At 37.1% G+C, this 136,102-nt stretch overlaps 7 protein-coding genes and 1 long non-coding RNA gene across 12 annotated transcripts; 3 read left to right on the forward strand and 5 right to left on the reverse strand.

Moving 5' to 3' along the window:
• Positions 1–14,353: 14,353 nt before the first annotated feature.
• On the reverse strand, positions 14,354–14,911 carry LOC116146486. The gene is made up of 2 exons (XR_004130506.1): positions 14,829–14,911; positions 14,354–14,730 (listed from the first exon to the last, which is right to left on the reverse strand). It is a non-coding gene; the product is annotated as an uncharacterized LOC116146486 (long non-coding RNA).
• Positions 14,912–22,611: 7,700 nt separating this feature from the next.
• On the reverse strand, positions 22,612–33,841 carry LOC116146484 (serine/threonine protein phosphatase 2A 55 kDa regulatory subunit B beta isoform-like). Of its 2 annotated transcripts, none has more exons than XM_031431901.1 (14): positions 33,593–33,840; positions 33,374–33,477; positions 33,149–33,256; positions 32,753–32,872; positions 32,365–32,556; positions 32,170–32,261; positions 31,247–31,365; positions 30,913–31,036; positions 30,641–30,764; positions 30,142–30,210; positions 29,600–29,691; positions 29,417–29,494; positions 23,087–23,160; positions 22,612–22,988 (listed from the first exon to the last, which is right to left on the reverse strand). In XM_031431901.1, the coding sequence occupies exons 1-14, from the start codon at positions 33,684–33,686 to the stop codon at positions 22,852–22,854; spliced, it is 1,527 nt and encodes a 508-aa protein (XP_031287761.1). In that variant the 5' UTR covers positions 33,687–33,840; the 3' UTR covers positions 22,612–22,851. The 2 variants fall into 2 exon arrangements, 1 of the variants encoding a protein (XP_031287761.1); XR_004130505.1 differs by having other exon boundaries at positions 22,927–22,988; positions 29,417–29,453; positions 33,593–33,841.
• A 1,065-nt stretch (positions 33,842–34,906) lies between these two features.
• On the reverse strand, positions 34,907–38,209 carry LOC116146494 (cysteine-rich receptor-like protein kinase 1). The gene is made up of 6 exons (XM_031431909.1): positions 37,097–38,209; positions 36,766–36,876; positions 36,332–36,670; positions 36,015–36,249; positions 35,730–35,874; positions 34,907–35,629 (listed from the first exon to the last, which is right to left on the reverse strand). Exons 1-6 carry the CDS (start codon positions 37,872–37,874, stop codon positions 35,285–35,287), a joined length of 1,953 nt encoding a protein of 650 aa, XP_031287769.1. The 5' UTR covers positions 37,875–38,209; the 3' UTR covers positions 34,907–35,284.
• A 21,089-nt stretch (positions 38,210–59,298) lies between these two features.
• Positions 59,299–87,574, reverse strand: LOC116146487 (homeobox protein knotted-1-like 6). Its single transcript, XM_031431902.1, has 5 exons — positions 86,942–87,574; positions 86,334–86,456; positions 85,903–86,023; positions 59,737–59,978; positions 59,299–59,624 (listed from the first exon to the last, which is right to left on the reverse strand). Exons 1-5 carry the CDS (start codon positions 87,257–87,259, stop codon positions 59,466–59,468), a joined length of 963 nt encoding a protein of 320 aa, XP_031287762.1. The 5' UTR covers positions 87,260–87,574; the 3' UTR covers positions 59,299–59,465.
• Positions 87,575–89,214: 1,640 nt separating this feature from the next.
• Positions 89,215–92,936, forward strand: LOC116146489 (diphthine methyltransferase homolog). Of its 3 annotated transcripts, none has more exons than XR_004130507.1 (4): positions 89,215–89,408; positions 89,502–89,839; positions 89,989–90,800; positions 92,517–92,936. XR_004130507.1 is itself a non-coding variant. In XM_031431904.1 (3 exons), exons 2-3 carry the CDS (start codon positions 89,512–89,514, stop codon positions 90,708–90,710), a joined length of 1,050 nt encoding a protein of 349 aa, XP_031287764.1. In that variant the 5' UTR covers positions 89,215–89,408; positions 89,502–89,511; the 3' UTR covers positions 90,711–91,186. The 3 variants fall into 3 exon arrangements, 1 of the variants encoding a protein (XP_031287764.1); XR_004130508.1 differs by having other exon boundaries at positions 89,510–89,839; XM_031431904.1 differs by lacking the exon at positions 92,517–92,936 and having other exon boundaries at positions 89,989–91,186.
• A 606-nt stretch (positions 92,937–93,542) lies between these two features.
• Positions 93,543–100,490, forward strand: LOC116146511. 2 transcript variants are annotated; one of them, XM_031431927.1, is made up of 13 exons: positions 93,543–94,009; positions 94,449–94,584; positions 94,984–95,117; positions 95,417–95,618; positions 96,119–96,357; positions 96,477–96,588; positions 96,804–96,948; positions 97,120–97,265; positions 97,372–97,541; positions 97,996–98,304; positions 98,395–98,447; positions 98,847–99,061; positions 99,159–100,490. In XM_031431927.1, exons 1-13 carry the CDS (start codon positions 93,803–93,805, stop codon positions 100,355–100,357), a joined length of 3,267 nt encoding a protein of 1,088 aa, XP_031287787.1. In that variant the 5' UTR covers positions 93,543–93,802; the 3' UTR covers positions 100,358–100,490. The 2 variants fall into 2 exon arrangements, with proteins under 2 accessions (XP_031287787.1, XP_031287788.1); XM_031431928.1 differs by lacking the exons at positions 93,543–94,009; positions 94,449–94,584 and having other exon boundaries at positions 95,024–95,121.
• A 1,135-nt stretch (positions 100,491–101,625) lies between these two features.
• On the forward strand, positions 101,626–102,971 carry LOC116146498 (glutaredoxin). Its single transcript, XM_031431912.1, has 4 exons — positions 101,626–101,827; positions 102,005–102,093; positions 102,504–102,602; positions 102,738–102,971. The coding sequence occupies exons 1-4, from the start codon at positions 101,718–101,720 to the stop codon at positions 102,809–102,811; spliced, it is 372 nt and encodes a 123-aa protein (XP_031287772.1). The 5' UTR covers positions 101,626–101,717; the 3' UTR covers positions 102,812–102,971.
• A 1,297-nt stretch (positions 102,972–104,268) lies between these two features.
• Positions 104,269–107,810, reverse strand: LOC116146434 (anthranilate phosphoribosyltransferase, chloroplastic-like). Its single transcript, XM_031431830.1, has 10 exons — positions 107,425–107,810; positions 107,204–107,347; positions 106,817–106,978; positions 106,624–106,707; positions 105,894–106,082; positions 105,174–105,264; positions 105,027–105,086; positions 104,698–104,816; positions 104,417–104,551; positions 104,269–104,337 (listed from the first exon to the last, which is right to left on the reverse strand). Exons 1-10 carry the CDS (start codon positions 107,647–107,649, stop codon positions 104,269–104,271), a joined length of 1,278 nt encoding a protein of 425 aa, XP_031287690.1. The 5' UTR covers positions 107,650–107,810.
• Positions 107,811–136,102: the final 28,292 nt, after the last annotated feature.

Here is a 136,102-nt window from a genome sequence, read left to right on the forward strand (position 1 = left end):
CAAATATGTTTAAATGAAGGTTAAATTGTACATTTAGAATGAAATGGATCATTCCTTATTGAGCGATTAGCGCTCACCCTTTCATTGTTGATTGCTTTGCAGGTAGACCAGAAGCGAAGGATGCCAGAGACAGCGGGGCTACACGTGAGGGGAGATGATTTATTGTCATCTTGATGTTTTTATCTTAATGTAAATGATAAACGTTTGTGAAACACCTTTGGAAGCTTCCACCCTATAAATATGTTTTGATTGTGTAATTTTCGGATAAATTCTTAAAGTTTTCTGAAATTATAAGTTTGGATCCTACGTGACATCTTATATGCATGTTTTGTATATTATTATTATTATTATCCTTACACAGGTTTTTTCTAAATACAACTCGTTCTCCAAACATGTATCCCCGAGATTCTCATTAAGGGATATTCAGAGGATACCTGACTGGAGGGGGGTTTTACAGTGAGCCACTGCTGTTATATTTATCGGTATCTAAGTCCGCAATCAGTGTGGCTTTGGTACACGAGGAAAGGAAAATGCAGTGGCCGGTATATTATGTGAGTAAGAGATTGCTTGACATAGAGACAAGATACCCCAAGATGGAGAAGCTCGCCTATGCACTTGTCATCGCCGCTCGGAAGCTGCAGCCCTATTGCCAGGCACACTCCATTCATATGCTGACAAATTTTTTGTTAAGGCAGATAATGCAAAAGCCCGAGGCGTCAAGCAGATTGATCCAGTGGACGATGGAAATGGGTCAATGTGGTATCGAGTACATCCTGAGAATGGCACTAAAAGGTCAGGCTTTAGTGGACTTCATTTCAGAATTCTCCTATCAACCAGAAGGAGAAACAAGCCCGCCAAGGACAAGCACCTTAGAGGAAAGCGAACAACAGAAGCCAAAGTTTGACAGTCTATGGCAGTGGACTATGTATGTAGATGAGTCTTCAAATGACAAAGGGGCAGGAGTTGGGCTCTTACTCTGAAGTCCTAAAGAAAACCTGATCAGGGTCACAGTTAGATTCGGGTTTGTCGTCTCCAATAACGAGGCTAAATACGAGGCATTACTCGTGGGGATCCACCTCGCCAAGGAAATAGGGGCAAAGTCCATCAAGATTTATAACGACTCCCAACTCGTAGTCCATCAGATTACTAGGGAATATCAAGCAAAGGAGGACAAAATGAGATCTTATCTCCGGCAAGTGAAATTCAAGCTTGAACAGTTCGAATCTTGCCAATTCTTCAGATCCCAAGGGAGAAGAATTCTGTGGCCAAGGCTCTAGCTCACCTAGCTTTTGCAATGAGCCAAGAGAAGATTGATTCAATACATGTTAAGTTCCTCCCAAGTCGAAGCATCCTTGCTCCGCAGGAACTAGTCTTAGTAACAGGGTAGAGATACAGTTGGATGGATGCAATAACTGTCTACCTGTGAGATGGAACAGTGCCTGAAGGAAGAAATGAAGCCAGAACACTTTGAGCAAAATCAGCTCGATACACGCTCATCAATGACAAACTGTATAAGCGTGGGTACAATTCGCCGCTCTTGCGATGTGTTGACCATGAAGACGCGGACTATATTCCGAGAGAGTTTCATGAAGGCATTTATGGGAACCATATAGGGGGCAGATCTCTAGCATACAAAGTGCTTCATCAAGGCTATTATTGGCCAACAGTCTTTGACGATGTAGTAGACTATGTGCGCAGATGCGTTAAATGCAAGAGATTCGCAGATGTTTCACGAGCTCCACCCCAAGAGTTAATGTCACACCCAGCCTTCTGCCAGCTTGCCCAGCGGGCCTAGGCCCAGACCCAAGTGTGAATTCTACTTGGTACTGTCCCCCCCCCCCCCCCTTAAGGGATTTCTTCGCTTCCCCCACCACTCGAACCCAAGACCAAGGGGCTATAGTCATTTAGGAAGCATAGTGAGTACCATCAAGCTAGAACCCAAGACCAAGGGGCTATAGCCATTTGGGAAGTATGGTGAGTACCATCAGGCTAGCTTCCCAAATGACTTTAGTCTTGGGTTCGAGTGGTGGGGGAGGCGAAGAAATCCCTTAAGGGGGGGACAGTACCGAGTAGAATTCACACTCGAGTCTAGGCCTAGGCCCACCGGCAAGCCGACAGAAGGCTGGGTGTGACAGTTAATTACTTTGACAAGCCCCTAGTAGTTCACAATTTGGGACATCGACCTAATAAGCCCTTTGCCTCAAGGAAAATGGGGCGTTAAGTTCGTACTGGTTGTTGTGGACTACTTTACTAAGTGGGCAGAAGCCGAGCCTCTAGCTACTATCAAGTCGAACAAGCTAAAAGATTTTGTCTACAAAAACATCATTTGTATATTTGAAATTCCCCACATGATAATAACCGACAATGAAAAACAGACAGTGAGGACTTCAAATCTTTCTGTGAACGACTTGGTATTAAGAAGAGCTTCATTGCTGTTTATCAACCTCAAGCCAGTGGTCAAGTAGTGGCTGTCAACAAAGTGATCAAGTACACCATTAAGAAGAAGCTCAACACCTTGAAAGGAAGATGGGCTGAGCAATTGCCCGAGGCCTTATGGCCTTACAAAACGACAGCCAGAAGCTCAACAGGAGAAACCCTGTTCTCTTTAACATACAGGTGTGAAGCAATGGCTCTAGTTGAAGTGGGGATTAGTTCATTCCAGAGGGAAGTTTTCAACGAAGAAATAAACGAATATTTTCTCTGCTTGAGGCTAGACCTAATCGAAGAACATCAGGTCAAGTCTCAGCTAAGGCTCGCCTTATATTAGCAGCGAACTAGACAATACTTTAATACCAAAGTCAAGAACAAAGACTTTGAAATGGGTGACCTAGTCCTCAGAAAGGTTGTCCAAGGTATACAAAACCCAAACTTGGGGGTACTTGGGCCCAAATGGAAAGGTCCATTCAAGATCTCCAAAAAGCTTGCACCAGGAACCTTTCACTTGGAATGCCTCAATGGCGAAGCCATACTACAAGCCTGAAACGTTAAGCATTTGTGAAGGTATTACTAATAAGCAGCTCGGGTTCCAATCATGTTTTATTTTCTCTTAAACATTTGTTGTGAGATTGTTTATGGCCAAAAAATTCTATCAATAAATAGAGGTATTATTCATAAACTTTTCTTTGTTCGTCATTCTTTGTTTATTTATTGTTTATCATTTATTGTCTTTTGTTTCAAAAATTGTGACCTACGCGATCGCATCCAAAAACTCAAAGTCAAGAGTTCGGAAAAAGGCAGCTTAGCTCGATAAGCCACGCAAAAATCCAACTTATTAAAAGTGAAATTCTCCAAATTGACGAAGTTACACTTGGAAAAATTCAAGTAAAACACGCCGAAGGAAATCGGTCATAAGCCAGTAACCAAAACTCAAGACGGACAATGAGTCCGAAGTCAGAGTTGTCGCATAAGATTTCTTCACTTATATTCGAAAAGTTCCTCAAGAAGTGAGTTACGCATAACTTGGAGTAAATTTTATTTTTTTATGATAAGCCCAATTAGGACGATCGAAACGACTCTGCAAAAATAAAAAATTGCTCGACAGATAAATGCAAAAAATATCTTTTATTAATTGTAAAGTTTAGTTACAAACTAAAAAAAAAAAAAAAAAAAAAAAAAAAAAGAGAGAGAGAAATTCCTAAGCAGTTGGAAAAGCGGGGGCATCGTCGCCAACAGGATTAGGGAGATCGTCGCCAATCTAAGCAGAGGGATCATCGATGGCAAGAGTCTTGGCAACCTCTTCAGGGGTAGGAATCGGGATATCCTTTGGAGTCTCGACCGGAGGAAGGTCAACAATAATGTGCGAAAGTGTGGCCAGAGGAGCTGGATCCTCGACCTCCTGCTTAAGGCCAGTATCTTCCTCTCTCTCCTCGACTTCCTCGTTGCCTTCACCATTGGGCTTAAAGTCATCCGAGTAAACATAGGCCATCCCTTGAGCCTCAGTCCTCATCCTGTCAACCTCTTTTTGGTAAGATTGCGGAAGAAAGAAGAAATAGATCGAAGGATGAGCTTCCCACCGACGTCTCCCAAGTTTGGTTCATAACAGCCTTGTTCAGCTCCCTGATTTCAAGCCTGAGCTGTTCAGTTACAGCCTCGGCTTTTTGTCGACCTTCCACCTCCTAGGCAAGATCAAGTGAGACCTGTTTGAACTTCGCCTCCCAATTCGAGGCAGTTTTTAAGCCAAGGTGAGCTCGGAATTCAGCTTATTATTGGCACATCGCTGTTGTGCCAAACTCTTCTCAACCTTGACCGCCTTGGTTGCAGCCTTTGCCTGAGTGGCCTCGCTCACCTTAATTTTGTCAAGGAATTCCCTTTCCTTGACCTTGAAGGTCGCCATTTCTTCCTTAAGCCACTCAAGCTTGACCTACTTCGCGCCCCTTTCCTTCTCTACTACCTCGGCCCTAGCCAAGGCATCCTTCTTAAGCGTTTTCACTTCCTGCTATACCTTATGAGTGCCCTCCAATGTAGGGTAACACTTATCATAGAGAAGCATGCTTGCCATGCAAGCCTAAATAAGGAAAATGAGAGTCAATGAGGAATAAAGAAAACATGTATAAAAAAGGAAGAAGGGGGTGAACTACTGATACATTTGCCGTATAGCTGCACACCCAAGCCAGTAGTTGTGGAGGAGAAGAATCCCTAACACCCACAAAAGTTTGTGGGGTGATGACATCCCTGGTCTTCGCGACCTTGACGTTGATGTGTTTAGGGAGTTGGTAGATTAATGCGTTGACAGTGGCTTGAGCTGCCTTGTCCGTCACTTTGTCTCTCTACTGAGGTGAGCTCGATTTACTTCCCATGAGAATGACAGCTTTGCCCGCGGGAACAGACTTCTTCTTAGCCAAATCTTTGGCTGTAGACTTTTTTAGGCTACCAACTTGCCCTACGGCTTTTTTATCCAAACCACCTTGCTACTCGATGACTTTTTGTTTTCCCGAGCCCCTCTACGGCTTGGTCAACTTTTTCTTGCCCAAGCTATCATGCTACTCAGGCGCTTTCTGCTTTCCTGAGCCTCCAGTTGGCTCGTAAATATTCTTCGCCAACCCCTTTTGGGGTTTGAGGGCACTTTTCCCTCCAATTGCCTTGGAGGCAGTCGCGGGCTTCTTTGCACTTGGGCCTTCCCCAAGCTCGCCCCCATTTCGCTTAAAGGCTAGGTGCGAGGTGCCCTGCCCGATCGTTCTAGTAGCATCAGTGGGCTGCTTCTTCGCCGAAGTAGTCGGTGGCTTCTTGGCTTCTACGAAAGAAGAAGCAAACAATCAACGACCTACAAAAAAAAAAAAAAAAAAAAAAAAAAAGGAAGAAGCGAGCAAGTAAACACTTTACCTTTCTCAAGAATGGTGTTGAAAGTGGCTCTATCCTTGCAAAAGTCATATGCCATGAGGCAAGGAAGCAAGATGATCTCGTTGATGTTGCGCTCCCTGTCGAAGAGATCACTGAAGCCTCAGTAAGCTCATCGCAGGGAGAAAATTCTACTCGACGTTAACTGCAAAGCAAAGAAGTTTGGTTAGTTCAACCATCGAGCTTGAAAACACTCTTCGCACACACTAGGGGTCAAAGTCTTACTAGCTTTCAATGCAAAAACGCCTATCTCCCTGATCTCATAAAAGAAAAAATAAGAGTCCCAATATGGGACCAGCTTTGGAACGTCGATTAAACCGTTAAAATGTACCTTCCTCGCCTCAGAGAGGTAGTACATCTGGTCTTGACCCTTCTTTAATCTATACAAATGGACGAGCTCTTAAACAGATGGCTCACCCTGCTTGGCTATCTGGTATGCTATATATAGACTTACAATTATAATGCACAAATTTGCGGACAGCTGGAGAAGGATGATGTCGAACCGTCTCAAAACATTGTCGATGAAATGGTGGATAAGGATAGATATCTCGCACCTCAAAAAGGTCTTAGAAATCGCCACCCAATCTGTGAGGGGATTCTTCCGAGAAAAGCCTCCAAGAACCTTCAAGTTGAGTTGAGGCGCATAAGTTTCATTTATGCGCCTAAGATCCTCGACGTCAATCAAAGATTGTGGTTCCTTGCGCAGCCTGTGGACTGTAGATCTCCTTGATTAAATGACCTTTGTTGAAGCATGATCTGAAGAGCCTGCCATATTAGGATCCTAACTCCGTGCAACGATATCCTCAAAAAGCTCAGGGAGTGTGCCCCCAAGGACTACCAAGCTTGTTGGGGAATCAAACATACGATCGATGGTATGACCGCTCGATGAAGACATAACGATAGCTCGCCTTTGGGTACTTAAAACAGAAGCGAACATATGTCGGAGCTCAAAAAACTCGGCAACCTATCACACTTGTTTTCAATTCAGGCACCCAAGGTAGCCCGCATCGGACAATAGACATATGTGACCTACCAAGATTCCCGCGGCCGCCACCATAAACCCTCTTTAAACCCAGGATCGCTAGAGACGCACTTAAAAAGCTAAGCAAAACCTTAAAAAGCCCAATGTGGCCACATAAATGGCCACCCTCAACCATGAAAAGTTGTAAAAACAAATAAAGGAGCGAAAAGAAGCCTTACCATAGTAAAAGCCTAAAAGGAGAGGAGAAACTCGCCAGAAAAGCATCGTGAAGATGAAGAAGCAACTACGGAATAAGAAAACACGCTTGCAAACTTTTGCAAAGTGTGAAAGCTTTCTGATGAGTTCACCCGCTTTTATAGTGTTTTGCATGGGAGACGAAAGGGCGGGGTTCAATCATAGCTATCGATCTACAGTGAATCTCGACCTTCCATTCATCAAGCAATCTCAGCTCTTGGATGTGGCCATGTGTCAATCATCCAAGATGGGCAATCAACCGTTAGACTGCCACAATCATAACCGTCACCGCATGTCACCTCAACTTCGCACGTGCGTGGACAGCTGCAGTCCCCCACGTGTGACGAAAAGTGACTGTCAAAGGCTGCCGCATTTAATGCGACATGACCACGTGGAATTTACACAAGTACCTTTTCTTTTCAAATTCCAAGTTTTTCGAGAATGTCACAAAAGAGAAAAGGTCAAGTGTGGAGTACGTTGACAAGGAATGAGTCTGATTCATGAAGCTCGAGCGAATCTATGTTCAGCGCACAACTGATAAAGTCCAAGCTTGATGCCAAATCGAGCAATAGTCTTTGAAGCTCGACACAAGCACCGAACACTAGGGAAAAAATGTTGTGTGTGATGTTTCCATCAAGCTCAGAGAATCGTGAGGTTATAGCTCGATCATGAACCAGCTCGACTCTACTGATTGTCCGACCCAGTATAAGCTCGTTGAGTTATAGCTCGACCTAGTACAAGCTAGTCGCGACTAATCCTTATAGTTGTTCAACTAATTCACAGATAACTTCAGATCCCGGTTATCTCAGAAAGCGTCAGATCGACAACAATCATTGTGCAATTACAATGCTCAATCGTGAGACTATCAGAGTTGCATTTCAAATTTAATTGTAATCACTTTATTTTTGCTCTTTCCTTTGTATAAAATTTGTATATAAACCCCCTCCAACGATGAGAAAAGGGTTAGCAAATGATTTTAGGACTGTCATTGTAAGGTCTCATAGCAAATACAAAAACAGTGGACGTAGGCTCAAGGGTTTAACTCACCAAACCACTTTAAAAACTTTTTTACTATTTACTTTACTGCATTTACTATTAATTCATTGCTAGTTATCCGTAATCACGCACACATAACTCTGGTTGATGTATTTTTGCATCAATAGCTAGTGCTTAATTATAAGGTAATTTGAGCTTATAAGCATTTAAAATTTAAACAGTTACGTGTTTGGTTAAACTACTTATAAGTTATTAGGAAACGATCAAAACCCATGGCAGTGGAAACAAAAATAAACAGTGATCGATTCCATTTTAAGCCAAGATCAGGATACAGATATTACATATAATATGTTAAATCAAATATTCTGCAGTAATATGAACGATCAGAGTAAAGATTAGAGTTCATACTCTCGTTTGGAGGCTCCTTCGAACTTGTCTCTGACTGGGTTCGCTACCGATTCAAAGTAGAATCGAACCAATGGTAGTCCACACGAAAATAACCCGAAGAGCTAAATAGGGATTTACTAGATCATCTTTAGCCTCAAGAATCAAGAACAATAATCAAATAAATTTGATTCAATCAAAATAAAGTGGCGTGGGGTAGAGAGAAAGGGGTTGGAGCTTTTCAATCAAATGAATATAAAAATGACTTAATGAAAAGTGTTATTTAATTCATAGAACACATGCACTTATATAGGGCATGTGAAACTCTATTCCACTTAGGAATAGGCTTAGGCACTAACCCAAACAGCCCCTACGTCCAAACAGCTCCATTTTTATTTTTATTATTATTATTTCAATTAAATTCAATTAATATATATATAATATATTAACATTTAACAATAACAGTAATTCATTTAAATATATGTATACACATATTTAAATATAATCTCACTTATTTAATTTTAATATCAAATTAAATAAAGGCAATAACCTTAGCAAATTTAATTGCACTGTGAGATTATCAAAATACCATTTCTCCTAAAAAGATGAAAACGCCATTCTCACAAACTGATTCTTAAATTATCTTCTATATGTGTGACCTATAAGCTCCTCATCATACTGGCAATGTGTAGTATCGCGATTAATACACACTACACATAGACCAAGATTAGCTCCTAGCAAGGCATTATGGCCACTCGATAAATTCAGATTCAGCGAAGTAGCTACCTGTCAACGATATGGTTACCGTACAATTCAATCTTTTCATCATCTGTTATTTCTTCGAGACCGAGGCACAAAAATAGTGTCAACATCAGTTACTCTCGATATGTATGTATTCAGTTACTAGACCAATGATCGGAATTATAAACTGGATAGAGCAACAACTCAATCCCATTATGGCCACAGTTTTAGTGTTATTGTCATTTACTGAATTACGCCGTGAGATAGCTTCTCCTGTACACAGGAGTGATAAATCATCTGTCGATCCACCATAGTCTTGATACACTCCTTGATGCCACTACCGTTTTGACAGCTCTGAATAGAACTGCGTTGGGCTAGTGTCAAACTACACCAATTGGTGCACAAGGCGCTCCGGTGATCTCAAGTCTAAAGATCACATGCACCACCATTCGTTAGAGGATTTGTTCCATAGACACTGGGTTATCATCCATATGGAATCCTCTAGTGGGTTAGTCTAGTGAACTTGCCTACAGCAAGCACTCATGTGTTGCACTAGGTTGTCACCAAACAACCTTGACAAGTGAGATCAGTCACTGCCTTTCGACAAGGTCGTTCAATACTATGATAGTCTTACCGTATTATCTGTGCCCTTACTTCAAAACAATACTGGAGCTACGGATGTTTCTAGAATGGCCACCATAGGTGCTCATAGGGTTTTCACTATCAAGATTTAAAATACTTGATACCCTCATCATGGTTCTACCATTCTAAGGACATATATTAATACATCCAATATGATTTACGCGATATTGAATAAAATGCCTTTTTATTGATCAATGAACATTATTACAAAGAGTCAATTATACAATAATTGATTGACTCTAAGGCACCTACTCTAACATAAGTGACTGATAAGTAGTTGACATGTTTGATAAAATATGGCTTATAAGTACATTTTATTATTAAAATAACTAAAAAGGGTACTACATTATTTTATCAAATAATAAATTATATTAACTTAATTTTTTACTATAATATTATCAAAATATATTTCAATCATATTACAATATAATATAATTTTAGAATTAAATAAACAAATACTTTATAGAGAAATATTTTATTAAAAATTTATATGAATAATTTTTAGATTCTTTATACAAAATAAACTAATGAACAAATATAATGAATTATAATTATATTAAAAAAAAAAACTAAATATGGGTAATGTGGTAATATACTTGGTCAAAATAGGGGTAATGTGGTAATATACTTGGTCAAAGTATAAAAATAAGGTTTTATGATGGAATAGTGATAGAAGCGGTAGTTGTTTGAAATAAAAAATTAAAGGTTATGATGGAATTTTAAAATTAAATAAGGGTAATGTGGCAATATATTTTGTCAAAATAGATTATAAGAAAAGTGCTTATAAGCCAAAAAAAAAAAGTAGCTTCCTCTCAATTTACCTAAAAAATTTATAAACAAACATATCAACTTGACTTTAAAGTTTATGAGCTGGTTTGACCATCTTATAAACTCAGACAAGCATCCTCATAAACTCTACTAAAAAAAGTTGTACCAAACAAACCAAACTCTATAAATCACAATTATGGCTAATCGGTTAGTTATGTACATTGTACACACACAACAAAAATGGATATCTACAATAAAACCCCACAAATTTTGTTGACTTAAATGCCCCACATCACTATGGAAAATAGGAGGGTTGCCCCCAATTTTGACAAACCGTGCTTCAATATGGGCCTAAATACCTCAAATACCTAAAACAAAAAACAATTATACCCCTCTAATGATGTACTAATGTTAGTAAAACAATTTTAACCTTGTATTGACATGAAATACTGAAAATATCCATTATATTATATTACGCCATTTGGCAATTTTTTTTTTTTCATTAATTTCTTTTAATTTTTGTTCAATCCAATCAAATATCCTTTAATTTTACACCAATAAAAACTCTTTTAATCTTTTTAATCATAAAATATTATATTTCATTTTCCATCAAAATATAAATAAAAACTTTTGCCTCTTTTTTTTTTTTTCTTTTCTCTTGATTTTTGTCCTTATCAAAGCAAATCCATCTATTTCCACCGTTGATGGTCATTTTTGTCAAGGGAAGCCCAATCATGCGTTTTGAGGCCCCCAATTAAGTTACAAAGTTACAACTTAAGCATTGAGATTATGTTTAAGGTCTAAATGACCACCTTTTGGATCTCAAATAAAGCCCATGACATTTTCCAAATGCAAGTCCATGGCATCATCAAAATGGTAAGCCCTTGTAAGATTCCCTAGTAAGTAAGCCCAATGCACTTTGACATTCTCAAACATGTAAGCTCAAGACATTTAGACATTTTCTGACATGTAAGCTCAAGACACTCTAGCATTCTTTAACATATAAGCCCAAGACAATTCTAAAAGCTCTTAGCATACTTTGACGTATAAGCTTTAGATATTCTAGGATTCATCACATGTAAGCCCAAGAGAATCATAAAAGACTCTAGCATTCCCTAACATTTAAGCCCAATACATTTTGGCATTTACTGACATATAAGCCCAAGACAATTTTAAAAGCTCATGTCACTCTCATTAATAAGCTTATGACACGTGTTGCTATGAAAGCCCATCATACAATGACACCATTGCTAAATGCCCATCAAGAGATGGCACATATTGTTTCATAAAAGTCTATTACACCATTGCTAAAAACCCATCAAGAGATGACAATCTTTTACTTCAAATTCATTTCGATCCAGCCAACATCCTGTCACAAGCCTTTCCATAACAAAATTCATGTCTACGCAAGATATAGCATGCTTCACAAACCAATGCCCTACAGTTGAACAATAAGGTAAGCACTATTCTCCCTTTCCAAAGGCCAGCGGACCCAAGCCACTTCAATGCGGTAATCTTAGTGGGTTACGGTGCGATGGTATTAGTGCATTCAAAGAATCCTATGAAGCCGAGATGTACTTGAGCGATACCTAATTGGATATCTTGGATGAATATGTGTGAAAGCTCATTTCTGAAAAAAAAAACCCAAGAAAAAATACTTTTGAAACTCCAAAATCTTCCAAAAAATCATAGTCTTAAAACACCAATATTTGCTAGTCTTGATAGAAAAATGACGATTTTACTCTTTGGAGGCCAAAATACTCATGGGCACGTTTCAACCTCTTAGAAAATGTTTTCTCTGGGTTTCTTATTTTTCCCATGTAGTAAAAAAAATGCATACTTTTATCATGCATATTCTATCTTCTATAAATTTTACAAAATCCTTGCTCTTACACATTTTCATGTTATGAAAAATTTCAATTTCAGATTTTCTTAAGCATGGCTAGAGTTTCTAAAAACTACTAAAAAAAGGCCCCCTCAAAGATTTTACTTGCACTGAACACTTTGATTCACTCAATTTTGCGCAAAAACCTGTATGGGGCATTTTGATAAATTCCTTTAATCATTTTATTAAAATGCTTTAATAGTATCTTTTTTCCATTTTTTATCAAAGGATAAATTATTTCCAGGTTTATCACTCTTCTTATCAATTAAATTATGTAAATCCCGATTTTTTTTTATATATATAATTTTTTTTTAGCATTTATCTTGGACAAATTATCATTTTAGGCATTTATGTCTTTTATATTTATTTCTCTAATAATAAAATTATTTTCTAGGATTTGTCATTCTAAAATCCTTTTATAAATCACTTTTATTATCTCTAATTTATGTATTTTAAATTCAATGAATCTAGAGATGATTATGTCTAGATACATTAATTATTTCGATACTCTTTATCTTAATAAAATTATGGGATACTCATTTTAATAATTATATTTTCTTTAAATAAATAATTTTTCTAAATATACTTAAGACTTTTTTAAAGTATCCATCATTTTCTATGTATTACTTCAGAATGGATTTATATTCTTATATAAATATAATTTCTATGTATCTCATGTTTATTAATTATCTATTATTTATATTTATCTCATTATCAAAATCGTTTCTTCTGCAAACACGAAATACAATCACCTCATCGAGTTATGGTGTGCTTGCCCTTTTACACTTTTTGGGAGATCTCTTCATACTTTTACATTCATAAATCTTTTGAGTAATTTTTCTAGGTCAGAATACATTTTCTATAAGTTGTCTGTCACGATCTTTGTTAGATCAAAACATTGATTTCCTTGACTTTTTTTGCATTTCCAAAATCCGATTTTCTGTTAAACCTTTTAGCTTCAATTTCATTATTCTGATCACTTGGCATGTTTCTTTAATATGCATGCTTTCGCTAACTAATTACATTTTCTTCAAAAATTTGTTATTGGTTTTCTTTGTTTGACTTTATTGATGATGAAAATAAGACGCTCTTTAGGGTAAAGTCTTTTAAAGATGTTGTAGGTTAGCTCGTTGTTACTCAAAGAACAAAGTCCAAGAAAAGGGGTGTAGCAATTCACAATTAGGCCCATGCCAATAGTAGACCTTTCTTAATTTATATTCCATTTCATAGTAATTTTTCTTATTTTTTTTATTGATTTTCTCGTAAATACAAAAAGGCTAGCAACACCCACAAACCAAATGCATCAAATATCTTTAAACAAACAAAATCTCATCTTAACCCACACTTATCCATAAACAAAATCTCATCTTATCTCAAATTTATCCACAATCAAAATCTCATCAAACTAAATTAGTTAACTTGAAATTAGAAAAATAAAATACAAGCAAATAAATAAATAAAATTTGAATTTGTTATTGCTTGCTAGCCGTTGCAATTTGGCCGGATCTGACCAAATTGCGATTAAGGATGTAAAAACTCTGAGCCCACAGGGTTGCCCAAGTCTGGATTTTTTTTTTTTTTTTTAATGCAAGCTCGAGCTTAAGAAAAAACCTAGGTTTTACAAACCCATGCTAGGCCTACCCAGGCTTTAGGCCCATGTTTATTTATTTAAAAGAGGTATTTGAAATTTTACTTAGTAAGGGGGTGCTGGATTTAATAAATTAGGGGGTTATTATTATTTTACATGATTTAAGGTAGCTATTAGCAGTAGTTTTTAGGCGGTTTAATATAATTTTAGCGGGTTTTCTAAAATTTTATATAGGAGGCTATAGATAATTTCATATAACCTCGTATAATATACCTGAACCCTAATAGGGTTGAATGTAATTTGTGCCCAAGTTAAGTCGAATCTAAATCAAGTCGGGTTTTTTTTACATCCTAAATTGCGATGGCTACCAAGCAATTGTCCCACTTGTCCTTGTCAAATTCCAAGCTGAAAATCGCCTTCCTCTTCCTCAACAACTCTGATCTTGTCTTCGCTCCCCTTTGGGCCACCTTCTTCACCAACAACTCAAACAAAAACCTCTTCAAAAAAAAAAGTAAAAGGTATCAAAGGTGAAGGATTTGGGGATAGTAGGATGGATATGGATTCAAATAGTAAAGGGTTTTTCATCTTTACACTACTTATTCCATATCAATTAACAGATCTTAACATGATGGGAAACTATCATTCTCCTGTAAATAGAAAAGAAAGTTTAAGGATTTTTCACAAAAAGTCATAAATACCCTTTTAAAAATCTTATAATACCAAAATATCCTAATTTCCGTTCAAGATAATTGGTGAAATTAAGGAAATGAGAACTACCTATGTAAATTGTGTCAAACCATAAATGTAAGACCTAACTCTTTATTGAAGAGTCTGTTAAGAGAGTTCCTATGTCCATGTCGTAATCCTATTCATTTAATATCTATCTCCTCCTTGATTTTATGGACAAAGACATCAAGAGAGGAGTGAGAGAAATTTCATGTATTTTATTTTTCCAAGTTCTAATTATGTGATTTCTAACAAATATATCCTGACTAGATTTGGATTCCATTATATTTACGTCTGTCTATACAGGAGGAAACTACGCGTGATACAAGAACAAGCTATTTCCAGAACCACAGGCTATCAAGTTTTCGGCTGGATGCCATGCTAGATGCTGCAACTTGGAGCTCGAGTTACGAGAATATTCATTACTATCCAAGCTTAAATATTCATGCCCTGCACAGTAAGTAAAAGTAGAGAAGTCAGAGCCCCATATAAAAGGAGGGCGGTAGAAAGCAAAAGCCATTCTTGGTTCAGGTAACGAAACTCTTAACCTTGCCGATAAAACCCACGAGCCAGGTTGCTTAAAGAAGACCTTCTCACCCTTGGAGCAGCTTGAAGAAGTGACCTCCTATTTTAATCAATCGGGGAACATAAAATTAAACACACGAAATGAAAAGGAAGGATTAGAGCATTGTTGCAGAAAATTGTAATGGTAATGCCATCAAGTACTAGCATATTATTATCAATGTTTGTAACACCGGATTTAAAAAGGTAATAGCTTTCCTTTCTCTTTTCTGTTTTCTCTTTTGTGCGCAAAATGAATGATAATAGCAGCAACTCATAGCGGAATATTGTAGGTAATTAACATAAATCAGGGCATAGACATCCATGCTATTATTGCAATCTCACATAGGATAAAAATGGATTGGATCTTGGACTATATAGAGGCAGGTAGTTAACAAATGTTCGCTCCACAAAAATGGTATCAAAACAAATCCATGACAAACTCAAGTTCTTATCCCCTATGTAGGCTCTCATAATCAACTAAAATATTGACTAAAACGTGAGTTTGACTAGTCAAGAATAATGCCAAACGTGACACATGACAAGGTGATCCCGTAAATGGGTGGAAAAAAATGCCACAATCCTACCTTATAATAAAAATAAATTAAATCTCACAATTATAAGAGTGGGTAGGCAACTAATTTTTCGGGTAATTGGCAGAAATCCAACCCAAGACACCATATACAGATGGTTTCACGAAGCAGATGCAAGAGCAAGATCTCCGTACTCAGCTGTCCCAAATTTTATAGGTCCCACAAAATTTTGGAAGGGGTTTAAGGCTTTAAGCCCTGATATATTAAACAAAATGTAGCAAGGGGAAGAAAGAAAAATGGAAAAAGAAAATGATTAAATCTGTTAAAAGACAAAAAATGTGATCTTCAAGCATTTCCAAACATCTTTCTATTTTTCTCACCAGATTTTTCAAGTTCACACCCATCTGATGGACCCGTAATGTCTCAACGATACAAAGGAGGAAGGGGTAAAAAGGAGAATTACTAAAAGTAAAAGGTGGCAGAATTAGTTACAAAGAATCTGAGTATGTCAGGAATAAAATGAGAGACGTGAGGTGTAGAGGGTATTCTGATTTTGGGTGTGTATTGTCTGGAGGTACTGGCCCTCAAAGTCTAGCTGTTTTGTTGCCTTTGAGTCTACTGTTATTTGCTTATTTTGCTTATTTAACTACTGTTATATTGAATAGTAATATTATCCACAATTTTCATGAGTTGTTCCATCTTTGTTCTTGATTGTTGCTTGGCTGTTGATTTAATGGCTTATTGTGTGTGTTGAGTTGCTCTGTGTGGGTGAAGGAGGTGAATTTGGGTTAATTTTAGAAGGCAATATCTATCAAATGGTATCAGAGCAAGGCGATTTGTTGGGTTATGGTTGGTACTAGGATGGAGAATAAAGTTGAGAAATTAGAGAAGGACATGGCAGTGGTTCAGAGAGATGTAGCTAGGATAACAGAAACGGTGAATGCCATAAGAGAAATATTAATGGATGTTCAAAATTGGATGCAAAAGAAAGATGAGGAAGGAGAAGAGCGCAGAAGAAACCTGGTTGGGGGCTCCGACGGAGAAGGAGGGGGTTGTATAGGGCTTGACTCTCACGGTGACCATGGACATCTAGGCGGAAGCCAAAGCGATGAAGGGTGGAACCACGGCGGTGAGGGATGGTTCCACGGCGGCGATGGAGGAAACCGCTACGAATGGGGTGCTGAAAACTAGAACTGCCGATTTTTTCCTGCGAAGACCCCTATGGGTGGGTATTTCGAGTGGAATGCTACTTTATCATCAACCAGATCCCTAACAAGCACAAGGTATTTGCGACAGCGTTATGCATGGCGGTGGAAGCTCTCCATTGGTACTAGTGGACAAAGTCACGGGCGGAGGCGAGGACCTAGCCAGCCTTCAAGGTGGCTCTCTTGTAGCACTTCCGTGGAATGCAAGAGGTCAGCTCGTTGGAACTGTTGATGGCAACCAAGCAAGGTGGGACGGTGGTGGAGTTTAGAAGGAGATTTGAGAACGTGGTGACGTTGACCATAAGAGAAAGCGAGGATGTTTTAACCGCCGCTTGTCTCAATGGGCTCAAACCGAACGTAAGGGCCAAAATCAAGTTGCAAGAGCCCAACCTCTTGGCCCAGGCCAACCCGCTAACAAAGGCCACATTGCTGACCTAAAGGGTGGAAGAAAGAAACATGGTGATTGAAAAGGCCCACTCTAGCTTAGGCCAACAAAACAAGTGGGGAAGTGCCTTTAGTGGCCCAAGAAGTTTTATTGCTCAGCCCAAACCTGAAGAAGCCCACAAAACCCAACCATCATTCACCAGCACCAATTCTTCCAACCCGACTTCCACTCCATTCCGACAAAACCCAAGTGACGTTAACTCCAACTCCAACTCCCACTCCAATTCCAACTCTTTTTCAAATTCCCATTCTAACTCCATCTCATCAGTGAACTCCCGGTTGAGTTATGGCCAACGAGACTTTCCTTATCGGAGATTAACCAAGGCCGAAATTCAGAAAAAAAAAAAAGGAAAAGGGGTTGTGTTACAGATGTGACGACAAGTACTCCCTTGGCCATCGGTGTGGCAATAAACAATTTCAGGTACTTTTGATTGAGGAGGCAGGGCTGGAAGGGGACGAAAATATGGGGGCTGAGATTGAGGCAAATGAAAACGAGGAAGAGATATAGGGTGATGATGAGTTATTGGTTAGTTTAGTGATAAGTATTACCGGCCCGAAGACAATGAAATTGAAGAGAGAAATTGGGGGTAAAGAGGTGGTTGTGCTTGTAGATAGTGGCGCCTCCCACAACTTCATCAACCGGGAGGTTGTTGAGGACTTGGGTATTCCGATGGTATCCACCAGGACCTTTGGAGTGAGGATGGGAGATGGCTATAATGTGAAGTGTCAAGGGGAATGCCGTGATGTGTGATTAAAATTACAGTGCCTGGAGATAATTCAAAATTTCTTCCCATTCTCCATGAGTAGTGCGGATGTAATATTGGGGGTAGCTTGGCTGGAGACATTGGGGGAAACTACCCACCGACTAGCGAAAATTAATGATGAAGTTTAAGATAGCAGATCAGTGGGTAATGCTTCAGGGAGATTCATCCTTGCGCAAGAGCAAGGTATCTTTAAAGGGGATGATAAAAACACTTCAAGAAGACAGCCAAGTGTATTTAATTGAGTTTGCCAATCTGCAAGTGCAGTAGGATGATGGGATCAATAGGGATGCAATAATCAGTATGTTGTTGGGAGAATTTGAGATGCTATTCGAGCCTTACCGAGGTCTTCCACCGGCCAAGGAACAAGATCATGCCATCAGAATCACCCAACATAAGGCTTTACCGACCCGTACTACCAAAAGAATGAAATTGAAAAGATTGTCAGTGAAATGTTGGCTTTCGACATTATAAAACCCAGTGTTAGTCCTTTTTTCGAGTCCTGTTCTGTTGGTGAAAAAGAAAGACGGGGTTTGGCGAGTTTGCATCGATTATAGGTCCCTTAACAAGATAGCCATCTCGGATAAGTTCCTTATCCCCACCATCGACGAGTTGTTTGATGAATTGAGTGGTGCGATAGTCTTCTCTAAGCTTGATCTTAGGTCCAGTTATCATCAAATCAAAGTCAAGGAAGATGACACACCCAAGATGGCCTTCCACACTCATGAGGGACATTATGAGTTCCTTGTGATGTCGTTCGGATTATCAAATGCCGTTCAGATTATCGAATGCCTTGACAACATTTCAATCCTTGATGAATAGTATTTTAAGGCCATTCCTATGGAAGTATTTACTTGTCTTCTTCGACGACATCTTAATATACAGCCCCAATATTGAGACTCACTTACACCATCTTCAGATTGCATTCCAAGTGCTATTGAAACATTGGTTGGTGGTTAATAAAAAGAAGTATAAGTTCGCGCAGGAGCAACTTGAGTATTTAGGCCATATAATTTCAGCTCAGGGTATGGTGGTAGATCCCTCTAAAATTGATTGTATCCTCAAGTGGCCAGTGCCCAAGGATGTTAGAGCACTCAAAGGATTATTGGGGTTAACAAGATATTATTGAAAGTTCATGAACAGGTATGGGGTATGTGCTAGACCATTGACCGAGCTCCTACGAAAGGATGTCTTCACTTGGATAAAGGCAGCACAGACATCATTTGAAGCTTTAAAAAGGGCCATAACTTCAATTCCTATTCTGGTCATGCTAGATTTTACTAAAACTTTTGTCATTGAGACTGATGCCTCAGGACAAGGTCTTGGCACAATGCTAATGCAAGATGGCAGGCCCCTAGTATTCATTAGTCAAGGGTTTTCTTTGTAGTCCAGGTTAAAATTAGTCTACGAGAGAGAGTTGATGATTGTAGTTTTTGCTGTCCAAAAGTGGAAACATTATCTCCTTGGTCGGCACTTCATCATTCACACCAATCAATGCAACCAACACTACTTGAATGTACAAAGATTGCAGGGTGAAGAACATCAGAAATGGGTGGTCAAGTTATTGGGATTAGATTATGAGATTCAGTATAAACTGGGAATGGATAACAAAGTCATAGATGCATTATCCGAGAAGGAAGACCTGGCGCATTTCAATGTCATCTCTAAGTGCTATTTTCCAAGGAAGAATGGGAAGATGCCATACAAAAGGATGCTAAACTGAAGAAGATCAGTCTCAACTAAAAATTGACTAAAACGTGAGTGTTGACTAGTCAAGAATAATGCCAAACGTGACACATGACAAGGTGATCCCGTAAATGGTGGAAAAAAATGCCAATCCTACCTTATATAAAAATAAATTAAATCTCACAATTATAAGAGTGGGTAGGCAACTAATTTTTCGGGTAATTGGCAGAAATCCAACCCAAGACACCATATACAGATGGTCACGAAGCAGATGCAAGAGCAAGATCTCCGTACTCAGCTGTCCAAATTTTATAGGTCCCACAAAATTTGGAAGGGGTTTAAGGCTTTAAGCCCTGATATATTAAACATCTTTCTATTTTTTTCCCACCAGATTTTTCAAGTTCACACCCATCTGATGGACCGTAATGTCTCAACGATACAAAGGAGGAAGGGGTAAAAAGGAGAATTACTAAAAGTAAAAGGTGGCAGAATTAGTTACAAAGAATCTGAGTATGTCAGGAATAAAATGAGAGACGTGAGGTGTAGAGGGATTCTGATTTTGGGTGTGTATTGTCCAGGGTACTGGCCCTCAAAGTAGCTGTTTTGTTGCCTTTGAGTCTACTGTTATTTGCTTATTTTGCTTATTTAACTACTGTTATATTGAATACTAATATATCACAATTTTCTGAGTTGTTCATCTTTGTTCTTGATTGTTGCTTGGCTGTTGATTTAATGGCTTATTGTGGTGTTGAGTTGCTCTGTGTGGGTGAAGGAGGTGAATTTGGGTTAATTAGAAGGCATATCTATCAAATGGTATCAGAGCAAAGGCGATTTGTGGATTATGGTTGGTACTAGGATGGAGAATAAAGTTGAGAAATAGAGAGGACATGGCAGTGGTTCAGAGAGATGTAGCTAGGATAACAGAAACGGGAATGCCATAAGAAATATTAATGGATGTTCAAAATTGGATGCAAAAGAAAGATGAGGAAGGAGAAGAGCGCAGAAGAAACCTGGTTGGGGCTCCAACGAGGAGGGGTGTTGTAGTAGGCTTGACCCTCACGGTGACCATGGACATCTAGGGAACAGGGAAGCCAAAGCGAGAAGGGGTAACCACGGCGTAGGGATGCTTCACGGCGGCGATGGAGGAAACCGCTCGAATGGGTGCTGAAAACTAGAAACTGTGATTTTCCGCGAAGACCCCTATGGGGGTATTTCGAGTGGAATGCTACTTTACATCAACCAGATCCCTAACAAGCACAAGGTATTTGCGACAGCATGTGCATAGAGGTGGAGGCTCTCCATTGGTACCAGTGGACAAAGTCACGGGCGGAGGCGAGGACCTGCCAGCCTTCAGTGGCTTTCTTGTAGCACTTTTGGTAAGCAAGAGGTCAGCTCGTTGGAACTGTTGATGGCAACCAAGCAAGGTGGGACGGTGGTGGAGTTTAGAAGGAGATTTGAGAAGGTGGCGATGTGACAATCGAGAAAGAGAGGATGTTTTAACCACGCTTGTCTCAATGGGCTAAGCCGAAAGTAAGGGCCAAAATCAAGTTGCAAGAGCCCAACCTCTTGGCCCAAGCCAACCCGCTAACAAAGGCCACATATAGCCTAAAGAATAAATAAAATTTGAATTTGTTATTGCTTGCTAGCCGTTGCAATTTGGCCGGATCTGACCAAATTGCGATTAGGGATGTAAAAACTCTGAGCCCGCAGGGTTGCCAAAGTCTGGATTTTTTTTCTCTAATGCAAGCTCGAGCTTAAGAAAAAGCCTAGGTTTTACAAACCCATGCTAGGCCTACCCAGGCTTTAGGCCCCAGTTTATTTATTTAAAAGAGGTATTTGAAATTTTACTTTGTAGGCGGGTGCTGGAAGTAATAAATTAGGGGGTTATTGATCATTTTAGGGTTTAGCATAGCTAGTAGTTTTTAGTAGGGGTGTTCAAAAGAACCGGTTGAAACCGGAACCGGAACCGACGGGTACCCTGGGTTTGATTTTGGTTCTTACCCAGTATCAATTGTCAATGGGTAGGTTCCGGTTCCAACTTTTTGGAACCATTACTGTGCGGTTCCGGTTCAGATTCCGGTTCCAGTTCCTATAGTTAGGAATCGGAACCGAAACCAGGAACCAAGACTAATATAAAATAAAATTAAATATTAGGGGGGTTAATAAAAGCTTTTGTAGAAAAAGTAATGTGAATACATTTATATTTATATTTCATAACATTTAAAATAAGTTTGTTTGACTTTTGAGAATCTGCCTTTACAAAGTAAATGGAGTTTGTAATTTGTAATTTATAATTTATAATTTTATTTTTGTTAACCAGTGCTAGATGGGGTATTTGTAAGTTTTTAAAGATTTTTTTGCCATTTTGAAAACTTTTGAGTGTCACTGTAATTTTACAGGGTACCCAGAACCGGAACCGGAACTGTTGTTACAGGTTCTGGTTCTGGTTCCAAATTTCAAAGAACCGTCAGTTCTGATTCCGGTTCCTTCAAAAAGTGCTGGATACTTGGAACCGAACACCCCTAGTTTTTAGGGATTTAATGTAATTTTAGTGGGTTTTCTAAAATTTTATATAGGAGGCTATAGATAATTTCGTATAACTTCGTATAATATACCTGAACCGTAATTGGGTTGAATGTAATTTTTGCCCGGGTTTAGCCTAATCTAAATCAAGTCGGGTTTTTTTTACATTCTAAATCGCGATGGCTACCAAGCAATTGTCCCACTTGTCCTTGTCAAACTCCAAGCCGAAAATCGCCTTCCTCTTCCTCACGAACTCTGATCTTGTCTTCACTCCCCTTTGGGCCACCTTCTTCACCAACAACTCAAACAAAAACCTCTTCAAAAAAAAAAGTAAAAGGTATCAAAGGTGAAGGATTTAGAGAAAGTAGGATGGATATGGATTCAAATAGTAAAGGGTTTTTCATCTTTACACTACTTATTCCATATCAATTAACAGATCTTAACATGATGGGAAACTATCATTCTCCTGTAAATAGAAAAGAAAGTTTAAGGATTTTTCACAAAAAGTCATAAATACCCTTTTAAAAATCTTATAATACCAAAATATCCTAATTTCCGTTCAAGATAATTGGTGAAATTAAGGAAATGAGAACTACCTATGTAAATTGTGTCAAACCATAAATGTAAGACCTAACTCTTTATTGAAGAGTCTGTTAAGAGAGTTCCTATGTCCATGTCGTAATCCTATTCATTTAATATCTATCTCCTCCTTGATTTTATGGACAAAGACATCAAGAGAGGAGTGAGAGAAATTTCATGTATTTTATTTTTCCAAGTTCTAATTATGTGATTTCTAACAAATATATCCTGACTAGATTTGGATTCCATTATATTTACGTCTGTCTATACAGGAGGAAACTACGCGTGATACAAGAACAAGCTATTTCCAGAACCACAGGCTATCAAGTTTTCGGCTGGATGCCATGCTAGATGCTGCAACTTGGAGCTCGAGTTACGAGAATATTCATTACTATCCAAGCTTAAATATTCATGCCCTGCACAGTAAGTAAAAGTAGAGAAGTCAGAGCCCCATATAAAAGGAGGGCGGTAGAAAGCAAAAGCCATTCTTGGTTCAGGTAACGAAACTCTTAACCTTGCCGATAAAACCCACGAGCCAGGTTGCTTAAAGAAGACCTTCTCACCCTTGGAGCAGCTTGAAGAAGTGACCTCCTATTTTAATCAATCGGGGAACATAAAATTAAACACACGAAATGAAAAGGAAGGATTAGAGCATTGTTGCAGAAAATTGTAATGGTAATGCCATCAAGTACTAGCATATTATTATCAATGTTTGTAACACCGGATTTAAAAAGGTAATAGCTTTCCTTTCTCTTTTCTGTTTTCTCTTTTGTGCGCAAAATGAATGATAATAGCAGCAACTCATAGCGGAATATTGTAGGTAATTAACATAAATCAGGGCATAGACATCCATGCTATTATTGCAATCTCACATAGGATAAAAATGGATTGGATCTTGGACTATATAGAGGCAGGTAGTTAACAAATGTTCGCTCCACAAAAATGGTATCAAAACAAATCCATGACAAACTCAAGTTCTTATCCCCTATGTAGGCTCTCATAATCAACTAAAATATTGACTAAAACGTGAGTTTGACTAGTCAAGAATAATGCCAAACGTGACACATGACAAGGTGATCCCGTAAATGGGTGGAAAAAAATGCCACAATCCTACCTTATAATAAAAATAAATTAAATCTCACAATTATAAGAGTGGGTAGGCAACTAATTTTTCGGGTAATTGGCAGAAATCCAACCCAAGACACCATATACAGATGGTTTCACGAAGCAGATGCAAGAGCAAGATCTCCGTACTCAGCTGTCCCAAATTTTATAGGTCCCACAAAATTTTGGAAGGGGTTTAAGGCTTTAAGCCCTGATATATTAAACATCTTTCTATTTTTCCCACCAGATTTTTCAAGTTCACACCCATCTGATGGACCTGTAATGTCTCAACGATACAAAGGAGGAAGGGGTAAAAAGGAGAATTACTAAAAGTAACAGGTGGCAGAATTAGTTACAAAGAATCTGAGTATGTCAGGAATAAAATGAGAGACGTGAGGTGTAGAGGGCATTCTGATTTTGGGTGTGTATTGTCCAGAGGTACTGGCCCTCAAAAGTCTAGCTGTTTTGTTGCCTTTGAGTCTACTGTTATTTGCTTATTTTGCTTATTTAACTACTGTTATATTGAATACTAATATTATCCACAATTTTCCTGAGTTGTTCCATCTTTGTTCTTGATTGTTGCTTGGCTGTTGATTTAATGGCTTATTGTGCGTGTTGAGTTGCTCTGTGTGGGTGAAGGAGGTGAATTTGGGTTAATTTCAGAAGGCAGTATCTATCAAATGGTATCAGAGCAAAAGGCGATTTGCTGGATTATGGTTGGTACTAGGATGGAGAATAAAGTTGAGAATATAGAGAAGGACATGGCAGTGGTTCAGAGAGATGTAGCTAGGATAACAGAAACGGCGAATGCCATAAGAGAAATATTAATGGATGTTCAAAATTGGATGCAAAAGAAAGATGAGGAAGGAGAAGAGCGCAGAAGAAACCTGGTTGGGGGCTCCAACGAAGGAGGGGGTTGTATAGGGCTTGACCCTCACGGTGACCATGGACATCTAGGCGGAACCCAAAGGGGAAGCCAAAGCGACGAAGGGCGTAACCACGGCAGTAAGGGATGCTTCCACGGCGGCGATGGAGGAAACCGCTGCGAATGGGGTGCTGAAAACTAGAACTGTTGATTTTTTCCCGCGAAGACCCCTATGGCCGGGTATTTCGAGTGGAATGCTACTTTACCATCAACCAGATCCCTAACAAGCACAAGGTATTTGCGACAGCATTGTGCATAGAGGTGGAAGCTCTCCATTGGTACCAGTGGACAAAGTCACGGGCGGAGGCGAGGACCTAGCCAGCCTTCAAGGTGGCTCTCTTGTAGCACTTCCGTGGAATGCAAGAGGTCAGCTCGTTGGAACTGTTGATGGCAACCAAGCAAGGTGGGACGGTGGTGGAGTTTAGAAGGAGATTTGAGAACGTGGTGACGTTGACCATAAGAGAAAGCGAGGATGTTTTAACCGCCGCTTGTCTCAATGGGCTCAAACCGAACGTAAGGGCCAAAATCAAGTTGCAAGAGCCCAACCTCTTGGCCCAGGCCAACCCGCTAACAAAGGCCACATTGCTGACCTAAAGGGTGGAAGAAAGAAACATGGTGATTGAAAAGGCCCACTCTAGCTTAGGCCAACAAAACAAGTGGGGAAGTGCCTTTAGTGGCCCAAGAAGTTTTATTGCTCAGCCCAAACCTGAAGAAGCCCACAAAAACCCAACCTATCATTTTCCACCAGCACCAATTCTTCAACCTGACTTCCACTCATTCCGACAAACCCAAGTGAGTTAACTCCAACTCCAACTCCCACTCCAATTCCAACTCTTTTTCAAATTCCCATTCTAACTCCATCTCATCGTGAACTCCCGTTGAGTTATGGCCAACGAGACTTTCCTTATCGGAGATTAACAGGCCGAAATTCAAAAAACAAAAAGGAAAAGGGGTTGTGTAGATGTGACGCAAGTACTCCCTTGGCCATCAGTGTGCAATAAACAAATTTCAGGTACTTTTGATTGAGGAGGCAGGGCTGGAAGGGAAGAAATATGGGGGCTGAGATTGAGGCAAATGAAAAGAGAAGAGAGTATAGGGTGATGATGAGTTTTGGTAGTTTAGTTATAAGAATCATGGCCCAAAGACAATGAAATTGAAAGAGAGAATTGGGGGTAAAGAGGTGGTTGTTTGTAGATAGTGGCGCCTCCCAATTTCATCAATCAGGAGGTTGTTAGGATTGGGTATTCCGATGGTATCCACCAGGACCTTGGAGTGAGGATGGGAGATGGCTATAATGTGAAGTGTTGAGGGGAATGCCGTGATGTGTGATTAAAATTACAGTGCTAGAGATAATTCAAAATTTCTTCCATTCTCCATGAGTAGTGCGGATGTAATTTGGGGGTAGCTTGGCTGGAGACATTGGGGGGAAACTACCACCGACTGCGAAAAATGATGAAGTTAAGATAGCAGATCAGTGGGTAATGCTTCAGGAGATTCATCCTTGCGCAAGAGCAAGGTATCTTTAAAGGGGATGATAAAAACACTTCAAGAAGACAGCTAGGTGTATTAATTGAGTTTGCCAATCTGCAAGTGCAGTAGGATGATGGGATCATAGGGACGCAATAATCAGTATGTTGTTGGGAGAATTTGAGATGCTATCGAGCCTTACCGAGGTCTTCCACGGCCAGGAACAAGATCATGCCATCAGAATCACCCAACATAAGGCTTTACCGACCGTACTACCAAAGAATGAAATTGAAAAGATTGTCAGTGAAATGGTGGCTTTCGACATTATAAAACCCAGTGTTAGTCCTTTTTTCGAGTCCTGTTTGTTGGTGAAAAAGAAAGACGGGTTTGGCGAGTTTGCATCGATTATAGGTCCCTTAACAAGATAGCCATCCGGATAAGTTCCTATCCCCACCATCGACGAGTTGTTTGATTGATGAGTGGTGCGATGTCTTCTCTAAGCTTGATCTTAGGTCAGTTATCATCAAATCAAAGTCAAGGAAGATGACACACCCAAGATGGCCTTCCACCTCATGAGGGACATTATGAGTTCCTTGTGATGCGTTCGATCGCGATTATCGAATGCCTTGACAAACATTTCAATCCTTGATGAATAGTATTTTTAAGGCCATTCCTATGGAGTGATTTACTTGTCTTCTTCGACGACATCTTAATATACAGCCCCAAATTGAGCAATTACACCATCTCAGATTGCTTCCAAGGCTATTGAACATTGGTTGGTGGTTAATAAAAAAGAAGTATAAGTGCGGCAGGAGCAACTTGAGTATTTAGGCCATATAATTACTGGTGTGGTAGATCCCTCTAAATTGATTGTATCCTCAAGTGGCCAGTGCCCAGGATGTTAGAGCACTCAAGGATTATTGGGGTTAACAGATATTATGAAGTTCATGAACAGTAGGGGTATGTGTAGACCATTGAACGAGCTCCTACGAAAGGATGTCTCCACTTGGATAAAGGAGCACAGACATCATTTGAAGCATTAAAAAGGGCCATAACTCATTCCTATTCGGTCATGCTAGATTTTACTAAAACTTTTGTCATTGAGACTGATGCCTCAGGACAAGGTCTCGGCACAATGCTAATGCAAGATGGCAGGCCCCTAGTATTCATTAGTCAAGGGTTTTCTTCGTAGTCCAGGTTAAATTAGTCTACGAGAGAGAGTTGATGATTGTAGTTTTTGCTGTCCAAAAGTGGAAACATTATCTCCTTGGTCGGCACTTCATCATTCACACAATCAAGCAACCACACTACTTGAATGTACAAAGATTGCAGGGTGAGAACATCAGAAATGGGTGGTCAAGTTATTGGGATTAGATTATGAGATTCAGTATAAACGGAGAATGGAAACAAAGTCATAGATGCACTATCCGAGAAGGAAGACTGGCGCATTTCAATGTCATCTCTAAGTGCTATTTTCCAAGGAAGAATGGGAAGATGCCATACAAAAGGATGCTAAACTGAAGAAGATCATCAAGAACTGATGCTTAATCCCTTCACCACCTGCCCTTCGCCTTGTGGGTCACCAACTTTCACGGTGATCGTTTGGTTCTTCCTGGTCCAACCGCAAGTCAAGTTACTCCTTCAAGAGTTTCATTCCTCTCCTACGGGGGCATCCAGACATACAAGAGGCGTCCCAGTGGTTTATTGGGAAGGGATGAAAAAGGACATTAGAAGTTTGTGAGAAACGCCCACTTGTCAACAAAAAAAGTATGATAGTCTGCAGCCCGCCGCTAGTTAGCCCTTACCGATGCCAACACAAGTTTGGGAAGACATCTCATAGATTTCATGAGGGGCTTTCGAAAGGCAACGTGCAAATACTATTTAGTGGTGGTTGACTGATTAACAAAATACAGCCACTTCATCACCTTGAACAACCTTTTTCGACCAAAGAGGTAGCCACACAATCATTAATGAGATCGTGAAGTTACATGGGTTTCCCCACACTATCGTATAGATCGTGATAAGGTTTCATGAGTGTTTTTGGAAGAATTGTTCAAACAGTTTGGGACTAAATTGCACATGAGTATGACTTATCAACCACAATCGGATGGGTAAACAGAAGTTGTGAATAGGTGCTTGGAAACCTACTTGAGGTGTTTTGTTGGGCAAAAGCCACGACAGTGGCCTAAGTGGTTGAGCTGGACAAATTTTGGTTTAATACGACCTAAAATCGGTCTTTGGGAATGACACCATTTCAAACCTTTTATGGCCGTGACCACCAGTACTCCTTAGGTATGTGAACACTTTCTGTGGTTGAGGCAGTGGATGAATACTGAGGACAAAACTTGATTTTGATGAGTTGAAAACCAACTTGCCAAGGCTCAAAATGACATGAAACAGCTGCTGATGGAAGAGGAGGGAAATTCACTATGAGGTAGGGATTCCGTGTATCTTAAACTACAGCCCTACCGCTTAGGTCCTTGCTCCCAAATCAACAAAAAGCTCAATCCTAGGTTCTATGGACCCTTCCAATCACTAAAAAATCAGCCCTTGCTTACCATGCAGTTGCCCCACAGCCGGATCTATAACGTTTTTCACTGTCCAGCTCAAGAAAGTGTTACTCATCCGGTGGCCACTCAACCTCTTCCCGAATTCCTTGACAGCAACCTGGTATTCAACATGGAACCAACAAGCTATCGTAAACGCCACTTGGAAGAGAGCTACAAGGTCTTGAAAGTGGAAGAATTACCTCCTTGGGATAACACTTGGGAGAGCTACACCTATTTGTCACAATTTCCTTCCTTCCACCTTGAGGACAAGTGACACTCTTGGGAGGGTAATGATGACCCGCAATGTCTCAACGATACAAAAGAGGAAGGGGTAAAAAGGGGAATTCTAAAAGTAACAAGTGGAGAGTTAGTTATAAAGAATCTAGTATGTCAGGAATAAATGAGAGACGGGAGGGTAAAGGGTTTTATTCTGGGTGTGCATTGTCTGGAGGTACTGGCCCTCGAAGTCCAGTTGTTTTGTTGCCTTTGAGTCCACTATTATTTGCTTATTTTGCTTATTGAACTACTGTTATATTGAATACTAATATTATCTACAATTTTCATCTGAGTTGTTCCATCTTTTATTCTTGATTGTTGCTTGGCTGTTGATTTAATGGCTTATTGTGTGTGTTGAGTTGCTGTATGTGGGTGGAGGAGGTGAGTTTGGGTTAATTTCAGAAGGCAGTATCCATCACCATCCAAGCAAGAAAAGCGTACCAGCAAGTTTGTAACATAGAATTTAATTATTTGACTGAGTACGATATTACGTAGATACAGTGGATAAAAACAGAAAACCAACCTGTTTCTACTTTTGCTGGCTTCAATTGTGACCCCTTCTGCACTTCCAACACCATGAGAGAAGATACGCAGAAGATTGCTAAGTCAAAATCAATGAGAAAACCGTGTAATTAGAAATGCAATATTTCGGTAATAGTAGCTTTTCATTACTGCATATGCAGCAGTTTTAGTCAAAAGGACAAACCTATAGGATCCAGTTGCAAAATGAAGTCCACATCCACTGACACAGCATTCAAATTTATCAAATATGGAGTCATCATTATACAATTCACATAGCTGCATAGACACAATCTGCTGTCAGCCATACGGAAGCATAGGTTTGCTAATCACTTTGTGAAACTTACCAACATAGAAATTCTAATAGCATAAACTAATGAGGTCCACAGTCTAAATGTTTATCCAGAATATATCCAGGAGATACAAACGCTTCAAATTTTATCCAGAATGTAATCATTCGACCTGCTGGAATTGAACCAACGATCTGGAGGATTAGTCCTCTGCTCTTCCACTGAGCTAAGGTCGACTTGTAAGTAAATCCCTTAACTTTTTGAAGTCATGCAAGTGACCACAATATGCCAATAAATGACAAATTAGATAATTATTAAGTTAATGATAGCTAAAATCGGTGCACTCTAGAATCCAACAGGTTAATGGTAATGATAAAAATTACATTTGTATAGAGGCTAATAAATTCCACTGCAGTAAAAGAATAAAGTATGCTCTCACATTGGGGCGTAGGTGCTCATGAATCTTGAATGTTGCAACTGGTGTAGAATCCATATGCATATCCCACAGCTAAGGCAACATAATTGCAGCAACATTAGTTGGTTAAAGCATGAAGAGATTGATTTGCCCTTTCTACAATTGCATAGATAACCAAACAAGCATCATGAGGACTTAAAGCTAAAATAGACAGACAGATGACTTCTTCAGAACCTCAAAAACCCAAACTACAGACACGAGGAACAAACATAACTTTCTTCAACTGGACTAAATCTAAAACTTGATTATTCTTTTTTATGAATGAAGTCCTGCAGCAAAGATAACCATATTACACCAAACACACACACCAAAATGAAGGAGAAGAAGAAGACATGCCATCAGATAGTTATGTTTTCTATTTATCTCCTCTTCCTAGTTTGTAGACTGGAGCAATAATGTACAGAAAATACATGTATGAATCACATTTTGGATTTAAGGAGTCATGCCAAATGTGTGTGAGGACCTTTAAATTCATATAATCACGACTTAGGAGGTGCCTCCCATCTTTTGCAAACTTTATATCAGCAATGGATGCCACTATCTCTGTAAGAAAAGATTTTGATCCATGGGATTCTGCATGTCGTAATCTGTGAGATAAGAGTTCCAAAAGATGAATATCACAATATCTCCATGCATCATGGAAGTAAAAGAATACATATGTTAAGTTAAACTTAAGATCTGGAGGTCATAATACATAAACCATGGAACAAAATACATGAAAAAGCTTCAACTCACATTCTAGCACTATTATCACATAATGCAGACTGCCGCATGTCAACCACTCGAATAAAACCTCTTGAGCTGCTGTATGCAAGCAGATTACAGTGAATTGGATGAAATTGCGCTGAAGTAATGACCTCTGCAAAAAAAAAAAAAAAAATTAAGATATCAACTAGAAATTCCATCATTCTTGTCTTTTGCTATATAAGATTCCATCCCTCTTCTTAAAAGGTTCTTTTGCTAAGTCTTTCACATATATATGTCCTCCCTTTTGGAAGATCTCAATGGTCATTGCATATAAGATGCAAAATAATGGAACAAAGAGATGATGGATGATGAAAATAATCACCAGTCAGGTCATCCATGTTTGATGGCTTCATGTCAACAATATTAAAACACTGGTCACTGATCTCAAGGTTCCACAAATTTATTCGGAGGTCATCTGCAGAGATGAATGTCTCCCCATCACTGTACATAGCTTATAAAGCAAATTATCATTAGAGTGGTAAAAAATCTGCATTACTTCATGTTTTACAGAATTTGTGTGCTCCAATGCTTTGGAGAGAAGGGGAACTAAATCAAGGTAAAAAAAGGGGGTTTGCATATATATATATATGGAACAAATAATTTAGTTCATTCTTTCATATACATGTATTTATAGGGGATTATCAACAAAGGTACAAAGTTTCAGAAACTCACTAATAAAGGACAAAGTTAGTAATCATGCAAAAAAAAAAAAAAGCAATCAACCGTTAGGTAGTGTTTAATTTTACTTGGTGTAAGGTTAATTAAATATTTTTGAAAAATCAAAATTAAGATAAAAAAACCAACAAAATTAAGAAAAAAAAGTAAAAAAGAATTAAAAAGAAAAACAGAGCCATTGGTGTCAAGGCCAAGTTCGAGACACTAGCTGCTACTGGCTTCTATCTTTTTTGCTATTAATTTATTTGGTTTCATTTAACTTTTTCCCTTTTTCTTAATTTTTAACTTTTTTTTAATTTAAAAATAAAAAAACTAAATTTACTTAAAAAAATATAGAAATAGTCAGGGATATCCATGTCTTTTAATTTTTCTGTTAAATTTAATGGCAAATCACCGTTAATTATCCCTTTTTTGCACGTTTTGTAACTTTTGTCTTTTATTTATAAGTTTTCAAAAACTTTGTATGTATAACGATAATCTCTCTTTATTGATTTATTTTTGCAAACGAAGTTAATTTTGAAGTTAAAATAAAAACAAGAGTACAATATAAGTACCAATGAAAGACTTTACCTATTATTTGAAATTGAGTTGATATTAAAATCATGAGCATGCCCATAAACCTTTTGACATCTTGTATGAGCACTGTCTCCAGTATTGGCAATCTAGCAACAACACAACAAAATAGAAAAGTAATATTGCATACTGAACAAAACATAGACAATCAAGATATTTATAAAATCCTTACCATAATTCACAACCACCTACCTTGGTGTGCACTTCTTGAGATGGTGACATGTTCTTAGCCATATTCTCTGTCCAATCCAGCTGATATCCATTAGGAACAGACTGAGTGTTTCGCCCACTCATGAAACTCATCTCAGCTAAAAGAGTGTTTTCTGAAGACACATAAGGAGAGGAGTCCATTTCTTTTATTTTCTTCACCTTACGATCCTTAATCTGGCCTCAAAAATCAAACAATAAAACGTTACCATCCTAGTCCAGTGGTAAAGGCAACTAAGGTAGAATTGGTCTCCAATATCTACACTGGCAGAAGTCAGAAATTTCAAACTACTTACTAACAGCAGATTGTAAAGTATGTAATGATGAAATAAAGGAGTATAAATAATGCATTTGTTTGTCCAGGAGCACATACCTTCCACAGTTTAATTGTCTTATCATTTGTTGAAAGGATGAACAATGATCCATTGGGTGTTGCACACCATCTAACTCTGTTGATCTTCTCTTCAATTTCCAAACTCTTCAAGTAATCGAACTAAAGAAAAGGAACACCACCATGATCTCAAAATACGTGTGGAATAAAAAAAAAATAAATAAATAAAGATAAATAAACCCCACCTATAGCACCGAAATAGCAAAGAACCCCTTGGTTGAATCTTTCTAGTCTATGGGCATACGATTAACTTAAGGATTATATAATAAACAAGGGAATCTTATCATTCTGATACAGTAGGAAGTTTAGAGTAATCTATTTAATAGAAATTGATATAATATTCGAAAAGGGAATTTGTGCAATAAATAGAAAGCACACCTCAGGCTCATGACTCTGAAATTCGGTTTTGTATTGATACCGAATATGCCTTGTTTGAGTTAAATCCGTTTGCTCCATCTTACTTCTTGAAAACTGCTGGCTTGGTGTCTAAGAAGCAAAGGTCAATTTATCCCAACATTAGATATCTTCCACCCTAAAAAAGATAACGCAACACGAAATGAACAGAAAGAAGAAGTTTCTATCTGTTATGTGAAAAATTCTGACATCTTTTCCGGTATCTGTTTCGAAAATAATAACACGGCCACCACGATCTCCGACGGCAAGGTAATCACCGGTCTTGTCGAACTCAATTGCTGATATGATATCAACTAAAACAATTAAAAAGCAAAAAGTCAATAAATTAATTAAGCCATTAATTACTTCCTCATGTCAAAGAACACTAACAAAAAACCACAATTGGTTGTGCAAAAATTAAACCCTAACCATCTTGAACTTCTTCGTCAGGACTTCTTTCACCAAAGACCTGAGAAAACTTCCACTCCAAAGGAGTGGAAACGTCTTCTCTGTTCGAAACCATTGATTCTTTTGGAGAAAAATGGCGTCGGTGGATAGTATAGAGCGATCTCACTCAGTCACGACCTCATCATCACTGAGACAAAGCAAAGAACAGAAAAGAATTCGTGTTGTATTCTATTCTTCAATAACACTGATTCTGTTTCTCTTTTAATTATTGCTTCACCTTCTGTTGCTTTACTTGTGTTACGTTATCCACTCAAATTACATACATACCCCCAATACCTTTTTAAATTTTTCATTTTTCATTTTCACCCCTATCACAGATAAATGGTTGGATTTTATTGTAATTAAGGTATATATAAATTAATGTATTATTAAAAATAAAATAAAAATTTTTATATTTTCAACTTTAAAAATAATTACTAATTTATATTTAACTGAAAATCTCTTTGCAATAGGGAATGACTAAGAGCCCCTTTGGTTCACTATTATTACCCTATCAAATATGATTATCTTATCTAAAACTTAAAAATGTATTTGTTTTAATATTTTAAAATTCAATTCTACTTTATTCAACTTTCAAAACAATAATAATTACATTTCTCATAAAAATTACCCAATTTTACTTTTTTTCTTCAAAATACTATTAAAAAAAGTATCAGAATAGTGAACCAAAAGAAGTTTAAGTCGTCTCATAAACCATCACTGGATGATCCGATGGTAAAAAAGTAAAGGAGGATTTAACATGTTCTCTCAAGTTCGAGTCTCCTTGATGGTGGTCTCCCAAGTTCAAGTTCTTTTGAGGGTAAAAGAACAAGAGGAGAATTTAATATGGTCTTCTGAGTTAAAGTCCTCACAGTTGCTAATAAGGGTGGCCATTAAAGCTCGTACTTGGTCGGTAGTTCTAAAGGATTAGTTAAGATACACATAAACTGGCCCGAACACCCACAGTCATAAAAAAAATAAAAAAGACAAGGCATCCCTTATATTAGATGTAAGCATAATACTACACATACAATATTTTTTATACAATATTTCTCATACAACATGATATAACAAAAGATAATTGATTGATTTTAAATTAAAAATAAATTTTCACCCAATATTTTTTGCCACATGATGTTATATGTGATATGAGAAATGTTGTATACTTGTATATGATAAAACAGGTTGTTATGTCTTGTGTATGAACAACATATCAAGTGTTGGTTTTCTGATCCTCTATGCATGAATGAGAGCTACAAAATCAAAATACGTTTTTGGCAAAAAAAATATGAGCTGTCTCTTTGTAACAACAGTTATAAACATCTGTTAAAATTAATGTCAATGAATCTGTAAATAATGGGGAAAAAGTCACCTAAACTAAATAAAATCCTCCGTCTACCTCAGATGGAAAAATTGTATATACACAAGCCTCTACATTAGAAATTTCCTTTTAATTTATGTAACAAAATTCCTCCCATTACCTCATTGTAATCTACATTAAATTCCTCAAGAAGATCCACTTTTAATGACAGCGATGCCGCTGGTGGTGCCTTCTGGGATCATCTTTAACTGATTCAATCATGCACCGGCGAATGAAGAGCCATCTGTTGACCTGCACTTCCTGAATCTAAACCAAAATGTTTCTCGAAAATTTATGGAGAATATGAGTGGAGGCTAGCTTGGTTCAGTAGTAGTTCTAATTCTAACGGGTGAAGATTCGTTTAGAGATGTAAAGAACAACGACTTCTGGGAGCTGACAATGGAATCTTTGCAGGAATATTCATCTCCAGTTATCACACTCGCATTCAAAAATGGAGGTTGCTTTGGCGAGGGAATTTCATAATCTTTATTGTTTAACATCTCGACTACCTGAGACATTGATGGTCTTAGTGCCCAAGAAGCTTGCGTGCATAGTAGCCCAATTTGAAGCACATTTGAGGCCTCTTTCTCTGGAAATCTACCTGCTAACCCAGCGTCAACAGAGTGAGTTATTTTCTGTTCCTTGTAATGCCTCCAAACCTGGTCTCAGAACGAAGTAATTAAACCAACTTCCATTAGCACATCATTATGTATTACAAATCACTATGAGGAGCTAGGGGAAAAGGAAATTTCATCTTACAGTATGCAATACAGAAGCTGACCCTTCTGAAAAAACACTGTTCTTTCGACCACTCGCAATCTCAATTACTAGCACCCCGAAACCATAAACATCTGCCTTCTCTGTTAGTTGTCCACGAACAAGATATTCAGGAGCCATATATCCCCTGCAACAATCAGTCACTGTTTTCAGAAATAGGTAACCGAAAGTTCATAATATTTGTTTAATTTTGTGATTTCAGAAGTTTCTTCTTGTACTTGAATCAATTAAGGAATCACAGATCCTATAGGAGATCAATTTGCTTACAGTGTTCCTGCAATTCCAGTACTAACATGGGATCTATCAGGGCTAACACATCGGGCTAGTCCGAAATCGGCAATCTTTGGAGTGAGCTTTTCATCGAGGAGAATGTTGCTGGCTTTGATGTCTCTGTGGATAATTTTTGTTCCAGTACCTCCATGAAGGTATGCAAGCCCCTCAGCCGTTCCGCAGATGATTGTAAACCTTTGCTGCCAGCTCAAAATATGGATTGTATTTTTAACTGCATCAACATAAAGGATTTAAGGTGTCGATAATATGAAGATTTTGAACTCCATCTTGCAACTACAAGATAAATTACTTACCAAAAAGAATTTGATCAAGGCTCCTGTTAGGTACATATTCATAAACTAAAAGACTCTCCGGGCCTTCGATACTGCAACCCAGTAGCTTTACAAGGTTCTTGTGTTCAATTCCACTAATCAAATTCACTTCATTGAAGAACTGATCCACCCATTCCCGTGTATTGAAGAACAATCTTTTAACAGCAACATTTCTACCATCAGGAAGAGTCCCTCTGAATACAGAGCCAGCACCTCCCTGGCCTAATTTCCTTGAGTCTTCAAAACAATCGGTTGCCTTCTCAAGCGTTTCATACTTAAAATTTAAACCACACACGTTCGCAGTAGGAAGAAAATATTGTTCTATGGAGAAAAATATGAGATTGTATCAAAATACCGAGGATTGAGAATTAATAAGAGTTTATATTAGCTCCATGTTTATTGCTAGAAATTTTTACCTTCTCTCTTCCTTGATAATCTCTTATATCCCATGAAACAACCAAAACAAGAAAGAATAGCAAATGATATTGCTCCTATAGTGATTGCTATTGTCATCTTGGAATATTCCTCTGTGAAAGATGAACAAATAAATGAATAAACACTTGATGGTTAAACAAATTTTCAAATATTAACAGACAAAGTAGAAACTGATAGTCACAGTTAGGAATCAAACTAGCAAATTAGTCCACAGATTCAAATACCAACAACTCCAGAGAAATCATATTAAAAATTGATAACATTCAAATCAAAATCAAAGCTTCGAATACACAATCATTCAAAAATTCTTACCACTGTCTTCTGGTTCGGGTTCAGTATTGAAGAATCTCTCAACAGAATACCTCATATAACAACCAGTATACATAGCCCTGCCATCGGAGCCAGGGCTACAGTTTCTCAACTCTTGCCCTGCCTTGTCCAAGCACTGGCCACAACCTTCATCACTCACCGTCGCCCAACACTGTGCCAAGGCATACACAGAAACAACTCCTCCTTTCCCTTCCGCAACGGCAAATCCTTCATTTGACTTAGCCTGACGAGTCACATTGGTGATCAGTTCACCAAGCTTAGCTTCAAATTGTTTGTGCAATGAGTCATCGGCTAAGAGACCGGTAGGGGAGCTACAGTTGACGGTATCATAAACAGGGTCAATGGTTTCCTTAAAGAAATCATAATCATCATAGCGAAGAAAGCATCCATCAAGGAAGATACGAGCAGACTCAGAAGGGAGGCAACGAGGGACTTTTGTTCTGGCTGCAGCAAAACACAATTCGCAATCAGTTGAGGAAAGGTCTTCGTGACATTGGGCTAAGCCGTAGATATTGGGAGGTGGGTTGTTGATGTAAAAGTCTGCATGTCCTTGCTTTTTAACTTCTCCGGAGAGAAATTCCATGACCTTAACAAAATTGGAGATGAAGTAGCTGTCTGTGGGCAGCATTTTGGTTCCGCATTTGAAAAAACTTTCGGAGGTACGAGAGCTAGAGAATGAAGGAGAAACAAACATTGAGAAAGCTAAATGTATCGAAATGATGCCGATGAGAAATTTTGGAATTCGGATCTGGAATTGCATTGATATCGAACAGGGGTCCTCTGTTTTAGCAATGTCGTCAAATGGTTATGTTTATTATGAATAGGAAGAAAACTGAACAAAATGATGGATTCATTCTATTTCTTCTCTCTCTCACTCTCTCTGTAAATTGTAGAGGGTGTTCCAGTGGGAGAGAAAATCAACTCCGATGGAGGTATGGAGTGGTTTCTGGTCAAATGTATTCTGTTTTCTGAAGTCATAATGAAAAAGTCTTTCGTTTTAGAATTGTGTTTTTGCAGAGAGATGGGGATGAAAATGGAGAATAAACAAAAAGGGATGGTTGAACTGGCTTTGGTTTTTGTTTTCTTTGTTTAGAAGTCTACTGTTTCTGTTAGGATCAAAACACAAGCCCAAATGCCATATTATTTATCATTGTTCTTATTATTAATATGTTTGGTTTGCTTCTGTTTTGTTAAAAAAAAAAAAAAAAAAAAGGTGAAGGCCCCAATAGGCCAATATCTATTATTACACATGGCATTTTTCGCCAAATTAAGCCGCCAAAGTGGGACTTGTTGGACACGTTTAAAACCCCAACCCATGTTTATGTTGAGAGACTTGATCAACACATTAACGTCTTGAATGTTGGAAGAATTTTTGTTATAAAATGATGGGTTTTTGTCATTTTCCGAGACGTGTCTGTACATTCGGTTAATCGAAACAACTTGATGGTGCTTCTTTTGCTGCCTGTGCAGAAAATCAAAATCTAACTGCTTTAGCTTTGGTTGACAAACGACATTATTCGGGAAACATGCTGACCCCAGGCTGCAACGTTTTGCGTAATCAATACTGGGTCCTGCGAAAAAATAAACGACTTTTTCCAACCCAAGGTTTTCCTTAATGATCTATTCCCACCCAAAAGCTTTTAAAATATCACTTTTCCATTCAAAGTTTATATTTCGACCAATCATCGGCTGATTCTAGCATCTTTGTTACTCTATGCCATCACCATTCTCTTTTTCGATCATCACTCACCAAAACCCCTCAAACTTTGTTCCCGTCAACCATGCCAATCGCAGGCGATCGAGCAATTTGTGTCACTTTCAAGTCAGATTCCGACAAATCCTAACCACCAAAATCTAATCTATCACCATCAAAAGACTCACCGACATCCCCTCTTCAAAAACCCCAATAATCTAGACCGAGTTTTTACTCCTTTGGTTGCCGAATCGAAAAATATATTCTAGATAGTAAACAAAATATGAACTTTATGTGAAAAAGTGGTATTGAAAACTTTTTGGGTGGGAAAGTGTCATAAAGGCAAATCTTGGCTGGGAAAAAGGCGTTTACTCTCCTGTGAAATTAGTTGTACTGATCCATCGATCTGTCATCACCCCCGTTTGCAGGTGCATTGAATATTCTTAGTTTGGAAGAAATTTTTGTTTAAGAATCATTTCTTAGTTTGACTACAGATATGTCTTACAATAAGGCAAATATGAATGAAGAATATTTCAGTCAAACGATATTTTATTCCACTCTTCAAACTCGTGCACCAATGGTGGGGTTTGAATGACGACAAAAAGGTTGGTATAAAACACTAAATAACTTTCATGCATTAAGAATTCAAAGGTTTGACGTATAATTATTTGATTCATATAATCACCAATATATAGGCTGGGTTTGGTTGCTTCAGCTAAAAGAAAAGAAGAATAAGGATCAAAGTTTTTATGTCTGTCAGTGTCAATATTTGGCATTAACAAATAGCAACGTGAATGGAATGTTTCACATTAATGTTCTTGAAAATTGATACCTTAACATTAGGGGCGTGTGGTTGGAGGTTAAGTGGGATTACTGAGGTAATGTCATCTTATATTACTTGATTACCATGTTTGGTTGTCAAGTAATATAAGATACCAGTAATTTTCAAATACCAATAGTAGTTACTATTGGTAATATCTGAGGTAATCTGATTACCTCCATTTTCTTAGGTATTCTGAGATTACCAGGGTTATCTTTTTTTGTTACAATTTTATCCCTTATTAATAAAAATTTTGGACAATAATACCCCTACTTAAAACAAATTTACATTAATATCCTATTTCATTTTACCCTTGTTTAATTAAAATTTTGGACAATAATGCCCTTATATTTAAATTATTTACAGATACCACTGCCACCCAGCCACACCCGCCGACAGTGCCCAACCACCACAGACCACCGCCGAAAAATCGCCGAGTCCCTAAAAGAAGAAAATTCTGTGGGAGGCTCTGGGGGCTTTGCTATGGCCGTTTCCGGCCATATTGATGGCCGAAAACGACCATATCAGCCAAATCTGGCCATTACGCCCGTCTGGACCAGATCTGGCCGTTAATGGCCACGGACATGGCCGGAAACGCCATATCGAAGCCTCCCACAGAATTTTCTTCTTTTTAGGGACTCCGGCGATTTTCCAGCGGTGGTTCGTGGTGGCGGCAGGCGGCGGCAGGAGTGGGGGTGATTTCGTCATAAATTAAAATTTTTATATAGCAGGGTGTTTTTAGCTAATCTGAATATTGGGGGTTAAAAGAAATATTCAAAAATTAATAATAAAAATAATATTATATTATATTTAAAAGGAGGACATTTTAGTAATTTAAATAACATACCCACCAATTTATTCCCCATAACCAACATATTATATAACATACCTACCACTAACCAAACATATTTTCTTAAAGATTTCTAGTAATCTCCAAAGTAATCTATCTTTCCAGTAATCCAACATTCCTAGTAATCTAACATTCCTGAACCAACGCCTTAGTTGAGTGATCAAGAAGGTTTGTTCCTTTCATTAACTTTTTGTGTTCAAACCACCTTAAAGTCACTTATCACATTTGTGGTTATTACTTGAAGTATTGAGTTTATAAGATATTCAATGACTTTAAGAATTAATTGAGGTGTCGTAAGTTGGTCCAAACACACCGGTTATTAAAAAAAAAAAAAAAAAAAATTTGATACTTAGCATGCCTTGACCAATTTGACAAGAATAGTCATCTCCATTTGCCACATAAATTATGCACATTACACATAAACGACGTGACGGTTTTTCTTCCTCGTGCTTGGAATTACGACACCTCTTCTTATATGAGCGATATTTGTGCATTTTCATTTATTTGTGGTTCATATATATTTGTCTATTATGATCCTATTTTGTAACTACCCATAACAAATTTTGATTTGGTAAGGTAAAAATTCATATCAAAAAAGGATCATGATTCAAATATAAGCTACTAAATGACCACTATAGAGCATATATCTTGTTTTTTAGCTAGATTATATAGAAGAATTCAAAGCCTTTTATAATTGCTAACTAGAAAAAACAAGGTTGTCATTTATGTAAGTGTCAAATTTCTTATAAAATTTAATTTATTATGCACATAAACTTTTCGAACCGTGAGAGTTGCTTTATAAATTAAGGAAACGGTATTATGGGATGGTTGATGCCTTGAGTGACTTCAAATTAAATCAAAAAATAAAATCAACCCATAAATGATGATGGGATTAATGATTCAATGAAAGTCCCCTTAGAAAAGTGTTTTTAAACCATAAATGATTCAATGAAAGTCTCCCCAATTTTTTAATATAAATACCATGAAACTACAAGGGGATTTTTTTTTTTTTTTTTGTAACTGGGGTGTTTGAGCCAACTTATGAGTACCTCAATTAATCTCTGAGGTTTATTAAATACTTTACAAACCCAAATGACTAGGTAAGTCACAATATTATTATTGTAGGTGGTCTCAAGGTTTGAACCCAAGAACTCAAGAAATAGAGCAAACCTCTTTGACCACCAAACCAACCCTTTAGGGCATCTCCAACCTAACGCCATTTTGGTGTAAAAACACCAAAATGGTGTGAAAGATGACCTCCAACCCAGTGTTAAGCATCACACCAATTTGGTGTAAATGCATAGTGTCAGGCCAAATTTAGTGTAGCACTGTTCATGCACACCAATTTGGCATGACACTGCTCAAATACTATAATTTTTTTTTTTGTTATTTATATTTATGTTAATTTGATTATTATTTATATTATTATTTATAATAATAAATTCATAATAATTATATAATTAAAAAAATAATGAAAAATTAAAAACAAAATTTTATTCAATGCAAATATTAAACTACAATAACTCAAAATAAAAATTAACATTAATTTAAAAACACTAAAATTAAAAAAAAAATACAACATAAACTAAAATAATAATTTAGTATTCCGGTAGATTATAAAATATATTTTTTTATAGTCTACCGGAATACTATATATATATTTGTGCCATTTTATATTAGATATAATATTTTTCTATATTAAATGTTATATTTATTTAATTAAATAAATGCTTAATTTTATTAAATTAGTATAGTTTTTAAAGTAATTATTATTTAATAAAAATATCATTCCCAATATTTAATTAATGTCTATATAAATAATAAGTGAAATTGATTAATTATTGATTATTAATAGAAAGAAAAAAAAAGAATATTCTAAAGAATATTTTTTTTAGTGTAATGGGTTGGAGATGCAATAGTGTTAACTATTGTATAAACCATAGTATAAACCACTAAGGCACTAACTATTGTCGTCAACCTAAATTTTTATTTTTTAATCAGCAACTCTGTTGACATTAAGCTCAAGACAAGTTTTTTCTTTTCAACTTATTCCTTCATCCACTAACCCAAAGTTCTGATAAATACTTTATACTTCCACTTATAATATACCCAAAGCTGAAAATCAATAACAGATTAACAGTGACCGCCGCAGAATCCGCAAAATAAGTGCTTGTAAATTTGACCGATTTGGATAGCAAGGTAGCTCATTTAGGCTGAACCTACACAGGCCTCAGGCCTACCATAATATTATCAGTAAAAACGGTGTTATTTGAGCCCATTATATCTCTTTGTAAGTTTCATATTATATTTCAAAAAGGCATTTATCATCTCCCTATCTAACCTTTAATGGAGTTTTAAATTATTCGGAATTCTAAGCATTAATGGACTATTAATAAAAAAAGTTTCTAAAACGAGAATAAAAAATCATAATGGATAGAGAAAACATTACTGAGATTGAAGGCATAATTTGATTGTTCTTTATATTTTATAGATTATAACAAACAAAGAACTCAAGAGATTCACACTTATAACTTTTTTTTTTTAAGGATTTTTAATAATTATGTCAAAATTTATTTACAATGGTTAAGATAAGAAAGAAAGAAAATAAGACTAATATTGGAATCTATAAATGGAAGGTAAAGAATAAACATGTCAATGAAATTCATTGGCAGATGATTAATGTAATTAATTGTTAAAATATATCTAATAAATTGATAACTTTCTATCAATTTGAAGAAAAAATAATTGTTGACAGTGGCGGATCCAAAATTTTTACTCTATGGGATAAAAAAATAAAAATAAATTAAAACCATACTTTTTTTCATTATGATTAGCTTCAACAAAAAGTTACAAAATACAAATAAATATCTCCAAAAAAACACAATTTTTGTAAAAATAAAACAATTTTTCTACAATTGCCTCGACGAGTTTTCATATTTTGAAAATGTTGGATAATCATCTCATCGTCAATTGTATCAAATACATCTTCCTTAATATAGGTGACCAAACAATCATTCATCAATTGATCTCTCATTCGATTGTGTAACCGACTTTTCACAAAATTCATTGTAAAAAAAGCTCTTTCAACGGTCGCAGTCACAATTGGTAAAACCAATATAACTTTCACAAGCTTATATACCAAGAGATAGCAAACGTCTTTTTGTAAAACCGAACTAAATTCTTAGCCAAATCATCAATTTCTTGTAACTCAGCAAATTTATCACAAGAATACATGTCAATAACAGAAGTCTCAGCCTGATTCTCAAGCACCATCAACTCAAGTGCATAAAAATCATATGGATAAAACTGGCCAAACCCGTTCTTCCCTCTCTTCTCTTTTTCCTTTTCCTTTGCTTCTTCTTCATTTCTTCTTTATGAGTTTTTCTCTCTTCTTCTTCATTTTGGGCGAATAACCCAGTTTATGTATAAAACAACTTCTTTGAATTATGAAACAGCCCCAAAATTCTCTTCTTATCACCATGACCCCACCACATCAGCTTTCTGTTGTAAAAATACCGAGATTTCTCCCATCAATTACATGCAAACCCAACAGCTCTTATTCATTTCATATTCATTCCTAATAACACTTTTAAACACTAACAGATCCTCTTAGATAAAAATAAAAATCACAAAAAATATGAAATATATATATTAGGATTAAAAACGGGGTTTTACAAAAACAAAATCCGAACTTACTGTGGGGTTATTCCATTTCCAAAATCTCAAAGTTTTGTAGGGGTAAAATTTAAATAAATATAAAATCTGAAATTTTTTAAAAATTAAGTGGGGACTGTGGTCCCCACTCATCATTCATTGGAAATGCCACTGATTATTGATGCTTGATTTTGACATCAATGACCTTATGCATGTAAAGTGTTAAGAATGTCTTAGAAGTTACATGTGATTCATTATGAGAGTTGATTAAAGATCATTGTTTTCACAATAGCATACAAAAACTTAAAAGTAAATGAGACGATGAAAGTTTTATAGTGGTTTGAATGCTTAAAGCGATTCCTACATTTAGGGTGCGTTTGGTTTGTGGATTGTTGTATTATCTCAAAACATAGATTACCGTGTATATAGATTACTGGCGAAGATTATTGTGAATAAATTATTATTGCGTTTGGTTTGTCAAAGCTGTAAAAATGATTAAGGTGTTTGGTTGACGGTAATTATATATTATTGATATATTATTTTACTAAAATGTCTTTATGTATGTAAGATTACTAGGTATCAATTATTAATTTGTTTGGTTGAAAAGTGTAAAACTTCAACTAAACAACTCATCCTTGGACTTGGGCACAGTATTTATCCAAATTATAGCTAAGTTACGAAATGAAAATGTAAATTACAATAATAAATTGATTTTGTTTCGGCAACTGGTTTTTTCCAGAAAAATGAAAACCATTGCCAAGGCAAAAAATCCTACAATCACCGCATAGTGACAGGCCAATCACCACCCAATACACACCTACCACTTTTGGGTGGTTCTACCATATGGCCTAGGCAACGTCCACTCCCCAAGACAGAAACAAGCAACCCGTCTACACCGCCTACACCTAGTAGTCCACAAACCAGCATCACACGAACACCATGCACCTACACAAATCAACACTCACCCCCTCATCAGACCTGCCCCTGCACCAAATCTAGCACGCCAACATGTATAAAACTTAAGCCCATGCTTATTTAACAAGAAACAAAATGGAGACAAAATAACCAATAGCATTAGCCTCATCCAACCAACACAACGAAAACAACACTGCACAAAAATTGCTCCGCCACTTGTAAAAAATTACACCAGTGAACACACTTCCAATACACACCGCCACTTGCAAAAAAAAACACTAACAATCTCATGCTCTCCCAACTACAACTTCGCCATTCAAATGGAAGCAATCTTGCCAAGATTCCCAAACACACACAAAATATACATGTATCACACATTCACACCCCACTTCAACCCATAGTCAAACTAATCACACATCAACATGACATTACATGAAGTTCATAAACCATAAAATTCACCCAGGCATCAGGTTGATGCAAATGAAAATGTTAGTTTAATAGAAAATCATAAGTTTTCGGAATGTACATATTATTTACAACTCTGAATTCAAAACAACCCGACTGACAGGTTTCGGGCTGTATTATAATGAAATTAATTAGTCTATTTGTTAACGTTTTACATAATAGTACATCACCGTTACACATCTCTCAATTCTACCGAAGTCTGATTGTTATTTATTCTAGCTCCTTGGGTGCAAACAGTCCTATAAATGGTAATGTAGAAGACTTGTTAAAGACTGTCACGACCATGGGCTATCCCAATCTTGGCCTCACGCCTCATGGGCTTTCCACATGCGCCGACTGGCCTGATGGTACTCACCATGCTCCCTAATTGACTATAGCACCTTGGTCTTGGGTTCGAGTGGTGGGGGAGGTGAGAGAAATCCCTCTAAAGGGGGGGGGGGGGGGGGGGCAGTACTGAGTAGAATGGTTGCGGCGCATGTGGAAAGCCCATGAGGTGTGAGGCCAAGATTGGGATAGCCCATGGTCGTAACATTTAAAAGACGCCTTTTATAAGCCTGATGGTACTCACCATGCTTCCCAATTGACTATAGCCCCTTGGTCTTGGGTTCGAGTGGTGGGGGAGGCGAAAGAAATCCCTTAAGGGGGGGAGATATTCCTAGTGAGTCACGCAGAGTGGGCCTGAGTAGAGGGGCCGATCAGCCGTGCCCACGGTGTAGATTGGGCCGTGACAAAGACTGTACAATAATTGTCCTGTATATCCCGTACGTAACTAATTGACAACACAAATGTCAAGAACAACTTTCTCTATGCAACGTCCAACTACACTTTTGTCACGGAAGGATTGAAATTCATCTCTACCAAACTAGTCCTCCTTCATCTATGTTAAGAAAAGTGGAATAAATGAGTTAGACAATAAATTAAAAAACCAACTGCATGTGTACTTTGTGCATTTTAATAAACAAATGTTAGTATTTTCCCAATGTTGTTGCACTTACAAAGTAAGGGTACCCTTCAATTATAGAAAAACATGATGGGGCTGCTTCCACGAACTTTAGTATACAGTAAAGGACAAAATACCCACAGTCTGTTTGGTTTCTCTGCTAGGGAACCTGCATTGAATTGGAGTCATTAACTCAGTGAACGTATGGTTATATGGTAATACATAACCGATATTTCAGTTTAGTTTAAGGCCATAGTAATGACCTTCGGCAATAGGAGAGGTATTTCAACAAGCTTGTGTATCTTCTATGTCATTTTTTGGTTTTCATAAACATCGCGAACAAACTTGTCAAGCAAGTTGGGAAATGTAATTCATTCAAAATAACTCAAAGAGATTAACTGTGGATAGACATAGATCTAGACTAGAAAGAGGTTCAGGTTTTAGGAGATCTTACTTTCTTATCAAAGGTTCAAACCTCATTGGGTCTGCTGATCTAAGGGAATCCAAAAATAACATGCAGCTAGTGTTGGGTCATGAACACGTTTTTCTCCCAAAGTTGCATAGGATCAGTAGACTCCAATGACCCCTACCCATATAGAAACGCAATGTGTTAGCCTCCTCTAAATACAGAAGTCACAAGGTGACAACATGTAAATACAGTGCACATTAACTAACTAGAGTACAATGGGAATGAATACATATTTCTTTTGCAGTATATCCTCCTCTTGAACCCATCTCAACACCTTCTGCCTATGTGATCGTTGTGAGTACAGATAAAACCACATGGAATCAAGGCACTTGAAATTTGAAATGTTAACATCTGCCCAACCTTTCCCCAATTTCCTGTCATAACCTAATGTATAAACACATATAAAAAAGTGCATCAGGTCAACAAGTTTCAGATGAAGAAGAGAAGCATACCTAATGTGTCAGTCGAACATACTACTGCTCAACATTCCATGCTCTCTATTGGTGGCAATTCACTGACTCGCACGTTGTGGAGGTTTAACACCTATCAAGCAAATACAAGGTGTTAACACTTCAGCTGTAATTTAATAATCTAAGTTACCTATACTATTGTATTAATAAGTTCTCTCAGCGCACACCAAACGTCTGACTTCTGCAACTCCATTCGTCCCCATGGGGGAGGGGGGGGGGGGGGGTTGCTCGCGTAAACGGTGTTGTTACAATGCCCCCTGCAATTGTACAAAAAACAATGCAATTAGTCAATTTCAGTTCTTCGTGATAGGTGTTATGGAATAATAGTCCAAAATCATTTTTATTATACCCTGCATCTCTTAAACAACTGTTGGTGACACAACCCGTCCCGAATTTCCTCATCCCGTAGGATCCGGGTGCTCCCACAAGACTCGGATACCCGAGACGTGCCATGTAGAAAAACTGCGAAACCTGTTTAAAGAGATACTTTTCCTGAATAACATCATAGTATTTCCATCTCCAAACATCTCAAAAAGACATGCATCATCTTTCGTTTTACAAAAGAAAATAGTTAGGGAAACTTTTGGTATCAGGTTTTCCACTTATACTACACATTCCGAAATATGAAACAAAAGGAAATACATGATGGAAAACATGAGTTCTTGAAATGAAAGTCCAAATTTACAATGCGACATAAATATAAAACCCATGTAACGCCCCGCTTGAGGTACGTTGTTATTGTTTCCTCTTTCGCCCTTAATCGAGTTGGTTTTTGTTATTATTGTTTGTTTGAGTGTTATGTTAAATGTTGCCCTGAAATTGGTTGAAAATAGAAGAATCTTAGTGAACCAAGCTTCGCCGGGGCGAAGAAGAATCTTCGCCGCGGCGAAGATGTGTTGAAACCAAGGGTGAAACTCTCTGGACAGTTTCGCCGCGGCGACGGCCGTTTTTCCATGTTGGTTGAGTTTTAGATATTTTCTCCCCTAAGGGCAATTTGACCATTCTACCCTAATTAGCAGGAAAGTGGGAGTTAATTGTAGGATTTTTTATGGGAATGTGTTGACGGCGGGTGAGTTTGTAATGAATCAAAGGATATAGATGGAATTCCCAAGAAAGTAGGCAAAATGGGAATGATGTGTGTTTATATTTCATTAAAAGGAATTAGCATCAAAGAAACCCCTCATTTCTTCTTCTCAAACGCAACTCTCCATCTTTACTCCTCTCAACTCTCTTTTCTTTTGATCAAGGATTTCCAATGGGTTTTTGAAGTGATTTGAGGTAGAAAAGCAACCTAAGGCTTCCTAAGGTAAGGATTTCTACTTAAGTTATGTGATTTGGGAGTTTTAACCCATATTGAAGTTTGAGGTTTTTCATCTTTTTGGTTAAGATTAGAGGAAAGTCAAGCTAAACAGTGAAAGAAGAGTTTGTGAAGTCTCTCCATAACAAGGTAAGTAAAACCCACCCCAGTTGAGATTCATGAAATTTCTTGATTAGGGTTTTGATAAAATGATGTATGTATGTGATGTGCATGTAATATGCCATGTATGGAGTATTAAATGGAGATTTCTATCTTTGTGAATGTTAATACCTTGCAAATATGAGAAATGGTTTGTTGGGTTGACAAGGTGTTGAGATGGATTTGAAGGGTTGTTATGAAACCCTTTTTGGAAGTGTTTTGTTTGACAGGTTTTATGGCTTTGTGGGGTTTTTCCCCATTTTGGATGGTTAAGAAAAGTTTTAGAATCATGGCTATAATAGAGTTTTATAGTGCACATGAGTTGTTTGATGAAATGCCTATAGAGGTTTGAGTGTGAGTATGAACCTAATCTTGCAACATTGCATGTTGGCATCTCATAATGCATTGGTGAAGTTGAACCATCCATAGGCACTAGTTGTACATGAAATGACCTAAGAAGTGTAGAGAATTGTGTGTGCAAATACCCTATAGTAGAGAGCTTGGTGGGTACAACTACTCTAAGGGTAGAGAGCATTGAGAAATACTACAATAGAATGAATTAGAAGAGTATATAGTTGGATGATGCTTGGTGACATCACCCGCTTTATGGGATCGGATTGATGCTTTGTGATCATCATCCGAATAGCCCTTAGAGATGGTCGATGCTTTGTGATCGTCACCCAATGAGTATAGAAATGGGTAGATGCTTTGTGATCATTATCCGATTAGTTATTAGAAAAGTGGGTTGATGCTTTGTGATCATCATCCAACGTTAGTAAAACGGGTTGATGCTTTGTGATTATCACCCGATAGTGACTAGAGACGGGTAAATGCTTGGTGAACGTTATCCAAAATTCATGAGGAACGGGTAGGTGCTAGGTGATCTCCACCCGATAGTCAGGAAGAATCGATTGGTGCTTTGTGATCCTCACTCGGTAGTCACTAAACGGGTTGGTACTTTGTGAATTCCACCCGATAGCCATAGAGAGCGAGATGGTGCTTGTTGAACGCCATCCGCCGTACCTCCGGTAAATGAGGCCATGATGTTTAGTAGAAACAGAAATAGTATAAGGAAAGAATTAAGAGTTATTACGGGGACAGACAGTTAGAGGGTTTACTTACTGAGCATTATTTGTGCTCACCCGTTATTTTCCTTTGTGGATGCAGGAACTAGGTGACGAAGCAGTCGGAGGGGCGTCGGCAAGCGAGGAGCAATAGCTACACTGTTTCCCCTATTTTGTCTTTTAAAATGCATTTTTGTAAACAGTACTATTTGTGTATAAAGACATATGTATTAATTATGAAAGAAAGCTTTGGCCCAATTTTTCATTGTTATTATGCATGCATTGTACTAGTTTTCAGTAATGTTACAACCCACATAAAAGATGTCAACGCGTGGCACAACCCTGAGCGGAGGCTCACTCTCGCACGATCTCCGGAAGGTCCTGGTGGGGGGAAAAACATTTAAAAAGGGTGAGCTGAAATACTCAGTGAGTGGGGGAAAAGAGGGGGTTTATAAAATTCTTAAAAAAAAAATAATGCTAACATACAACAATTTTCAAGCAAATCATGCAACAATGTAACTTAATGAATATGCAATAGAACAACCACCCCGTTCTCGCATACATAATAATTTATTTCTAATCATCCTGCACTCTGTAAACTGTACTCTGACTTACTTCCTTTAACTGTACAGATTCTGTATAAAACCTCAACATTTGTTATTAAAACTCTCACCACAACTAGTACCCTGGGGAAATCTGTCATACCTGGTGGGCGTCCCACATGCAGGCAGAGCGAGGACGTACCTGTCAACCCGGCAAGGTCTATCATCGCGCGGGCAGAGCCTCAAAAACTGTCATACCTGGCGACCACTCAACGCCCAGGCAGAGCCAATAAAATCTGTCATACGCATGCGCAGAGCCAAATCTGAAACTGTCATACCCACGATCCTGCATCGCTCGGGCAGAGCCAAAAATCTGTATCTCTGGGGATGGGTACTTCGTAGGGTGGTTTTAGCACCATAACAATCTCATGCATAATCCTCAAGTAACATATAAGTCAATAACACATTACCTATGTGCTTATAAATCATGCATATGCGACATAATATTCAAAAAAAATCATATAGGGCTGAAAATGCAAACTATAAAACTGTTTCAAAACTGACAGTTTAACCCTTTTTAATTTCTCACTTAGCTTCTACCTCCCAATTAAAAAAACGTCACAATCATGAAACCTTTATCAAAATTGGAAGTTTATCAATACAATTATGAAGCCCAGATTTCATTATCACCAAAATAATAATTAAATCCTAAAAAACAAAGAGGTTAGATTTATGGTAATCTCTCATCTTAATACAAACATACCCATTTAACAATTTTACAGCCAGCCTCAACACTTTGCATTATAAAAAAAAATCTGCACTAATCCTCCTTTTAATTATGCATTTCCTCTCTTCCCCTTTTTTTTAAACAAGACAAGACAATTAATAGTAAAGACAAATGCATGTTTTTGAAAAATAAGGGAAGATGCATGTTTTGACAAAATAAAGGAAAAAGCACATTTAAAACTCACTGCACACGTCAACATCCCTCTCTAACTACTCACTTTCTTCCTCACCTAATTACCAACAATTACATTCATCTCTACCCGATAAGGCTAACGTTCCAAGCATTTGACAAGCAAAGCTTACCCAAAACTTTGCTCAGCCGAAACATGCAAGAATAGTTTTAGCAAATAAAACATAAACTCAAGATTGCACCCCAAACATTATAATAGAAATAAATAACTTGACATGCAACGGAATTAAGTTTTAAAAAAACCTTCTTGGTTAAACCCCCCTCTCTTATCCTATAATTGGCTGCCTATTACAGTGCTTGGATTTCGATCTCCACCGTTCAGAATGTAGAGCTGTGTTTCATGAACAACATATCCGAAAATCAGAACGATCGGACGGCAAATGAGCTCCAGATCACGATTTGATGATGCACTGTTCACAGACTTAAAAACTAATATATACTTTCCCTTTCTCTTTGTTCTTCTCTTCCTCTCTCACTCTATCTCTCGGCCAAACCCACTCTTTCTTCTCTTCTCTCCCTTTTCTTTTCTTTTTTTTCTTTTCTTTCTCCTTTCTCTCCTCTCTTCTTTCTTTCTTCTCCTCTCGTTTTCTTCTTCTTCCTTTGGGCGAACTGCCCAGTTCCCTTCTCCTTTTAAACAAACACTTTTTTAAAATTTATTTCTGCCCCCCAATTTCTCTAAATTTCAGTTTAACCCCGCCACATAAGCTTTCCCTAGCAAAAATGTCCAAATTTTTCCCTCTTGATACATGCAAACCCATCAGGATTTATTTCTTCGATTTCACCCCTTAACGCAACTTTAAAAACTGACAGAAATACCCCTATCTTACCACAATACCAAAAATCAAATTAAAAAAAAAAGAATTAATTAACTAAATACAATTCATGATCTAACTAAAATCAGGAATGGGGTTTTACAGTTGGTGCATAGGATTATGCGCTATCATTAATAATGTAGTGAGTTAGATACACAACTTCACTAATGTCAATCACACATGAACACCATTTCCATACATTAACTTGGATAAGCTGGGTTTATAAAAACAGGTTAGTTACATAGCAAAATATACCCCCAACAAGGTACAGTTAAGTGAAGAGACAATGTACTACCATGGTTAAGCTAATTGGAAATACATCCACCATTTTTACAATGCAAAATACCTAACATCCCCCCCAATGTAGCCAAAAACTACCATATTCATGCAATGGATAACATTAACTTAGACAGCCAAATTCGCTAAAATAACACATCATTGCACAAATCAAAATAAGCTAACTTTAATTTAATCTAAATGATCAAACGATGGATGATACACATTACTTTCAGATAGCTGCTTCCTCACATACTCTCGCCTAACATCCATCGGCAGCCCAAAGAAAAACTCCATTTTATGGGTTCCTTGGCAATTGACTCACCAGCCTCCAGCATCTGATCCAATGTAAACCCATCCAATTCGAAAATAGCATTGAAAAACATCCCCCTCCTATCTTTCTCCAAAGACAATCGTTTGAATTACAAGGTAATATCCTTCATTTCTTCACGGGATCCTTAAACAGCTTTACCGAACATGCCCATTTGTTCCATGAAACTGTGTAGGCCCTCATCCCTTGCCTTCCTCTTGCTACTATGGATTGCCCTTCTACTACGGCTAGTAGTGGCTGTTTGGCATGTAAACGTAGCCACATCTTCCTTCATCGGGGCATTACTATGACTTTCCACCTCTATCTCAACATCGCCATCCATGTCAACATCATAGATGTCAACATTATCTTTCTCCAATTCCTCAACCACGTCGGTGGGGGACTCAACATTCACGCCAGTTGCACGGTCTTTCTTGAAAATGAACACTAACTTGTCATAGTAGGGAAATATGTTGTGACGCAGCCCTTTTGCTTCAGGTTGACTCTACAAAGAATAAATAATAAACTTGGTTAGAAAGATGTTAATAAGGTAATCAAAAGCATTGCATGTCTAAACTTCAATTGAAAACATGTAATTATATAGGCTGTAACCACAGAGCACTTACTTTAACCTAGTCATCGAAGACATCCAACGATGCAATGATGCACTTCTTCTGGTCATTCCAGCCAAATATGTTGTCATGTTCAACCAAGTCATTGATGACATTGTATTGGTGCCTCAGTAGCTTATACCTAGAATCTATGTGTGGGTAAGCCTTCAGCCCATGTCCAGGTAACCTTTGGGCCATCATTTTCTCTAACTGGTCGTAAAAGCCAACTTTAAATTGCCCAATTTTGGCCCTCCAATGGACACTCTCCCTCAGTTTCACATGGCAGCTAACCAGATTGAAGTCCTCAGCTTTTGTCCATTCCTTTTTGCTCTTACTAGCCTTGGCTTTGCCCTTCCCTTTTCGGGTGATGTCTGGCTCAAACATGGACAAGCTCTTATTGCCACTTTCTGTTCCTGATGTTGACCTATCCATCATGCAGTTAGAAGTAGATGACAACGTTAGCCATTCTGACAAAGCATAGTTGAACACGCACAAAAGGGATAGCATGGAAAAGGTTGGATGTATAAAAATTCGACAACATTATAAAATATGTGATACAATAAGTAATAAACTACAATTTAACATCCAACCAGGCATCAAACAATTTCACATAAACATAATGAATGTAGCAACTATAGACATAAAGTTTCAGAAAAGTACATAGCAAATGTTTTGCACCAAATTACATCAAACCTGATTGACAATGACAAAATAGTACATATTTCTCCCTATATTAACACTACACTTCGCATTGCGCGATGTCATCCAACTATTGAACATTTCTTGTGTTAAATTATCTCTCCACACAATTCAAGTGGGGCTTGTCTCAACGTGCCGTATTATGTCACCCTCGCCATCATCGCCATCTTGGGTATTTGCAACTTCACTCTACTGTCATTTCACTCCTAATGAAATTATGAAGCAGGCAACAAGCATAAATTATTCAACATTGGGTTTTGATGGGGTAGAAGAATGCATCTCTCAAAATACCTCATCTCTTCTTTAGTATTCCAAAACACCTCTAGATACAATTCCTTGTCTGAGAGTGTTTCATGTTGAAATATTCTTGGGCTGTTCTCGGTTGCTAGCCTTGCCTCTAGTTGTTCAAATGGTATTGTTGGCCCTTATATGGGGCCAGGAACCCTTCTCCATTGGTGTATTTAGCATCACATAAGTAATAACACCCTATCATGAAAAAATACAATGTCAGAATCTATATAAACATATACTATGTCACTTTATCCTAGCATGTACAAGTAAATTTGATTGAGGATGTACCTTGAGGGACCTTTAAGCCATTTCTCCTACTAATGGCATCCCTTAGTACTCTACCATCTGTAGCCAAACCTTCTCACCTGGGGAGAACATAAATAAATTGCACGTCGAGTGTGCAAACACCAAGCACATTCATTGTAATTTCACCCTTTCGTGTTTGATACCTCGATTTATCACCAACGTCGACGTGAACCCTAATGTACGTTCCGTCTAGTGCACCCAAGCAATTCTAACAACACAAAAATAAGAAAACATTAAGGCAGTTACTGGATAATGTCCAAATCAGAATTTTATGTAAATTATATGTAGTCGTAAAAAAATATCTACCTTGAACCATCTCCAGCATTCATCAGTTGAAATCTCTGGTATTGGCTTTGGTTTCTTAAGTAAAACGAAATTCAATTTCAACATAGCTGTTAACACAGCGTGAAACTGTCTCACCTGATCTAGATATTTGTCTCTTCATAACCCTGTACTTGACGTGGTGCACAAGGATGTGAAGGAAACTATCTACCATTTCCTATATACTAGTATGTCTAGTTGAAACTAACCCTCCACGACTTTCTAGTAAATTACATAACTTAGAAAATACTTTCCTATCAATTCTACAGTTCTCGAGACAAACTCCATCAGTCTAAAAAATCATGGTCTGTAAATTTAAATTCCTAATCTCACATCTACCCATTAACTCACCCGCATGGGTTATGGAACGCCTAGATTGATTCCTATTCCTAAGGTGTAATGCTAACCCTACAAAGAGAAACATGGTGAACAAGTTTTCCAACATGTCCAAGTGCATATACAAAATTGCACCAAACACATCTTCTGGCTTAGTGTTAAATGAGGCATGGCTGTTTCACCTAATCCATGTACGAACAAGCAAACTATTGCTTAAGAACAACTATACCAAAGTACGGGAGAATAAACAACAACATCAACTTATTCAACAACACCCAAAACATGAGGTTACTGCACAACAACTATCACCAATCTTTGTCAATAATGTACAACATACAACAGTGAACAACTAAAATAGGAATACTCAGTTAGTGAAAATGAATCAATCACTGTGCAATAATTTTCAACATCAAGTCCCAGACTTTAGTATAATCTACTATCATAGAAAACTAGCACTCCTAATAACAAGAGCTTATATTAATTCCACCCATTTAACAAGAATACCACTAGATACGCAACTGTTGTCAGCAAGTCAGAGTCCCAAAAGCAACTGACAAGGAAGATAAACATCATACAAATCCAAAAGAACAATTCAGAAATAAAAAAAAAATGACAGTTCAGATCGAAGCAAGCAACTCAGATTTAACATTGTCCATTTTGTTCCCTAAACCATCCATCTAATGGTCCTAAACCCTAAACCGTGGGTGTAAATCGAATTACATTATAACAAAATGACTTATAATTAAAAGAAGTACAAACCTAACCTCTTGAAGGCGCTGTCGCTTGTGGTCATTGGAAATCACCGCAGTGAAGTTGGAAATGGTCTGCGACAGTTTGAAAAAATCAAAATTACCACAATGATACACAATAATAATCGTTACAGAGTAAAAGAAGACGATGAACCTTGGGCATGGTGGTCGACGTCGTCTAGGGCTCAAGTCAAACACAATGTCATTGCTGCTGTTATCGTCGAAGAAGAGAAATGAGAACGGATAGGGTTTCGCAAAATTGGTAAGTTATAGGTGTAGTTCTTTCAAACTTCAAGGGCATTTTTGTCCTAAAATATTATTAAATAAGGTTACAAATGGGAATTTTTGCTAAAATGGCATATTTGTTATTAGGTAGATATTAAAGGGCAAATCTATCCCAAGTGACTACTATGTAATAAGATACACCTAATAATGTTAAAAAACCACCCCTAGATTAGGTTATCTGATTACCACAAAGTTGACCCACAGTGTTCACTACTGGTAAATAAAAATTACTATTATCTTTTTTAACCTTCAAACCAAATGCAGGAATTTCGGGAAAAAAAAATATAGATAACAACATTTATCCCCATATAGCCCTAACCAACCACACCCCTACTGTTTTCCTTTATATGAGTGTTCTTGGTGATTAGCCAAGTTTATAAGAGGTTGCGAACTGCGAATTGAATTACAAGTACTTGGTATTCTAAGAGAATATTAAGTCAGTCTCTTTCCCGTATGGTGTCTTTGCTATTTTCTTTGTTAAATTCAGAGTATCTAATCTCGATTTTGTGAGGGAGACTTGCCTATTTATACCCGCTTAGTCTAAGGTAATGATTACATATCTACAAGTGGGTAGGTATCGTGCAAGTCCTTCCTAGCCTCCCGTTGGTTGAAAACTATTAAATATCCTTCAATTAAATGGGGCTTAGACAGGTGTGCGAACCAAATTCATTCACAGACAAAACTTAAGTCGGATGAGTTGTTGATAGCTATATTCTTTCTATCTTGGGCTACGTGGCAGACTCTAGACGATGTAAAGTTTCCCTGAACTCTGATTGGTGTTCGCTGACATAAGCTTATGTTAACCCTGATTTTTTAGGCATAACAATAATATTTCAAGTTTAACAATTAGGGCATTGTAACTAGGTTTGAAACTCTTCCATCTAACTTTATATTAAGTTAGCTTTGGTAAAATTAAATGTTGATTCTAAAACGTGAGATATGATCTTTATATTGTTATCCCTTAAAGGAGGGTTAATAAACAAATAAATGGGTCTAAATTACACTTATCTAAACCACACATTTTCCACAAGTGAAGATAACATTGCAATAAAATGAGAATTTAGAAAGTTAGTTAATTTTATATAACACTGTTGTGCTTACAGAGTTTGGGATTCTAAATTTAGATTTTAATTATGAGTTAACTACCTTCCTCTCCCCTAACCCCCCAACAACACCCCCCCCCCCCCCCCCCCCAAAAAAAAAGGTTAATGACACTTTCCTACCCTCAAACTTTTAAAATACCACCCTAAAACCACCATCAGAATCCCCATCCTCCCCTCTCCAAAACCCCTAACAGCCATGAACCCATTTGCTCGCCGATCACCATTGTGCTCTTCCTAGTGTTTCGGTTGCATGATGAACTTGGGGTGTGTTTGATTGATGAAATTAAGCAAAATTGGAGGTTGATTTGCCAATTGCACGCCGTTCGCCATTCTCCATCACTTAGGGTTTCACTATTTGTCGTTCTCCGTTCACCGTTCTCCCCAACACTGGCGGCAAAAGAAGGGTATATTCATCTTCACAATAAAAATCACTGTATTTCCCACCCAAACCAAAGAGAAACAAAATATTTAGGTACTAAAATAGTATTATGAAAGTCTGAGGGTGAGAAAGCATCATTAAGCTTATTTTTGGGTGGTAAAAAGTCATTAACTCTCTTAGTTATGTAACACTTGATTCCATAACACTTTCATAACTATAAAATTGTGAGACAAGTATAACTTGTCAAATAAATTATCACATTAGTTCAAATACAAATTTAGGATGGTAACTTTGTAATTACCAAGAAGTAGAGAACATGGTAAAACTTGACATGCATCAAGTTAAATTTGTCTAATAAAGGATTAAAGGAGGCAATTCAGGCATGCAACACCACAATTATTTGATAAAGAGTAAATGACATATTCATAAATTGGTACCCTTGGTTCCATTTATTCCAGATTCTCACTCTTAAAGTAACAGAAAATTGTTGGATATAACAGTTAAGGAGTAAATTGGTAATTCTGCAGGAGGAGGCGCGCATTAGCATATCACTGCCCCTAACAGTGCTCCAACACACGATAGCCAATGTTGCCCCTGACGTTTTTTGCCCTTTTTCTGACGATTCTTCCACCCAAAATCACCCTTGTCACCACCATTCGAACCTCATCTTCCCCTCTGCAAAACCCTAAACCTTCCCAGCCACGACAGCTCACCATTTGTCGTCCACCACTTCACCAAAAAACACGATGAACACGAACTCTTGACCAATGAAAGACAACTAAACGGTTGCTGGGATAGAGGGGTTTTGTAGAGTTGGAGACATTGGTTGCAATGGTGATGTCCAATTAGATTTTTGTCTTCGGAATCGACCGGAATTCAGCGAAAAACAACGAAACCCTAAGCCTTACGACGCCAACGATCAAATGGACCAATAATTCAAGGACCAGAGAGGTTTTAGACTACAAACGATGGGGAAGGTGATAGAGGTGACCAGGGGGTTCAACGCCGTCAAAAACAACCTAGATCCGACAAAAACCAAGAGAGTGCATAATTACCGAGGATGTTATTGAAATATTTTAAAAATAAGATGGTTAATTTTACAATTTTAGTGATTTAAGAGTTAAAACATAATTTATTAATTTATTTGTTAAGGGCATTATGATAATAACACCCTCTATAACTTAAAAAAAAATTGCTGTAACGTTATTTTAAGAGTGCAATGAAAGTAAGGTTGCAAACTTAGGATTTCGTGAGTGGGAATATGTCGTTACTCTTTGATAAAATACAAAGTCAAACAGTATGGACTATGCATTACCACCATTTCTTCCCCAGCATTAATATTTAAAAATAAATAAAATAAGCAATCATATAGATAATAATAATAAACGTACATTGATGAAATAAAAAGTACCATTATATCAAATATCTATTCAATATTTACATACATCCTAAAACATTTTGGCAGCAGCAACACGAAAGATTCTGGTTTGGGCACAACCACAAGCTTGTGTTTGCAAATATACACAAGTGATATGAAGGAAATCCCATTCCTACCTCACTCATTTATTCATGTAAAATGGAGCATACAGGCTATCCATAACGGGAAACTGCATATTCTCTGCAGGTTTCCAGTGCCTTTTCCTTTGATTGATGAACCAATTGTTTATCTGCCTCTGGTCTAGCCCCGTTGATTCCGCCAGTTGAACCTTATCCGATTCCTGCATTATCATCAACAAACCCAAAAGTAGATTCCAAACCGTTATCAAAATAACAGTAAACTCCAATGCCCAACTGCTTAATTAATCTGATAAAACTGTGGAAAAATTATACCGTGGGATAGGGCCATTTGTTGTGGACACTCCACCAATCAAACAAGATTTGCCTGGCTTCTTTCGGTAGTTTTCCCTTTTTCTTCTTCTTAGAAAATTCATGCTTCAAGGTGCTAATATAACCACCATATTTACGAAAGAGTTTGTCCTTAAGCTCACGGTCCACCGGCGGCGTCCGGAAACATTCAGGAACCTCACTCTCACCCCCACTACAATCGTCATCAGATGATCCAACACCTTCATCTACCAACAAGATAGATATTAATAAATAAGAAAATGCCAAACATCTAAACATATTTATTTACGTCTGCATTGTCCACGTCAAAGAATCATGCATGCAAGATGTTTATTCTTCCACTCAAATACTTATCCATGTTAGTTTTCCCAAACCTGCTAATCCGCAGAAACAGTTCAGGAAAAAACAAACATTTAAAAAAGAAAATGCAAAGATAAGGCTGCAGCATGAATAAATGCATGATAGAAATGGATGTGATGTAACACTTCTGTTTGCTTTTATATTTTAAAGAAAGCGTGTATGATAGATGAAGAGAGAGCGTGGGGGTGCGTGAGAGTGGCGGCAAAGAAAAATATTCTGGAGGTCCGTTAGGTCGAATCAGAGTCAGAAGTGGAGGGTACGGCTATCATACGCCACGCAGAGTTTACTGTCGAGTGTTTGACTGATGATAGAAAGAGGTAACCCGCAAGGCACGCACTACTTTTCATCTTCCCAATCTCTGTCACCAAAACAGCTAAGCCAATCCACGTACACACCCCACCCACACCCTTCTTCAACGTTGGAAAAGAAAACTTGACACAAAAAACAAAGAAAATGTTTTGGGGTTCAGTTCTCGAGAAAAATGCATCTTTTTACCAAATATTACAACTTCACGCACTTAAATCAGCTAATTTATTAGTTACATTATCCATAAGACTATAGAACCAAACACACAGAGAAAGGAGTGACTGTGATTCACTTACGGCTAGAAACCACTACTTAAAGTGAGTAACCCTAATTCGGTCAGAGAGAGAGCGAGACTTTAAAATTGAAGCAGGAAGGATCAGGGAGTCTTAATGTTGATATGGCAGCTAACTGCAGCGATAACCGCGGGAGGTTTCCATTTTTCATTAAATTAAATGGCCCCCCCAGAATACATCTAATTATAAACGAGGGCATTGAGTTGTCTATGATTTTTCTTTCAAACAGCCTAACATTTATATTTACCGTTTTCCTTTTATGTTGGTAGCAAGGAAATCACCATGCAAGAGCATGGCCCACGTTGGCTAAATTTCCATATTCATGAAATTCAGGACCACAATTTTGTCATCACCCAGCATACCTCTATTTTTCTACTGTAATCCTTCGATTTCCGATGCATTAATGATCTTGTTTCAAACATGTAAATAACATTTTCTAAAAAATATCAAGTCTCACCTCTCTAAGTTTTTTAATTATTATATAATTTTAATAACATAACTCATGTCTCATATGTATCATTGAACACATAATTGAAGTTTCAACTCTTAATATATTTTTCTTATTATTATTATTTTCTTATTATTGTTAAACAATTCTGCTCTACAATATTTCTTTATTAAAATGTTATGCTATTATGTATTGTTAGGCTATAATACTGAGTGTAAAGAGAATTGTATTTTATGCTCAAATACTCTTTCTTCATGTCAGATGGATACCATATGTTGTTAAACTATAATATTGAGTGTAAGGGAATTGACAGTATCAAATATAACACCAAACAATCAAATCACAGACACAAAGTAAACATTGATTTCAAATCAACAAAACACCAAACAAAAAAAAAAGTAGCCTTACAATTCCCTTTACACTCAACATTATAGCTTAACAACAGATAGTACCCATCTAACATAAATAAAGAGCACTTGAACATAAAATACAATTCCTTTTACACTTAACATTATAGCCTAACAATACATGGTACCCATCTGACATGAAAAAAGAGCACTTGAGCATAAAATACATTCGAGAGCGTAACACTTTTAATAAAAAAATGTTATAGAGCAGAAGTGAATTTACAATAATGATAAAGAAGAATAAATTAAGAGTTGAGACCTCAGAGAGAGGTGAGACCTGAGACCTAATATTTTTTATAAATATTATTTACAGATTTGACCTTTGCACATTTTTGCTAAGACAAAATCGCCAATGCATCGGAAATTGAAGGACTAAAAAGTAGAGAAATTGAGACACACAACTCGCTAGATTGGACATCACCTATATATATATATATATATATGTTCGTGCAATTTCAAAGGCAAATTCAGCCCCTCTGCTAAGCATAACCAGAGTATTCAGAATCTTAAACCAAGTAACAGAACCCTAGATATCTCATTCTAATTGATTCTCTGAGAAACACAAGTTCAATCTATTTTTGACCCACACAATTAAGGTAAATAACAGACAAAACAAGTCAAGGAAAACCACCTAATCACCGATTAAAGTAAAAACCTTGCGTCCAGTAGCTAGAAAGATTATGTCAGATGATCCTGTCAAACATATTGGCTTGTAAAGACCCTCTAATTCACATGCAGACAAAGATCATGAGCAATTCTTAAATTTTATAGCGCAAAGAGAAAAATGATAAGCATACCTTACAGTGCAAACATACATGTTAGAGATTAATCAAAAAGGCCATTTTCGTCCAGCACTCCTAAGTCGTCCAAAATTAATCTAAAATTTAAAATGATGATGAATAATAACATAGTCTAAGGCTAATACTCCATAAAAAGTTGCAAGGATCGTCAGCTGTCTCTGGGTATATAGGTATGAATCATGATCAGCAGTAATCAATAAACTACACTGACTAGCAATGGGAAAAACCATTCACATAAATATTTCTCTATAATATAGTTGCAGTGCTATAGACTTGGCGAAGATAATGTCATCCACACAAACCATAAACCTTAATGGGAATAATAAATTAAAAAAAAAAAAAAAAAAAAAAATTAGAGCAATAGGTTTTTTAAGGATGTCAAGAAACATGGGCGGAAGAAGATTTTTAAATAAACAGAAATTAAAATTGCACACTAAGCATTGCCGTCCCATAAATGAGCAAAAGATCTGGAAATAAATATCAAACAAACCTCAGAAATCTAACATCATAGACAAAAACCTTCATAAATATAATTTTTTTACTTGCATTGCATGCACTTCAAATTCTAGAGATATCCACATAAAATTAAAATCAATTACATCAAGTAAAAGAAAAAATTGCTGCATGTCCACAGTGAGATACAAAAATATAATTTTTTTTACTAACAAACAATGAGAAGACAAGGTGCACGGTTCGCACAGTCAAACAAGACTTAAATATTTAATTTATCAAACAAGCGTTCTCCACCCAAATACCCCACTAAAGGGATGAAAGAATTTTAATATGGAAAAGATGATTTATTGCCACATATAAAGAAGGGGCATATCTTGGGAGTGTTTCAAGATCTCTCTAATATAATGTTAAAAACATCTTTTAAGTTTAATACATAAATTCAATCTTAAGGATAGTCATGAACACAAATAGAAATAAGAATGGATTAACATCATGAATCACCCAAAGACAAACAGAGATAGCTGTACTACAAACGTTTCAACATTAAATACGATCATTTAATTAGACCCTATATATAATTAAAGAACAGTGATGATCCTATATTACTCAAAATTTTCCATTTACGAGATGTCAAAAAGTACCGAAGTGCCACACTAGAAAAATTCAAAGAATCAGTTCCACCATGCATAACTGAAAAAGAGAAGAAAGCCCATCAGACAAAAACCTTCAATGTCTAACAAGCCATATGGCTCTACAGTGATGTCTTCCTTTTAAATTCAAATTTTAGATTCACGCATGACCATACCAAGTATATTAATCACTAGCTTTCCAAAGAAAAGGTACTTCGTTCCAATCCAAATCCATAACCTCAAAGCTGTGCAACTACAGAGATAATGAATTAATAATGCATATTTCTCTCAAAGTGATGCTAAAAATAGCTTGAACCATACTATATACATACGATTGTTCCCGTGACAGTACAAAAGTATGATTAAAGTAGCAATTTCGGCGACAAAGTCCATCTGTACTCATTACGAATGCCTATAAATCCATCCATTATTTTATTACTTACGCAACCGCAAAGTAGAGATCAGTGATCAAGAAAACTGAAACGAATCGAAGATGAGATCAGTGACCTAACTTAAACAAAAGTAATATTTTGGGAGCCTAACTATTTGTACTTGACTCTGACAGGATATCTTGTGTTCATCGCAAGATTCTATCAGCTATCTATTTATGTTAATGATGTGGATGATGAAGGAGAAAAGAGATTTGCTTTCAGTTGAGGTTATATTTTATACATATGAACTGCCGGCAACTATTCTCTAAACTCTTTTTTATTGTGAAAAGAAACATTTCTCAGACAACAACTATTAAAATAGCATTTCTCATTAGACCATTCTCAAGGAATTATTTTTAATTCCTACTCATGGCATGCACAGCAACAAAGACTCCACTGGAACTATAAACTCTAGTTATAAAACCAGAAATAATAGTAAAAAAACTACCATTACAGATGTAAATTAGTAAAAAATCTATTAAGCAAAGGAATTACCATAGCTATTTGCACTCACATTGCAGATCACTATGAGTATACTAGTTAGTTTAACTGATTAAATCTTTTGGTATCGTACAAACGGGGTATAGAGACAATCTCACTCACCCCGAGGTGGAGCGAGATTTAGTTTAGATTTAAAAATTTGAAATTAACAAGGAAAAAAAATGCAAGATAATAGATGACTACATTTACATGTAANTTGTCAAGTAATATAAGATACCAGTAATTTTCAAATACCAATAGTAGTTACTATTGGTAATATCTGAGGTAATCTGATTACCTCCATTTTCTTAGGTATTCTGAGATTACCAGGGTTATCTTTTTTTGTTACAATTTTATCCCTTATTAATAAAAATTTTGGACAATAATACCCCTACTTTAAAACAAATTTACATTAATATCCTATTTCAATTTTACCCTTGTTTAATTAAAATTTTGGACAATAATGCCCTTATATTTAAAATTATTTACAGATACCACTGCCACCCAGCCACCACCGCCGACAGTGGGCCAACCACCACAGACCACCGCCGAAAAATCGCCGGAGTCCCTAAAAAAGAAGAAAATTCTGTGGGAGGCTCTGGGAGGCTTTGCTATGGCCGTTTCCGGCCATATTGATGGCCGAAAACGACCATATCAAGCCAAATCTGGCCATTAACGGCCAGGTCTGGACCAGATCTGGCCGTTAATGGCCACGGACATGGCCGGAAACGGCCATATCGAAGCCTCCCACAGAATTTTCTTCTTTTTTAGGGACTCCGGCGATTTTCCAGCGGTGGTTCGTGGTGGCGGCAGGCGGCGGCAGGAGGTGGGGGTGATTTCGTCATAAATTAAAATTTTATATAAGCAGGGGTGTTTTAGCTAAATCTGAAATATTGGGGGTTAAAAGAAATTATTCAAAAATTAATAATAAAAATAATATTATATTAATATTTAAAAGGAGGACAATTTAGTAATTTAAATAACATACCCACCAATTTATTCCCCATAACCAAACATATTAATATAACATACCTACCAACTAACCAAACATATTTTCTTAAAGATTTCTAGTAATCTTCCAAAGTAATCTATCTTTCCAGTAATCCAACATTCCTAGTAATCTAACATTCCTGAACCAAACGCCTTAGTTGAGTGATCAAGAAGGTTTGTTCCTTTCATTAACTTTTTGTGTTCAAACCACCTTAAAGTCACTTATCACATTTGTGGTTATTACTTGAAGTATTGAGTTTATAAGATATTCAATAGACTTTAAGAATTAATTGAGGTGTACGTAAGTTGGTCCAAACACACCGGTTATTAAAAAAAAAAAAAAAAAAAAATTTGATACCTTAGCATGCCTTGAGCCAAATTATGACAAGAATAGTCATCTCCATTTGCCACATAAATTATGCACATTACACATAAACGACGTGACGGTTTTTCTTCCTCGTGCTTGGAATTACGACACCTCTTCTTATATGAGCGATATTTGTGCATTTTCATTTATTTGTGGTTCATATATATTTGTCTATTATGATCCTATTTTGTAACTACCCATAACAAATTTTGATTTGGTAAGGTAAAAATTCATATCAAAAAAGGATCATGATTCAAATATAAGCTACTAAATGACCACTATAGAGCATATATCTTGTTTTTTAGCTAGATTATATAGAAGAATTCAAAGCCTTTTATAATTGCTAACTAGAAAAAACAAGGTTGTCATTTATGTAAGTGTCAAATTTCTTATAAAATTTAAGTTATTATGCACATAAACTTTTGGAACCGTGAGAGTTGCTTTATAAATTAAGGAAACGGTATTATGGGATGGTTGATGCCTTAAGTGACTTCAAATTCAATCAAAAAATAAAATCAACCCATAAATGATGATGGGATTAATGATTCAATGAAAGTCCCCATAGAAAAAGTGTTTTTAAAACCATAAATGATTCAATGAAAGTCTCCCTAATTTTTTAATATAAATACCATGAAACTAAAAGGGGACTTTTTTTTTTTTGTAATTGAGTTGTTTGAGCTAACTTACGTGCACCTCAATTAATCTCCGAGGTCTATTAAATTAAATACTTTACAAACCCAAATAATCAAATAAGCCACAATATTATTATGATAGGTGGCCCTAAAGTTTGAACTCAAAAATTCAAAGAAGAGAGCAAACCTCTTTGACCACCAAAACCAACCTCTTAGTGTTGGGATACTTTATATATGACTCATTCGTCCAATTTTTTGAACTCATAGTATAAACCACTAAATATTGTCGTCAACCTAAATTTTTAATCAGCAACTCTGCTGACATTAAGCTCAAGACAAGTTTTTCTTTTCAACTTATTCCTTCGTCATCCACTAACCCAAAGTTGTGATAAATATTTTATACTTCCACTTATAATATACCCAAAGTTGAAAGTCAATAACAGATTAACACTGACCGCCGCAGAATCCGCAAGATAAGTGCTTGTAAATTTGATCGATTTGGATAGTAAGGTAGTTCATTTAGGCTGAACCTACACAGGCCTCAGGCCTACCATAATCTTATCGGTAAAAACAGTGTTATTTGAGCCCATTATATCTCTTTGTAAGTTTCATATTATATTTCAAAAAGCATTTATCTTCTCCCTATCTAACCTTTAATGGAGTTTTAAATTATTCGGAATTCTAAGCATTAATGGACTATTAATAAAAAAAGTTTCTAAAACGAGAATAAAAAATCATAATGGATAGAGAAAACATTACTGAGATTGAAGGCATAATTTGATTGCTCTTTATATTTTATAGATTATAACAAACAAAGAACTCAAGAGATTCACACTTATAACTTTTTTTTTTAAAGGATTTTTAATAATTATGTCAAAATTTATTTACAATGGTTAAGATAAGAAAGAAAGAAAATAAGACTAATATTGGAATCTATAAATGGAAGGTAAAGAATAAACATGTCAATGAAATTCATTGGCAGATGATTAATGTAATTAATTGTTAAAATATATCTAATAAATTGATAACTTTCTATCAATTTGAAGAAAAAATAATTGTTGACAGTGGCGGATCCAGAATTTTTACTCTACGGGATAAAAAAAAAGAAAAAAATTAAAACCATACTTTTTTTCATCAATTCTTTGTAACTCAACAAATTTATCACAAGAACGCATGTCAATAACATAAGTCTCAGCCTGATTCTCAAGTACCATCAACTCAAGTGCATAAAAATCATATGGATAAAACTGGCCAAACTCATTCTTCCCTCTCTTCTCTTTTTCCTTTTCCTTTGCTTCTTCTTCCTTTCTTCTTTATGAGTTTTTCTCTCTTCTTCTTCATTTTGGGCGAATAACCCAGTTTATGTATAAAACAACTTCTTTGAATTATTAAACTGCCCCAAAATTCTCTTCTTATCACCATGAACCCACCACATCAGCTTTATGTTGTAAAAATACCGAGATTTCTCCCCTCAATTACATGCAAACCCAACAGCTCTTATTCCTTTCATATTCATTCCTAATAAAACTTTAAAAAACTAACAGATCCCCTTGGATAAAAATAAAAATCACAAAAAATATTAAATATATATATTAGGATTAAAAATGGGGTTTTACAAAAACAAAATCCAAACTTACTATGGGGTCATTCCATTTCCAAAATCTCAAAGTTTTATAGGGGCAAAATTTAAATAATTATAAAATCTGAAATTTTTTAAAAATTAAGTGGGGACTGTGGTCCCCACTCATCATTCATTGGATATGCCACTGATTATTGATATTTGATTTTGACATCAACGACCTTGCGCATGCAAAGTATTAAGAAGGTCTTAAAAGTTACATGTGATTGATTATGAGAGTGGATTAAGGGTCACTGTTTTCACAATAGCATGCAGAAACTTAAAAGTAAATGAGACGATGAAAGTTTTATAATGGTTTGGATGCTTAAAGCGATTCCTACATCTAGGGTGCGTTTGGTTTATGGATTGTTGTATTATCTCAAAACATAGATTACCGTATATATAGATTAGTAAGATTACTGGTAAAGATTACTGTGAATAAATTATTATTGTGTTTGGTTTGTCAAAGCTGTAAAAATGATTAAGGTGTTTGGTTGATGGTAATTATATATTATTGATATATTATTTTACTAAAATGCCCTTATGTATGTAAGATTACTAGATATCAATTATTAATTTGTTTGGTTGAAAAGTGTAAAATTCCATCTAAACAACTCATCCTTGGACTTGGGCACAGTATTTATCCAAATTATAGCTAAGTTACGAAATGAAAATGTAAATTACAATAATAAATTGATTTTGTTTTGGCAACTGGTTTTTTCCAGAAAAATGAAAACCATTGCCAAGGCAAAAAATCCTACAATCACTGCCAATCACCACCCAATACACACCTGCCACTTTTGGGTGGTTCTAACATATGGCCTAGGCAACGTCCACTCCCCAAGACAGAAACAAGCAACCCATCTGCACCCCCTACACCTAGCAGTCCACGAACCAGCAGCACACGAACACCATGCACCTACACAAATCAACACTCACCCCTTCATCAGACATGCCGTTGCACCAAATCTAGCACGCCAACATGCATAAAACTTAAGCCCATGCTTATTTAACAAGAAACAAAATAGAGACAAAATAACCAATAGCATCAGCCTCATCCAACCAGCACAACGAAAACAACACTGCACAAAAATTGCTCCGCCACTTGCAAAAAATTACACCAGTGAACCCTCACAACAAATACACCAGTGAACACACTTCCAATAAACACCGCCACTTGCAAAAAAACACCAACAATCTCATGCTCTCCCAACTACAACTTCGCCATTCAAATGGAAGCAACCCTGCCAAGATTCCCAAACACACACAAAATATGCATGTATCACACATTCACACCCCACTTCAACCCATAGTCAAACTAATCACACATCAACATGACATTACATGAAGTTCATAAACCATAAAATTCACCCAGGCATCAGGTTGATGCAAATGAAAATGTTAGTTTAATAGAAAATCATAAGTTTTCGGAATGTACATATTATTTACAACTCTGAATTCAGAACAACCCGACTGACAGGTTTCGGGCTATATTATAATGAAATTAATTAGTCTATTTGTTAACGTTTTACATAATAGTACATCACTGTTACACATCTCTCAATTCTACCAAAGTCTGATTGTTGATTTATCCTAGCTCATTGGGTGCAAACAGTCCTATAAATGGTAGTGTAGAAGACTTGTTAAAGATTGTACAATAATTTTCCTGTATATCCCGTACGTAACCAATTGACAGCACAAATGTCAAGAACAGCTTTCTCTATGCAACGTCCAACTACACTTTTGTCATGGAAGGATTGAAATTCATCTCTACCAAACTAGTCCTCCTTCATCTATGTTAAGAAAAGTGGAATAAATGAGTTAGAAAATAAATTAAAAAACCAACTGCATGTGTACTTTGCGCATTTTAATAAACAAATGTCAGTATTTTCCCAATGTTGTTGCACTTACAAAGTAAGGGTACCCTTCAGTTATAGAAAAACATGATGGGGCTGCTTCCACGAACTTTAGTATATAGTAAAGGACAAAATACCCACAGTCCATTTGGTTTCTCTGCTGGGGAACCTGCATTGAATTGGAGTCATTAACTCAGTGAACGTACAGTTATATGGTAATACATAACCGATATTTCAGTTTAGTTTAAGGCCATAGTAATGACCTTCGGCAATAGGAGAGGTATTTCAGCAAGCTTGTGCATCTTCTATGTCATTTTTTGGTTTTCATAAACATCGCGGACAAACCTGTTAAACAAGTTGGGAAATGTAATTCATTCAAAACAACTCAAACAGCTTAACTGTGGATAAACATAGATCTAGACTAGAAAGAGGTTTAGGTTTTAAGAGATCTTACTTTCTTATCAAGGTTTCAAAATAGGGCATGCCGATCTAAGGGAATCCAAAAATAACATGCAGCTAGTGTTGGGTCCTGAACATGTTTTTCTCCCACAGTTGCATAGGATCAGCAGACTCCAATGACCCCTACCCACATAGAAACGCAATGTGTTAGCCTCCTCTAAATACAGAAGTCACAAGGTGACAACATGTAAATACAGTGCACATTAACTAACTAGAGTACAATAGGAATGAATACATATTTCTTTTGCAGTATATCCTCCTCTTGAACCCATCTCAACACCTTATGCCCATGAGTACAAATAAAACTACATGGAATCAAGGCACTTGAAATCTGAAATGTTAACATCTACCCAACCTTTCCCCAATTTCCTGTCATAACCTAATGTATAAACACATATAAAAAAGTGCATCAGGTCAACAAGTTTCGGATGAAGAAGAGAAGCATACCCAAGGTGTCAGTCGAACATACTACTGCTCAACGTTCCATGCTCTCTATTGGTGGCAATTCACTGACTCGCACGTCGTGGAGGTTTAACACCTATCAAGCAAATACAAAGTGTTAACACTTCAGCTGCAATTTAATAGGGCAATTTAATAATCTAAGTTACCTATACTATTGCATTCATAAGTTCTCTCAGCGCACACCGAACGTCTGACTTCTGCAACTCCATCCGTCCCCCTCGGGCCGGGGGGGGGGGGGGGGGGGGGGGGGGGTTGGGTTGTAGTCCTTGCTCGGTTAAACGGTCTTGTTGCAATTCCCCCTGAAATTGTACAAAAAAAAACACAGCTAGTCAATTTCAGTTCTTCGTGATAGGTGTTATGGAATAATAGTCCAGAATCATTTTTATTATACCTTGCAATCTCTTAAACAACTATTGGTGCAAAAGACTATGCGCTATCATTAATAAAGTAGTGATAACATAAATATGAGATACGCAACTTCACTAATGTCAATCACACATGAACACCATTTCCATACATTAACTTAGATAAGTTGTGTTTACAAAAACAGGTTAGTTACATAGCAAAATATACCCCCAGCAAGGTACGGTTAAGTGAAGAGACAATGCACTACCACGGGCAAGCTAATTGGAAATACATCTACCATTTTTACAATGCAAAATACCCAGCATCCCCCCCAATATAGCAAAAAACTACCATATTTATGCAATGGATAACATTAACTTAGACAGCTAAGTTTGCTAAAATAACACATCATTGCACAAATCAAAATAAGCTAACTTTAATTTAATCTAAATGATCAAACGATGGACGATACACATTACTTTCAGATAGCTGCTTCCTCACATACTCTCACCTAACATCCATTGGCAGCCCAAAGAAAAACTCCATTTTATGGGTTCCTTGGCGATTGACTCACCAGCCTCCAGCATCTAATCCAATGTAAACCCATCCAATTTGAAAATAGCATTGAACAACATCCCCCTCCTATCTTTCTCCAAAGAAAATCGTTTGAATTACGAGGCAATGTCCTTCATTTCTTCACGGGATCTTTGAACAGCTTTACCAAACATGCCCATTTGTTACATGAAACTGTGTAGGCCCTCATCCCTTACTTTCCTTTTGCTACTATGGACTGCCCTTCTACTATGGCTAGTAGTGGTTGTCTGGCATGTAGACGCAGCCACATCTTCCTTCACCGGGGCATTACTATGGCTTTCCACCTCTATCTCAACATCGCCATCCATGTCAACATCATGGATGTCAACAGTATCTTTCTCCAATTCCTCAACCGCATCGGCGGGGGTCTCAACATTCATGCCAGGTGCACGGTCTTTCTTGAAAACGAACACTAACTTGTCATAGGGGGAAATGGTTTGTGATGCAGCCCTTTTGCTTTAGGCTGACTCTGCAAAGAATAAATAATAAACTTGGTCAGAAAGATGTTAATAAGGTAATCAAAAGCATTGCATGTCTAAACTTCAATTGAAAACATGTAAATGAGCTACAACCACAGAGCACTTACTTTAACCCAGTCGTCGAAGACATCCAACGACGCAATGATGCACTTCTTGTCATTGCAGCTAAATATGTTGCCATGTTCAACCATATCATTGATGACATTGTATTGGCGCCTCAGCAGCTTATACCTAGACTCTATGTGTGGTAAGCCTTCAGCCCATGTCCAGGTAACCTTTGGGGCATCATTTTCTCTAACTGGTCGTAAAAGCCAACTTTAAATTGCCCATTTTTGGCCCTCCAATGGACACTCTCCCTCAGTTTCACATGGCAGTTAACCAGATTGAAGTCCTCAGCTTTTGTCCATTACCTTTTGCTCTTACCAGCCTTGGCTTTGCCCTTCCCTTTTCGGGTGATGCTTGGCTCAGACATGGACAAGCTTTTATTGCCACTTTCGATTCCTGATGCTGACCTATCCATTATGCAGTTAGAAGTAGATGACAACGTTAGCTATTCTGACAAAACATAGTTGAACAAACACAAAAAGGATAGCATGGAAAAGGTTGGATGTATAAAAATTTGACAACAATATAAAATATGTGATACAATAAGTAATAAACTACAATTTAACATCCAACCAGGCATCAAACAATTTCACATAAACATAATGAATGTAGCAACTGCAGACATAAAGTTTCAGAAAAGCACATAGCAAATGTTTTGCACCAAATTACATCAAACCCGATTGACAATGACAAAATAGTACATATTTCTCCCTATATTAACACTACACTTCGCATTGCGTGATGTCATCCAACTATTGAACTATAACGACAGCTTTCTACTCGTATTTTCATAAAATATGCATAGTGGAATACATGTAAAATAACATAAAAGTTGGGCCCAAATTTTTCTTTTATTAAACATATACATTCTTTATACAAAAGTTGTATCATGTACAAAAACATCAAAGGCAGGGTGGACAGTGTAGCCATTTCCCTTTGCTTGCCGACGCCCATTCGACTGTGTCCTCAACTAGGTCCTGCAAAAACATAGAAAACAACGGGGTGAGCACAACTAAGGCTCAGTAAGTAAATCCTCTACTCATCTGTCCCCGCAACTCTCTCTCTGATTCTTTCTTTACAATTCTCATTTACTCTCTCTTTTATAATCTCTCTATTTTCTCTTTCTCGTAACTCTTTTCTACTAACTCTCTTTAGTAAGTCACGGCCCCATCTGACCGGAGGCACGGCTGGGACTCACTCCCACTCTACGTGACTTGTACGCATTCTAGCTGATCGGACTCGGTTATGCATGGATTCGGAACCTTTGGCCATGTGAGTATATAATCTATCTCTCGGGCACTCTCGGGTATAGCCCTCATCCGCATGCACTCTCACGGGCTACACCACTTCTCTCTCTTATACTCATGCCGCTCTCTCAATGCGGCGTACATGCGGGAATACTCTACCCTTACTCACAGGTTCCCCATTGCACAACCTACTCTATTCTCTTTATTAGCACTACTTTCTCTTTGTTCTCTAGTGCTCAAATTCTCTTTCTCTTTACTAATAGAGAAGCTTATTCTCAACATTCTCTACTCTTTCTCAAACTAAAACTAATAGTGAAAATTATACTAAAAAATCTCTACTCTCTCTCAAGCTATTACTCAATGCACAACTAATGCACATGGGTGGTTTATGCTCATTGATGCACTTAGGAAATGCCAATATGAAATGTTACAAGAATTAAGGTTCACAATTCATGCTCACTTTTTTCTTAGGCATTTCATCAAACAATTCATGTGCATACAAAATCTCTACTATAATTTCTACTCTACTACATTCTCTAGCCATCCAAAATTGAGAGAAAACTCCCTCAAATAACTATAAACCTTGTCAAGGAAAACACTTCCAAATAGGTTTACACAACATCTCCCAAACTTCAACTCAATTTCCACTTCTCAATACACATTCAAACACTTCTCATACATAAAGTATATCCAACCACCTCAAAATAGAATCTCATCTCAACTCAATTTTTCAACAAGCACAATACATACTCATACATGCATATATCTCTACTCAATTTCTACTCAAAAACTTATTCAAATCTCAACTTGGTTGAATTTACTTACCTTGTGAAAAAGTGATTTCTCTAGCACTTTTCCTTTCCCTTGTTGTCTTGTCTTCTCTTTACAACTCAAAACAACAACAATAGCAATAACAACCAAATAAGACTTCAATATAATTATAAGCAAACTCACATCTAAAGCAAGAATCCTTACCTTAGGATGCTTTAGATGAAATCTCTACTCAAAATTACCTAAAAGTTCTCTTAAATCCCTTAGAAATCTTGGAACAATTGAAAGCAAAATGGAGAGAATTGAGAGAATGGATATGGCGGTGGAGAAGAATGAAATGGAGGGTTTATTACACTTAGCCCTTTTTATCTCATGAGAAAATCAACACTTCCCAACTTTGCCCTTGATCTTCTTTGAAAATTCTATCTATATCCTTTGATTCATTACACTCACACCCCCATACTAACCCATTCTCCATGAAATTTCCTTACATTTTACTCCCCACTTTTCCTGCTAATTAGGGGTAGAATGGTCATTTAACCCTTATGGAAAAATATCTAGAAATCTCAATACACATTTTAGTCGGCTCGTCGCCGCGGCGAAGAAAGACAGAGCCTACACCACCTTACTCAAAGCCAACGTCGCTGCGGCGAAGACTACCCTTCGCCCCGGCGAAGACTGAAATTCTAAAATTCCTCAAATCTCACCCAATTTCAAGGTAAACACTCAACCAACTCAACATACAATCTCAATTAAAGCTGAATCAATAAATATTTAAGCAAAACAGCAAATCTTAAGTACGTACCTCAAGTGGGGCGTTACAATTCAACATTTCTTGCGTTAAATTATCTCTCTACACAATCCAAGTGGGGCTTGTCTCAACGTGCCGTATTATGTCACCCTTGGCATCGTCGTCATCTTGGGTATTTGCAACTTCACTCTACTGTCATTTCACTCCTAATGAAATTATGAAGCAGGCAACAGGCATAAATTATTCGACATTGGGTTTTGATGGGGTAGAAGGATGCATCTCTCAAAATACCACATCTATTCTTAAGTATTCCGAAACACCTCTAGATACAATTCCTTGCCTGAGAGTGTTTTATGTTGAAATATTCTTAGGCTGTTCTCGGTTGCTGGCCTTGCCTCAAGTTGTTCAAATGGTATAATTGGCCCTTATATGGGGCTAAGAACCCTTCTCCATTGGTGTATTGAGCATCACATAAGTAATAACACCCTATCATGAAAAAACACAATGTCAGAATCCATATAAACATATACTATGTCACTTTATCCTAACATGTACAAGTGAATTTGATTGAAGATGTATCTTTAGGGACCTTTAAGCCATTTCTCCTACTAATGGCATCCCTTAGCACTCTACCATCTGTAGCCAAACCTTCTCACTTGGGGAGAACATAAATAAATTGCATGTTGGGTGTGCAAACACCAAGCACATTCATTGCAATTTCACCCTTTCGTGTTCGATACCTCGATTTATCACCAACGTCGATGTGAACCCTGATGTACATTCCGTCTAGTGCACCCAAGCAATTCTAACAACACAAAAATAAGAAAACATTAAGGCAGTTACTGGATAATGTCCAAATCAGAATTTTATGTAAATTATATGTAGTCGTTGGGAAAATATCTACCTTGAACCATCTCCAGTGTTCATTAGTTGAATTCTCTGGTATTGGCTCCGGTTTTTTAAACAAAACGAAATGCAATTTCAACATAGTTGTTAACACAGCGTGAAACTGTCTCACCTGATCTAGATATTTGTCTCTTCATAACCCTGTACTTGACATGGTGTGCAAGGATGTGAAGGAAACTACCTACCATTTCCTCTATACTAGTATGTCTAGTTGAAACTAACCCTCCATGACTTTCTAGTAAATTACATAACTTAGAAAATGCTTTCCTATCCATTCTATAGTTCTCGAGACGAACTCCATCAGTCTCAAAAATCATGGTCTGTAAATTTAAATTCCTAATCTCACATCTACCCATTAACTCACCCGCGTGGGTTATGGAACGCCTAGATCGATTCCTATTCCTAAGGTGTAATGCTAACCCTAGAAAGAGAAACATGGTGAACAAGTTTTCCAGCATGTCCAAGTGCATATGCAAAACTGCACCAAACGCATCTTCTAGCTTAGTGTTAAACGAGGCATGGCTATTTCACCTAATCCATGTACGAACAAGCAAACTATTGCTTAAGAACAACTATACCAAAGTACAGGAGAATAAACAACAACATCAACTTATTCAACAACACCCAAAACATGAGGTTACTGCACAACAACTGTCACCAATCTTTGTCAATAATGTACAACATACAACAGTGAACAACTAAAATAGGAATACTCAGTTAGTGAAAATGAATCAATCACTGTGCAATCATTTTCAACATCAAGTCCCAAACTTTAGTATAATTTACTATCATAGAAAACTAGCACTCCTAATAACAAGAGCTTATATTAATTCCACCCATTTAACAAGAATACCACAAGATACGCAACTGTTATTAGCAAGTCAGAGTCCCAAAAGCAACTGACAAGGAAGATAAACATCATACAAATCCATGACAACAATTCAGAAACAAAAAAATGACAATTTAGATCGAAGCAAGCAACTCAGATTTAACATTGTCCATTTTGTTTTCTAAACCGTCCATCTAATGGTCCTAAACCCTAAACCGTGGGTGTAAATTGAATTACATTATAACAAAATGACTTATAATTAAAAGAAGTACAAACCTAACCTTTTGAAGGCGCTGCCGCTTGTGGTCATTGGAAATCACTATAGTGAAGTTGGAAATGGTCTGCGATAGTTTGAAAAAATCAAAATTACCACAATGATACATAATAATAATCGTTACAAAGTAAAAGAAGACGATGAACCTAGGGTGTGGTGGTCGACGTCGTCTGGGGCTCAGGTCAAACACAATGTCATCGCTGCTGTTATCGTCAAAGAAGAGAAATGAGAACAGTTAGGGTTTCGAAAAATTGGTAAGTTATAGGTGTAGTTCTTTCAAACTTCAAGGGCATTTTTGTCCTAAAATATTATTAAATAAGGTTACAAATGGGAATTTCTGCTAAAATGACATATTTGTTATTAGGCAGATATTTAAGGGCAAATCTGTCCCAAGTGATTGCTATGTAATGGCAAATTTGGAACAAAAATAAGATACACCTAGTAATGTTAAAAAACCACCCCTAAACCCTCTGATTACCACAAAGTTGACCCACAGTGTTCACTATTGGTAAATAAAAATTACTGTCATCTTTTTTAACCTTCAAACCAAATGCAGGAATTTCAGGAAAAAAAATATAGATAACAACATTTATCCCCATATAGCCCTAACCAACCACACCCTTACAGTTTTCCTTTATATGAGTGTTCTTGGTGATTAGCCAAGTTTAGAAGAGGTCGCGAACTGCGAATTGAATTACAAATACTTGGTATTCTAAGAGAATATTAAGCCAATCTTTTTCCCGTATGGTGTCTTTGTTATTTTCTTTGTTAAATTCAGAATGTCTAATCTCGATTTTGTGAGGGAGACTTGCCTATTTATACCCGCTTTGCCCAAGGTAATGATTACATATCTGCAAGTGGGTAGGTGTCGTGCAAGTCATTCCTAGCCTCCCATTGGTTGATAACTTATGAAATATCCTTCAATTAAATGGGGCTTGGACAGGTGTGCAAACCAAATTCATTCACAGACAAAACTTAACTCGGATGAGTTTTTGATAGCTATATTCTTTCTGTCTTGGGCGAAGTGGTAGACTCTAGACGATGCAAAGTTTTCCTGAACTCTGATTAGTGCTTGTTGACATAAGCTTATGTTAGCCCTGATTTTTTAGACATAACAATAATATTTCAAGTTTAATAATTAGGGCATTGTAACTAGGTTTGAAACTCTTCCATCTAACTTTATATTAAGTTAGCTTTGGTAAAATTAAATGTTGATTATAAAACGTGAGATCTGATCTTTATATTTTTATCCCTTAAAGGAGGGTTAATAAACAAATGGGTCTAAATTACACTTATCTAAACCACACAATTTCCACAAGTGAAGATAACATTGCAATAAAATGAGAATTTAGAAAGTTAGTTAATTTTATATAACACTATTGTGCTTAGAAAGTTTGGGATTCTAAATTTAGATTTTAATTATGAGTTAACTACTTTCCAACCAAACGCGCCCCCACCCCCCCCCCCCCCCCCCCCCCCCCCCCCCCCCCCCCAAAAAAAAAAAAAAAAAAAAGCTTATTGGACACTTTCCTACCCTCAAACTTTTAAAATACCACCCTAAAACCACCATCAGAATCCCCATCCTCCCCTCTCCAAAACCCCTAACAGCCATGAACCCATTTGCTCGCCGATCACCGTTGTCCTCTTCCTAGTGTTTCGGTTGCATGATGAACTTGGGGTGTGTTTGACTGATGAAATTAAGCAAAATTGGAGGTTGATTTGCCAATTGCACGCCGTTCGCCATTCTCCATCACTTAGGGTTTCACTATTTGTCGTTCTCTGTTCAGCGTTCTCCCTAACACTGGCAACAAAAGAAAGGTATATTTTAATGAAATCACAAGTTGGTACCCTTGGTTCCATTTATTCCAGATTCTCATCCTTAAAATGACGAAAAATTGTTGGATATAACAGTTAAGGAGTAAATTGGCCATTCTGCAGGAGGAGGCGCACATTAGCAGATCACTGCCCCTAATAGTGCTCCGACACACGTTAGCCAATGTTGCCCCCAACGTTTTTTGCCCTTTTTCTGGCGATTCTTCCACCCAAAATCACCCTTGTCACCACCATTCGAACCCTCATCTTCCCCTCTACAAAACCCTTAACGTTCCCAGTCACGACAACTCACCATTTGTCATCCACCACTTCACCAAAAAACGCGAGGAACACAAACTCTCGACCGATGAACGATGACTAAACAGTTGCTGGGGACATAAGGGTTTTGTAGAGTTGGAGACGTTGGTTGCAATGGTGATGTCCAATTGGATTTTTGTCGTTGGAATCGACCAGAATTCAACGAAGAACAACGAAACCCTAAGCCTTACAATGCCAACGATCAGATGGACCAATGAGTCGAGGACCAGAGGAGTTTTAGACTACGAACGATAGAGAAGGTGATAGAGGTGACCAGGGGGTTCAATACCATCAAAAACAACCTAGATCTAACAAAAACCAAGAGAGTGTGCAATTACCGAGAGTATTATTGAAATATTTTAAAAATAAGATGATTAATTTTACAATTTTAGTGATTTAAAAGTTAAAACGTAATTTATTAATTTATTTGTTAAAGACATTATGAAAATAACACCCTCTGTAACTTAAAAATTGCTATAGTACTACTTTAAGAGTGGAATCTAGGATAAATGAAAGTAAGGTTGCAAACTTGGGATTTCGTGAGTGGGAATGTGTCGTTTACTCTTTGATAAAATACAAAGTCAACAGTATGGACTATGCATTACCACTATTTCTTCCCCAGCATTAATATTTAAAAATAAATAAAATAAGCAATCATATAGATAATAATAATAAAAAACGTACATTGATGAAATAAAAAGTACCATTATATCAAATATTCATCCAATATTTACATACATCCTAAAACATTTTGGCAGCAGCAACACGAAAGATTCTGGTTTGGGCACAACGACAAGCTTGTGTTTGCAAATATACACAAGTGATATGAAGGAAATCCCATTCCTACCTCACTCATTTATTCACGTAAAATGGAGCATACAGCCCATCCATAACGGGAAACTGCATATTCTCTGCAGGTTTCCAGTGCCTTTTCCTTTGATTGATGAACCAATTGTTTATCTGCCTCTGGTCTAGCCCCGTTGATTCCGCCAGTTGAACCTTATCCGATTCCTGCATTATCATCAACAAACCCAAAAGTAGATTCCAAACCGTTATCAAATTAACAGTAAACTCCAATGCCCAACTGCTTAATTAATCTGATAAAACTGTAGAAAAATTATACCGTGGGATAGGGCCATTTGTTGTGGACACTCCACCAATCAAACAAGATTTGCCTAGCTTCTTTCGGTAGTTTTCCCTTTTTCTTCTTCTTAGAAAATTCATGCTTCAAGGTGCTAATATAACCACCATATTTACGGAAGAGTTTGTCCTTAAGCTCACGGTCCACCGGCGGCGTCCGGGAACATTCAGGAGCCTCACTCTCACCCCCACTATAATCTTCATCAGATGATCCAACACCTTCATCTACCAACAAGACAGATATTAATAAATAAGAAAATGCCAAACATCATAAACATATTTATCTACATCTGCATTGTCCACGTTAAAGAATCATGCATGCAAGATGCTTATTCTTTCACTCAAATACTTATCCATGTTGTAGTTTTCCCAAACCTGCTAATCCGCAGAAAGAGTTCAGGAAAAAACAAACATTTAAAAAAGAAAATGCAAAGATAAGGCTGCAGCATGATAGAAATGGATGTGATGTAACACTTCTATTTTCTTTTATGTTTTAACGAAAGCGTGTGTGATAGATGAAGGGAGAGCGTGGGGGTGTGTGAGAGTGGCGGCAAAGAAAAATATTCTGGAGGTCCGTTAGGTCGAATCAGAGTCAGAGGTGGAGGGTACGGCTGTCATACGCCACGCAGAGTTTACTGTCGAGTGTTTGACTGATGATAGAAAGAGGTAACCCGCAAGGCACGCACTACTTTTCATCTTCCCAATCTCTGTCACCAAAACAGCTAAGCCAATCCACGTACACACCCCACCCACACCCTTCTTCAACGTTGGAAAAGAAAACTTGACACAAAAAACAAAGAAAATGTTTTGGGGTTCAGTTCTCGAGAAAAATGCATCTTTTTACCAAATATTACAACTTCACGCACTTAAATCAGCTAATTTATTAGTTACATTATCCATAAGACTATAGAACCAAACACACAGAGAAAGGAGTGACTGTGATTCACTTACGGCTAGAAACCACTACTTAAAGTGAGTAACCCTAATTCGGTCAGAGAGAGAGCGAGACTTTAAAATTGAAGCAGGAAGGATCAGGGAGTCTTAATGTTGATATGGCAGCTAACTGCAGCGATAACCGCGGGAGGTTTCCATTTTTCATTAAATTAAATGGCCCCCCCAGAATACATCTAATTATAAACGAGGGCATTGAGTTGTCTATGATTTTTCTTTCAAACAGCCTAACATTTATATTTACCGTTTTCCTTTTATGTTGGTAGCAAGGAAATCACCATGCAAGAGCATGGCCCACGTTGGCTAAATTTCCATATTCATGAAATTCAGGACCACAATTTTGTCATCACCCAGCATACCTCTATTTTTCTACTGTAATCCTTCGATTTCCGATGCATTAATGATCTTGTTTCAAACATGTAAATAACATTTTCTAAAAAATATCAAGTCTCACCTCTCTAAGTTTTTTAATTATTATATAATTTTAATAACATAACTCATGTCTCATATGTATCATTGAACACATAATTGAAGTTTCAACTCTTAATATATTTTTCTTATTATTATTATTTTCTTATTATTGTTAAACAATTCTGCTCTACAATATTTCTTTATTAAAATGTTATGCTATTATGTATTGTTAGGCTATAATACTGAGTGTAAAGAGAATTGTATTTTATGCTCAAATGCTCTTTCTTCATGTCAGATGGATACCATATGTTGTTAGACTATGATGTTGAGTGTAAGAGAATTGACGGTATCAAATATAACACCAAACAATCAAATCACAGACACAAAGTAAACAGATTGATTTTAAATCAACAAAACACCAAACAAAAAAAATTAGCCTTACAATTCCCTTTAGACTCAACATTATAACCTAACAACATATGGTATCCATCTAACATCAATAAAGAGCACTTGAACATAAAATACAATTTCCTTTACACTCAACATTATAGCCTACCAATACATAATACCCATCTGACATGAATAAAAAACACTTGAACATAAAATATAATCGAAAACGTAACACTTTAACAAAGAAATGTTATAGAGCAGAAGTGAATTAACAATAATAAGAAAACAATAATGATAAGAAGAATAAATTAAGAGTTGAGACCTCAGTTATGTATTCAATGAAACCTAGGTCATGTTATTAAAGTTATATAATAATAAGAAAACTGAGAGAGGTGAGACCTGAGACCTGATATTTTTTATAAATGTTATTTACAGATTTGACCTTTGCGCACTTTTGCTAAGACAAAATCGTCAATGCATCGGAAATTGAAGGACTGCAGTAGAGAAATTGAGACACACAGCTCGCTAGATTGGACACCTCCTATATATATATGTGTTTGTCCAATTTCAAAGGCAAATTCAGCCCCTCTGCTAAGCATAACCAGAATATTCAGAATCTTAAACCAAGTAAAAGAACCCTAGATATCTCATTCTAATTGATTCTCTGAGAAATACAAGTTAAATCCATTTTTGACCCACACAATTAAGGTAAATAACAGACAAAACAAGTCAAGGAAAACCACCTAATCACCGATTAAGATAAAAACCTCGTGTCCAGTAGCTAGAAAGATTATGTCAGATGATCCTGTCAAACATAATGGCTTGTAAAGACCCTCTAATTCACATGCAGACAAAGATCATGAGCAATTCTTAAATTTTATAGCACAAAGAGAAAAATGATAAGCATACCTTACAGTGCAAATATACATGTTAGAGATTAATCAAAAAGGCCATTTTCGTCCAGCACTCCTAAGTCGTCCAAAATTAATCTAAAATTTAAAATGATGATAAAAAATAACATAGTCTAAGGCTAATACTCCATAAAAAGTTGCAAGGATCGTCAACTGTCTCTGGGTATATAGGTATGAATCATGATCAGCAGTAATCAATAAACTACACTGACTAGCAATGGGAAAAACCATTCACATAAATATTTCTCTATAATATAGTTGCAGTCCTCTAGACTTGGTGAAGATAATGTCATCCACACAAACCATAAATCTTAACGGGAATAATAAATTAAAAAAAAAAAAAAAAAAAAAAATTAGAGCAATAGGTTTTTTAAGGATGTCAAGAAACATGGGCGGAAGAAGATTTTTAAATAAACAGAAATTAAAATTGCACACTAAGCATTGCCGTCCCATAAATGAGCAAAAGATCTGGAAATAAATATCAAACAAACCTCAGAAATCTAACATCATAGACAAAAACCTTCATAAATATAATTTTTTTACTTGCATTGCATGCACTTCAAATTCTAGAGATATCCACATAAAATTAAAATCAATTACATCAAGTAAAAGAAAAAATTGCTGCATGTCCACAGTGAGATACAAAAATATAATTTTTTTTACTAACAAACAATGAGAAGACAAGGTGCACGGTTCGCACAGTCAAACAAGACTTAAATATTTAATTTATCAAACAAGCGTTCTCCACCCAAATACCCCACTAAAGGGATGAAAGAATTTTAATATGGAAAAGATGATTTATTGCCACATATAAAGAAGGGGCATATCTTGGGAGTGTTTCAAGATCTCTCTAATATAATGTTAAAAACATCTTTTAAGTTTAATACATAAATTCAATCTTAAGGATAGTCATGAACACAAATAGAAATAAGAATGGATTAACATCATGAATCACCCAAAGACAAACAGAGATAGCTGTACTACAAACGTTTCAACATTAAATACGATCATTTAATTAGACCCTATATATAATTAAAGAACAGTGATGATCCTATATTACTCAAAATTTTCCATTTACGAGATGTCAAAAAGTACCGAAGTGCCACACTAGAAAAATTCAAAGAATCAGTTCCACCATGCATAACTGAAAAAGAGAAGAAAGCCCATCAGACAAAAACCTTCAATGTCTAACAAGCCATATGGCTCTACAGTGATGTCTTCCTTTTAAATTCAAATTTTAGATTCACGCATGACCATACCAAGTATATTAATCACTAGCTTTCCAAAGAAAAGGTACTTCGTTCCAATCCAAATCCATAACCTCAAAGCTGTGCAACTACAGAGATAATGAATTAATAATGCATATTTCTCTCAAAGTGATGCTAAAAATAGCTTGAACCATACTATATACATACGATTGTTCCCGTGACAGTACAAAAGTATGATTAAAGTAGCAATTTCGGCGACAAAGTCCATCTGTACTCATTACGAATGCCTATAAATCCATCCATTATTTTATTACTTACGCAACCGCAAAGTAGAGATCAGTGATCAAGAAAACTGAAACGAATCGAAGATGAGATCAGTGACCTAACTTAAACAAAAGTAATATTTTGGGAGCCTAACTATTTGTACTTGACTCTGACAGGATATCTTGTGTTCATCGCAAGATTCTATCAGCTATCTATTTATGTTAATGATGTGGATGATGAAGGAGAAAAGAGATTTGCTTTCAGTTGAGGTTATATTTTATGCATATGAACTGCCAGCAACTATTCTCTAAACTCTTTTTTATTGTGAAAAGAAACATTTCTCAGACAACAACTATTAAAATAGCATCTCTCATTAGACCATTCTCAAGGAATTATTTTTAATTCCTACTCACGGCATGCACAGCAACTCACACTCCACTGGAACTATAAACTCTAGTTATAAAACCAGAAATAATAGTAAAAAAACTACCATTACAGATGTAAATTAGTAAAAAATCTATTAAGCAAAGGAATTACCATAACTATTTGCACTCGCATTGCAGATCACTATGAGTATACCAGTTAGTTTAACTGATTAAATCTTTTGGTATTGTTCCAAACGGGGTATAGAGACAATCTCACTCACCCCAAGGTGGAGCGAGATTTAGTTTAGATTTAAAAATTTGAAATTAACAAGGAAAAAAATGCAAGATAATAGATGACTACATTTACATGTAAGTTTCTTTAGCAAATTTATGATTCATGAAGTACAAAGTTGGTTCAATAAGTGCTTTAGCAAAATTCTTTTATCCATTGTCAAAAATACTCTTTCTGAAATTACCAACATCCATACATTAGCCAATTTTAATAAAGACAGTTGGAAACATTAAACACTGATGGTGATTTAGCAGACTTAGCAAGTATTAAATGCCCCACCTATACTAGCAACACCCCATTATATAGTAGTAGAAGAAATTAAACCAAGCTAAATTGTATAAAAGCCGCACGTGGCAAAGATGTCTTCCCGATTTCTTGTTCTTTTAAGATTGTTTTGAGAAGTTTTTATTCCTAATAGCAGCAAGGAAACATGGAGGCTATGGACATAAACAACAGTAGAAAGGAAGAGGACCTGATCTAATATTTGAGGCTACGGTGGCAATTGAGAACCCAACATCGGAACATGGCCTATAAAAGCAATCACTAATATTCATGTGAGTTTTTTCCTGCTAACGTGCGCCTAATTTCTTCCCTTATGAAAATGGCTTTCTATTTTCTATGTGATCATGTAGCTGTATCACACACAGTTAAATTAATAAAGAAATACAAAGGCAGCCACATACACGGGGAAAATAAAAATCTCTGCAGCACAAACATCAACAAACTACATTAAATTAATTGAAATTAACACTAAGCATGTTATTGAGAGAGAGAGAGAGAGAGAGAGAGAGAGAGACCAGAACCAGTAGCGCAGAGATTACTCAGCTGCGTTTCCATATTGTTTATAAACGCAGTTGCTTCATCAAAAGGCGTTGATAGATCCGATTTATACTTCAACAATATATCGCAATAAATGTCCTTGAGAAAAAGAAAAAAAGAAAAATTAGTCATAAATGAAATCAAAGAAATTTGGAAGGGCAAGAGATTGCAGTTGCACAGAAAAGACAATACATGGAGGGAAATAAACTTAGGTTATTTAAAGAAGAAAACTATTCAGTGTATGAGAGAGAAAGAAAAGGCAGACAATAGTACGGGAAAGTTATAATTAGGGTTTCGGACCTTTCGGTCTATTGGATAAGAAACTGAGATTTGAGAGAGAGAGACACTTCTGATTAGGGTTTGGAGTAAATAAATAAGAAAGTCGGTTTAAAGAGATAGACAGAGGAACCATGAACTCGTCCAGCTCGGGATCGGCGCCTAAGCAACTTGAAACGACAGTGTTTCGCTTATTAACATCACTTTCTCGCCTGATTTCATCCAACACCAGAGCTATTTCCGGTGGCGCTCCCACCTAAAACACACATGGTTAAAGTTTTACTAATCACAACTGGAAAAAACGAGAAACTACAAATCAAAAACAGAAAAAAGAATCAATCGAAACATTTAAGTCCTGCAAATCTAAAGCAACAGTCAAAACCGCGGGAAAAGTCTAGCTCTTAACGAGCAAGAAGTAAGATGTATAAATATCATTCTATCTCAAGGTTACATGAGTCCACACGCTGAGACCTGATATTGATAAATAAGTAGTTGTATCTACTGCTAGAAATTACCATGAATACACAAACTTAAATGTCCTTTTCTTCTTCTTTTTTTTTTTTTTTTTTTTTCTAAATTTTCTACAGCTTTTACTTCTGTTTAAATCTCTTAGCTTTATACGTAGGAGAACCCATCTACGACAAAAAACTATTGAATTAGTTTTTTGCATCAGTCCGTGACCGTCTACAAGGCAAACAAATAAAGGGCTTAAAAAGGACTTATTATAATGTGTATAGATACCTTCTGGCAATCAATATAGGCTTCGAGTAGTTTAGGGTAAAGAGGATGAGAAGCGATTTTAGCTCTAATTGCACTGGAAACAGCAACTTGTTCATCTGAACCGTTTCTTTGAATCTCAGGCACCATTGAAGCAGCGTCAGACATCCCAGAAGAACCAGACCCCAACTGCTCGGATCCATAAACAGGATGCCTATCGCCAAAAGCAACAACGGCGGTTGAAATATTGTGATAGTTGGCCCAAGTAACCATATTCTCTGCAGGCGCCTGCTGCATAGAATAATCAAGGCTTGAATGGAGACCGTACAGCTCATCCATCATTAAAGAAGAAGAAGAAGAAGAAGAAGAAGAAGAAGATATAGAGAATTGTGTTTTGTGTGTAGTTATAAATAACAAAAGCCTGAAGAGATGGTGATAGAGTTAATGAAGTGAGGGTAGAAACACATGGAAAGTTGTGTGTGGAAGAGGGAGAGAAGTGAAGAAGTAAATAAACGAAGTGACAGAGAGAGTATTAATGTTACGGTGATGAGTGTGAGTGAATGTGAAATTAAGAAGGGTATTAAGTTTCGTGGAAATGGTAGTGACAGTGGGAGAGTGATTCACAGTAACCCATCTATTGGAGAGGGTTTGATTTTTAGCGTACGAACAAGGAGAAAGCTCAGACCACCCTGGCCCTCCTCTGATAGTTCCTTCTTTTCACTCTTTTCATCTCTGCCGACCTCCACGTTTTCCTGAAGCGCGTTATCATCACTTCCTGTTACTACATTCAAAAAGTATCTTCCTCATGTATCATGTCAATATACACATTTCATCATCTCTCCAGTCCAGCCTCCCTTTTACAATTTCCACTAATTAATTAAAACCCCTAAAGGCCTAAACAACAGAACATCAGCGTTAATAATATGCGTTCATGTTTTACTTAACATAAACAATTCACATCATCATATTCAATGCCATTTTTCTGTTCTAGAACAACTTGCTAATTTTTATATAGAAAGAACACTGAGTGAAGGCAAGAACCGCATAAGAATCATTTTCTTGCCATTAATGCAGTTATTATTCTCCCACCTTAGTTAATTGTATAAGCTTTGTTTAGTCTTTTACTCTTAATAAATCCATCAGATTTCATCATTATTAAGTTTTTACATAGTGGATATCACTTTTTATTTAAAACAAAGAGACAATGACTCATGACCGTTGAATCACCTTTCATCTCTCACTCTCTCTCAAAAGTAATCCAACTTCTATTTTTAATATTTTAAACCCTAAATTCAACTTTGAGATTCCTTCACCTTTAGAGTTGAATTTCAACGTATCAGTTTTTGACAGTTTTAGGGTTGAGTTCTTCCAATCCATACTGTCATTATACATGTGCTCAATATTCTCTTTTCATTAATTACCTTTGAGTGATCGAGTGATTCAATAAAAACTTTTGGGTATATTACTTAAGAGGTCTAAATTCAAATTTCTTTTCGTTTACTAATATGGGTAGATACTGAAGTTCTTTCTCAGCTGATAGTTTTAGGGTCTCAAAGAGTAATTGAGGTATGTGTAAACTAGCTTGAACACTCCGATCATAAAAAAATAAAATATATATATATATTCTCTTCATTGTGTGTAATGTAGGTTGAAGAATTGGGTCAAACATCACTCTAATTCTAAAAGCATAATTTTATAATTAGGATGTTATAATGTTTATTTTATCAGGATTACGTTTAAATAACATTGAATTCATCTAAATTGATTAAAGTAAGTACTTTACATCACAGAATCCCATTGTATATAAGCATAATCCTAACAGAATCAGTAAAAGCATGTACATGGTGACTAAAAAATACGCTACAGGAGATCAAAATTAAAAGAAAATGCAAATAAATGTGACAAACTCAATAGAATTTGATTAAAATAAATAAACCCATGAACATTGGTGCTTTTCAAGCTAGAATTGAATATGTAAAATGCATGCTTTTAAGTCGTTGAATTTGAGGTTATGTGGTGGATTGAGAATTATTATCAAAATGGGGTTAGTGGAGTGGGGTTAACTTAGCTTATAATCATGATTCATGCCCATATTATTATTATTGAGAATAAAGCATGTGAGAGCAGTCATTCATCAAACATTATATTATATATTAATCACTTGAGAATATGTGTAATCTTAAAAGTAAATGACTACTAATTAGATCACAAACGTGTACCGACTACCGAAAGCTCATATAAATTAACTTATTATTCTTTCTTTTAACTCCCACTTCGCGCTGTCTCCATTCCAAACCAAGCGCGGGAGTTAACTGTAACTGCTCGCGCCAAGAATTATTAATCCCCAAACACCCAAAGTCCCAAACATCTCTCTCTCTCTCTCTCTCTCTCTGTTCTCGCTTGCATTGCATTGGCTCGTCTGATTCCCAACAAATTCATAACGTTAAACGTTTCCTTCACAAACTGTTTCAGTTAGCGCCAGCTTACAACGGTAACGTTTCTTTATTTGGCTGTGCATTTACACACAAACTGTTTGACGAAATGCCCAAATCAAAATCACTTGGAAATTTTATGTTTTGAACAGTTTTATAGGTATGGACGTGGCGCACTGCAAACTGGACGGCAATGCAGACGCCGTGGAGTTTTGTCCACACGACAATTACCACAGGGTTCTTGCGGCTTCAACGTATACTTTACAAGAAGGTGATAAGCCAAGTCGAACAGGAAGCATTTCGCTATTCAATGTCAATGCTGAAGAGAACAATATGGAATTGTTTTATAGAAGGGACACAGCTGGAATTTTTGATATTAAATGGAGCCCAGTTGGTGGTTTTATGGGTCCTTTGCTTGCCCAAGCTGATGCTGATGGTTATGTGAAGGTTTATAACCTTGAGTACTCTCTAGATGATTCAGAAGCTGGAGGTATATACGTTAAGATGTTTAGCAAGTTAAAATGGCATTTAGCTTCTTAGTATAGTAATCAGCAAGTGCATGTTAACATTTTAGGCGAAGCTATTAACAATATTGCTCATTAATTATATACTTACCTATGATTTTGTTTATTATTGCAGGGGGTTTTCTAAGAGATGTCAATTGTGAAAAGATCAGCTCCTCCATGTGCCTTTGCTTAGAGTGGAACCCATCAGCCACATCCATCACAGTTGGGCTTTCTGATGGTTCTGTTTCAATTATCTCCCTTGAAGAGTCAAAACTTGAAATTCAGCAAGACTGGAAAGCACATGATTTTGAACTATGGGCCACTTCATTTGACATTCACCAACCTCAGCTGGTGTACACCGGCTCAGATGACTGCAAATTTAGCTGTTGGGATATACGGGGTAGTACTTCATCCACATTGGCATTTCAGAACTCCAAGACTCACAAAATGGGTGTTTGTTGCATTGCTAAGAGCCCTAGTGATCCTAATACTGTACTTACTGGTAGTTATGACGAGCATCTGAGGGTATGGGATGTAAGGTCAATCTCAAAACCGGTGAATGAAACTTCAGTTTGTTTACGGGGAGGAGTTTGGAGAATCAAGCACCACCCTTTTGTACCAGGTGTGGTATTGACAGCTTGTATGCACAATGGATTTGCAGTTGTTGATGTTAAAGGGGAGAAAGCCGAAGTGATTGAAACTTATACCAAGCATGACTCCCTAGCTTATGGTGCAGATTGGCATAGAGGGGACATATCCCTGGAAGGCAAAAGAAAGAATAGTTTGGTGGCTACTTGCTCATTTTATGATCAGCTTCTCCGGATATGGATGCCAGAAAGTGACATCCTCACATGATTTGCTTCATTTAAATTTATCTTTTGCAGATAGATTGCAAGAATACAATAGCAATAACATGGGGAATTCTTCGTCGTCTTATTTTGTTAGGTATGAATCCATCCTAATTGTTAATCTTTATGCATTTTAATTTATCAAAAAGAAGAAGTACAGTTCTGGCTGTGTTTGAGAATTATATATATAGATCTTTTGTCTAAAGTGGAGGTCAGACGGCCACCCTTAAAACAGGGACCTCAATGTGCTACTGCTAATATGTTAGTTATTTGGTTAAAGATATCATGCTGTGATGCTTATACACTTACAGGAGAAATTAAATATTCTCCTTCAAAACTGAATAATGTATGTAGCTGTCATTGCTTTATGCGCGTCCTAGTGAAGAACTGAAATTGTTTAATAATTCACCAGAACCTTAACAAGTGGTGGTCTCCATAATCTTTTTCAATTAGGTCACTATCCATATTGTAAAAGGCAGGAGAACCCACTTCAAATAAATGATTGATATGATCAATATTTTATGAAGTTGCTTGTGGATGCTCTTTTGCTTTGTATGGTCAAGGTCAACAAAGGAGCCTTATAAATACTGTTGTCATTTGTAAAATATAAAGGCAAAGTATTTTGGTTGTTCATACTGCTTTACTCAATTAAAAGTTTCACTGTTTGTTTAACCATTGCGCCAATTTCATTTTCATCACATTTAATTGCTTTAAAATTAGTTGGTGTTAGCTTCAATACAAAGAGACAAAGATTTCAATGTTGCGGTGGTACGCTGAGCTCTTCAAAGGTACTATTGTGTGTGTGAGAAGGTAATTTCATGGTCGTAATTTTTGAAATTGTGCAAACATATTTTATGTATTTATTAAAAGACTTAACAAGAGTGTCTGAATTATGTCTTGTTCTGCTGACTGGTCAAAACTATATATAATTGGGTTTGACGTGGGCCACTAATTGACAAAAAGACACGGGCTTTTGCTTTTTGCTTTTGAGCTATGGAGTGTGGAGCCCCTTTGATAGGATAGGATGACCTCTGTTTATGTCTCATGGAGGAACCACGACTTGTCGTCTGCATGTTTTATAACGGAGGACACTATTTTCTAGCTAGATGACGTGTAGTCTCTTTTTTTTTTTTGGGTACCAGTGGATGATCGGATCAGTTTGTGCATATTTCAACAAATCCCGTGAGATTTTGAAGTTAACGGCAAGTAAGCTTTCTATAGTTATCCCTTATTAGTAGTATTGGAGATTCGAACTTAGAATCTCTTGAGTAATACATCTAAGAGTTCGAAGCGAACCACCAAACATGTAGTCCCTTGGTTTTATCATTTTTTAAATTATTTCATTCAACACTATTTTTCATAATAATTTCAGGGAAATTAAGGTTCCGTTTGGTTCATTATTCTAATAGTTTTTAAAATAATCTTTTAAAAAAAGTTAAATTAGGTGGGTATTACGATGTAGGTTTGGAAATTAACAAAAATATCTCTTATGTTTGTTTATTTACTAAACGCCCCTATAATAGAATATTAAAAGTTAACAAAAACACCTCAAACTCACCCATTAAATACGGACAGTCGGTCACTATTGTCGAAGGATGGTCACAGTGTTTTTGCAATTTCTAAAAAAAATATTTGGGGGTGTTTAGTTAAATTAACAAATTTAAGAGGTGTAAAAGAAATTAAAAAATATATAATAGTATTTTAGGAATAATGGTATTTTACTGTTTAACTTTTTCGGGAATACTAATAATAGTATTTCCAAAAACGAAACAAAACGGGGCCTAATTTTCTAAGTACTCTTGTTTTTTGCTAGCAAACTGGGCCTAATACAACACTAGAAGACATGAGAGTAGCAGAATGATGAAGTGAAGAGATAATATTCTAGAGGCTGAGCTTAAAAGATTGTTTATCTTGCTGCAACTCAACTGCCATTGCATGAAGATGTTTCTATCACCTTTTTGTCTTTGCTATTTTTTCTTCTCTAATATGGGGCCTCAACATCCTCCAAAAGAGATACACCTTTCCTTGTTTATTCAATTCCTTTCTGCTTTCACTTCCAATCACAAAAATGATGGTGCCATATTCATATCTCAGAATCCCCCAGCCCCACCTCCCAATTTCTGCAATTTCGAAGTAAATTGTGACAACAAAATTTGAATTTGAAAGAAAGTTAATGTACACAGGATCACATTGTATTAGCTGGATTAATGGGGTCGTTGATTCGAATCTGTTCTTGCTGTACACTACACATAAAAATTATTGAACAACTCTGAATCAAGAACATGGCGTCTGTCGTTGAAGGCAGTTCATGCACGTGCAAGTGATTTCTTTTTTTTTTTTTTCCTTAACATAACTCTAAACAACGAGAAACTATAATAATAATCATTTGACCCTTCTATTAGCCAATAAAATTTGCCATAAAATCTATCCAGCTGGCCTGAATTTTTACCTTATTCAAAAGTTGTATATCAATGGTGATTGACCAACCGTATCCAAAAGCTTCCAAATCTGGGAAAAATAATTTGGAGACTGAGATGCCTCAGTTTTGCATGCCAGACAAAGCTGTCAAAGTAATCGGAAATTATGTATTAAACACAAAGCTGTAAACTGTTATTTTCCTGTTTCTAGCTTGGTAGAACAAAATTAAACTAGAATTAAATCCATTTAAGTATCCGGGAGTTCATTTTCATTAGATTTCAACCCTCTTCATTTATTTTATGTCCACAGTAGGGATGATTCTTTGACTCTATTTTTATGAAAAATGAAAAATCTTTCCCCTTGGGATCTCTCTCTCTCTTTCTCTTAACTAGTGAAATCACACACACTTGTCTTGAACTGTCAGTCTCATGTGCTCTATCCTTAAACTGACAACTTTCACCAGCCACTAAACTTTATTATTATTATCTTCTCTAATCTCTCTTCTGCTTCTTCTGCACCTCATTTTCCCACCATTCTTCCATGCATTGCGTTGCTCTCTTACTTCATCACTTTCTACACAAATCCCACAAGTGAAATGTCTCTTTTGTGCCTGTTGATTTCACCTTCTGCATAACTGAGACTTCAGTTTGAACTATTGAGGCTCTCTCTCTGAGAACTGAAATGAGTTTGTACAAGTTTTCATGGCTGGTTTTGCATTGTTGGCTTCTTTCTCTTCTGTTGTTCAAAGCTCATGCTGATGCTTCAGAGGCCTCTGTCAAGTTCTTGAAAGCTCCAAAACCATTTTCACGTCTCAACTCAGCCAAATTTTTGTTTCAAGTACCGGTGGGTGGAAATGGCAGTTGCACAGACTGCACCATCAGTTGCAAGGTTTGATGAACTCTTCACAATGCAATTTTATAATCCTTTTTTTTTGTTCTCTGTTTTCTCCCCTTTAAAAGGATTCGTTTCATGGTTTATGGTCATAAATTAAAGTGGTTGGTTTGTCGAAGTTGTAATTGTAATTTGTGCCTTTGCTTCAAGGTTTATCAGTTGAATTTCTTTGTTCTTCACCAGTTTCGGCAAACAAGCATAATTAAAATATAAAAAGCTTAAACTTCCCTATTAATCACCCAAGAAAACATATGTAAATTCAATCTTCTGGATATCCTGATTGTTCAAAATTTTCTTGTTAAATTACAAGGATGAAACTTTGTCTATTAACCAATTGGTGGGTCGTTGTATCTATTGAAAAAAATACATGACATTCTTGCGTTTGATATTTTTGGTTATTAAAGTTGATGGTTATTTATATATTTCATGGATGCAGCTGGATGATGGCATTGCTTCAGATTGTGGAGCTAGGGAGGTTTCATATACAGGCCTGCAGGATGGAAATCATACGTTTGTTGTCTGCAGCAATGGATCTCTAGGAGTTAGCTGCTCTAGCTATACCTGGATTGTTGGTTAAGAAGCCTGCCTCTATCTTTTTGAGATTTTTTTTTTTTAATTGTTTCTCCAATTTAAAAATGAACTCTGCTAGTCTAAAAATGTGTTAAAAGTATAAGATTTAATGCTTCTGGATGTTTCCTAATTGAACATGGAAAAGTTGCAGAAAATGAGTTTTAGAATTTTATCAAACGCCCAGAATTAGGGAGTGTATAACGGTTTAAGAAGTGGCAACATTGATAAATGAAACAATGTACTTGTTGATCAATGAAAGGTTATGACTTAAATTTATAAAGCCTCTACTGAAACAGAATATTATTTCTTCTGATATTCAGGTTTGGATGTGTTGGCACTTATATTGACATTGATTTCAGTCTAATCCTTGACTAAAGTTGGGTTTTGTCTCTTTTTGGCAGATACTGTCTCCCCTACAGCACATATAACTGCATCATCGTCATTTACAAATGAACTAAACATCTCTGTAAATATTTCTTTCACTGAACCCTGTGTTGGTGGAGGTTTCGGATGTTCTTCTGTGAATGCCTGCAACGTGAGTAGGTGACAAATTTTAATAAGAGGGTTACTTCTTAGTTCTTACCAATCCTACAAATGAAATCTGGTTTTACTCAATCAACAAAATAATGTCAAAGTGGTGTGGATACATTATTTGGATCATATCATTATTTCGGCACTATTGTTGCTGGAGTTTTGAGCACTTATACATATGAAGCAGTTGATTTTTCTCAAAAATAAAATTTATCAGTTCACAATAGTTAGAATATTGGTTAGCACCACTAAGCTAATTAATAATAAATTAACTCCTGAACATATTTTTTTGTCTTTCTTCAGCTGCTGGTTTATGGTGCCGGCCAAGTTGTACCATCTTCACTTATTACTCTGCAACTGACCCTCAAATATAGCCTTCTTGTGAGTTTATCACCTATGGTTCAATATGGGAGAGTGATATTGGTAATGGGTAAGAATTTTTGCACTGACAGTGCTGGGAACAAATTTACAAGGACAGCAAATTCGACTTTCTATGTGCATTTTGGTGAGTTAATTCTCTCATTCATCTTCAATCATCAAGTAGTTGTTTGAAATTTAATCTGTATAATTGTCCAAAACATGACCTTCTTATAGTAATGAATGAAAAATAAATTGCTCCAGCTTTTTGATTATTTCTAGTTTATCTCAGTGAAAGCTTTTATTGTGTTTCTAGGCCTTGGACTTTTGAGAAATGGCTAGATTGTTGGTTTTAATTAACCCAAAGTTGAGAAATCAAAATGTAAAAGCATTTTACGTTGAAATGTTTAATCCCTGCAGATTCTGATTCACACAGATATTATCTACTTTTCTAAAAATGTTCCTAGAAATAGTTAGATTAAAGAAATATATTACTGGCTTTCAAAATTCCAATTTACTTTTTAGCTTTGAGTTTTCCATTCTTACTTTTTCCTCTCTTTAACACCTCAAATTTATTTTTAAAGTTAGAAGGACTAACTTTGTGACCCAATTTACTCTGTTCCATTGCTGGTTTTTTGTATTCTACAGATAGAAGAAGTGTGTTTGTCAATCTAAGGTCACATGTTCCTGAAAAGTTACTTCAGCTGGATAGTGAAACTAGGACTGTGCAGGCAACTAATAATTATGACAACTTGAAGGTGTATTTTTACTTCTCAGAACCTGTTCTGAACTCATCTGTGGAAATTCTGAACTCTATCAATACAAGTCAGGGCGCACTTCTTCCCATTACTGGAGCAAACTATGGGAACCGTAGATTTGGCTTTATGGTTAGTTGATTTACACTTTTAATGTATTCAAGTTTTTTTTTTTTTCGTTATTACCATTCAAATCTCTGGAAACCTTACATATGAATAGTGTACAAATCATATGCACTCTTTCTTCTCAGGTTACAAATGTATCTAGCATTGCTATAATCACTGTAGGCCTCGTCACGGAATCCATTATAAGCATTCCTGGGACTCCTGTCTCTCCAATTAAACCAGTTACTTTCCTTTATGGTATAAACCACATTCTTTTCCGATAGAATCAGATTACATTTCTTTTTTCCTTCTGCTGAACTTAAAAACCAGGAGGTTGACAAATGAAGCTTTTAAATTCAGTTCAAATCAATCATTATAAGTGAACATGAATTCTTTTAGATTTTTTTTCTTCCTTTGTGTATTTTGTAGATGTCATTCTTTCCTTATGACCTGAGTATAGATGTGTTCATCAGATTCTCAGAGGCCTGCTGTGAGATTGAGTACAACATCTGGTATGAGGACTAAGCAGCACAGTATCCCAATCTCAATCAAGTTCTTGAAGCCTGTATTTGGCTTTAACTCCTCTTTTATATCAGTCTCAGGAGGACTTTTGCAGAGGCAAGATATTTTCTCTTTGCAACCTCTATATGCACTTGCTAATGGTACTTTTTAAAAATGTGACTTTTTTGATCCATTTACAGGTTATTGAAAGGAACAACACATTTAAAAATAATGTTGAAAAAGTATCAATTCAATTTTAATTTTATTTCGTTTTTTAATGTGCTCCAGATTTTATGAAGTAAGTAAGAGTCTATACGTTGTAGAGATACAAGCAGCTGATGATGATGTCGTTTCTGTTAACATTCCTGAAAATGTGACTGGGGATGTTGCTGGTAACAAAAATCTACCATCTAATGTTCTACAAGTGAGACAATGTAAGAAATTCTTGCTTTTTGATTGTTATTAGCTCAATTGATGTGTTTCATGCAAAATTCATTTTTTAAACATATTTCTGACATAAATTATGACACGTATCTACAGATTCTGTACCTCTTATTTCTTTTGTGATTTCTGCATTTGTAACTGCCACTTTTTTGGCAACATCACTTGTTGCGGGACTTCTCACTGTCTCTACTGCAAGCCTTCTGTCTGCTGGAGCACTGTCAAGGCCATCTTTCTTGTTGCTGTCTGATCCTGCAAGGAACCTTTTTGTATGATACCTAACTTATTTGAACTATTATTAGCTTGAGCAATCCCTTGGTTATTCACTAGCTTGTGAATGTTAATGATAAGCTAGACTGGAGATTGAATGGTAGTTTTGAGATAGTGAAATTCATTTCCACTGCCTTCTTGATAACTCACATATCATGAATAATTTTAGAATAATTTCATTGTGACACCATGAACCATACTACATGGAACATTTGAGGAAATAAATTCTCCAGAAGTTCTATGTTTCTCTCCTTTTTTTCAGTTAACAGTTTCCTAAATTTTGTAAATATCAATTTTGTTATGTCACTTACTAAATGAAGGCTAGAGCCCAAAGAGATTAAACTTTATTGAGTTTGAAAATACAGTAGCGTTAGAATTGATGTAGATTTAATCTGCAAGTGCCATTAAGTTGTAACACTGAAATCTTCACTCGTATGTGTTCTTTTTAAACAGAGAACTGCATGCCACATTCAGGTTTTTGCACTGTCTAGATGGCTGGCCGTTGCATTGCCAGTTGAATATTATGAATTTGTAAGGGCTTTACAGTGGAGTATTCCCTACCTTAATCTACCATGGGAAACTGGGAATGTTCAGCCAGTCATGGTGAGCTCCAGTCACCCTCCTGGCCCACGTTCCTACATCTCCAAATGTCATCATTTAGAGAATTTTCAGAGCGAACCACCAAAAGAAGGGAATTTAAACAGGGCAGCTCTGGTATATGGGGCGCCACTTACTCCAACGGAATACAGAATGTTTTTTGAGGTCGAAAATCATTTTTCCTACCACTTATTTTTAGTTCCTAATGGAATTTGATGAATATTTTGAATGATCCAATGTGTTAATTGTATGCAGAGCCAAACTGTGAAACCTGAAGCAGAATATATGGATTTACAACATTTGAATGGGTAAGTTATTGAATGTTTATTTTGATCTTTTCAATATCTGTCCCCTTGCCTATGGATTGTAGAGATATTATAAGAATTTTGATATAAATTTAAAAGCTAAGCAAAGGTCTTTGAAAAAAGTAACAATAAAGTGTACATTTAAAGGTAAAACTACACTATTTTAAGATTAATATAGACTGCAGTGCAGCTCTCATCTGAAGAGCTACTTTGTCCACTCCAATCATAGACATTCTTTCAAGTGCTATCGAAAACTTAAAATCGAAGATCTGCAAATCCTTACAAGATGCTGAACCTTTTAACCTTTTATTATTAGGTTTAAGTTAATTCCTTGGTTCATTTCTGGAGTTCAAGTGCTATGAAAAGATTCCTTACTATCTCACTGCTCTCACCTTCTTGTAGTTGGAGAGATTTCGATAGAAGCATGTTCTGGTTAGCTGTAATTGGTGGCAGTTTGATACTTCTGCATGCTTTTCTCATTCTTATTTTAAAGCTTAAAAAGAAAAAGTCTGAAACAAAGAGAGGCTATGGAGCACTGATATTCCCACGTTTTGAGATATTTCTTGTAATTCTTGCACTACCTTGTGTTTGCAAGGCCTCTGCTGCTTTAGTTACAGGTACCTTCACATTCTGCTTTTGAATTTTGCATTACATGCCATTGCAAGTAATGTGAATTAATGCATAAGATTTATATCTTGTCTTCTACTCTGCTAGGTGGAACACCATCGGGGCTTATAGTTGGCGTTCTGCTATTGGCGATAGTGTCTTTTCTTCTGCTGTGCTTGCTCTTATTCCTCTCAATTGGAATTACGTTTGGGAAACTGCTTTTGTACAAGGAAGTTCATCAAGAAGGCCAGATATTTCACTGGTATCAAGAGATCATTCGAGTAACTCTCGGTCCTGGTAAAAGAGGTCAATGGACATGGAAAGATGCACCAAACTCTGTATTTCTAACGATGTTTGGCCCTCTATTTGAAGATCTGAGAGGTCCGCCTAAATACATGCTTTCACAGATCTCTGGGGGCAATCCCCACAAGCGTGGTGATCGTATCATTGCCTCTGATGATGAAATAGAAGATGCAGAAGCACCTTTCATACAGAAGCTGTTTGGAATACTTAGAATATACTACACACTACTTGAATCTGTGAAAAGAGTTTTGCTAGGAATTGTGGCTGGTGCTTATATTGATGACTGGTCATCTAAATCGCCAACAATCGTATTATTAAGCATTACCTGCTTTCAGCTCTTTTTCCTCGTTCTGAAGAAGCCTTTCATTAAGAAAAAGGTTCAGTTGGTTGAGATCATTTCAGTTGCCTGTGAAGTGGGTATATTTACTCTTTGTTTGGTTCTCTTGGAGAAAGAATTTTCAGTCGGAGAAGAGACTAAAATCGGAATCTTTATGATTATAGTTTTCTTGATAGGATACTTTGCACTGTTGATGAATGAATGGTATGCGTTGTATAGACAGACAAAGCAGCTGGATGGTGCCAAAAGTTCTTTTTCAACAGGCCTGAAAGTAGCTTCATTTGGATTTCTCCTGCTTGTCCTCCCTCAGAAACTGATAAAAAAATTGGAAAGCAAATTTCCATCGACTCAACATGAGGATGGCGCTGGCGGAACTGGGGATGCTACTTCTTCAGCTGAAAGATATAGGAGCTCTGGGACTGGGAGTCGGAGTTCAGGTACAACAGATAGACCATGGACGAAACAGCTAAGAGAACTGGCAAAATCTAGCTTTAGTAAACAAGGAAGTGGAGGCCCAAATGATCCATCAACTTCGAGTAGTTATCCGAACTGGAGTGGTTTCTGGAGCAAAAGGAGTGGAAGTTCATCTTTAAACTCACCTTCAGAGTCCAAGCCAAAACCAAAGGGATTGTACAAAGATTTAGAAGCCATTTTTGCAGCCAAGTGAATCTAAAACCATTGTTACACAAGTAAGAACTTGAAGCTACATTGTTATGCTGTCATTGGTGTTTGAGAGCTGCTGTATATTTATTTACACAATTACTTGTTGAAAGCAAAAATTCAGCACAGAATTTCCTGTTGATTATGTGATTTTATGTTCGTAGGATTCATTACAAAATCTCTTATATAGACTTACATAATTTGCAGTTCCATTGAAAAAAAAAAAAAGTCGATAATATGCTTGTATTTATTGAAGGGTATAAATGTGAAAAAAGAAGAAGTGAAGGGTAAATATAGGATTGCAGACAGTGTTAGTGACAAAAAGGTAATTATAGAGTCAGCTCCTATCAAACTTTGACTCGAATATGCCCTTTAGAGCGTTTGGTTCAGAGAATGTTAGATTACTGGGAATATTGGATTACTAGAATTTTATATTACCTTGAAAATTACTAGAAATCTTTAAGAAAATGTGTTTGGTTAGTTGGTAGGCATGTTATATTAATATGTTTAGTTAAGGGAAATAAATTGGTGGGTATATTATTTAAATTACTAAATTACCTACTTTTTAAATATTAATATAATATTATTTTTATTATTAATTTTTGAATAATTTTTTTAGCCCCAAATATTTCCAATTTAGCTAAAACACCCTGCTTATATAAAACTTTAATTTATAACAAAATCACCCCCACCCCTTGCCGCCATCACAAACCACTACCGGAAGTCTCCGAAAGTCGCCGTGAGTAGCTCACCGTGACCACAAGGCTCTGATATGGCCGTTTCTAACCATATTGATGGCCAAAAACGGACATATCAAAGCCTCCTAACGAATCTCGATCATTTTTAGGGACTCCGACGATTTTCCGGTGGCAGTTCGTGGGGGTTGGCCCACTGTTGGCGGTGGTGGTCGGGTGGCAGTGGTGGTCTATAATTTGTTTTAAATATAAGGACATTATTATCCAAAAACTTAACTAAACAAAGGTAAAATTAAAATGGTATATTAATGTAAATTTATTTTAAAACAGAGTATTATTATCCAAAATTTTATTAATAAGTGATATAATTATAATAAAAATAAGATTACCAATATCTAAAAAAAATAGAGGTAATCAGATTATCTCGAATATTATCAATAGTAATAATTATTGGTAATACAAAATTACCAAAATTTTATATTAATTGACAATCAAATATGATAATCAAGTAATATAGGATGTACTCCAATAATTTTCTATTATCTACCACCAAACGCCCCTTAGTTTTACGTACAAGATACTGGGAAAAAGGCGGTTTTATATTTTCCCCGCAACCAAACGCACGCTATATTTTCTTCTTTGAATCGAGTATTGAACGTATCTTTCAAATTAATGGGATCGGTGATGAGTTTATTTCCGAGCAAAATGAGCAAAGAAGAGATGGAAACAACGCTCACCAAAGCCAAGGAGATTGCCTCCTCCACTCCAGTTGTTGTCTTCAGGTCAATTCCTTAACTCTCTTTCATATAGGTTGATTCTAAAATGAATCGAAACCCTAAATTAAATAACACTTCACATGGCTGACTATTTTCATTCTAAAATTATACAAATACGACTGGCTTGAGAGCTATATCCATAATACTGTGATTCTGATGAGTGATTAGTTTTGATGATTGCAGCAAAACCTACTGTGGTTATTGTACAAGGGTGAAGCAGTTGCTCACACAGCTGGGAGCAACTTACAAGGTCATAGAACTGGACGTGGAAAGTAAGAGCAAACTCGTGTTTGATAATTAATTTATTTATTGCCCTTCTGATTGAATCTCAAGTTGTGCACTGTATTTAAATCTATTTCTTGCTTTGCTGTTGCATCTTTTACTTTCCAAGAAAAGGGTTTCATTGAATCATCTCTTTCTTTCCAAGGACAAGGTTTCATTCTTTGAATGAATGAAGTTATGGTTTCAATTTCATGTGTGATTTCTTTACATGCATGTGAATATGGCGAATTTAGGGTTTGCTTGATAAACAAAGTGGGGAGATGAAATCATTCATTCTTTACCAATCGACATATTTTTTTGTCCTATTTTATTAGTCTGAATCAAGTTTTATATTGAGTTCATAAGAGATTAAGCTAGTTGCCAGTATAAAATCTTAAGGAAATTCTCGCTCTTGTTGAAGGTGATGGAAGTAAAATTCAATCAGCTCTGGCAGAGTGGACTGGGCAAAGGACTGTACCTAATGTGTTCATTGGGGGAAAACACATTGGTGGTTGCGACAGTAAGGCCATTCAACTCCTCTTTACTATTACCTGCTCTTAGTTTCTTTGCCAAAGAAGACCTGTAGGGTGTAGAAACAACAAAAAGTCCAATAATGTTTTCTTCTATTTATTCCCTTTTTTCCTGATCTTTGCAGCTGTTGTTGAGAAGCACCAAGGAGGTAAGTTGGTGCCCCTTCTCACTGATGCTGGTGCCATTGCTGAGAAGTAATAACTCTGCTCAGTTGCAAAAAAGGTGAGAACTAGAATTAGATGTATATTGGATGAAGAGAACCAAACTATATGTTCTGTAATCATTAGCTATGTAACTTGTTCAATGTGGTGTGAATGCGATTATTATATGATATGAAATAAAATTTTGTATGCTGCCATGCTATATCTATAGATTTCTCCAGTTTGTTGTATTTTGAGTATAATTTTATGGCCGAGAGGTAATTCCTTCTAGTGACTATGGAGATTTGGGTTGGATTACTGTGAAGGTTGGGGGATATATGGTCAAGAGAGAGACTTGTGTTAATTGAAAAGGAATGTAAAATTTGGAATGGGGAAGTTTAAGTTTTTAAACCATCATTGGTGATCTGATGGTAAAAGAGTAAAAAGAGGTTCTATGAGCTCTTGAGTTCGAGTCTATTCAGACACTAATAGGGGGTAGTGATTGAGGCTCTTACCCGATTGACAGATCCAGGATTGGGAAAAAATAGTTGAGGTATGCACAAGTTGACCAAGACACCCCAAGTGATAAAAAAAAAAAAAAAAAAAAAAAAAAAAAAAAAAAGGAGAGAGAGAGATTAAGTTTTTACATTGTGAGTTAACTCTCCCGAGCCAGGGGTCTTCTGTATCGTAGTAAATACTTTGATATTCCCTGGCAAAGCGAAAGCCGTAGTACAGAGGAAGGCAATACTTTAAATGTTGTAATAGAGTGAACCGTCTTTATGGTAGCAATGAGTTAATTTTAAATATAAAAAATTGTTGACAAACTTTTTGTATTATATAGACTGGTTTATCCAATATAATGGTCTGGGTTTATAGATAGGGAATTAAAAGTTGGTGGACCAACATCTCATTTCAGTATTATAGATTTTAAAACATTATGAGTCGAAATGCATCCACCTGCGCAATCTCACATAAAACTTTCTTAGTAGAATGACTATGCATTGATGATACTATGTTTAGCGAAAACAATGATAATGCTATCAAAATTATTGGGAAAGATCCATGGCTCCATTTTTTACACCATCTTTAGAACATTAAATCAAAACATTGGAGGTTTACACTGTATTTAGCATGTATTGTCAATTCATTTGAAATGCTAAATATTAAATATAATACCACTCGTGTTTAAATATATTGGTCAACAAAATCGTGTAATAATTTGTATAAGGATTAAAGACCGTTGATCTTCAATAATAATCTATTATAATTATAATTCAATAATACAATTATCTACCACATACATTACAGCTTATACAATACAGTAGAATACTTGAGTACAATGCAAGACAAACAAGTACTATAATAGGCTTTCATTTTACTCTCTCCCATCAACGTAAATTACGAAGACATGCACTGTCCTTGAGCACTGTATGAGCATCTGGCAACTCTGACATTTATTCTGTACTAGAATTGCTGTAAATTGAACCAATTTCGCAATACTAATAGTCTGAGCCTTCAAAACTCTGTACCGGGCGTTGACGAAAAATTAGGCCCTCCACCCACACAGAGATCTTCTTTCATCTTCTACCGTGAACAGACCGAAACACACTGGTTATATTTAACCCCTACCGAAACAATCAAATTAGAGCCAAGTTTTACTGACCTTGGAAATTTCTATCCACGAATCAAGCTTCTTAATAGCTTTTCCTGATGATTGGATTTCACGTGCCAAGGAAACTCCCTCAGCCAACGTGTTCACATGGCTGCTAACCAACATGGCGGCTGCAGCATTTATGATCTGTCCAATTCTAGCAAGATTAATTTTTTTCTTTTTTTCTTAATATCAGAATCAAGCGTGCAGAACTGCACTCACAAAGTAAGTTGGGAAAGGGGGGCAGGGGAGCAGTCAGTTGATATTGGAAATACAATAGGTAGAAAACTAACCAATGCGTCTGCAATTGGCCCTTTCTCTCCTGACAGTACACGCCTTAAGACCTCTGCATTATAGTCAGGGCCTCCACCTCGCAAATCTTCTAGAGTGCAGCGAGGAAGGCCAAACTCCACTATCAGGTAAACATACTCATTTTAGTAGGACATTCAAGTATTAATCTGACAAAGAAACCATTTTAAAACTAAAAGAAGTACAACTGATAGCATGATCTGCATCTAAGTTTTAACCCTACTGCATAAATCCGCATAGACACTCAGCTCTACCAATCCATTTAGTTACAATAAAGAGAGAAGGAAATTATACATCAGTGACAGGTTCTTACATGGGTCAAAGGAGAATCTCTCAATCTTTTCAGGGGTGACATCAAGGACAAAACCAGGTCCTGTATTCAGATCATTATGCATAAATCACATAAGATGTAAGAATCGACATAAAAGATATCTAGATCATCTAAATGAAATAATCTTACCAAGGGGACTCATCTCATCTAAGCCCTCAGAGTGAACAACTAATGCTCTTTTCATGCCAAATCGTTGCAATGCATTGGCCATTTTAACTACCTAACAAACAAATGGAAAAAGAAAGATATTCAATCACGTCAAAACTCCATTAATACATGTGGCAAGTTACTCAAAAGATACAGCCCAAACTCTCTACATGTATATAATTGTGGGAAAAATGACAGACTTTAAATTTCTAAAGTTAATTCAGTCTCCTTTATGAACCAAAAATTGGAAAAAGAAGAAGAAAAATAAAAGAAAAAAGATTTAATCCATGAAGCTTCAATCATAAATCATATATGGAATTCAAGCTACCAAGGTCACACTTGAAAACCTCAAAAACAGGCCTAAAGAGGGCAGATGGTATACGAGATGCTCTTTGGAGGCAGACAATGCACAGGATTTAAGATTAAAAATATTGCCGGCAGCTTAATTCCTAGAATCACACTTTGGTTGCTTTTTTTACCAATGTCTCTAAGAGTATAATTTCTGAATTTCTGGTTTCATGCAGCCAAGAGCGTAATTCAACCATCACAAATGAATGTTATCAACATGCTAACAAGTTAAAATAGCTAAAAGAAGCACATAACCAACAATTCTTTTGGTTAATAAAATTGATTTTGTTAAGAGATCTTCTATGGAGATACAATATTTCTACTATGACTATAGTGCACCATGCAGGCACTTACCAAGTCTTCATTGTATACACCAACAACAGCATAAGGCACCCGTCCAGGATTCAACATAGGACCCAGTATATTGAATACAGTTTTCACATTAAGCCGTTTCCTCACAGGCCTGACAATATCCATTGCAGGATGATAGCGTGGAGCCATCATGAAACCAATCCCTGCCTCATTCACACACCTTTTTACTGCCTGTTTTCAAGAAAAAATAAGAAGAGTTCAACAAATGGCATATACTAGTAATTTTTATTTTTTTATCTTCCATGTCTAATAGGTTGAATGAAGTAACAACTCAATCATTCCATTTCATTTCCAAACTAACTTATGATTTATGACGACTACTGCTAAAGATGATTATACCAAAAAAACTGCAAGTTAATTTTGGTATAATCATTACAGTTCTTATTAATTTTGTCACCCATGAAATATTGTAGTCTTTGGGGTCTGAGTAAAAACTATTGGGAGAAGTGTTATTTACACAAGCACAGATAAACCCAACAAACATGGAATAAAATAAAATTAGGTAACATAAACTGATGACAAAAACTTAGCCTATTTATTAATTACCTTTATCAACTTTTTCATACTCTTTGTATTTTACCAAGGATTTGGATGCTTTTAATTTATACACAGCTCTTTGTAATATTAAACACATATTTCTTGTACGAAAAGAAGCAATGCAGATAAAAAACATTTATTCAACTACCATAACTTTAATTCCAGATGCACCTACCTCAGGGCCCAAGTCAATTATGACACCCAAAGCTTCCAACACATCAGCGCTTCCACATGCAGAAGAGCTAGAACGATTCCCATGCTGTAAGGCACACAACCGAACTAACTATAGTTACAAACATATAATAGGAGTATTCAATTATCAAAGTACATAAACTATTATAGCAATTAAGGATGACAAAGAATGTCACCTTGGCAACTTTTGCACCACAAGCCGCTGCAAGTATCGAAGCGCCAGTAGAAATGTTCACAGTGTTTGCACCATCGCCACCAGTTCCAACAATGTCCACCACATCATCCAGGCCTTCCACCTTTTTCGCACGCTTTATCATTGCCCTCGCCAATCCCACAATCTATTTGCATAAACTTCTGAGGTTATGTAATTTTTTCAACAAATAGATTGATTTATGATTGTCTCAACCAAATTTTAATTATAAAAGAAACACAAAAAAAAAAAAAAACCAAACCTCATAAAAGCAATTTTATTTTCTCCAATAACGAGGTGCTCCATTAATTGTTTGAAATGATAAGACATTGAATTCATTACATCAAAACAAACAAGAGTGATTAGTTTTTACCTCTTCAAAAGTCTCCCCTTTGGCTCTAAGCAACACGAGAAAAGCACTAATTAAAGCCTCATTGGCTTCATTCAACAAAAATTCCAGCGACGCTTCAGCCTCTGTTTCCGATAAATCCACCCGACTAATCAAAGACTCAATCAACTACAAAAACACCCAAATAAAAGAACCCCACATCAGCAAAAAATCTTCAAAATCCAAAAACCAAAGTCAAACCTCACCTCATTAAATGAAGTTATCCGTGAAGCAGATTTTTCACAAACAGTTGGCAGAGCAGCAACAACAGTGGAAGGAGTGACAGTTAAGTCTCTCTTTCTTTCATTGAATTTACAGCTTGCAATACCAAGATCGAGAAACCTCGATAAAGGTAGGATGCTGCGATTAAATGAAGAGAAAGAGACGTTAACTAGAGGAGATTTAGAGAAGACTCCGATCGTCTTCGCCATTGGAACAACGTTGTCAGTGTTGGGAGAAGACTGCGAGAGACAGTGACAGCATTAGAAGTAGGTTGTTCTTGTAGGCGAAGTCGAAGGGCAACAGCCCAACAGTTTTGGCTCTTGGGTCCTGTTGTTGTAGCACGTGAGAATAGAAACTTGGTGGAGTTTACGGCTCTGCGCCCATCTCGGTGAATCATTGGATTCAGTTCGCCAGGTAGGTTGCGGTATTATCGATTAGGAATAAATAAATTTAAATAATTTAGTTAAATCCTAATGGCTATTATCCCCTAACTCCCTTGAGGTTTGTAATATATCCCAAAACACCCTTTGGGCATAAGAAATTATCCATTACCTAACTCAAGGCTTCAAGCCACTAAGCACTAATTCAAGTGAGGAGTGGGGGAGAAATTGACGTAACATGAAACCTATTAGTCCGAAAACACCATGTAGAGTGTTGATGCTTGATTTTGACACCAACTATTCGCACGTGTGAAGTGCTAAGCGGACTTAGAAATCACACGTGATATGGAAGTGCAAAATAAGAAATGGAGCGAGTAACAATTTTTAAAGTGATTCGGATACTCTAAGGCGAATCCTACATCCACTGTGATTATATTAATGGTTGATTACAATCAGGTCATACACGACAAGCAGAATTACAATAGAGAAAATAAATGTGAAGAGAGGGAAAGAAAGTGTATGTGTTTAAGTGGTGGATGAGCCAATCCTGTAAAATGGAGGAGAGCCTTCTATTTATAGTTGGAGGATTCAAGCTGGTAATCATGATTCTGCGTGCGGGCAGGTGTGGTATAATTCCTAACCCGCTTCCCATTGGTTGTCTGCATAAGAGATATCCTTAAATCGCATATGGCTTCAGCAGGTGGATAATTCCCAACCACTCATAAGCTTGGTGTTCACCTGCCTCACTGACAATGACCTTACCCCTCTTGTGCGGGACGTGGCTGCATCCAGACGGCAGAAAACCTTCCTGAATTTGGATTGGTTTTTGCTGACGTATGCTTACGCCAGCCTTGGTTCTTGGGCATAACAGTAGCCCCCCAGTTTTTAAGGTTTAAGAATTAAGCCTTGAGAACTTCATGATTATGCCGCGACTCGGTTTGTCCCGGATGAGGCTTGATTGTGCCGATCGAGCTGCATGGATTCTTGAGAACTGTACTTAGCGACTTGATGTGGTTTTTTATGGCAGGTTCAGCGACTTGATTCAGATCATGATCGGTGTCATATCAACATGCCCTAAGCCGCGACCTTGACTTGTGACCTCTTCAGATGTTATCTGTTGCGCGTAACGGTTCACCTAACCAATAAAATATTCTTTATTCTGGCAAGCTTGTCCATTACGTAATAATTGCCAGCCATGTGCATTTAATGCAAGCCATGCTGAAACGACATTCTCCTTCAGGGCATTAAATGCGGATAGGGGTGCATTTAATGTGGAGGAGGGTAACCGTGCCATCGTTTGGTTATTCCAATTGAGGGTGTTATGCAACGGAAACATAAAGTCTAACGCTAGCTATTGAATATAATAATAACAAGTAGTAAAGCATAAATAAATAACCAAAATTAAATGCAAAAATAAAGAATACCAGGAATTAACGAGGTTCGGTATTGAAACCTACGTCCTCGGGCGCTGCAAAAGAAAACTCCACTATCTCCAAACAATATTACAACTTTTGGGAATACAGCAAATACCCAAACAAAAGGGAGTTACAAACAACTTGCAAACTAAAGGATCCTTAAAGAAAGAACCCTAAACAAAAGAAGTATAATGGAATTACATCTTGGGATACAAATAACAATGATTTAGGTCCTATATATAGGCCCCAAAGTTTCCCACTTTTCATTCCCAAGCAATGTGGGACAAACTAACATTTTGGCCTATTACATATAAGTCCCGAAACCTTTTTCCATTATCACTTCTACCCTATGTGATTTGCTAAATGAGCACTTTTCCAACAAATCTCCACTTTGGCGACTAGCAAACCTTCAAAGTTTTGTATTCTTCTGTAAATTTTGCAACACCTTCAAATGCACCAAAAGACACAGTCAAGCTTGCAGGATGTTGATCAAGTTCAAAGAATAAATGAACTTGACCCTTGTCACTACTGAAGTCAACATGTCTGTAGGATATCTTTGTGCCAATCTTCTGGAAAATCATTTTCCCATTTTCAATATAATCCTACAAAAACTAAACCAATATCTATAGTACATAAATATACTGTAGAAACCATTTCACAACTTGCAAAATGTCATTTACCAGGATCATGTATATGCCTGCTCACCATACTAATGCTTGTTAAACATCAGGCCTTGTGTACCCATGGCCCATCATACATTGATCAAATCACGTACCACTGTCTTGGTGATTGCTTCAAACTATATGCGATTTCTTCAATCTGCAAACCTAGTTTTTCTTTCCAGCAACCCTATAATCTTGGCTGAGTCTTGTAGATTTCCTCTTCCAAACTAGCATGTGAAAACGCAATTTTCACATCCAATTGAACTAGTTCAAAATCAAACTGTGCACCAAGGTTAGCAAAATTAGAATGGAAGAATGCTTTACACATGAGCAAACACTTCACTGTAATCAAATCCTTCCATTTGAGCGTATCCCTTTACTACCAAACTAACCTTGTGCGAACATCTTCTCTATTAGGAAATTCCTTTCTTTGATACACCCATTTGCACCCAATCGTCTTCTTATATAGGGATCGCATTTCATCATTCATGGCCGGTTTCCATGATTCACAATTTGAACTCCTAACTACTTCTTATAAGCAGTAGGAATATCATCACCTCGATTGAAGTGCATAGCCACCATCTTAGCGAAACGAGCAGGCTTGCGAATTTCTCGTCTTGACTTATTGTATGCAATCGATTCCTGTTGTGATGAGATTCTTGGGGTAAAATCTCATTTATCTATATATCCATATTAGTACCTCAGAATCACTTCTATCTTGTGGACACTATCTGGTTCAACTGTTGTTTTAAACTCCACCTGCTGCCGAGTATGCTCCACACACATATGCCACAGTTTGAGCATTTCTAAATCTGCATCCTCTTGTACGACTGTAGCTGTGTTCCAATAACTGTACTACATTATAGTAATACAAGTTTTTCTCCTTGCCTTTCATTACCACAAGAGCGCTGAAGAAACTTTTAGAATTCATCTCGCATATTCACCGTGAAGCCTTTAGATTCCAAGGCTCCCAAAGAGGTGAGATTCTTTTTCAACTTCGGTACATACCGAACATCTGTCAGAGTTCTAGTCAAGCCATCATGATTCTTCAACCAAATTGAACCTATCCCAGTTGTTTTACAAGCATCATCATTGCCCATATAACAAAACTCCATCACGTTCTTCAAAATTAAAGAACCAGTCCTGGTGAGGACACATATGATAGGTACTACCTGAATCCATAATCCACTTATTTGATCCAGAGGTGGATGATAGGCTAACTAGACAGAAATCTGACTCATCCTTTCACGCTCAACAACGCATGCAAGAAGCAGCTTTGCCCTCTTTCTTTTTCAACTTCGGACAATCTTTCTTCCAATGCCCATTCTCACGACAAAAGGCCACTTGTCCCTTTGAGTTTCCCTTCGAAGAGATCTTCCTCTTCTCTCATATGTATTTGTTTTCCAGCGCCTTCCATAACTTATTGGCAGAAGTCTATTTTATGAATGGATATTTCTGCTCTCTACAAGACATGAGCGAATCATCCCACACGCTTTTACATTCAACCTCACCCAATCTTTCTCATAGACATCTCTGGTTTTTCCTCCTCCGAACGTATAGATTTGCTGATACAAGCTATCCATTACCACACTTGCACAAGCCAAAATTATTTGGCCATCAAATTTTTCAACATCAATTTTTGCATTTGAAACCGTTATCACTTTACTGGCACGGATGGTGGTGCCGCGAACGGTGATGCCTGGACGATGAATCTCGGACAATGATGCCATTTATGCCTTACTCAATTGGCTTGGTAAAAAAGTTCCCATAACCAAGCACCACAAATTATTATATTCAATAGCTAACAACAAATCAACAATGCCTTAGGTAGTAGTAAGTGCTGAAATGAAAATACGCACCAGGAAAATTCCCAAGAAACAATGGAGGGGTCACAAATGGTCCCACTTAAAATCTAGTTCCTTACTTTTAGTCTTTTTGACAAAATTCCTAGACATGATGTTAGAGTAGATGCCCTAGAGCCAATCAATTATTGTAGAATTTACTCTTTGTAATAATGTTCATTAATCAATAATAAAAGGCATTTTATTCTATATCGCGTAAATCATATTATTGCAATATGTATTGATATAGTCCTTAGAATGGTAGAACCGTGACGAGGGTATCAAGTGTTTCAAATCTTGATAGTGAGAACCCTATGAGCACATATGGTGGCCATTCTAGAAAACGTCCGTAGCCCCAGTATTATTCTGAAGTAAGGGCACAGAATAAGGTAAGGATCATAGTGTTGAACGACCCTGTCAAAAGGCAGTGACTGATCTCACTTGTCAAGTTTGTTTGGTGACAACCTGGTGCAACAAAGGGTGCTTGTTGTAGGCGGATATACCGCAGCAAGTTCACTAGACTGACCCACCAGAGGATTCCATATGGATGGTAACCCCAGTGTCTATGGAACAAATCTCTAATGAATGGTGGTGCATGTGATCCTTAGACTTGAGATCACCGGAGCGCCTTGTACACCGATTGGTACAATTTGACACTAGCCTAACGCAGTTCTATTCAGAGCTGTCAGTACGGTGGTGATTGGTTGTATTAAGGAGTGTATCAAGACTATGGTGGATTGACAGATGATTCATCACTCCTGGGTACGGGAGAAGTATCTCACGGTGCAATTCAGTATATGGCATGACACTAAAACTGTGGCCACAGTGGGATTAAGTTGTTGCTCTATCCAGATTATAATACGGGTCATTGGTCCAGAAACTGAATATATAATATCGAGAGTAACCGAAGGTTGACAACTATTATATGCCTTCGTCTCGTCGAGATAACGTATGATGAAGGATCGTATTGTACGGTAACCATATCGTTGACAGGTAGCTACTTTGCTGAATCCGAATCTATCGGGTGGCCATGATGCCTTGCTAGGGGCCAATCTTGGTCTGCGTATTAGTGAGACGATTAATTGGTGTTAATCGCGATACTATACCTACCGGTATGATGAGGAGCCTATGAGTACACACATAGAAGATAATTTAAGAGCCAAGAAAGAAGAAGGGCATTTTCGTCTTTTTAGGCAAAAGGGTATTTTGGTAATTTCACAGTGCAATTAAATTTGCTGAGGTCGTAGCCTTTTATTTAATTTGTTAAAAATTAAATAAGTGAAATTACGGTTAAATGTGTGTTCGCACATATTTAATTAAATCATCATTATTGTTAAATGTTAATTAAATATTAATTGATTTAATTAAGATAATGATGAATTAAATTAAAATATCAAATTGAGAGTGTTTGGCAACATGGGGTGTTGGGTTGGAGCCCAGCCCATTCCATGTGGGAATAGGGCAACTTGGTTTGCCATAAAAGGAATAGGTTTGTGTGATTTAATTAATTAATTCATTTCTGTTGATAAAACACACAGCAGCCCCTTTTTAACACTCACTCCCACGCCCCTTTCACTGTTCCATTGAAAAACAAACATTTGTTTTTCTTCTGGATTTCTTAAGGCCAAGGAGGATCTAGCAAATCTTCCTTGGTTCTTGTTGATTGTCTCTGTGTGGACCTCTACGGTTCGATCCTACACTTGGATCGGTAGCAAACACATTCAGGGACAACATTGGTGGCCTCCAAACGTGGGTATGAATCTTAACATTGGATTTATTTTTCTGCAGATTCTTATTATGCATAAACTGTAAAATCTGTGACTTGATTTGGGTTCTAAGGAACGATCCGTGGTTGTAAATTTTTTGTTTTCCGCTGCGCAACCGAGTTTCCTAACAATGCATATAACCATACAAATAGCTACTCACTATCCAAACCTAGGCTCTGATACCACTTGTATGCAACGGAACAATAAACTCTAACGCTAGCTATTGAATATAATAATAACAGTAGTAAGAATAAAATAAATAATCAAAATTAAATGCAAAAATAAAGAATACCAGGAATTAACGAGGTTCGGTATTGAAACCTACGTCCTCGGGCGCTGCAAAAGAAAACTCCACTATCTCCAAACAATATTACAAACTTTTGGGCAATACAGCAAATACCCAAAACAAAGGGGAGTTACAACAAAACTTGCAAACTAAAGGGTCCTTAAAGAAAGAACCCTAAACAAAAGAAGTATAATGGAATTACATCTTGGGATACAAATAACAATGATTTAGATCCTTATATATAGGCCCCAAAAGTTTCCCACTTTTCATTCCCAAGCAATGTGGGACAAACTAACATTTTGGCCTATTACATATAAGTCCCTAAACCTTTTTCCATTATCACTTCTACCCCCATGTGATTTGCTAAATGAGCCACTTTTCCAACAGAGGGAAACGTTAATTGGTCTTTATGAAGCGTGAGGGTTACTCTTCTCGCAGATTAACGACACGTGGTCGTAATCAACGGTGAGAAACGTGTCCCGCCCAAACGTCGCTTGCTCAGAAAACCAACCGTCGCGTTTCCTCTATAAAACCCAAAATTGTTTCAGATTGTTGTGACAGATTTCACATTCTCAGAAAGAAGAATGAAACTCTTGCAAAAATCAACTTACATTCTTCGGTTGATGCGCACTGTCCGTTACGACAGAAGACTCTTCCCACGCCGCCAAGAGGTAAGAAGAGTTTCTCTCTCGCTTTCTTCCATTATTCGACGGTTCTGTCCGACTTGCTTGGTAATGGCGGGCATGGGCTATCTGGTGGGTTTTTGCAGTGCGCATCCCCAGATAGTGGTGAGGAGAGGGGTTTAGTTTTTCTTAAAGATGAGAAGTTTAGGGCACAGATCCTTGGGGGTTCACCCCCAAAAGGTTTTTGAAGGTTTTACTAGGGTTGTAGAAGGATACATTAGGGTTCTTTTGTCCTTCTACCTCACCGTATGGAACATCGTACGAGGACCTAGCCTTTTTTCTTCCTTTTATTATTATTATTATTATTATTATTTTACGTCGCCCCTTTTTCAGACCTTAAGAACAATGGACGCCTCAGCAACTAGGGGAGCCGAAGGCACGAGCTCGCAGGCGCCAACTGCCCAAGCGGGCCCCATGCTAGAGACCTTATCGATGATCACCCGAGAGGAGATACAAAAGGCAGTGGACCAATGCGTGCTTAGTGTGAATGTCTATCAGCATAGAACCCTTACGACTCGGAATCCCCTTGAGGGAAAGGCCGCGATCTCGAAGACGATCTTTAAGTGTGGGGCGTTGATACCTTTTCATCCTTTTATGAGGTCGATCCTTAATCACTTTGAGGTCGCACCAATGCAGTTAACGCCCAATGCGTATATGATAGCTATTGCTATGTATATCGCAAGTGGCGAAAACAACCTTGGCGAGTTGACAGCATTGGAGCTCTTATTATCTGAAGAAGAGCAAAGACAAAGATTTTTTCTACGTCTCGAAGTAATCTACAATCGAGGGAGGAATATTCAATTACCCCAGCAACGTTGGGGCTTATGAAACTAAGTTTTTCTTTTTTGAATACGATAGCGTCTGCCAGTTTAGGGAGCCAAGTAGGTTTTTTCTTTCCATTTGCGAAATGTTCCACCTTTGGTTTTTGTATCTAACAAAACTTTTTGTCTCTTCACAGGAAATAGGACGACCAAGTTAGGAAATTTAACAGATTATAACTAAATCATTGTGTTCGGCCGTCTTCCTGACCATTGTCGCGACGCAAAACTGCTCGTGACCACTGCCAACTTGAGGAAGTACAACTTTTTTAACCCAGAAGTGTCCTTAGAATCAGACCATGAGTATCCCCATACTTAGAATGTTTTTTGGTTGCCGGCGATGACCTGTCTTACTAACATATTTCTATGGTACGCAGCGATCATGCCACCCAAGGTGCCTAGAAAGTTCATGTTTTCCCGAGTCGCTACGACTAAGCCAATCGAGGAGGTCCTTGGTGATATCCCCACGGGAGGGATACAAATTGGCGTCAAAGGGCGAACACCTCCAGAGCGACATGAGGAAGCTCCTAGGCCTGTGGCAGGTCGCGCCCCTAAGCAGAAAACCATGGGCCAAAAGACTAAGAAGAGAAAACAGCTGCAGGTTGAGGAATCGGAGTCCGAGTCAGAGGGCGCTAGGGTGCAGCCTAGGAGTTTGCAGCCTTACTAGGCTTTCCGTTTGAGCCACGCGTCGAGTGTCTCAGCGATCCCTGAGAGCTCGAGCCGAAGAGAGGGGGAAACCATGGTTACCTGCAGGAGAGTGGGCAAGCAACGGGTCGATGAGTTGCCAGTTCCTACGGAGGCAGGTACGCCAGTGTTGGACTCCATGGGGTAACTTCCAGAGCACTTGCAGTCGGTGGTGTATACCCTGCTAGAGTGCCAACTGGCTTCTGTCTTTAAGGAGTTCGTGGCTTCCTGGCCCACAAACTTGCTGACAACTGCCCTTTAGCTACAAAGCCAGGTAGGGCGGTCCAACCTCATCGAGGACTTCAAACTTAGTTGATTTTTTTGCCTTAATAATTTTCAAAAAAATGGGAGTTAACTCTTGCTTCCTTTCTTTTACAGACCTTGCTCGCTTTGCACATGGCTCAGCAGAAGGTCAACCTGGACTATGTTGGAGGGGTCCACGACCTGAAAGAGGAGAATGCTAAATAGAAGAAGGACCTCGAGGATCTGGCAGTAGAGGCAAGGTTGTTCAACCTCCAAGCAAATCAATACCTAGCAGAGAAAAACTCTGCCCTTAGCACTGTGGATTTCTAGAAGGCCGAGCTCGAAAGGAGGGGCGAAAAGGTCAAATAGCTCTAGAGAACCGTAGCCAAACTCACCAAAAAGGATGGCGAGAAAGAGAAGGAGCTGAAGGAGAACTCGGAGTGTCTCGCTAAGGCGGAGGAAGATAGAGCTCGATTATGGGAGAACTCCGAGAAGTAAAGGAGAGTGCTGGAAATAGACCTCGAGCTCTCCTAAGGGCAGGTCACTTCATTGACTAACTAGATGAAGCGGTAAAACCTTGAGCTTGAAAGGAAAGCCGCTGACTGGCAATTCAGGCCATTTATACCTTGTGAACCCGGGAATGGATCTCTCTGACCTCCCGCCTGATTATCAAGACATTCTTGCTTCCATGGCCCAAGCTGACGACGAGGCCGGGGAACAAGAGCCCCCTCTAGAAGATGATCAGCTAGAGGAATATGTTCCTGAGGATCCAACGGTTGACCTGATAGCCGGCGACCAACTGGGGGACAACGAGGTCACGCCCACAGATTTTGGAGGTGGAGGCCAGTGATCACTTTTTTTTTTTTTTTTTTTGGACTCTTTTCTTTTTGGCTGTCCACTATACTTTTGTAAATCATAAATGAAAAGAGTTTTCTTTAGACTTTTACAATTTCGACTGCTTTACAAAACTAACATTACATCTTATCAAGAAACTTGTAAAAAAATTACAACGAACAAGATCATGTAAGACATTTATACAAGGTGAAGAAGAACGATCTTATTCATAAAGGTTACAAGGAAAATTTTACAAGTAAAAGAGCTGGAAAACTGAGAGCGAGCCCGGAATTACTGATAACAGGGGCGAAGATGTTCGACATTCCAAGCTCGCGGTACTTCGGAACTGTTAAGCCTCTTGAGGTGATATGTTTTTGGTCATATCACTTTGGTGATGCGGTATGGACCTTTCTAATTGGGTCATAATACCCCCGCACTTGGTTCCCTTGCAGCGAGAAAGACTTCTTTCAGAACCAGGTCGTTGACTTGGAAGTCTCTTCTTCTGATCTTGGAGTCGAAGAACCTTTTTGCATGTTGTTGGTAAGATGCTATTCTTAACCGAGCCTTGTCGTGATGTTCTTCGACTAGGTCTAAGCATGCGCGTAGAAGCGCTTTGTTGTCTGTTTTCTTGAACAAGTCTCTCCGAAGTGAACTAGTCCCCACTTCTACCAAGATCATCGCCCGTAGCCATATGCTAGCGAGAAGGGTGTTTTCAAAGTAGAGGTTCTTGGAGTCGTTTTGTATGCCCATAGAACTTTAAGGAGGTCATCGACCCAATTACCCTTGGCAATGCCAAGCTTGGCCTTCAAGGTGTGCTTGATGGTTTTGTTGACAGCTTCAACTTGACCATTGGCTTGCGGTCTAATGACTGAGGCGAACTTTTTGTGGATCCCCAAGTTATCGCAAAACTGCTTGAATTCCTCATTGTTGAATTGTTTACCGTTATCAGAGATGAGAGTATGAGGAATCCCGTATCGGCTATGCTCTTGAAGACAAAGTCCTTGATCTTCTTGGTAGTGAACGCGGCCACGGCCTCGGCTTCGGCTTCGGCCTATTTTGTGAAATAATTTACCGCGACCACGACATACTTGACGCCCCCTTTCCCGATGGGCATAGGCCCAATAAGGTCAATTCCCCACATAAAGAACAGCCAAAGGCTGGTCATTGTAGTCAACTAGTGAGAAGGAGCTCGTGGGATGTTCGCAAACCGTTGTCATTTGTCGCATTTTTTTACAAAGTTGAAAATGTCTTCTTGAAGTAGGGGCCACTAGTATCCTTGGCGAATAATCTTATTGGCGAGGGATCGAGCGACAGTGTGATTACCATAGAGCCCTTCGTGAATCTCCCTCATAATATACACAGACTTCTATGTACTGAACCGGAATATTGTTCGGCACATCCGAGTCTAGCGATGAGACTATCTTTGCCAAGGCGTCCACGATAGAGTTACTATCTCTCGGGATTTACGTGATCGTGAAGTGCTTGAAAGGCTCGAGTGCGGCCTTTGCTTTTTTTAGGTATCTGATCATGTTCTCTTCCTTGACTTTGTATTCTCCCGAAATCTGATTTACTACCAACTCGGAGTCATTGTGAATGTTGATCGCGTCGGATCCCATTTCTCTAGCTAGTTACAGCCTAACAAGCAGCACTTTATACTCAGCCTCATTGTTAGTAGCTTGGAACCTGAACCGAAGGATTCCATGAGTGCGCGTCCCTTCGGGACTGAGGAGGAGAAGACCGGCCCCGACCCTTCTCCTATTTGAGGAACCATCAACATAGAGGCTCTAAGTCGACAGATTCTGAGCGGTCTCTTAGATGACCTCGCTGGTCGGTTGCTCGGGTCTTCGATTGGGCTGGTATGAGATTTTCGAAATGAAATCGGCAATAGCCTGCCATTTGATGGTTGTTTTTGGTCTGTAATGTAGATCGAATTGACTTAGCTCTATTGCCTATTTAAGCAACTTACCCGAAGCCTCCGGTTTCTGAAGAACTTGCCTACGCGGGTAGTTGGTCAGAACATGGATTGTGTGAGTATGGAAGTAGGGTCGCAGCTTTCTAGAGGCGATCAGCAGGGCATAAGCTAATCGGTTTATTTCTGGGTACCGCATCTCAGCATCTAGCAGTCGTTAGCTCGCATAATACACTGGCCATTGAACTCTGCCTTCTTCCCGGATTAGAGCTACACTGACCGCATGCTGGGAGATAGACGTACATAAGTAAAATTTCCTGGGGAAGAGGCTTGGACAAGAAATGTGGTCTTCCGAGGTGTTCTTTTATGCTCTGAAAGGCCTGTTCACACTTTGGAGTCCATTCGAACTTCTTGTTGGCCCTAGGCACATTAAAAAATGGCAAGCAATAATCTGGTGCTCTCGATATGAAGCGACTTAGAGCCGTTATCCTGTCATTCAGGCTCTAAACCTGCTTTTTGCATAGAAGTTTGAACAGGGGCAAAATGGTCATTTCACATAGAATCACATGTTCAAGTGAAAAGTGAGTATGATAAATATAATGTATTAAGTGTGCTAGCCATGAGAATATAGTGGTAGAAAGATTATAGAAAATACACGTGATGTGATGCCGAGATAAATACGTGTTTGTAAAGTAATAGGAAGAAATTAAAGAATAAGGGTAAAATGGTCTTTTCACTGACAACTAGATGAAAAAGTGGTGAGTGTAAGGAAGCAAAATAATGTGAAGAAGATGATACAAATGAGGGTAATTAGGTAAATGACTAAAGGACATAGATGAAATTTCTTATAAAGTGCAAGCTACGGACACCGGTGTTTTTGCACCGAAAATGTGTACCGGCCTATGTGTCCCTCTGACTCACACCACGCGTGATTAAACTATAATTATTTTTCTAGTGAACGGTCGTCCATCAAATATGGACATCCGTTCACTTACATGGACTCCCGTCCATATTATATGGACGGGGGTCCATTTACTATGGACGGGCGTCCCTATTTAAAGGATGCCCGTCCATAAATAAAATACAATAAAATATTTTAATAAAAATTAGGGACGGCCATTCATCCGTTATGGACGGCCGTCCATTCATTTTGGACGGGCACCCACAAATAAGGGATGCTCGTCCTTAACCCAAATATAAAAATAAAAAAAAAAAAAATTTGGGGATGCCTATCCATAAATTATGGACGGGCGTCCCTTACGTTTGGATGGGCGTCCGTCCCTTATTGTATTGTGGTTATGGACGGGGGGCCACATACAAGGATGTCTGTCCATACTTTTAAAAAAAAAAAAAAATTCTAAACAAAAATAGAAAGCCCCTCTTCTTCGTCTTCATTCCCCATCTCCTCTCTTCTTCTTCGCTCTTCTTCTTTGTCCACCTTTGTTCAAGTGCCCAACATTATTGTCTTGAACACCTTGTCTGTCAATACGAAACTATGCGATGGAAACACTGAAAGTCACGTTGATGAACAAACGAGAAAGAAGTAGAAACTTACACGAAAAATCTAAGAAAAAGTTACTCTTCCAACATCTAATAGTTGGACTCCAAAATAAAAACTACAAGCATAGAATAAAAACAAGAAGCAAAATGATAGTCCAAAAGCTACGCCACCTGCCAAACCCTGCTTTATTGATGCCTTTAAAGGGTCTTCACATTTCTTCTGATAAATCTCCATCACCTTTTCTTCTGCATAGAAAGAAGCAACTGTTCTAATACTTCCTATTGCATCATTCGCAACTTGACTTGCTTCCTCATACATTTTCTGCAATCATCGGTCAATAAGGTTAAGCTTTACTGAAACAGGTAGATAAAGCATATTATGTTAATATGCATCATTTTTAGTGATTTCTGGAGCAGACCTTAGCATCAGCACTGTAACCTTAGGTATATTTCATCTGAATATATCCGTTGATCCCTACCAGGGGCAGCAACACGGAAACAATGAGAGCCATTTCCTAGTTTGTTTCAAAAGCAATAACCAAACTAGCAATTATAGTTGCAATATTCTGAACTAGCAAACCAAGTGCCTCTCCAACAATGAGAATATTAATAATAATCAGACGAAATACCTTTTTTGTCAGAAGTATGATAATAGCACAAACTTTGGGATGCAAACCAGTGGTTGCATTCATCATAAAACATGTGCAAAGACAACTTGTATCATAAAGAAAGAAAAAAAAGAAAAAAGAAAAAAAGGGACCTGATTGCTATGCTAGAGGCTGCAAAACAAACTAGAAACAAATAACAAAGAACATCTAAAACTATATGCCCTTACACAGATTCCCAACATCACTCTACATTGACTAAAATACTTTTAAAATGCAAAAGGCGTTGCATATACTAGTAACTTAATACTATTAACATAATATGCTTTATCTACCTGTTTCAATAAAGCTTAACCTTATTGACCGATGATTGCAAAAAATGTATGAGGAAGCAAGTCAAGTTGCAAATGATGCGATAGGAAGTATTAGAACAGTTGCTTCTTTATGTGCAGAAGAAAAGGTGATGGAGATTTATCAGAAGAAATGTGAAGACCCTTTAAAGGCATCAATAAAGCAAGGTTTGGTAGGTGGCGTAGCTTTTGGACTATCATTTTGCTTCTTGTTTTTATTCTATGCTGGTAGTTTTTATTTTGGAGTCCAACTATTAGATGCTGGAAGAGTAACTTTTTCTGAGATTTTTCATGTAAGTTTCTACTTCTTTCTCGTTTGTTCATCAACGTGACTTTCAGTGTTTCCATCGCATAGTTTCGTATTGAGAGACAAGATGTTTCAGACAATAATGCTGGGCACTTGAACAAAGGTGGACGAAGAAGAGGAGCGAAGAAGAAGAGAGGAGATGGGGAATGAAGACGAAAAAGAGGAGCTTGCTATTTTTGTTTAGAATTTTTTTTAAAAAAAAGTATGGACGGGCGTCCTTGTATGTGGCCCCCCGTCCATAACCACAATACAATAAGGGACGGGCGTCCATTCCTTATGGACGCCCATCCAAACGTAAGGGACGCCTGTCCACAATTTATGGACAGGCATCCCCAATTTTTTTTTATTTTTTTTTTTATATTTGGGTTAAGGACGGGCGTCCCTTATTTGTGGGTGCCCGTCCAAAATGAATGGATGGCCGTCCATAACGGATGAACGGCCATCCCTAATTTTTATAAAAATATTTTATTGTATTTTATTTATGGACGGGCGTCCTTTAAATGGGGACGCCCGTCCGTAGTAAATGGACCCCCGTCCATATAATATGGACGGGAGTCCATGTAAGTGAACGGCTGTCCATATTTGATGGACAACCGTTCACTAGAAAAATAATTATAGTTTAATCACGTGTGGTGTGAGTCAGAGGGACACGTAGGCCGGTACACGTTTTTGGTGCAAAAACGCCGGTGTCCGTAGCTTTATTGTATATATATATATAAGGCTTCAATTGACCGAACCCTAGCCATTCTCATCCCTTGAGCATGCCACCTCTCATTCATTTTCTCTCAAACTTCTTCATCAAATTTCAAAGAGAATTCATAGGGTTTAGCTTAAATTTTTGTAGATTTTCAATCCTAAAGCATGCACAAAAGTGTGTATTTAAGCTTTAAAGTTTTGAATTCTTATGTTTTTACATGATTTAGTTCCAAGAGGAAAAGAATTTTAGCAAAGGAAGGTTGAATCATTAGTGTTGCACAAATTCAAGGTAAGTAAACCCAATCTAAACTTTAATTTGAGTAGTATATGTGTAAGTTGATTCTTGAGTGTTTGTGTATGATGTATGATAAAAAGTATAGGCTGTTTAGATGCTTGTTGATAGAGAATAATGTGTAGAAGTTCAGTCAAGATGAGTAGTTATGTAGATGTGATGTTTTGGTTGAACCTTGGATGAAATTTTGAAGAGTTGATGTTGGAATTTGGAAGTCTTGAATTTGGCCAAAATAGGGGCTGAATTTTTGTTGAATTTTCTTCCAACTTTAAGGTATTTGGAGAGATGTGGAGGTGTGGCCAGCCATGTACTTATATGTGCATGTAAAGTGTTTGGTGAAATTTCAAAAAGAAACTCATGCATGAATTTATCAAATTTTGTTAAAGATATTGTTTGAGAAAGGAAAGAATTGATTTAAAAAGGTTGTAGTAGACTTGACCAAGTATAAGTTTAAGTGTTTAAGAGTACATTTTGTTATGCCAAAATTTAGAATAGCACTTGGTTATGTTAGTTCAATGAAATGAATGGCCTTTAGTGCATGGTTCAAGTTGCTTGAACTTTTAGCATTAGTTTGAATGACATATTGTATTTAGTCATTGAATTATGAGTTTTGAAACTTATGACTTCAGAAAAGTGATGGCAAGAATTGCATATTAAATTGTTGCAATAATATAGTATTGATGATAGTAAAAGATGGGTGATTATATTATAATATTACAATATGCCACAATAAATTGTCAAGTTTGTATGCTTGAAATTAGAAAGATCATTCAAAGAATGGCTTGGCCATATGAGGATATTGTTGTTTCTTGTTTTGAGATTAGTTATAAACAATATGTAATAAGTGATTTTATTGTATAAAGAATAGAAAAGCTTTCCCAAGTATAGATATCAAAAGAAACATCAAAGAAATAGAAGTTTGGTTTATGTATTAAATACATAACCATTTTAGAAATTGATTGGTATGAATATAGTTTTCATGCCTTATTATATATTACAAGCTATAGAATTGCTAGAAGATCTTGAGAATATGTTGTATTATTTGGCCAAAAGTTTAGTTAAGAATGTTAGAAAGAAATTAGAATTTAGCCAAAGTATATATGTTAGATTGTATTTACAATGATTAATATGGCAATATAGATTAATATATAGAATGTAGCCAAAAGAAAAGAAGAAAGAAGGGCATGTATAACAATGTTGATGGTCATGTTAAGAGAATGTAAATTTATGTATATATATATATATATATAAATTTGAGAAAATCTAGTAGCATAATTGGGCAAGTTAGTAGACTTAATACCTGAGTTGTGGCATAGATTTTTATAGAAGAAATTAGATTGCCCAAAATGTAGAATTCATTCCCTAGTTGAATTGTGCCGTTTAAATATCTTACTCATAGAATTATAGAAGAGTAGAATTTATGAGAGATAATGTAATTGTGTACGTGTACATTTTACATAGCATATAGAATTGAAGAATTATGTAGAAATTATAGAATTGCGTACGTACACACGATGCATAGAATTTAGAAATAACGAATAAAATAGAAAATGTTTTAAGTTAAGCGTGTTATTAGAATAGAACTTTGGGTTTTCTAGAAAAATATAGAAATAAAAGCCTTAGAATCAATAGAACACATGCCAGAGTCAGACACGTATTTTGGGATCATGCATAGATAACATATAAATACATAACATAGCATAGCATGTATTTTAGAAATTTTAAAATTATTGGAAAATGTCTAGCTAGTTATTTTCAGATTTTCAGTTTTTAGAGGGCTGTTGCGATGGGGAACTTGTAAGCATTCGCTGCGTTAGTTGGTGGCGACAGAGATGTAGAAGCTTCCCACATGCACGTTGCCATCAGTGAGTGGCCTCAGAATAGAAAATAGAATTGTACAGTCTGCTAGAGGTGCATGTGGATGAGGATTGTACCTAGAAAAAATTTCAGAATACGCTCACACGGCTAGGGTTCCAAATCTATGCCTCAGCTTAATCTGATCGGCAAACCAGAACAGAATACAGAATGAGAAAAAGAAAGAAAAAATAGAATAAGAAGAATTTCATAAAGAAAGGAAAAGAATTTCCAAAAGAATTAGAAAAGAATTTTTAGAAAGAATACAAACATGATCATTTGCATATGCATCAGACATTTTATGTGCATTGCATTTTATGCATTATGCATAGATTAAAGAGGTTATTTTATTATTGCGTGTCTGACTAGCCAAGAAAAGAAAATAAACTCCCATGAAAATAGAGAAGAAAAGAAAATAGAAACCCATAAAAATAGAGAAGAAAAGAAAATAGAAGCCCATGAAAATAGAGAAGAAAAGAAAATAGAAGCCTACAAGAATAGAAAAGAAATTAGAGATATACGAGAAAGGACTAGAAATTAGATATATGTTAGAAAAGAATAGAAATTAGAAACATGAAAATTAGCAAGGAAACTTAGCGATTTGTTGAGTAGAGAAAGAAACAAAAAGATATAATCTACCAGAGAAGAGAAATAAAATGATAAAGAATAGCACAACATTAAGATTTGAGAAAAATAGAAGACTGCTAAGTAGTACGCCTGAGAATAAAGAGAGAAAGCAAGCAGAAATTTAGAAGAAGTACAACGAAAACGGGGACAGCGGAGTAAAAGCATAGTTAGATTTGATTTAGTTACTGAGCATTTATAGCTTACCCCGTTGCTTTCTTTATTTTTGCAGGATTGTAGCAGTCAAGAGACGTCAAGCTGGCGAGAGGGTTGCACACACCGTCTCAGTGAAAAAATTAATGTGGATTTATGTATGTATTTTTGGTAGTAGTAATAATTAGAGAACATCTTCATGCTTTCCAGTTCATTAGAAAATGATTCTTATTATTTTTATATATGTGAGAAATAGTAATTGTGTAATAGTATTTTATAACTGGATTAAGGATAAAAAATTTAGACGAACACCCTTTTTAATCTAGCAATTTTCAGGATTCTCTCTATAGGATACTCAGTGAATACTTGCCTAGTGAGAGATTACACTATTGGAATGGTCATTTAGTTTGGTCATTCCAATTCTGATTTGAGTTTGCTTTAATGGATTTTGGCTTCATTTTAGATAGAATTGTGATGTCATTCCAAAATGGAATGGCTTGACGAGAGATTATTTTCCAAAAAAACTGAATGGAATTCCATCTGCATAGACGATCGTTCCATCTGGAAAATCCGCATTTTTGTTTTGGTTATCACTTGTGTCATACCTTCGCACTTTGTTAATTGATGAACAAATTTACTTCCTCGCAAGTGCACGAATTACTATTGCAGTATAGTGTGCAAAAGCAAGGGTCGATCCCACAGAGATTTGTAAGCTAACCAATAATCTTAATAACGATGCCTTAATTTAAATAACAAACTAACATTAAGTTACAAGATTGATGAAACTCCAAATTGAAGTAAAATGACTAAAACTATAACTAAAAGAAAACCAATATTCAAATGAAATAAAAACCAATCAACCAAAACCTAGGTATCTGATGAGTGGTGAAATGATATAGATATTCCGTGATATTATGGGTAGATTGTGGGGAATTTATGACTTTAATAGATTATTTTCATGCAAGTTTCTTTAGATATTTATATTTTCAAGAATCATGGGTATGTGTATGAGTTTCAGGTTTTTAGGCGGACAAATGGCGACTTTATACTCACACGATGGTTGGAGGCTTTGGATGTGCCAAAGAGAGAAATCAGATCATCAAGCAAAAGAAATAATGTGAAATTGCTGGATGGTGCCGCGCCATAGTTTTTCTGTGTCGCGGTGCAAAGAGATGATTTGGGATAGAAAGTTAATGCCGCGGCATGAAAAAGTTGGTGTCGCAGCATGACAAAGCTTTAGGGTTGTGGAAGAATTTTAAGCTGTGGCGCCAGAAAATCACGCCGTAGCATGGATCGCGAGAAAAATAAAAACCTCACCTTTTCCAACTCCGACTTGAACTTGTATTTTCCCAAAAACACCCCTAACAAAGGAAAGGTATAAATAAGACTTTGTAATTTATTTTAGGATTCACTTTGACCTAAATTGAGAGCCACTTTGTAGCAAGAAAGAGAAGGAGGTTCTTCCTAGGGTTTTGGATTATTCATGCTTTTGGGGGAATTGAGGTTTGCTTTCTTTATGTCAGTGTGTAACTAAATTCTTATCTAGGGATCCAATGTAGCCTAATTGGAAGGCTCTTTGTTAAACATATGTTATTGCTATCAATTCAATTTGAAATCTTGATTCATTCATGTTATTATTCGAATATTTAATTTTCATTATTGTGTGACAACACTTAGTGTGAAGTATTAGGTTGTATGTGTTGAGATTAGGCATATGTTATATTTTAGTCTTGAAGAACTCATGTGAATGAGTGATTAGTACTCTATGCATACGCCCTAACAGAGTATTAGTAGGTCCATGATTTCTTGAACAATTAGTGTATGTGCATACGCCCTGACAGATGCGCCTTTGTTCTTGATTTCAAGTATTCCTATGTTTAATGAGTTTTTAACCATAAGCTAGACTATACGCCCTAGCTAGTCTTGTGTTAAAAATACTAGGTTAATCCCGAACGCCTTACGATAATGCCTTGATTTAGTGAATGCGAACCCTAGAGACTGAATTGATATACAATAGAGAGATGTTTGACATAGAGCTGGATAATTATGGTGAAATTAGAGCCCTAGGTTTTGGTCAATTGGGTTTTAGATAATTTTAATAGTGTTTAATTTTAGTTTTAATCAATTGTTGCTTTCCAAGTGATCTTCCTTAATTCTTCATTATTAAGTCTTGTTATTAGTTTTAATTAAAGCATAGTTATTAGGATTAGTGATGCGTTGTTACTACAACATGCATAAATAGCAAGTGCACTAGTCGCACAAAGTAATAAAGTGATGAGTGAGCATCATTCCCACGAGGATTGGTTGCTAAGCACTAAGTTTTCTACTGTTTTTGAGTTGGAGCAATCGAATTTGTTTGGATTAATGGGAGAAAATTAAACTTAAAACTAAAAAAAAAATTGCTAAATATTCAAAGCTAAATTATGAAAGCAAGATTAAAAACAAGGTAATATCAATTTAAGCAAACGGGTAGGGTTTTGACTTCATTCGGACTCTATGGATTAAACCTACGGATTATGCTATTTCCATATTCACATGCATTGATTGTAAATCAAATTCTCTAAATTGTAAAACATACCTTCTTAGTCTATGTTTTCCTACTTTTCTCTATTAAACTTCCGCACCCAACAATTTGAAGATTAATAATTCTAAGCTCATTAAGCACAAGGAATCCTAGATTGATTTCATTGATTCTTAAATCTATCTCTAGCATTCAATAATATAATGGTGATTACCCAAGAAGCTTAACATGACTCATTTCTCAATCTCATTATGTTCATCAATTAAAAGCAATAAAATCAGAATAACCACACAAACCATACAATAGCATATGAAAATAACAAAAATCAATTACTCAATCCATGGAAATCCGAATTACATCAAAACCCTAACCCAAAATGGGTTAGTTCATAGCTAATTCAACACAACAGACAAGAAAAACAATAAACTCAAGGTTCAACATATTGAAATGAGAGAAAAGAGAAGAGATCTCCCCTAGTTGAAGAATCCACCAGATTTAATCCCAAATCTTCTCAATTTTCAACCCAAAATTTGTTAAATCTAAACTAAGGAAGATGAAAATAAGTTGCTCTAGACTAAGAAAAACACGACTTCTCCTCAAAATGGAAAAGTTTTGCTTTTATACTTCGCCCACATGAAACTGTACGTTTTAAAGAAACTGGAATTTGCAGACTTCGCCGCGACGAAGAAGAAATCTCGCCGCGGCGACGAAGTAAACTTAAATCTTGTGCGTAACTCATTTCGCTGTGGCGTATCTTCATGAAGAATTCTAAAATTACATAATTGCCCTCTGCTTGCTTCTTTGCTTGAATCTTCGAATCTTCGATGCTCTCCCATGGAAACAAGCTTCATAGTGCTTTACTCTGCTTCAGAACTCTCCCAACTTCTGAGATCCGCTTACTTCTGAGTCCAGAAACTCCAATTCGCTCATTATTTGCTCAAAATATCCATTTTGGCCTGAAACAAAAATGTAAAGAATTAAGTAGCAATTCAGGCATAAATGAACTAAGAAGTATCTAAAATCCGGCCTAAAAGCCTAAATAAAACAGTATAATCCTCAGATTATCAAATACCCCCAAACTAAAGACATGCTCGTCCCCGAGCATCAGGTCCAAAACAAAATGAAAGAAAAACAACAAACGCCCAAACAAACGCAAAACAACAAAATTAACAACAATTTAAAAAGAAAAACATAAGACTCAACTCAACACAACGAACTGCCTAGAATTTATACAAGTCTCAAAGGTTGTTGCAAAATTATTACTAGAAAAATGTTCAACACTTCAAGAAGTTATAAGTTGCATCGACTATCTTTCTCTATTGGTCCCCCGAGTAGGTGATCCCCACTTCAATCCACCTTTCGACTTCCCGGATTATTTTATGCAGGCATGCAAAGTTTATCAAATGGTGGCAGACTCCATAAGCCTAAATATCGAACTACTCTCCACTAATGAGGATTAGACATCGCTAAGAATCAAAAGGTCTTTGCAAGCTTCTAACATTAGGCTCGGGTAGTGGGCTTTAAAGGAAAGGAAAGGATAAACAAATAAGAGAACTTGGTTTCCTTAAAGCAAACACTAAGACTTAATCCAACTCCCACTTCCTTTCTCAACCATCACTCAAAATGTCAACCATTTAACAACCTTCAACCATGAACAATTCTTATTGTTGCTATTGTAATGCAATTCTCGAACTAAATATTTTTTTTTTTTTTGAAAATAACAAAAATCTCAAATTGAGGTTAATTACCTCTCTTATTCTTCTTGCCCTTCTCACAACCCCCAAACTATTCTTTTAGTTCATTCACACAACTCTTCAAGTTCCTTGTGTTTGCATTAGGTCCAAAATTCTCCTACAGGGTATGATTATGTGTTTAGGGTAATTGGATTGGACAATTTTTTAGTTTGCAAGGAAATAAAAAGCAATGATAATCTCATAAGGCTCAAATGGGTGATTAGGGAAAAAATTCATTCGTGGGTTGGCTAGAAAGGCTCAAACGTTCCGAAAAATGCCTAAATCATTTCCTTAACAGTGTCTATTCCTAGAATTCCCCCTCAAACACTTCTCTACTAGGTTCTAGAGTCCACCAACATTATTAAAACTTTACCTAACCACATAAAATGAATCTAAGCATGCCGAAATATATGAAAATGGTGGTTGAACCACTCAACAGACCTTAATCAAAATTCAGTCAATCAACATAAACTTGAAGCAATGCTTAACATTTTTCAACAATAAAATCCCAACAATCCTATTCTCATCATTGATTTATACAATTCATCATTGGCATACACAACAAAACATGAAAATAAAATAAACAAAAAGTCCAAAAATTCTCAAATTTTTCCTACCCCCAAACTAAAGATGACATTGTCCCTAATGTCACATTATGCACAAATTAGGAATAGAAAAACAAAATCGACAAAGGTACAAGATAGTTCCCTGATTAATCCGTGAAGTTGAAGTTTCGCTCAACAGTGTGCACACCTGGTCCTTAACTTTTTCATCACCAAAATCTGTAAAAACAATTGAAAACTGTGGTGTCCACTGTGTTAGAAAAATTCACTGACTAATATGAAAATATTACAACCCTAATCTCGTCTTTACGTTAACTACGAAATTAAAAAAAAAATGAAACAACTAAAACAATCCAAAAAAAAAAAAGTATCAACTGAGTTCATGTTCGAAATGAAATACAGAAACAACTATAACAAACAAAAAAAAATAACAAACAAAAACAGGTGCTCAGGTGCTCATTCTTCACCCTCCTCGTCTCCCTCAGCGTCGTCCTCTTCTGATTCGGAGCCCATCCACTCTTCTGAATCCCAGTCAGCCCATTGGAATTCTGCAGTATCAACGTTGAGCTTGTTGAAGCTACTCTTTTGCATTTCATACATCATCTGGGTTTGCTCTGCCAGCCAATCCTGTCGTTTTGCCATCCTTTTTATCTTACCCATCATCTGTTGCATCATTTCCCTCATAGTGGTTGTGGAACTGGATGATGTGGCAGTGCCTTGTGTGGTTCTCTGTCGTTTTGTCCCTACACTTGGTTCCTCATCATTTGGACGTTCAAGATGCTTGTGATAATAGTCTGAGTCGAGGATTGAGGCAGCATGGATAAGTGGCTCATCATCATGTACCTCGATTCCTGCTCGAGTGCACAAAGCTGTAATGAGATGTGGGAAAAGGGTAACTTCCTCGCCCTGGTTTGGCTGTATGCTGAATATTGTTCAGGATAATTTGTCCCACATCCATACTCTTTCCTGTGGCAATAGAATAGAGCAGTAATGCCTTCTCATAAGTCACCGTATATAGTGTGTTTCCGGCATCATCCTCACACTAATAAAGTACTGCCACAACTTAGCCATCGGTGTCAAATTAGTTCCCTTGATGCTCTTCTTGCTCTTTTTTGACACCTCCCAAGTGGTGTTCGGTTTTGTAATGATTGGAAAAATGATATCATCCTCAAATTGTGTCTTCCTAAAATCAGCATAATCATTCCGGTCAATCTTAGGCAGGTTATAAAATTCATTGATGACCTTCGCAGTAAATGCCACATCAGTATCCCTCACAAACACAGTACCAGATTCACACTCCGGGAAGTTGGCATAAAATTCTCTCACTGGCATAAAATTCTCTCACTAGCGGCTCTACAGCCGCTTGTGCAGGTGCACTCATAAAAAGTTCCCAACGTCTCCCTCGACTCCAATCCATAGCTTGGCTCGCTGTCAATCCATGCTCAGGAATAAATCCTTTATCTTTCCTTTGGGCTGCCCCTTCATAGCGTGTCCGAGCCTTGTCATTTACAAACCGGTTGTCCACTTTCTTTCCCTTTCCTTTACCCTTGGATAACACTTTGAGCGGCATTTTTCCAAAACTATCAATCAACTCAAAAATTCAACTTAAAAATTCAACCCTAAGTGCCCTATGAACAACCACAATCAATCTTGCAGTAAAACAACACTTCCAAAATTTGCACCTAGACCCCCAAACTACAATTTTTCCAAACTCAACCAAACACTCCAAAATTCAAAACCCACACTCCTCAATACCACAATATGCACAATCAACACTTCCTCAAGCAAAATCAACGCACAATATCACAAAAATTTCACAACTCAACCAACAATCAATATTTTCAGATCCACAAATCTAAACTCAAAAATTTGCGATTAAAAGCTTAAGGAACTTGAAATCTTACCAAAACTAGGGAGTATTCGCCACCAATTTAGCCAAAATCATCCTAGATTGCAAAATCCCCAATTTCTTGAACCCACAAATTTCTTCAATTTTTCGCAAAGATCTTGGTTAGAACGAGTTGTTTTGATGTTTAGAAAGGTTAAGGAGTGAGAAACTTTGCTGGGAAATCACTGGGAAGGCTCTGGATTGACGTAGGAAAATTTTTCTCTCGAATGTGTTTCAGAAGTTTTGCGAAAAATGAAGAGTCACGCAAAGTATTTATAAAAACCAGGTTTCGCCGTGGCGAAGAACAATCTTCGCCGCGGCGAAAAATTACAGAAGCTTATCGCCCCGGCGAAGAACAATCTTCGCCGCGGTGAATTTTCCTTGATGAATTTTTGCCCACTTTGCTTCCTTGCAGCGAAACAAAATTCTTTGCTGTGGTGGAAAAATACAGAGACGCAGCTCCTCGGCAAAATAAATACTTCGTCGCAGCGAAGTCTGGGACTTTTTGAATTCCAAATTTTTCAAAAATGTGCTTCGTCGCGGCGAAAACTGGAAAATTCCAATTTCCTCCTTGATTCGATAATTCACCTGAAACACCAAAAAATACACAAATTAGAATTTATCTAAAAATAATAAGAAACTAAACAATTTCAAAATAATAAATAAACACAACAATTGAAAACACTTGGGTTGCCTCCCAAGGAGCGCTTGTTTATAGTCGAAAAGCTCGACTCTCTAAAGTTCTCATGTCGGAATGTCAAGCCGGAGAGGAATCGACTTGCAACTCATCACTCCATCGATGTATGGCTTCAACCTCTGGCCATTGACCTTAAATGTGCCTTTTTCTTCATGTGACACCTCCACCGCTCCGAATAGGTAAACTCTTGTAACTATGAAGGGTCTGGACCATCTAGACCTAAGTTTTCCTGGGAAAAGCCTAAGTCTAGAGTTAAATAACAACACTTTCTGACCCACTTCAAAGTTCTTCTTCCTTATATGCTTGTCATGCCACTTCTTGGTCTTTTCCTTGTACATTCTAGCATTCTCATAAGCTTCGAGACGGAACTCATCGAGTTCATTCAAAGTTAGCATCCTTTCTTCCCCAGCAGCTCGTAAATCCATGTTGAGCTGCTTCACTGCCCAGTACGCCTTATGCTTGAGTTCTACCGGCAAATGACATGCCTTCCCATAGACCATCCTAAATGGAGACATACCAATCGGAGTCTTAAATGCAGTTCGGTAGGCCCATAATGCATCATCCAATTTTCGTGACCAGTCTTTCCTAGATGCATTAACTGTCTTTTCTAAAATTCCCTTAAGTTCTTTATTCGACAGTTCCACTTGCCCGCTCGTCTGTGGATGGTAAAGTGTTGCCACTCTATGTTTCACCCCATACTTTCCCAATAGGGCATCAAATTGCCTATTGCAAAAGTGCGATCCTCTATCACTAATGATTGCCCGTGGTACTCCAAATCTTGAGAAAATGTTCTTTCTCACAAAATTAATCACTACCCTGGCATCATTAGACGGCAATGCAACTACTGCCACCTACTTTGATACGTAATCCACTGCTATCAAAATGTATATGTTCCCAAAAGAATTTGGGAAGGGACCCATGAAGTCAACTCCCCACACATCAAACAGCTCAACTACAAGGATGTTGTTCAACGGCATCTCATCTATCTTTGAAATATTACCACTCCGTTGACATTGGTCGCATTCCTGAACCATCTAGAAAGAATCCTTAAAAAGGGTTGGCCAATAAAACCCAGATTGAAGAACCTTGGCTGTTGTCCTAGCTCCTCCAAAATGGCCACCTACTTCCCTCTCATGACAATGCCTTAGAATACTCTCCATTTCCTCTTTCGAAACACACATACGTATCATCTGATCAGCATAGTGTCTATAAAGGAATGGCTCTTCCCAGAAGTAGTATTTCAAATTTGAGAAAAACTTCCTCTTTTGTTGGAAGGTCATGCCAATGGGGAGCACTCTCGCTGACAAGTAGTTTGCGAAATCTGCATACCACGGTGCTTCCTCCATTCTTGTCAATTTCTCATCCGGGAAAGTTTCTCTGATTTGGGTTTCTTCTTCATTTCCCTGAATTGGTCATTCAATCCTTGACAAATGCTTCGTCACCACATTTTTCGACCCTTTCTTATCTCGTATCTCCAATTCAAACTCTTGTAGCAATAGGATCTATCTTATCAGCCGAGGTTTCACTTCTTGTTTTGCCAATAGGTGCTTGAGTGCTGAATGGTCCATGTAGACTATCACCTTGGCCCCTAGAAAATATGAATGAAATTTATCAAAAGCAAAAACCACAGCCAACAATTCTTTTTCAGTGGTGGTGTAATTCAATTGTGCATCAGTGAGTGTTTTGATAGCATACTGAATTACATGCAACACTTTGTTTTTCCTTTGTCCTAACACTACTCCTAATGCAAAGTCACTAGCATCACACATCAATTCAAAAGGTAGTCCCCAATCGGGAACTGCAATAATAGGTGCAGACACTAATAACTTTTTTAGAGTTTGAAAGGCATGCATGCATTCATCATTAAAATCAAAAGCAACATCTTTAATCAATAAATTGCAAAAGGGTTTAGAGATCTTAGAAAAATCCTTGATGAACCGTCTATAAAACCCCGCATGCCCCAAGAAACTTCAAACTGCTTTAACATTGGAGGGTGGTGGCAGCTTCTCAATCACGTCTGTCTTTGCTCAATCCACTTCTATTCCGTCTTTTGAAATTCTATGACCAAGCACTATCCCTTCCTGGACCACGAAGTGGCACTTCTCCCAATTGAGCACCAAGTTCGTCTCTTAACATCGCTGCAAAGCAAAAGAAAGATTAGATAAGTAATTATCAAAGGACGAACCAAAAACTGAGAAGTCATCCATGAAGACTTCTATAAACTGCTCCACCATATCTCCAAAGATCGACATCATGCATCTCTGAAATGTGGCTGGTGCATTACACAACCCAAAGGGCATCCTTCGGTAAGCAAAGGTGCCATAAGGACAAGTGAAGGTCGTCTTCTCTTGATCCTCAGGAGCGATGGCAATCTGATTAATAACCATCTAAGAAACAGTAATAAGCATGCCCTGCCAATCTCTCAAACATCTGATCAATGAAAGGAAGTGGAAAATGATCCTTCCTTGTCACTTCATTTAATTTCCGGTAGTCAATGCACACTCTCTAGCCTGTGACCGTCCTAGTTGGTATCAATTCATTGCTCTCATTCTTTACCACTGTGATACCTCCCTTCTTCAGAACCACTTGCATCGGACTCACCTATGGACTATAAAAAATGGGATAAATTATTCCCGCATCTAGAAGTTTCACGACCTCCTTTCTCACCACTTTCTTCATCGAAGGTTCAATCTTCGTTGTGGTTGAACTCTAGGCTTGATATCATCCTCCGTGAGTATCTTATGCATGCAAAACGATGGAGAGATGCCTCTAATATCTGAAATAGTCCATCCAATTGCTGATCGATGTTCTCTCAAAACCTGAATCAATCGCTCTTCTTCCAAATTGCTCAACTTTGAACTAATGATTGCTGGGAATGTTTCTGATTCCCCAAGATACCCGTATTTGAGGTGGGAAGGTAAGGGTTTCAATTCAAGCTTTGGAGGTTCTTCATTTCTTTCCTTTGCCTTCTCTTTCTCAAAATCAAATTCCTCAAATTCAAGATCTTGGTTCTCATCAATCGGCTGAAGTGCTTCCAACAATCTAGCACATTCATTCTTTGCCGACTTATCTACCTCTATTGTTCTTGATTGGGCAATACACGATTCTAGAGGTAGTTGTGGAGTGTTCTCTTCAATGACCTCCACTACTAGTTTATCCACTAAATCAACACTAAAGCACGAATCCGACTCGGATGGAAACTTCATAGCTTCAAACACATTGAACGTTACTATTTCATCTTGAACTCTTAACAGCAACTTTCCTTCTTGCACATCAATAAGTGCTCTTCCTGTGGCAAAAAATGTCAGCCCAAAATAAGAGGCATTTCCTTATCCTCCTCCATGTCTAATACAACAAA

Source organism: Pistacia vera, unplaced genomic scaffold, assembly GCF_008641045.1.
Source record: "Pistacia vera cultivar Batoury unplaced genomic scaffold, PisVer_v2 Contig478, whole genome shotgun sequence".
NCBI lineage: Eukaryota > Viridiplantae > Streptophyta > Magnoliopsida > Sapindales > Anacardiaceae > Pistacia > Pistacia vera.

Coding starts and splice junctions, on each gene's coding strand:
- LOC116146484 (XM_031431901.1), bottom strand. CDS start 33,686: ATGGTTTCGAACAGAGAAGACGTTTCCACTCCTTTGGAGTGGAAGTTT. Junction 33,257..33,373: donor AAACAGATACCGGAAAAGAT/GTCAGAATTTTT, acceptor TTTGCTTCTTAG/ACACCAAGCCAGCAGTTTTC. Junction 32,262..32,364: donor CTCAAGAAGTGCACACCAAG/GTAGGTGGTTGT, acceptor TGTTGTTGCTAG/ATTGCCAATACTGGAGACAG.
- LOC116146494 (XM_031431909.1), bottom strand. CDS start 37,874: ATGCAATTCCAGATCCGAATTCCAAAATTTCTCATCGGCATCATTTCG. Junction 35,875..36,014: donor ACTGGAATTGCAGGAACACT/GTAAGCAAATTG, acceptor TGATTGTTGCAG/GGGATATATGGCTCCTGAAT. Junction 35,630..35,729: donor CAGCTTCTGTATTGCATACT/GTAAGATGAAAT, acceptor TTCTGAGACCAG/GTTTGGAGGCATTACAAGGA.
- LOC116146487 (XM_031431902.1), bottom strand. CDS start 87,259: ATGATGGATGAGCTGTACGGTCTCCATTCAAGCCTTGATTATTCTATG. Junction 86,457..86,941: donor CCTATATTGATTGCCAGAAG/GTATCTATACAC, acceptor TGTGTGTTTTAG/GTGGGAGCGCCACCGGAAAT. Junction 86,024..86,333: donor CCGAGCTGGACGAGTTCATG/GTTCCTCTGTCT, acceptor CTTTTTCTCAAG/GACATTTATTGCGATATATT.
- LOC116146489 (XM_031431904.1), top strand. CDS start 89,512: ATGGACGTGGCGCACTGCAAACTGGACGGCAATGCAGACGCCGTGGAG. Junction 89,840..89,988: donor AGATGATTCAGAAGCTGGAG/GTATATACGTTA, acceptor TTATTATTGCAG/GGGGTTTTCTAAGAGATGTC.
- LOC116146511 (XM_031431927.1), top strand. CDS start 93,803: ATGAGTTTGTACAAGTTTTCATGGCTGGTTTTGCATTGTTGGCTTCTT. Junction 96,589..96,803: donor ACCAGTTACTTTCCTTTATG/GTATAAACCACA, acceptor TGTGTTCATCAG/ATTCTCAGAGGCCTGCTGTG. Junction 97,542..97,995: donor ATCCTGCAAGGAACCTTTTT/GTATGATACCTA, acceptor CTTTTTAAACAG/AGAACTGCATGCCACATTCA.
- LOC116146498 (XM_031431912.1), top strand. CDS start 101,718: ATGGGATCGGTGATGAGTTTATTTCCGAGCAAAATGAGCAAAGAAGAG. Junction 101,828..102,004: donor ACTCCAGTTGTTGTCTTCAG/GTCAATTCCTTA, acceptor TGATGATTGCAG/CAAAACCTACTGTGGTTATT. Junction 102,094..102,503: donor CATAGAACTGGACGTGGAAA/GTAAGAGCAAAC, acceptor CTCTTGTTGAAG/GTGATGGAAGTAAAATTCAA.
- LOC116146434 (XM_031431830.1), bottom strand. CDS start 107,649: ATGGCGAAGACGATCGGAGTCTTCTCTAAATCTCCTCTAGTTAACGTC. Junction 105,265..105,893: donor GTGTATACAATGAAGACTTG/GTAAGTGCCTGC, acceptor TTTGTTTGTTAG/GTAGTTAAAATGGCCAATGC. Junction 104,817..105,026: donor GAGATTCTCCTTTGACCCAT/GTAAGAACCTGT, acceptor TTTACCTGATAG/TGGAGTTTGGCCTTCCTCGC.